A 121,896-nucleotide genomic window follows, 5' to 3' on the forward strand; every position below is an offset into this window, starting at 1 on the left:
TGAGCAGACTTTGTCCACGCTGGTGCTTTGTTGGTACCGCAGCGGTGACTGCAAACCCAGTCACAGGCAGCGCACGGGCAGGTCTGCCTGCCTACCCTCAGCCTGTTACTGCCCTGGTGCTCGTGCTGTATAATTGACCAGTCCTTAATAAGTAGCACTGCTGATCACTTGAGTTTTTAATTTTGCAGCCTGCCTGTCCTCTCCTCCCCAAAACCCACATAAATCATGCTTCGGCTTCGTGAGGGACGTGCTGGACGGGTGGTGACCGTGGCTGTTGGCTATGCAGAGCATGACAACCGTGGGGTTGGAGCACCTCGCGTCAAGGCAGGAGGGCTTATCCTCATGTAGGTTGTCTGGTGGGACCTGTTGAACACAACAGAGTAAGGCCAGGGCTCTCCCAGCTCTAGTCATGTTTTCTATCCCTGTCTGCGTTCATCCTGTGCCCAAACATAGAATCATAGAATCACCAGGTTGGAAAAGACCCATCAGATCATCGAGTCCAACCATTCCCATCAATCACTAAACCATGTCCCTCAGTGCCTCATCCACCCATCCCTTAAACACCTCCAGGGAAGATGATGCAACCCCCTCCCTGGGTAGCCTGTTCCAGTGCCCAGTGACCCTTTCTGTGAAAATTTTTTTCCTAATGTCCAGCCTGAACCTCCCCTGGCAGAGCTTGAGGCCATTCCCTCTCATCCTGTCCCCTGTCACTTGGGAGAAGAGCCCAGCTCCCTCCTCTCCACAACCTCCTTTCAGGTAGTTGTAGAGAGCAATGAGGTCTCCCCTCAGCCTCCTCTTCTCCAGGCTAAACACCCCCAGCTCTCTCAGCCATTCCTCATAAGGCCTGTTCTCCAGCCCCCTCACCAGCTTCCTTGCTCCACAGAATCCCAGGAATGAACATACTGTGTGCATGCAGAGCACAGCTGGGGGTATAAACACCACCAATCGAAGGCTGCTCCCTTCTGTAGCTCCTGTGCACCAAATACAACCAGGCTTGAAGGGGATCACAGCCAGCTCTTGACTATAACACCCCACACACTCTGCTGGCATTGCAGCCAGGGAGCATTTGCTTGAAAAGCCCCCTTTGTGGTCTCTGCTTCTTGCTGGCAGTGAGAGCAGCATAACCCAGGCTTGTTGACCACAGCTGGGCAGCTCTGCCTACGCGCTGTGGGCTTCTTGCTGTCCTGCCCAGGGCTCACCCTTCCCACTGACCTCGCGTGGCCCCATGTATTTAGAGGTGTTGCAAGCGCTGCTCCCTTGGCTGGACCCCGTAAGCCTGCGGCTGGGGCAGCCCGTGGCGAGGTGAGGCGGCTGCACTCTTCCTCCACCGCCACATTCTCTGTTTGGCTTGCGTGGCTGGTATTTCTTGCTTTCCTGTTTCCTCCTTTCACTGTTGGATTTGCAGGGTGCCCGGAGGCTTTGGCTTGGTAATTTGCCAAGGAATTAAACCCACGATTACTGTTCCTGTCTCTTTGCAGTGCCGTGGGTGCAGGCCGACCTGCATCCTGCTTTGGGGCATGAATCGCAGTTCCTGCTAGGATTAGATGGTTCCTGGCACGAAGTACATGCCAAGGCTCTGGTCCTGCCTGAGGACTGTTCTCTTTCTTTGGCATCGTTCTTAAACTCAGCAGGGTCCTCTGTGTTTCCAGCTTGCCCTTGTGCAGCATTTGAAGCAGGCAAGTTAAACCCTGCTTGCTGCTTTGGTCTTTGATAGAAATGAGGAATCTGAACGGTGCTGTGGTTTCTTCCCACTCCAGGGAATTCCAGAGTAAAAAAAGGAGTATCTGGGAAGACTCGGCAGAGGCTTGAAGACATCTTTGTGTACCCCCTTGCTGAGTGTTTCGAACCTTGTGTTTGGGTGGGCAGCATGGCCTTGGCTCTGCTACCTCCATGCAGTTTTGTCCCCTTCTCTATCCTGGTGCAAGGTTTCTTTTCCATCCCCAAGCTGAAGTCTGATTTCTTGCTGACAGGTGAAATTCTCAGCAGACTGGGTGTGATCGGTAGGCGTAACGGGGCAGAAGGTTCAATGAAAGGTCTTGCTAGTCCCAACAGCACTTGGACCAAATAGCTGTCGTCCTCTTGCATGACTTTTCATCCTACCCTAGGGCTGTTTTCACTGCCCTAGCAGCCTTTTTTCCAGGTGGGGAAAATCTTTAGGCTGTAGAAGGTATGTCTGAAAGCAGAGTTAGGTTTGCAGCACGTGGGTTTTCATCATGTTGCTTGTCATAGGAAGGCAACGTGTTGCACAGTACGTGTATCCTGACTAATAGCATCAGCCCATGTGCTCAGCAGAGATAGACGAGGGCACTGCTCTTGCCTTTTGGCACCATAAACTGCTGCTGGAGCCCAGAACACCCCTCCAGCTACCTGCACCCATCTGCTGTGCACCATTCGCTCCAGGGTCTGCCGCTGCCCACTCCATTGCCTTTTCTTGTGCCTTCAGCTTTTCCTCCTGATATGTTCCTCCTTCCTCTCAGTGTCTCTGGTGATCTGTCATTTTCAGAGCACATCTCTCAGAGCATAGTTAAGGCATCTTTTAGTGCTCTTTGGCTCCAGGGGATGGTTTTGTAGGTTTTAGCAGAGATGTGGGCGCTTCTGGCTGGAGAAGCAACATAGAATCATAGAATCACCAGGTTGGAAAAGACCCATTGGATCATCGAGTCCAACCATTCCTATCAAATACTAAACCATGGATCACCATATATCTTGTGGGACTGGGATGAGAAATCGGGGGCATAAAGCGCTTCTCTCCAACAACCTTAGAGCTCCTGTGGGTGGTTGTAGCCCTGCAGCCTTCCCCTAGCAGCCACCCCAGCAACTGCTGTGCTCTCTCCCTTCCAGACTCCCTGTACATCTCCGAGTACTTCTCTCAAAGTGCACAGAAGCTGTCCTTCTACAGCTGGTATGGCAATGCCAAGCTCTTCCACTTCCATGTGCCAGAAGACACTGTGCAGCTTCGCTGGCTCCTGCAAGCATCCCGGGGGAAAGGACCTGAGTGCACCAGCATGGAGATCACAGTGTATGTATGTCCCTGGGCCACTGCTTGCCCATGTGGGCTTCCTGTCCTCCTCTTGTCCTTGTTGCTTATGGTTGTTTTTAGAAGGCTGGGCTTTTGTTCCAGCAGCCGTAGTTTCTTGAAGTACAAGCACTAAATCCGTTTAACTCTGTACGAGCATTTCATGTTCATGTTACTGTGGGATTTCGGGCTGTCTGTCGAATGTGGTGGTACAGGTATAGACACCTTAAGTGTAGGTGTAGATGCCTTAAGAGCATTGAAGATAGCTTCACAATGTGGCTGGTGCTCATAAGCAAAGGTGTTCCTGGACCTTTCTGTGCCTGGCAGGATCCTGCACATGATACGAAAGGATGTGGCAGGACTACAAAGGGCTTGAGGGGACCCAAACCAGTTGGAGGCAAAATCCCCAGTGCAGAGGAACCAAAAAGACTGGGTGTGCTTTGTTGAGGGATGCAGCTGTGTGTAGAGCAGAGATAGGAGGGGAATGCTGAGTCCTGCAGACACAAGAGTATGAGAAGACTGCAAACTCAATGCCAGTGAAAGAAATGCTGCTTCAAGCAGTATTTGAGTTGTTGGAGGATATGAGGTCAAAAATTTGCAAGACTTTGAGCTGTATCTTGGGAGGGTCCCAGGTTTCCTGGGCAAGCTGTGCCCTTAGAGACATGTGGCTCTGGTACCCATTCCACACAGGTCTTGGCAGTGACTGAAGTCTGATGCTTGACTTGTGCTTCCCTGATCTATCCTGGGCACAGTCCAGTGCGCTTGGTTGCTCCAGAGCAGTCTGGCACAGATGATATTCCTAATTCCTGCTTCCCAGAAATATTTCCAGTAGTTTAGGGATGTGAGGGACAAGGCAGCAGCTGAACAATACCCTAAAGAAGTGAGGACCAGCCCAGCTAAGCTCAAACAAGTTAATAACACATCAGCTGTCACGTTTGCTTGCCAGACCTGTTGCGTCTGTTGTTCTGTTGCAGTGCAGTCCAAGAGCAAGCAAATTAAATGCCAAATCGGCTGCCCAAAGAAATGTCTTGGGTATTACTTAGCTGCCTGCTCCTCTGGTACTTTGAACATTGGGCTGCTTATCTGGAAAGTGGAAGTGCTGCTGTACTGAAGTCAGTCCGCAGACCTCCCTTGGTAAGCATCTTTTTAGTCTGTCTGCCTGCCCTCCTTGAAAGAAGCAAGAGGGAAGATTCAGATCTTGACTAGAGAACAAAAGCCTTCGTTGATGTTTTACTGCTTGGGGAATTTGCTGATGGTTATGAAAATGGAATAGTCTTGCAGCTGGGGCTTAACCTTAGTAAGTGTGGAAATTTGCTTTCAGGCTTGATAGAACCGTGTAAATCCTTATCTTAATAAGGAGCCAAGTTAAATCAGTCTGTAAATAAATCCCAGATAAGCTAATAGCAGCCGGTCCTCACCAGATGAGAATGGTGGCTCTTGTGGTCCACTTGAAACTGTGGGGGTTTTCCAGCTTGCTCCCTGTCTGATCCCAGGCCAACCTGGATGAGTCCACAATGAGTTCGTACTCCAATTTATCTTGTCAATGTCCTCATATTCCTCAGTTTAGTTGCATTCTGGTTTCTTTTTTCAGGCACTTCCGCTACGGAGCCCCTCCTGTAATTAATCCACTGGGCACTCGTTTTCCTGCAAACGCGACCATCCGTCCTTCCTACAACATCAGCATCACCCTGAGCAGTGCTGTGCAGAACACCACCTTTGTGAACGTCTCCACCCCTGCTGCCGGAGACTGGTTCATCGCTGCCCATCTCCCAGAGGCAGCTGGCAGGATTGAAGTGAAGGTGAGGGTCCTGGTGAGGGTCCTGGCCATCCGACCCTGCCCAGTGTGTCTTGCTGATTCGTCTGCTCTCTCCTCCCGCAGGGTTTCTCCACTCCATGTCCCTATATGTTCCAGGCAGATATGTTTGTGCTCAGACTCACGGATATGCCTGTTCTGGAGCCTGATGTTCCCATGACACAAACCATTGTCTCGCCTGCTAAGCCACTGCATGTCAAGTGAGTGAGAGAGACTGCTGGAAGGACTGGGGGCACAGGGGAGTGGGATTTCCCACAGGTGCTCTTTAGGAGAAGCTGCTGCTGTTCCCATGGGGGATGGACTGTGCTCTGGAGCTTGGGGGACTCTGAGCCTGTTTCCTGAGCTCCCTGCAGCAGTGGTAGGGTTTGCACAGGGAGCATGCAAGCACCCTTTTCTGACTCTTCCCAGGTGATCTTAGGGGAATTTTGGTTCTTTGAGATGTTTCTCTTTGAAAGGGTTTCCACACCACCATCCAGGGCAGTCTAGTTCTTGCCTGTGGTGGGTCATGGCTGGTGTGTGTTGAGAGTGTGAGCTCTGCAAGCTGCTGGTCCCTTCTCCTGCAGGGTCTTCGTTCCCAAGCACACCTCCAGGATGCGGTTTGAGCTGCAAAGCTGTGTGACAAGAGAGCAGAAAGCGTGTGCTGTGCGGGTAGTGCTGGGCTCCATCACACTGCCCCAGTCCTTCCAGAAGATCATCACGTGCACAGGGAATGTAAACTGCAGCCTGGCCTTGGATTCGCCCCCCTGGGAGAAGTGGTTACAGATTATGGTGGAGAGTCTGGGTGCTGCCGATACTAGTGTGTCAGTGGAGATGCTGGCTTCTTTCACAGGTGGGCTTCTGCTTTCCCTAACCCTATGGGAAGGACCAGAAAGAACATTGTGTCTTCTGTGTTTCTCTTGGGCATTTGTGTGGCTGTGGTGGCTTGGGGGCTGTGACCTAGTTGTTGCTGTGGGGTCAAAAGCGAAGGCTCTGGCATTCCCCCAAGATGGATCCTCCCTGGAGCTGCCTGTTCTGGAAGTGCCTGAAAAGTTCAGGGTCTCTGAAGAAATGATGTTTTCCAAAGAGTGTTTGGGAAGCAGTGGCTGGCTTAAAATCTGGTGGGGAGAAGGGTTTGGGGTAGATGCACAAGCCTGTAATGATACGTTGACTATAGGTTAGCCATAAAGCAGACTACAGACAGGAAACCATCTCACAGAGGTTTACTTGGGGTAAGGTGATGGGTTGTAGTGAGGGAATGTCACCATTTGAGGAGACACTTTGTGACTCAGGAGGTCACTAGGTCTTTGTAGCTGTGATAGGGATCTTTACATCCTCTTGTTACGCAACCATGATCCCTGTTTGACTCTTGGGAGTCTTGGAAGCTCACCAACTAGGTACATTTTCTAATGTCTTCTTCTGGGTACACTGATGTGTTGTTATATGGTGTGTATTGTCCCTTCTTCTGTTCCCCCTTCCCTGCTGCTTCATGGTGCTTCCACCCACAGTACCACTGTCTGGCTTTCATCAGGGTTCTAGCATATGGATACTAGAGGAGTTCCCCCTCCAGGGATGGTGCCTTTCAGGGGCTGTAGCCAACAGTGGAATTCATGGATGAGCTGAAATACCCCCACTTTGTGCTATCACTTGAAGATCTGGAGCTGGACGAGGTGCTAGTCCTAACTGTGCTGATTCTTCTCCTTTTTTTTTGCTTTACAGCTTGCAAACCAGGCAGTACCAGTTCGTTCCTTAACTTAAGCAGCCTAAACCAGAGCCAAACTGGTCCCAGACCAGGTAGCATAGGAGCAATCGGGAGCCCCGGTCTGTCTACAGGAGAGGCTTCACGCAATGCATCCAGCCAGAGGAGCTTCTGCCTGCAGAACCAGCCCATCGTTCGGGAGGACCTGGATGTGGTGTCTGTACGCTACAGGCTCTTGAATGGTCCCAGTGTGCCCGTGCACTCCATCTCCCCAACCATCCTCCTCCTCAATTTGAACACAGGCATGGACAGCGGGGGTTCCCTCGTGGTCAGTCTCCTGCTTAACAAGGTGCGGAGGCTGAGTGGTGGGATCATGTTCCCTCTACAGAGCTTTGTCTCTGCTCCTGGGCTGGTTTGTTGACAAACTCCAGGGGTTATAGGTAGAAGTGGTATTATTTCCCTTTTTTGTTGTCACAAGACACTCTTAGCCTGTTCTAGCTGCTTCCAGCGTGTCCCACCTGTCAGCTCCAGTTCAAATGCCACAGCCTGCTGGCATGTGGTGGCAGTGACGCAGGAGAGACTAAATGGAAAGCAGCTGCAATGCCATCTTCTCCACGGGAGCATGGCACCTTGCCACTGAGAAAGGAGACTAAGCAGAGAGACCCAGAGATGTTCTTGCCTGAGTTGCTGGTTCCCAAACTCTTTCATGACACCCCAAAATCGTCCCCCTGAAATGCCGACTATGATACTTGGTGCCTTCCCAGGGACTCAGCCCTGATGTCCTTCTGCCTCTGACCTCTGGCAGCCTGTGCTCGCACTGAAGCCGTGAGCTTGTGTGAGTGTCCCAACTTTGGGGCAGTTCCCCCGTGCAGTCCCCCTGGAGGTTCTCCTGCCTTTCAGCCAGCGTGTAACACAGTGGCCGTGCATGGCGTGGTGAACCATAGAATGTCCTGAGTTGGAAGGGACCCACAGGTCTCATCAAATCCAACTCCAATCCCTGCAGAGGACAACCCCAACACTCACACCGTGCATCTGAGGGCTTGTCCCACTGCTTCTGGAATATTGTCAGGCTTGGTACTGTCACTGCTTCCCTGGGGAGCTGTTCTAGTGCTCCACCAACCTCCCCAACCTCTCCAAATGTCCCACCTAACCCTTTCCTGGCACATATTCCTGCCATTCCCTTGAGTCCTGTCCTTGGTCACCAGAGAGAAGAGGTCAGCACCTGTTCCTTCTCCTCTCCTCATGAGGAAGTTGCAGACTGCAATGAGGTCTCCCCTCAGTCTCTTCTTCTCCAGACTGAACAGACCAAGTGACTTCAGCCACATCTCACACAGCTTCCCCTCTAAACCCTTCACAAACTTTGTGGCCTCCTCTGGATGCTGTCCAGTAGCTTTAGATCCTTTTTATCCAGTGGTGCCCAAAACTTCCCCCAGTGCTGGAGGTGGGGCCGCCACAGTGTGGAGCAGAGCAGGACAATCCCCTCCCTTGCCCGGCTGGTGATGCTGTGCTGGATGCTTTTGCCCGGAAAGAGCTGGTGAATTGATGGGTGACCTTGGTCTGCAGCATTTATTGTCACCTGCTGCTCCCATGTGCCATGGGAGATGGGTTGCGCAGGGGGTGGCATCGGAGCACTCTGATGTGGGACACTCTTCTCTTTACACAGACGTCTGTGGGCCTGGCCAATGCCACCGTGGTAGCGTGTGTGAGTGCTGCTTCGCCGGTGCTGTCCCTCAATGCCACACACAACTGCAGCACAGGTATGAGAGACGCTGGCAGCCACTGCCAGCTCATCTACGCCATCTCAAGGCTTTGAGTTTAGACCTCCTGAGCTGTTACCTGGCTCAGGGCTTTGTGGGGTATCCCAGGGAAGCCGATTTTGGCATGAAGCCTCCTGAGGTCTTTGTGCTGGCATGTACCGAGGGTGCTGGAGTGCAGATGCTAGTCTGGCATCAGGAGTTAGCCTCCACCAAAAGGTCTGGTTACCAGCTGGGTCTCTTCCAGCCTCGTTGGCAGGAGGTTTGGAGGTGGTCAAGGCTTTGCTAGCGTGCAGTGAAGCTAAGCTCTGCAGTGGAGGACTAGCTGAGCAAACGGGCTGTTCTGGGTGCCTTGTGCTGTCCAGGCAGGTACCAAGAGCTGAGATGAAAGTAAAAACAAGAGCCTCGGGAGCAAGGGTCCTCTCCGTCCTCCCTGATGCCTACTGAGGTTAGGAGCGAGGAGCCACAGGAACATCTCAGCCTGGGGTTGCCATGGGCCCTTGTCCCCTAGTTCTGACCCATCAAAGCCCTGTCTTTTCTTTAAGCCTTTTTCCAGGGCTACCCTCTGAGCGTGAGCCCGTCCTCTATGGAAGCGATGCTGATTGTCCTGTACCCGCAGACGGATGACTGGTTTGTCTCCCTGCAGCTCATCTGCCCGAAGGGCCAGGGGTGAGTGGTGCGTCATCCCTCCTCGGGGCTGGTTCCCAGCACTCTGCCTCTGTGTTCCGTTGCCCTTGGCTAGCAGGAGCAAAACCAAACCCCTGTCTCACCTGGTATGAGTGAAGCTGTGACTGCAGAGGGAGAAGGAGGGTGGCGGTGCTGACTTGCTCTCCTGTAGACACCCAAGAAGCTTGTCTGGTGCTGAGCTGGCATGTTTTGCACTGATTGCGGGTGGCACAGTCTGCCTGGGTGAGCTTCCCCTTCCCCAGGTGGATTTGAGGTGGTAGATTGGTAAATGAAATGAAAATGTTGCTGTTACTGCTTCAAGGGATCTTTGAAGGGCAGGGAATTGTACCCATCGTCTTGCCGTTTGCCTCTCTGCACTTAAAGTGTGGAACAGTGCTGGCTGTGGGTACTGGGCTCTGCTGTGGGGGCCTGGGGAGACCTGAGCCCCATCTGTGCATCCGAGTAGACTGGGAGCTGACTCGGCTCCTCGCTCTTGGGAGGGATGGAGCAGATCCTGAAATAGCAGGGGGCTTGCATGCATGAGTGTGGCCTGACCCTCTGGAGGAGAGTGATCCCTGGGCACGAGGCTGCCCCGAGGGGCGAGGTACCAACGCAACCTCCTCTGCTGCAGTGAATGTAATGCCACAGAAGCCAAAGTGACTGTCTTCGCGTACCTCACCCCCTGCTTCAATGACTGTGGATCATACGGACAGTGCAGCCTCCTGAGGAGACACGGCTACCTCTACGCTGGCTGCAGCTGCAAGGCTGGTGAGTGCATTTTCCTGGGAAGCTTTGCCATCTTCCCTAGAGGGAGTCCACGTTTTTTTGGTGGTGGTGTTTGGGTAGGGGAAGCTGGGGTCTGCCACAGCTGGTAGAAACAGCCTGAGCTCACAGCACCTGCCCAGGGAGCCTTCTGCGTCTGCGGTGGCCTCTTTGGGAGCATCCTGACTTCCCTGAGAGGTGCTGCATTCTGGGAAGCACCGAGCACGCCAGGGGAGATGGGGAATCGGGCTGAGGACAGCTTTCTGCTCTGTGGTTGTCTAGTTTCCAGCTTGGGGACTCTCAGAGCTTGGAGAGTTGCTTCCGAGCATCTTCATAGATATCAGGGGGCCAGTGGGGCTGCCTGGAAATGCGTTGGAGCCGGTGTCTTCCAGGGCAGTTTGTTACAGAGGCTGCTGATAAGGGATGCAAGGAGGCCAGGCTGCGGTCCCTTGTCTGTGCTTTGCCATAGAGCTGTGTCTCCTGCCAAGAGCCAGACTCCGAGGTGCCCCTGGAGGAGGAACATTTGTGTCAGCTGCTAATTATCTTAATGGGATGAGAAGGCTGGGCGGGAGTCAGCAGTGAAGGGAAGATGATAGCTCTGCCGTGCTTGGGTGGGCCCGCGTACCTGTTCTCAGCAGAAGGACAAGGCAAGCTGTGGTTCACTGTTGCCTTGGGCCCACGCCAGGACGTCCCCGCTGCAGTGCTGATGCGCGGCAGGGAGCGAGATGGAGAACAGCATCCTAATTTCCCCGAGGGGTGCCAGGTTCTGGGAAGCACAGAGCACCCCAAGGGAACTGGGGAATCAGGCTGAGGACAGCTTTCTGCTGAATCTCTTGGAGCAAAATGCCCCATCTGCATATTCGTGACCTAGAAATAAACTGGAGAGAGCGGTCTCCCTGGGCTCTGCCTGGCAGGGAGCCAGCAGAAGGGGCAGAGCTGCTGGCTTGGTTTCTGGTGACACTGAAATGGGATGGATGCTACTTTTAGCTCTGCTTGTTGACCGTGGCGTGCCTGCACATACCCAGGCTGCCCTGTGACTGACCTCCTTTCCCCAAAAGAAGGGCATGGGTGCCCTAATTTTGAATTGAAATAATTAAATTTTTTTAAAAAATAAGAGAAAAAAGGCAGGTTTGTAGGAGACTCTCTCAGCTCAGTCTTTGGCTGAGAACTGACCCCTGTGTCAAGCCTAGAGCATGTGCTCTTCTCTAGGAAGTTCTCACTCTCACCTGCCCTGCATAGGCCTGGATGTCACCCTGGGCTGAGGCAGCGAGTTGGGTCACTCTGGAGAAGAGGAGTTGGAGGGGGATTGAATCACACCTTCTGCTGCCCACAGGGGTTACAGGGATCCTGAAGCCAGGAGCTAGGGGAGCACAGGGAAAGGGCAAGAGGCCACAGGCTGCAGCAAGGAAATTTCCAGCTAAATTGAAGAAGACAAATTTCCTCCCATCAGAGTTGTTCAGCTTTGCACATTATCCAGGTCGCCATCCTTGGAGGTCTTCAAAACTGAGCTGAGTAAGGGCCAGTGCAACCTGAGCTGGCTTTGCAGACTGCTCTGCTGTGACAGGAGGGCAGGACAGGAGCCTGATGGCTTGCTCAGGATTGTCGGTCATTCTTCACCCTATTTCCTGGGATCTATAGGGATCTTGCACCCAGCTTACACCATCATCTGAAGCATATGAGTCCCAAATGCTTAACATATCTCCTGCGAGTAACGTGTGTTGAGTTACTGTAGGGATGAGAAGTGCTAGCCTGGACAGACCCATACTATATGTACAGTCATAGAATCATGGAATGGTTTGGGTTGGAAGGGACCTTAAAGCCCATCCAGTTTCAACCCCCTGCCATGGGCAGGGACACCTCCTACTAAATCAGGTTGCTCAAAGTCTTGAACACCTCCAGGGATGGGGCAGCCACAACTACTCTGGTCAGCCTGCTCGGTGGGCACAACCTGGGTAGTGTCCTTAGAGCAGACATGGGGCTCTGCTGGGGTTCCCCAAGACTTTACACAGCAGAACATGTGATGAGTGGTGAGACCATCCTGAGAACAGGAGTGGAAGTGGCTGGTGGAGCAAGGGAGAGGAGACCAGGAGGCGTTCCTGGGGTGTGATTGCTCCTGCAAGATGCTATGTGAGGCAAAGGCAGGGCACGCGAGATCCACCAAGCCTCTCTGCTCTGCAGGTTGGGGCGGGTGGAGCTGCACAGATGACACCAAGGCTCAGTCTGTTGGCGCACAGAACCTGGCCACCCTCCTGCTCACCCTGAGCAACCTCATGTTCCTGCCAGCCATAGCAGTTGCTGTTTATCGCTACTACTTGGTGGAGGCCTCCGTCTATACCTACACCATGTTCTTCTCCACGGTAGGCATTGCCTTTTGTCTGCTCCCCTGTCAGCAACACTGCATCGGACTGAATTCCTTGGTGTAGCAATCCATCCTGGAGCTCCACAAAGAGCTTGTAGGATCATAGGACAAGCAGCTCCACAGACACATCCTGCTTGGCAGGAGGGTTATTTTCACTGGGCTCTTAAACCCACCCTGTTGGGAGCATGTATTTGGTGGTGGGACCCCAAGGAGCTGAAAGCGTGGAAGCTGTCCTAGGAACTCTCAACAGCTGCTGGGAGGATGCAGGTTGATGGCTGCTCTGATCTGCTTTCCGTAATGCCAGGGTGGTTTGGTGGAACTTCCTGGAGGCACTGCCAGGAGGGATTGTGGCTCCCACAAGCTGAGCCTTCTCCTGCCCCTTCTTCCCAGACAAACGTGCACGGCTGCTGGATCCATGCTAGCTTTTGCTTTTGTTCCCCGGTTCTAGTTCTACCACGCGTGTGACCAGCCAGGCATCGCGGTGATGTGCATCATGGACTATGACACACTACAGTACTGTGACTTTCTGGGGTCTGTGGTGTCCATCTGGGTGACGATCCTGTGCATGTCCCGGGTGAAGAAGATCCTGAAATACGTGAGTGTCTGGTAACCCCACACGGCAGAGCCAGATCTGAGCCAGCCAAGCCACAGGTGGCCATGCTGAGCCCTCTCATGGCTGGATTTTAATGACACAGCCCAGCCTGTTTGCCACTCAGTGCCACCCTGATTTGTAAACCAGTGGCTTGTGTTGTCCCAGGAGTTTGGATCATGAACTTGTATGCTTTTAGGGACTGGGCTTGGAGGGACTGAGATTTGTGGGAAAGGTTTGTGGGTCCTCTGGTTTCTCCTGAAGGTGTTGCTCCCGAGTCCTGTGTGCAGGGCTGGGTGGCCAGGAGGTGAGGTCCTCCCTGCCTCTGGAATGGCTGGTGGTGCTCTGGCAGCAGATGAGCTGCTGACTAGAGCAGTGGTGTCTCATTCCCAGGTTCTTTTTGTCTTGGGAACCCTGTTAATTGCCATGTCCCTGCAGCTGGACCGCAGAGGGGTGTGGAACATGATGGGCCCCTGCCTCTTTGCCCTCGTCATCATGATTGCAGCGTGGGTAAGTACGGGCAGCCAGGCAGGACCTGCTGCCCTTGGCTCCCCTCCAGAGAATGATGGTGACAAAGCAGACCCCAAACGCCAGCCCATCCACAGGCATGGCTTGATCTCCTTGAAATGCCCAGGTGGAGGGAGAGCAGGGCAAAGGATTTGCATTCCATCCCTCCAGTTGCTGAGAAGTCACCTGGCTACAGGGCTGAGCACATGGCAGCTGCCACAGCTCCAGTTGAACACATGCCTGTGGCTAGAGTGTTGTCACAGAAGAGTTGGCTGTTGCCCATGGCAGGAGCTGTAGTATCTGTGCTGGGCTTTGATGCCACAGCTGGAGAGGAGCTTTTGCACACAAGAGATGGGCCCAGGAAGCGGGGAGTTTCTCAGGGGCAGCAGGCACCCCCTCTTGCTGTGAGGTTGGCAGATGTTCCTGTGTCAGGCAGTGCTGCCTGTTACCCCCTGCTTAAGCTGCTGCTCTAACCCTCCTGTGCTCTCACACCTCCAGGTTCACCACGGAGTGAAACGCAGACACTGCTACCCTCCCTCGTGGAAGCGCTGGGTTTTCTACCTCCTCCCAGGGATCACTTTGGCTTTCATCGCCATCTCAGTATATGCATTCATGGAAACCAATGAGAACTATTACTACACTCACAGCATCTGGCATGTGCTGGTGGCTTCCAGCGTTGCTTTCTTGCTTCCTCCTCGGGACAAGCATAAGAAGCCCTGGGCCTGGTCACAGAAGCTCACTTGTCGCTATCAGATCTGCCAGAACGACCGTGAGGAGCTCTATGCTGTGACCTGAAACTGCTCATCTGCCAGTGACAGAGGTGGAGGTTGCTCTTTGTCTGGGCTGCCCCTCTCTTGCACGTCAGCAATCCTACTACGTGCTCGTTCACTGGCTGGGAGAGTGCAGTACGGACCAGGTTTAAAGACGAAAATGGTGAGCTTGTCCTGTGCAGAGAAGTTTGAGGCTACCTCTACTTTTTTGCTGGGATAGGGCAGGCTCTTCATGGTTCTAGGTCAAGGAATAGCCTGTGCCTCACCTCCCTGTGGCCCTGGGGGAAATTGCCAACCCTTCTTCCCCTCCTGCTGCATCCATGAGGCTTGGGCTTCGCCTGTACTGAGCTGGAGCCGTGGCTTTGGCTCTTCCCTGTGCCCACTGTCCAAGCTGTGGGGTGGGGATTTCCTCTGCCATCCTGCAGTTAGCATCTGAACCCAAGAGAAGAGCGGGTTGTTCTGATTGGGAGGGGAAATGCTGCTGCGTGACCTTGGTGCTGATGGGGAGGGAGGGAGCTGATCCCAGCATGTGGGGGGCCCTTGGCCACCATCTCCACGGAGGTTTGGAGCCTCTCTCCCTGTGAAACAGGCGGTGCTGCTCTTACCTAGTCCTGATTCTGGGGGGCAAGAATGAGGCCGGGTCTTGGGCCCTGGATTCAGGATCAGACTTAGCAGGAATGTGAAAAAAAAAACCATACGGGGACATGCAAGAGGCATCAGCAGCATCTTGCTTAGAGCTGTGAGACCTGCAGCAGCTCAGGGTTTAGTGTAAGTTTAACTTTAGCCTCTTAGCTCATCTGGAAGGAGCCAAGCTGCTGTGCTGTCCCCTTTTTCTCCCCATGGTCAGGTATTCATTGCCTTCCTCCCTTTTGTGGGTTTGGCATGTGCAAAGCTCAGCCTGGGGAGTGTAGGCAGTCCAGGATGTCATCTGAGTGGTGCATCCCTGGCTCCTCCAGCCTGCTGCCCTGGAGGCTGGATGTGCTGAGGAGTGGTGACTGATTGGAGAGCACCACCGTGTCCCAACCAGCCAGGAGCAGCTCCCTGGGCTCCCTGGATGGCTTTGGTCTCACCTCAGCCTTATTATTGGGCATGCAGGCATCAGAAAGCAAGGGCAGAAACCTGGTTTAGCAGGAAAGTTGCCTTTGCTCATCCTTATTTTATAGATAAGGGCTCAAATACATTGTTCCTTGCTGGTTTTTTCCAGCTGTGGTTGGTCTGGTGTGGGCTCTTGGGAGCCCATCCGCGGAGTCCCTTCTCAGGTGGCTTTGGGGAGGAAGGCGCGACTAATGAAGGATTTGTCTCCTAGTGCATAGGAAACAGGATTATCCCTTTGCTTTGAAGAGCACTCAGCCTTCTGCTCAGCTCTGCACTTTATCTCTCTCCCTCCCCTTCCTCTGCAAACTGACTTTTTAAGCAGGCGTGGGATGCTCGCCTGCACTCCCAGCCCTGTCTCCCACATCCCCTGCGTTTCTCTTTGCTGCTGCCATCCCAGACAGTGCGGCGGGAGGTGGGCACGTGGGACCCTCAGGGCTTCCTCCAACTTTTACCACTATTAGGCACTTTTCCCCCTGCCCCACTTTGGGTTTGCACAGTGGCGATGCAGCCCCGGCGCTGCGGCAGGGACCATTGCTCCTTCCTAGCCGTACCAGGCTGCTGGTTGCGCCCGGGTGCTGCAGTTCCCAGAGAAAGCAATAATTCCTCCTTGCGAATTTTCTGTCAGGAGCTTCCAGCCCTTTGGGGTGAGAAATCCTGCTAACGTGATTGTTTATTTTGTGTTTGATCGTTGAAAGTCTGCTTTTGCCCCCTGTCCTCTTACTGTTGGTCTTGGCACAAGGTTGTGTCAGGTGCCTGGGCGGGGAGGGGTTTAATTATTTTGGGTCAGAGCTGAGGGAATTCATGTCTGGGGAAAAAAAAAGGTGTTTGGGTTTCTTTTTTTTTCCTTTGCTCTTAATACCTGTGATTATTTTATATGGTAAATTTTAAAGCTTACAATTTTATAATTTAATAAAGGTAATGGTATTTGAGGGCAAATCTGTGGTGCAAGTACTGGGGGGTGAGGGCAGGAATAGCAATTGCAGTTCTGGAGGAATGGATTGAGTGAGTTTGCTGATGACACTCAGTTGGGTGGGAGCGTTGATCTGTTTGAGGGCAGGAAGGCTCTGCAGAGGGACCTGGACAGGCTGGATCCGTGGGTTGTGAGCAACGGGATGGGATTCAACAAGGGCAAGTGCCGGGTCCTGCACTTGGGCCACAACAACCCCGTGCAGCTCCAGGCTTGGGGAAGAGTGGCTGGAAAGCTGTCTGGCAGAAAAGGACCTGGGGTGCTGGTTGACCACGGCTGAAGAAGAGCCAGCAGTGGTCCAGGTGGCCAAGAAGGCCAATGGCATCTTGGCTTGGATCAGCCATGGGGTGGCCAGCAGGAGCAGGGCAGGGATCGTCCCCTGCACTCGGTACTGATGGCACCTCGAATCCTGGTTCAGTTCTGGGTCCCTCACTCCAAGAAAGACCTTGAGGGCCTGGAGGAGGGAACGGAGCTGGGGAAGGGGCTGGAGAACAGGGGTTGTGGGAGCAGCTGCGGGAACTGGGGCTGTTTAGCCTGAAGAAGAGGAGGTGCCCATCTACGAGAAGAGTTGGAGGGAGGATCCAGGAAACTACAGGCCTGTCAGTCTGACCTCAGTAGTGGGAAAAGTCATGGAACAGGTGATCTTGAGTGCTATCATGAAGCACATGCAAGAGAACCCAGTGATCAGGCCCAGTAAACACGGGTTCGTGAAAGGCAGGTCTTCACAAACTAAACCATCGCCTTCTATGACGAGGTGACCCGCTTACTGGACGAGGGAAGCTGCAGCTCCTGGAAAGGAGGTTGGAGTGAGATGGGTGCTGGGCTCTGTTCCCAAGTGACAAGATATGTGGTGAGAGTAAATGGCCTCAAGTTGCACCAGGGGCGGTTTAGATTGGATACTAGGAAAAATATCTTCACGGAAAGGGTTCTGAAGCCCTGGCAGAGGCTGCCCAGGACAGTGGTGGAGTCCCCATCTCTGGGGGATTTAACAGATGTGTGGATGTTGTACTTAGGAACAGGGTTTAGTGGTGCAGTTGGCAGCGTTAGGGGAAGTGTTGGAGTTGGTCTTAAAGGTCTTTTCCAGCCTATGCAGTTCTGTGATTCTGTGATGCACGGGGCTGTCGCCGGGAGGTCCATAAGTTTCTCTGCACTTGTAGCTACTTGTTGACGGGTGAAGATGGACTCTTTCTCCAGGACTCCTGCTTGCTCAGTGCCTGGGATGGCTGGTGCTGGGGAACTAATGGAGCAGGTAGGAAAGAAGGTGCAGAAGGCACCTGCATTACTTAAAAGGCCTTGCAGTGGGAGAGGCAGAAGATGCAAGCAGAAAAGGGCAGGTACTTCCATGCCAGTAAATCCCCGTCCCTGAAGGGGTTCGACAGAGGCGCTTGTGGACACGGTTTGCTGTCGGATGAGTGTGGTGGGACTCGATGATCTCACGGGTCCTTTCCAAAGACACAACGACGGTACCAAACGCGGGCGGGCGCGGCCCCTGCCGGCCGCCGTCGTCGCTCCTGCACCCTCCCTCTACGCCAGCCAATGAGAGGCGGCTCTGGACCGATGGCCCCGCCCACCTCTCCACGCCAGCCAATCAGAGGCGGCACCGGCCCCTGGGTCCCGCCCACCGCTAACCAGTGAGAGGCAGCTCCCTCGGCAGCCAATGAGAAGCAGTTCTGGACCTCTCGCCCCGCCCACCGCTCAGTGCCAGCCAATGAGGAGCGGCTCCTGCCCCTGCGCCCCTTCCCGCCTCAGCAGCCAATGAGAGGTAGCTCCGGCTCCTGCTCCCCCACTTCTGCAGCAGTCAATGAGAGGCGGCTCTACCCCTTGCGCCCCGCCCCTCCATCCCAGCCAATGAGAGGCGGCTCTGGCTCATTGGCCCGCCCGCCACTCTGCGCTAGCCAATAAAAGCCGGCTCCTGCACAGCCCGCCCCTCTACGACAGCCAATGAGCGGCGGCTCCAGCCCCACTTCCGGCCGGAAGCGGAAGCGGCGGAGGGCGATGCCGCTGCACCGGTTCCCGCCGCGGCTGTGGCCGGCGCTGCGGCTGCGGGAGGGCATCTGCTCGCGGCTGCCCGAGCACTACCTGGCGTCGCTGCGGGACGAGACGCCGCCCACCCCCGTGCACTGGCGGCCGCAGGCCGTGTACCCTCGCTGGAACCCGCGCACCGGCGAGCGGGAGCGCGTGCAGGACGTGCCGGTGACCGTGTACTTCCCTCCGGCCTCGCAGGAGGGGCTCTGGGGCGGCGAGGGGTGGATCCGCGGCTACCGATACGCGCGCAATGATAAGGTGAGTGTGCTGGCCCGTCCGTAAACCCCGCGGGGTCCCCGGGGGCAGCCCCGGCGCCGTTGGGGCAGGCAAGCGGGGTCCCCGGGGGAAGCCCCAGCCCCACTGGGGCGGGCAAGCGGAGCCCCCACACCCTGATGGCCCCCGGCCTCCTCCCAGCTCTCCACCAGGCTCCCCAAGATATGGAAGCCACAGCTCTTCGAGCGACAGTTCTACAGTGAGATCCTCGACGCCACCCTGACCATCACTGTCACCATGCGGACGCTGGACCTCATTGACGAGGCCTACGGCTTTGACTTCTACATTCTCAAGGTGAGGCCCCGGGGCTGGCAGGACTCACCGTGCTGCAGCCTCGAAAATCGGTGCAGACTCCGTCCCTGGAGGTGTTGAAAAGAGGGGCAGACAAGGTGCTCAGGGATGCGGTTTAGTAGTGGACAGGGGTGGTTGGACTCAACGATCTCGAGTGTTTTCTAACTAAAGGATTTCACGGTTCAGCACGCTGCCCTCACTCGGCACCTCACAGGCATCTGCTGCTGCTCATCCCTCAGTGCAGGCCTAAAGCTCTGGCCTTAAACATGCCTTTGATTGGGGAGCTCAGTCTTAAAGGTCAGAACCACGATCAAGTTAACTCCAGAATATAGAATCATGGAAAGGACGCACGAGAGTCATTAAGTTCAACTCCTGTCCCTGCACAGGACAACCCTAGCACTCATGCTGTGTGTCTGAGGGCCTTGTCCAAGTGCTTCTGGAATATTGTCAGGCGTGGTGCTATGACTGTTTACCTGGGAAGCTGTTCCAGTGCTCCACCACTCTCTGGTTGAAGAATCTTTTTCTGATGTTCAACCCAACCCTCCCCTGGCATGCCTTCCTGCCATTCCCTCAGGTCCTGTCATTGGTGGCCGCAGAGAGGAGCTCAGCACCTGCTCCTCCTCCCCTGGTGAGGAATCAGTAAACTACTATGAGGTCTCCCTTCAGTCTCCTTGAGGCTGAACAGACCAAGTGACTTCAGCCGCTCCTCACGCAGCTTTTCTTTTAAACGCTTCACCAACTTCGTGCCTTCCTCTGGACACTCTCCAGTATCAAAGATCCAAAGGATCTTGAGATCCTTCTTTAGCCTGTGGTGCCCAAAACCAAACCTGGTACTCAACGTGGGGTTTCACCAATGCCTGACCTACCTAAGGGATCTTTCCTAATGTGTCCTGAGAGCCTCTACACCACACGGGTGAGCTGGTAGTGTTCTCTGGTTGTCGATAGTCCTGCGTGTTTTCCAGCAGCTGTTCTCTCAGTGCATTTTAACATCAGGCTTTTTCTTTTTCTCCAGACTCCAAAAGCTGACATGTGCTCAAAGCTGGGTATGGATTTGAAGCGAACAATGCTGCTGCGACTTGCACGGCGGGATCCTAAACTTCATCCCAATGATCCAGCCAGACGAGAGGCGATCTATAATAAATACCAGGTGGGTGCTTGACCTGCTATTCCTGCCCTGGTGTCTGCAGTGATGTTTGCTGATTGTCTAGACTGATAATGCCCTAATCACCCTGTCACAGCACAAACCCCTGTTAATGCTCCTGTGATTAGGGTTAAGGATATGGGCAGAGAAGAGCTAAACATCGTTCATCAGGTTCTTCTTGTCCCTCTGTGGGCTGCTAATTTCTTTATAGCTCCTTTAGGAACACCAAAGCATGTTTTTGCTGTCATTGAGGTCTGCACTAAGCACTCGTAGGAGCTGGTGCTGCTAACAGCAGTGAGAATTCATGCTGCCGCTGCAGCGTGGAGCCCAGACTGTTGGTGTGCAGTTTGATTCTGTGCCTCTTGCTTCCATGGGATTGTGATGAGTTACAGCCCCAGAACTACTGATCAGAGAAAGCAGGGCTCTTGTTAATGGTAGAGGAGAGAAGGGAATTGGACTTTAGTTGACACAAATGAGGGAACAGTGTTTAAGATCTGTCTGTAATAACGTTCCTGCTGGAGAGGAGCATAGAGAGGATTTGCATCTTGGTCACCTGGATAGACTGCACTGCCTGCTCCTTCTGTTCTCACAGGAATTTGCGATCCCCGAAGAGGAGGCAGAATGGGTTGGCTTGAGTTTAGAAGAAGCAATAGAAAAACAGCGCCTCCTAGAAAAAAAGGTGAGTTCCTGAGGCAGTTCTTGGCACCAAGCTGCGTGCCCAGCTGGTCTGAGGAGCCTGAGCGATAGAAGCACCACTCCCGAACTGCTGAGCAGCCATGGGAACCTGCTTATATTTGGGTGCCCAAATTCTGGGGCTGGGTTTATTTATTTTCATATTTATTTATTTATATGGTTTATAATGGATTTTTTGGTATTAATTTATTCATAGCTTGTGATTAATTATTTAATATTTGACCAATAGCTGTTTAATATCAAGTTAATTTTTATTTAATCATTGGAGTGGTTTGGGTTGGAATGGACCTTAAAGTCCATCCAGTTCCACCCCGTGCCATGGGCAGGGACACCTCCCACTGGATCACGGGCTCAAATCCTCATGCAGCCTGGGCTTGAACACCTCCAGAGATGGGGCAGCTTCACTCCTTTAACTGCTCTGTCTTCTGCTCTGTTTCAGGACCCTGTCCCACTCTTTAAGGTGTACGCTGAAGAGCTTGTCAACCAACTGAAAGAGCAGGCAACGCAGAAGGAGTAGAAGGATAGAAACCTTTGGAGCAAAACCCCCCCAAGCTGTGGGGTTCGCAGAGTCTTCTGTCTGAGCTGCTCTTGGGTGGACGGGGCTACACAAAGGGTGTGCCCAGGAGCATGTTGCAGTTTTTGCAGTCTAGCAACAGCCTAAATTCAGTGAGGAACCATTCCTGTGGGCTGAGGAAAGAGTTTCTGTCCTGTGCCTTTGTAAGACCGACTTAATGTGGTTGTTCTGCCTGTACAAGTGGTTGGCTGCTGCTGAGGGCTTGGTAACAGTATAAAATGAAGTGGAATATCGGTAAACTTCTCTCTGATGTTCATTGCTCGTCAGTGCATTATAGGACACTGTGGTGGTGTAACCTAGATCAGCTGCCAGCCCCCTTGCAGCAGACACAGCTGTTCCCTGGAAGCAGAACTCCAACCCCCTGCCCCGTGATGAGCTGAGCTCCCTAGGGGCTGAGCTCCCTAGTCGTTGGCCCCATGGCTTCCTCTAGCCCCTTGGGTTACAGCACTCACTCTGTTTGGTGTTGCTGACTTTAAAATCTTTTATTTTGTAAAAATGTAGTTGAAGTGGGTGTTGAAGCCTTTGCTCTCATCTGGCAACAAGGGTCTGAAAGTGCTTCCTTCCAGTACTGAAAGGGGCTCTAGGAAAGCTGGGGAGGGGCTTTTTAGCACAGTGTGTAGCAATAGGACAAGAGGGAATGGTTTTAAACTGAAAGAGGAGAGATTGTTTACACTGAAGGTGATGAAATGCTGGCACACCCTGCCCAGAGAGATGGAAGATGCCCGGTCCCTGGGAATGTTCAGGGCTAGGATGGATGAGAAACTGAGCAACCTGATGGATGCCCTGCTCACTGCAGGGTTTGGGCTGGATGGGCTTTAAAGGTCCCTTCTCAACCAGACCAGTGTGTGGTTCTGTTCTACATGCTAGTGAACAGAGCTGTGTATGGCTGTTGTCAGTAAGCTTTGTGGTCCTGCAGTGGGTTTCTGGCTGGAGAACAAGCAGCCTCTCCTCTCTTTCCTTTCAGCTCTGAGGTGAGGGACAAGCACAGAGCTTGCAGGATGCCACACATGTGGACCCCAAATCTGGATTGTTGCCCCAGGAAGAGACTTCGCCTTCACCTCACCTTGGGATGAAACGTGCTCCCCTCTCCAGCACATAAAGGCAACTGTTTCTGAGCCACAGGTCCCACAAAGAGAGAAACTGGGCTTGGGGAACAGCATGAGGCTGGTCCCCTCTGCACTGGAATGGAGTAAGACCACAGGGGAGGGGAAATTCCTCATGCCTTAGTGTTTGCCTTAAGGATCTGGGCCAGGAGTGCTGTGGAGGTGGTTGCTGGGTAGGCTTGGAGTCTGTGCTGGGAAGCTGGGGATGAGGGAGGTGGTTGAGGTGAATGCAATCTCAATAGTGGCCTTTCATGAAGACCAGACTTCTCCAGTGCTTTTTGGGCCAGGGAATGAGTTGAAGACCTCCCTCAGGAGGGGTATTTGAGCTCCAGGCTGAGTGTGGCACAGCTGAGCTGCCTGGCGCTGGTCAGGGGCTGGGCTGTCTCTGTGCGGGAGCAGGAGGTTCAGCACTGCAGGGGACAGGTTGGGTGGCAAAAGCTGGGTTGTTTCCAGCCTGCCTGCATGTCCCAGCTCCAGCAAGTCCAGGTTCTCAAGAGCAAACTTACACAGAAGGTCACATTTGCCTAATTAATGATTGTGTAGCTAGGCCAGCACAATGACATTTGCTTATCTTCTCCCTCTTCTGCAACTGAGCTGAGTGTGAAGCTGCTGCCCGGCTCCTCTGGGACCCTGACACTCTGCCCTTGTTAGAGATAATTAGCTGGGACAAGATCCTTGTTTGACAGCTCTGCTCATCATTAGAGCTAGTGCAGCTCATGCATTTTAATGCGGCTCTGTGCAAAGCTCCAGCCTGTGGCTCTGTCCCACCCTCCTCTCCACGGCTTTATCGGAATGTGGGGCGCCTGCCTGCATGCTTCTCTCGGCCCCACCGGCGTCCTCAGTGGTGAGGGGGCTGCTTGGGATGGCTGAGGGGACAGCAATCAGCTTCTGCTCTGAACTAGGGGTTGGCTTTTAGGGATGTGAAGTTACCGCCCAATCGTGTGGCGGTGTGTTTGAGACCTTGCCTGGAGCCCTGCGTTCTGTTCTGGAATCCTCAGCACAGACAGGACGTGGAGTTGTTGGAACAAATCCAGAGGAGGCCATGGAGATGATCTGAGGGCTGGAGCACCTCCCATTAAGGGACAGGCTGAGGGAGTTGGGGTTGTTCAGCCTTGAGAAGGCTCTGGGAAGACCTTAGAGAAGCTTCCAATAGCGAAAGGGGCTCCAGAAAACCTGGAGAGGGGCTCTTGATCAGGGAGTGCAGGCATAGGATGTGGGGGAGTAGCTTTAAGCTGAAAAAGGGGAGATTGAGATGGGATCTTGGGAAGAAATGTTTAATTGTGAGGGTGGGGAGGCCCTGGCCAAAATTGCCTGGAGAAGTGGTGGCTGCCCCATTCGTGTAGGTGTTCAAGGCCAGGTTGAATGGGGCTTCAAGCAACCTCGTCTAGTGGGAGGTGTCCTTACCCATGGCAGGGGGGTGGAACTGGATGGGCTTTAAGGTTCCTTCTAACCCAAACAGTTCCATGATTCTGTGATCTCAGGGGCAGCCTGGGCTGTATGTCCTCAGCTATGCTGCTGGTATCACCTGTCCTTGAAGTAGACTCTGTTCTGCAGTACTGTTGATGGTCCATGCCCATTCTGTGGGTTCTGATGCTTTGGGAAGGTTTGGGGGCTGCTGCGGGGTTGCAGGAGCCTTTACCCAGATGTGGGAGAGCTCCTGTCCCACTGGAGACACCAATGGGGACACTGCAAGAGCGTGATGGGGGCTGCAGGAGCTCTTCCATGGGGAAGCCTACTGGGGAAGTGGTTAACCCTGACTTCTGAGTTGGAGCCTTCCATTCTCTCATCCCACCTTTGCCAAGGAACCCTTCCTTTGCTCCTTTCCCTACGCTTACGTTGGCTGCAGACGGCTTCACTCAGAGGCCACGCTCTCCTGACTGGTGGAAAGCTGGAAGCTCTGCTTGTGGGCCAGAGGTGCTGCAGCTTCAGGGGATGCAATGTCTGTGGTTGCACAGCTGTGAACACGCTGGGCTGATGTCATTGCCATCCTACGGCACTTCTCAAGAAGACATGAGGTTTAGAAACTCACCCGAGCAATTCCAGCAAACGCTTTTCAAATATCACCATGATGTTCCCTTTCTAATCAGCAGGACTCCATTTCTACCAAGAAGCTGGACTTGGGCTCTGTGGTGGCTAGTGGGTATGGGCTGTGCTCACCCTGACAGCTGTGGGATCTGCTTTGTGGTGTTTAGGGACGACGAGGAAATGGCAGCAAATGTGCCCACGGCCAGTGAGTATCGTTTGTAACAAGTGGTTTGTGTTTGTGGATTTTAAGGATCAAGATGGAGCCAGGCCCATCTCCAAGGGACACAGGAAAGGGCAGGAGGCCATGGGCAATGCTGGTTGGTGGCTGCAAGTGACACACAAAACGCTGCTTGGATAGAAGAAAAATCTTCCCCAGGACATGGTGCAGCCCTGTAGCGGGGTCTGGAGAGGTGGTGGCACCTCTATCATAGGGGCTTTCTCAAGAACAGGGCAAGGTCCTAGGCAACCAGCTCTAGCTTTGCAGCCAGCCTTGCTCAGAGCAGGAGTTTGGACTGGAGACCTCCAGAGGTCCTCCCAGCCTCACTTTTTCTGTGATGCAGTTCCTAGTAGCTACTCCACCTTGTGAAGCTGCATGTGGAATGGCCACAGGCTTCAGAAAAGGGGGATGAGCAATGAACTGAAGAAGACCAGCTACCAAGTGGTGGCTGCCGAGGAAGGGTAATGTCTGAGCAGGAGAAAGGAGTCTAACAGTTCTGCTCCCTCCCCTTCTTCAAGGTATAAACTTCTGCCTGAAGCTCCTTCTGCAGCCATGTCCTGTGCTCACCCAAGGAAGTATCTCATGCACCAAACCATCACCTCCACGAGGAGTGGCTGCAGGCAGGGATGGTGGGATGGAGCCATTAGCTGCACACGGGACTACCAGGAGCCCACCTGCCCACCTTGGTGGAGCAGTGGACAACAGCCTGGCTCTGCGTGAGCATCCCTGGGGTGGGCAGTAGAAGAACCTGGTGGCTTTCTGTGAGTGGCTTCTGGATTCCCTCATCCTATTGGTTCCCAACTCTTTGCTCATCCTGGCCAGCTGCCCCAGCCCTGCAGGAGATGAGGCAGGAGATGGCATGGCCATCATGTCACAGCAAACCTGATGATGTCCTGGGACTCTGCTGCAGGCAGGACACATGGCTCTGAGGGCAGCCAGGTGAGAACAGCCAGGTGAGGGGCCAGGTGCAGGCTCCTGACTGGAGAGAAAGATGGGCAGATCCTGAGCGGAGCTTAGCTTTTACGGTAAGGAGTCATAAGGAAAAAAATGCCTCATAAAAATCTACATATGCAAATGCATTCATTGCCCAACGCATCTGCTCCTGATAAGTTCCTGCTGCAATCTCTCCTATAGGCATGAGCTGAGCTGGACCAGGGGTGCTGGGCACACAGGGCACAGGCAGGTGTGTGGAGTTACCTCCATCCACAGCTTCTGCTGCACGTCACGGGCTCAGATTGGGCTCCTGGGGTGTGGGAGGGTGCGAGGGGCAGCTCTGCTGGCTGGGGACTGGCCATGGGCTCCTCTGCATGACTGGACTTTGCTGTCCCTGTGCATCTTCATCACCACGTAGCCATCACCATGGTAACGCTGCAAATGGTGCTCTCAGGCCAGGTAGAGCAGTCTGGCAAATGCAGAAAATGACATTTCTGAGACAGGAGCTGGGCTTTGCTTGCAGGACCTCTGGGTACCTGGGGCCAAAGCTGCTCAAAAACGTTGTTGCAGTGATGTGCAGGGTTCAGAGATGCACAACCTGAAGGAGGTGGAGGGAGCCTGTGGGGTGGGGAGCAGTCGGGAAAAGGGAGCGGCAGCACCGTGGGCTTCTCCAGCAGCACCTGGCATGGATGGGGCTGTGATGGACAGAGCCTGTTCCTGGAAGGGGTTGTACAAAGCCAGCCTTCCTCTCTGCCAGACAACCTTGACATCCAAAGCACCTCAGGGCTGGTACGAGGGGTGAGGCAATGTTTGGTGGAGCTGCATCCTCAGCCTAAATCAGAGCTGCCCAGCACCACACTGGCGTTTTGAACCCTTTGAGGACCCCGAGGAACCCTCTAGAGCCCTCTGGGACCACTTTAGGGCCTTCTAGGACCCTTCTAGGACCACCAGGAGCACTCTAGAGCCCTCTGGGACCACCTTGGGGCCTTCTAGGACCCTGAGGAACAGTCTAGAGCCTCCTGGGATCCCTTTAGGGCCTTCTTGGACCCTTCTGGGACTCTGCAGAACCCTCTAGACCCCTTTGCGGACCCTTTTAGGGCTTTTTAGGACCCTTCTAGGACTCCGAGGAACACTCTAGAGACTCCTGGGACCCCTTTAGGGCCTTCTTGGTCCCATCTAGAATCCCATGGAAACCTCTAGAGCCCCCTGGGACTGCCTTAGGTCCTTCTAGGACCCTTCTAGAGCCCCCTGGGACCCTCTAGATCCCCCTGGTACACCCTTAGGGCCTTCTAGGACCCCCAGGAACCCTCTAGAACCCCCAGGACCGCTTTAGGGGTCACTGGCTTATTTATCCCTGTAAGAAGCAGGAATTCCTTTGTGTGAGGACACCTCGCTGGCGCTGGCTTATGTTCAGGCTGGATTTTTCCCTGTGTGCCTTTATAAAGGCAGAACTCTACCAGCTGCTCCTGCCCTGATCAACCAGGTATCATCAGCAAACCACATCACCTCCCTTTTCGCGCAAACTAGAGGAGCCCCAGGCTGCACAGAGAGCCCCAGAGGGGCTGCCCCTGCCCTTGACACCCCTGCAGAACACACTGCGCACTTGGTGTTTAACCAGGTATTTATTCACATGGGGACTTGGAATCATAGAATGGTTTGGGTTGGAAGGGACCTTAAAGCCCGTCCCGTTCCACCTCCTGCCATGGGTAGGGACACCTCCCGCAGGATCAGTTGCTCAGAGCCCCATCCACAACCCGGCCTCAAACACCTCCAGGGATGGACCTCTGAGGCTGGTTGAGGACCTGAACTTGGTTATATCTTTCCTTTTGAAAGCCGTACACTGATTCAAGGGGGTTGAAGTGATGGAAAGTCTTTACTGCTAACATTAATCTGCCTTCCTCCAACCCTGGGAATTGAGCCTTGTCCCACTGTGGCTCCCACTGTACCAGGTACTTTCTCCTGTTTCTCACATTTTAAGCTCTTGGATCTATTTGACATCAAGCCTCAAGTCTTGCTGCAAGGCTTGCTCTTTAGGCATTGTTCCCTTTTCTTTTTACAAGTTCTCTTCCACTGGATTCAAAGCGTGGGACTGGAGCTGGGTGCCAGCACCAAAGATGGGGGGGGAATCTCTGTGGATGCAGGCACCGAGCTAGCAGGATTCTGCCTGGCCAGATGGTCCTGGGATGCACAGAGCTGGGACCTGCCGAAGCGTGGAGGTGGGAAACCACCCGTATACAGACCCGCTTGTCCTGCTCAGCTTCCCTTTCCACAGTGTGAACACTGTGCCGCTCTCTTATGTTACTCATTTTTTCTTGTTTTCTGCATGACATGCTGGAGAAAGAGGCAAATTGGAGCCTTTGCAGGGCTCTGGGGAAGGTACTTTTGCTGAGGAGGCTTGTGGAGCTGCTCTTTGCAGCAGGGTGGCTCACTTGCAGAGAGGTCAGAAAGTCCTGGGTAGCTGGAGGGGGAAGAGAGTGGTGTATGTTGAGATCCTGGCATGGGAGCCGGGGTGGTGGGTAGGTGTGGTTGAAGTTGTGATGGTGTGAGGCTAAAAACGTGCCTGCTCGGGAGCCTGTGAGCCGGGGAGTTACCATGGGAACCACTGGAGGATGCTCAGGAGGCTCTGCCAGACTGGCTGCATGGCCTTGGTGCCTGTGCCTGGGTCCCCAGCCGCAAGCATGGGCAGGAGGGTCCTGAGCACACAGGTCCCTGGAGAGGTACCAGCTTGTCTTCAGCAGAAAGGAAGCGATCTGCAAAGCACTTTGCAGGGAAGCCGCTTCTCAAATAGGAAAAGCGTAAGCGAGAGAGCAACCCCAGAGCGTGGTGAGACTCACAACCAGATAGCAGCACCCAAGCTGTGCTGATTTCAATGGCCCCAGGGTCCTGAGCTGGTCACCCCCATACCTTGCAGTGCTTCCCAACCCCCTGTGCCTTGTAAAGCCCGGAGCAGGCCATCTCCTGGCCCCAACGGCAGAAAGCAGCTTTAAAGGCAGGGCTGTAATGCCATTCCCCGGGGTGGCTGCGTGGTACAGACTCACCTGCTCTGCTCGCCCCTTCACTGCCCTGCAGCGAGCTGGGTGCTGAGGTGCTTGGCTGAATCGGGGCGGGCCGCATCCTGCATGCAGCTGGGCGGTGTGTTTGTTTAAGCTGAGCCTTCCCAGCTGTTGACACGAGCCCAGCGCTCAGTGCCTCCCTTTGCCAATCCCCAGCACCCAGACGGGCCATTTGCTTGGCTGGCCGGGCACCCGGATGAGCTGCAGCAGCACAGGGCATCAGTCAGCCCTTTTCCCCAGGCCCACACGTTCATAGAATCGCCAGGTTGGAAGAGACCCACGGCATCATCGAGTGCAACCATTCCTATCAGTCACTAAACCATGTCCCTCAGCGCCTCGTCCACCCGTCCCTTAAACCCCTCCAGGGAAGATGACTCAACCCCCTCCCTGGGCAGCCTCTGCCAGTGCCCAATGACCCTTTCTGTGAAATTTCCTTATGTCTAGTCTAAACATCCCCTGGTGGAGTTTGAGGCCATTCCCTCTTGTCCTGTCCCCTGTCACTTGGGAGAAGAGGCCAGCTCCCTCCTCTCCACAACCTCCTTTCAGGTAGTTGTAGAGAGCAATGAGGCCTCCCCTCAGCCTCCTCTTCTCCAGGCTAAACACCCCCAGCTCTCTCAGCCGTTCCTCATAAGGTCTGTTCTCCAGGCCATTCATCAGCTTCGTTGCTCTTCTCTGGACTCACTCCAGAGCCTCAACATCCTTCTTGTGGTGATTTTCCCTGTTAGGAAAATCATTATCACATCTGCCAGCCTCCGAAGTGTCCTTCCTAGGAGCAGATAGGTTGGGCAACCCCTGGTTCCTTCAGAAGCCCTGGAGGTGTCTCCCAGCCCTATGGCTCCTTGTTGCTCCCTGCTCACCTGGTTTTACGCTGTTGTCTGTGATCAACCCTGTCCTCTGTACTCCCCAGCAAGCAGGGTGGGAATCCCCCATCTTCCCACCGAAGCAGGGAGCTCAGGCATCATCTCCCACTGCTCCTCTTGCAGCTGTCCTGAGGGACCCCTCCCTCTGGATGGCTGTGAGAAGGGACTGGGAAGACGACCCTTGCTTCATTTCCCTCAAGACCACCTTGCTCCTTTCTCACCCTGCTGCCCGTGAGCTCCACATTTTTGAAGGATTTCTCTAGCCCTTAGATTTTTCCCAAGTCCTTTTTTTGCCCATTTTCCATCCACAAGCATGAGTTGCCTGTGCTCACAGCTCTGGCAACAAGACCCGTGCGCATCGCTCTGTCCCTCGTCATTAAACACCCACCAGGAGTAATGAGAAGCCCCAGCAGAACTGGCAAGGAGCAGTGTGGCAGGAAGGTGCCCCAGCGTCCCAGACTGGAGGAAGGAGCTGGAGCCAAAGGTGCGAGCTGACCTCTCCTGGTTCACATCACCATTGGGTCCCACAGAGCTGGGGAAGGGGCTGGCCGAGCCCGGAGGCGATGGTGTTCTCCCAAGCGACAGGGGACAGGACAAGAGGAAATGGCCTCAAGCTCCACCAGGGGAGGTTCAGGCTGGACATTAGGAAAAAAATTTTCACAGAAAGGGTCATTGGGCACTGGCAGAGGCTGCCCAGGGAGGGGGTTGAGTCACCTTCCCTGGAGGGGTTTAAGGGACGGGTGGACGAGGTGCTGAGGGACATGGTTTAGTGACTGATAGGAATGGTTGGACTTGATGATCAGATGGGTCTCTTCCAACCTGGTGATTCTATGATTCTATGCTCAGGCAATGTTGGTGGCCAGGCGGAAACTCCACATGTTGTGAACACGAATCACTAAAGGCAGCGGAGGTGAAGGAGGGTGGAGGTGATGGAGGACTGTTCAGCCCCATCCTAGCTCTCTGGAGGAACCAGTGTGAGGTCTCCATGAAAGGAAGAAGCAATGGCTGTGGCAGAGCCCGCTGTGGCCAGACCCTCGCACCCTCAGGGCGTCATCCATCCCCACCCAGAGCTGCTCCTTGGAGGAGAAGATTGTTGAGGGCTGTGTGATGGTGTGGGAAAGCCCTGACATCGATGCATTGTGCAGCAGGAGCGATGGGGGAAAAGGCTGGCCAAGGGGAGGCACCGCTTTCTGTAACAGCCTTCAAAGAGTTTCCCTTAAGTGCTGCTGCTCTTTAGGGCTTCCTCCTCCAACAAAAAAAAAAAAAAGGGAAGGGAAAAGAGGCAATGAGCAATCTCTCGGTGTGGGATGAAAGCGGCCTGTCTTGACTATTTACCCAGTAATTATAAGTAAATCGGTGGTGCCTAACGGGACCGGTTGCCATAGTGACGATGGGATGGAAGGACCAGCATTTGGTCCTGACCGCAGCCAATCAGGCTGGGAAGCCCAAGCTGCAATATAAAGTAAAGATTCCCATCTTCCAGCCACGCACTTGCCAAGAAAGGGAAATAGGTTCAAGAGTCTGGGGGAAAAAAAGTGCTCCGGCCAGCGGTGAACAGGGCGGCTGCTCGCGTCATGGCGGACTGCGAACGCCCGGGCAGGTGAGAAATCCCAACTCTCCCCATCTCCCCGCTTATTGTTCTCCCGCGCCGCGGTCCCTTCCATCGCCCCACCCCACCCACGCCACCACCCCGACCCCGGCACCCACAATGAAACCCCCCTCTCGGGCGAGAGACAAAGAGAGGCGGGTGGAGAAAGGCTCCACCATTCTCCCCAAATTGCCATCGTAGGCCTTTCAAATCAAATTTCGCAAAGCAGCTTCATCAAAGGCCCCCAGCTGAGAGGAGCGAGCCCCATATTCCTGCCCCCGCAGTGGGTCTAGGGTGGTGTGGTGAGCCCGTGTAAAGTCGGTGCCGCTCCAAAAGTGTCTTTGCAAAAAAAGATAAATAGATGGGGGAACAAAAAAAAAAAAAAAAGAAAAGGAGGGGAGATGGAGATGAAAAAAAACCCCTACAAGCCAGAAAGAGCGGCGCCTAAATTGCTCGTCGTCTTCCCCATCTCATTACGCGTGACTTCTGAAGACGGGTATTTCCAAAGGCGGCTATGAAAGATTTGTGAATGGAGCCCCCCCGGACGGGATCAAAGCCCAAGGGCTGGGATGGCGGGGTGTGCCGAAGGAGGGGGCGAGCGGCGGCGGCACCGCAGGATGGTGGGGGGAGCCTTCCTCCCCTGCTGTCGCTGCCCTCCATGTTTCCCGTTGTCGCTACTGCCGCTGCCTGACCCATCTTGCAATGGAGACCAGGGACGGTGGCCAGAGCCCAACGGCTGAATCAAGAAGAGCAAACTCCATCGGCTCACGGTTCGGCAACTCTCCCCAAATTTGTGATGAATGAAGGAGCTTATTCTGCCTAGGACCTCTCCAGACCCCTCAAATTGCAGATGACCAGTGGCTTCCCCATCGCTCAAGCCCGCGCCTTGGGTCTCTTCCCTCCCTACGCCGCAGCATCGTGAGCTCGGTGGCCACCAGCAGAAGGGCCGAGGACAAAGGCAGGAGGACAGAAGTTGTGCCACTTTCCTCTCCCGCTGCCTCCCTTCAAACACGGGCTGCTTGCTTCTGCTCCGCGGCAAATTCGGCTCCAGGCAGCATTCCCACCACCAGCACCATCGGCAGACGGGTGCCCCATCAGCGGCACGGAAAGCAAACTCACAGATGGTAAAATAAGAGAGTCGTGTAGAGTTCAAAGAGACCTTCTATGTCAATTGTTATATTATTAGGTAAACTCTAAGAAGAAAATCTTTTAATCCACTGTGGCTAATCCAGTCCACTTTTGTTGGCCTGGACATATTCAGCAGCAACAAAAGGCGCTGGCCGATGGACACCGGCATACATAATGTATTTATAACTGCGGGAGCCGGCTCGGCGGCAGAAAGAGCCACTGCTTGGGCCAGCAGCGGGGGCTGGGGTGGAGGATTTGTCCGACTTTTATCAGTTTTATTTTCATTTCAAAGAAGCTGGCTGATATTTGTACTGCGCCGCTTACCAGAGGGAGCACAAAGAGGACAGGGATGTTCCTGGCAGCAGCCAGCCCCGAATCCTCACTGGGATCCTGCCAAGACGCCAGCGGGACCCTCGCTCCTCACCTCCTACCAGGGCGGTGGAGGCAGGGAGGGCTGCCAGGGCAGGTTTGCCCCGTGCCTGGTTTGGGATGATGATTTCCATGGGCAGCAGGGCAAATCTGGGGGGGCTGCCCCCAAAACAGCCGTCCTGGGTCCCCTGGGATTTACCTTGGGAAGGTGTCATTGCCTTGGGATGGGGGAGTCACCTTCCCACAAGGACATGGGATACAAATGATGCAAAGGAAGAGTTGCCAGCACCACAAGTCGGAGAGCGGCGAGTGGGTAGAACTTGTCCTCCCACTCCGAGAGAAACAGAGATCAGAGCCGAGGAACCTGAAAAGCAAATAGAAAAACAACGGCACCAAAGGGCAGGTGAGATGTGAGCAGGGACCACGTGGACACAGACCGGACGACGTGGGGCCTTCAGGCAGGAGGAGGTGGGAGCTAGTGGGACTGAGCTGAGATGGGTCAAGGTGGCCAGTGGCGAGCTGCCAGCTACGGATACTGGAGGTGAGCAGGGGACACCGGCCACCCAGCTCCTTGAGGCCACAGGAATGGCCATTCCTGAGCAATGGGTTCCCCTGGGGCAGGAGGGGACAGAGGAGGCAGATGGCCAGGTTAGGTCAACAGGCTGAGCTGGTGGTGGAAAATGGCTGGGAAATGCCTGGCGTCCTGGGTGCTGGTGGCCACGGTGTGAGAATGAGGACTAAGCCAGCAGAGACCTCTGCAGAGAGGATGCAGGGTCTCTGGTTGGAGAGCTAAGGAGCTCCTGGGCCTCCCAGGACACCATTGAGTCAAAAATGTCTATGTTCCCACTATGGGTTTCTCCGTGTTGTCCAAAGCCACTGGCTCAGATCTTCAGTAGGACCACAGAAAGGAGACACAGCAACAGAGGGACCAAAAGGACTGGTTTTAAATATCCCAGAGGGCTTGCTCAGGGGTCAGTCCTCATGGCAAGGGACAGCAGAGGAGAGGAGCCCTCTCCTGAAGAATGGGGGCACAGGGCATTCAACCATTCTAGTAGTATTAAAGGGGGTAAGTGACCCAGGGAGGAAACGGCCTCCAAGGGATCTGGATGTTACCACAAGGTCCAGGTCATCCTTTTCCACTTTGACCACACTCTCAGGTACTTTGAGTCCTCCAGAACCACAGTTTTCCTCAAGTGGCATTGGCCAATGCTCAAAAGTTTCTGCGAACACATGCACACACGGAGTGATTAAATGTAAAGTCACCAGCCCTGGATGGTCCATCCTGAGACCCACCCAGGGACTTGAGGGATGGAGCTCACAGATGTGGATTCCACCCATGAAACTAGCTGCTCTTCCAAAGGCTGAAGCATAACGGGGACTCACTGAGCCTCACTGCCCAACCTAGCCTCTTGCTGTAACCATTACCACAAAACTCCTGGATGCTCTGCATGATCCACCCAGAGGTTCACCCAGTGCAGGAGGTGGAGGCCAGACTGACAGACAAGGAGCACAAACCAGCTGGGAGACACAGGATCAAAATTCAGGCTAAATCTTCCATTTTCATCATCAGACGTAACTTCAATGGCTGTGGGTACAGAGGTGCCAGGCTCTGGGCAGCTGGTGAATGTGAGGCTGAGCTAAACAGGCTGATTAAATATGTTCACTATTGGAGATCTTAAAACACCTCTCCCCTGGGAAAAGGGAGCCATGAACCTCCTCTGTGGGCACCTCTGCTTCACATCCCACTGCAGAAGAAGGCTCAGGTGGGCTGGGCTGCCCACAAGATGGTCATCTCCAGACGCAGCCTATGGGTGCTCCTCCAACCTCATGGCCCTGGGAGGGTCAGAGAAGTGTGAGAAGACTCATCAATGCCCTCATCTGTGAGATGTTCTCCCTGACATACCCTTGGCATGCTGTGGAAGCTCCTGCTGCAGGAACATGGTCCAAGGTCAGGCACGATTTGGTATTGTACATCCACCACCACAAAATCTCTTGTGCTTTGGCCAGTTGTAAATATAAAGGATGAGGATGAACTCTAATATGAGGCCTGATTTGCTTATGTTTGCCAGCCATGGGTTCTCCTGAGGCCGCTCACCCCACCAGTCAACATTTGTCCATCGAAGGACTTCTGACAGAGATGCTCTAATAAGAGAAGGCCCAGCAGGACTATCAGAGTGAGGAGTATATCTTCTGGGAGATGACCAGGAGACCCTGGTGCCCCAAGGGCAGAAACACCAAAGCTGCAGAGATCAGGCTGCTATCTGCTCCCACCATGCAGGAGAAAAGCTGCGTAGGCTGAAGGACGTGGCTGGCACGAGCATGAGTGGCGTAAAATCAGAAGATTGTAGGTTCATGGTTGGACTCTGTGATTCTGTGGGTCTTTTCCAACCTGGTGATTCTATGATTCTATGAAATGGCTGCAGATGGGCAAGCTGGACAGCAGAAGGTGATGGCAGCAGCCTCTGTGTCCTGACGGAGGCAGACATCTAAGCAGCACCACTCTATGGAAGATGATCCAAGGCTTGGTGCCTGCAGGAGATGGGGCACAGCAAAGCTTGAGACACCTGCCCAGCCTGATGCTTATGTGTCTGCTGAGCGGTTCTTTCTCTCTCCTCCCCAGGGAAGGAGAGGTCTGTGGGGTGCTCATGATTGCTGGCTCATGCCTCCCCTGGCTCCCAGCCATCCTGTCCAGAGAAGACTTGGCTCTGCTGCCATTCACCTGCCCTCCCTGGCACAGGAAAGGGAGAGGATTTTAGGAGAAAGAGGGCCTGGGGCTTCACACCCAGGGAGGAGAGCTACAAAGTGGTAAGAATGAGCAGAAAAGGGCCACTGACAGTCCCAGAAATAACACCAGAAGGGAACAGGGAATCTCATGGCTGACATCCAGCACCAAGACAGCTTTGCCCTAGTTGTGGAGCATGTCTAGAACCCCTCTGAAGACAAAGACTCTCCCACTTCTTGGAGTTTCTTCCCACAGTGAATGATTATGTGGGTAATTTTTCCGGTTGTGTGTCAAGACAACTCCAACACTCTCCACATCTTGATACAGGAAAGCCTTGAGATGAGTCAACACCAAGATGATCTCCCAGGTTGGGCTTATGCTGGGGCATCTAAAGCAGCAGAAGAGTGAGGAAACTCTTCTGTAACAGCATGAATAAATGGTACTTCTTGAGCACCCCTAGCTCATCAGCCATGGCTCAGCAAGGCCTCGGTTCAGTACCAAGGAGCATCAGAGCTTGCACCAGCCTGTTTAACCACACAGCCTCCTCCCACAGCTCCACTGACATCACCACATTTGGGTGTCCCCAGCCAGTCTGTGGATCTCCAGCCACGGCAGAGATGGTGCAGCAGAAGGGAACCATCACACTTCTGTGAATTTCTGCTCTTCTCTGCAGAAGGAAGCAGTGGAACCCCAGAGTCACCGCTGGGTCTAGCATCTTGCCTCACCTGTTCAGGACCTCAGCCGGTGTCCGTCAGTGTGGAGCCTCTCCTAGTGCCTTTCCTAGGAGCTCGCTAGCACCACAAAAGAGGAATCTTGCAGAGAAACCATTTCCCATAGGTGGTGCAGCTCACAGGCAGGTCACCAGGGGTTAAGGGACTCCAAGAATTGCCTGTACCAAGCCCTGGCTACCCTGGTGAGGTGCTGGTGCTAGAAGGTTGGCAGGGCAGTTGCTCTAGAAGGGGCCACCTCACAGGGGAGATGGTAAAGTAGGGCAACCCTCACCGGGGGCTGAAGGTTTTGGAGGTGCTGCTGGGAAGCAGAAGGTTGGGAAAGGGGTGGTGGAGGCTCGGGCCTCAGCAGGGTTAGGGAGAGATGCTGGGAGGGTTTGCAGCTGCGTTACTGGAGAGGAGGCTCCCAAAAGTGCTCTGCCAGGACTAGGGGTCCCACAGCTTGTCCCCCTTGCCTGGAGCAGACACTGGGCTGTGGAAGAGCCCCATGAGGGCTCCCAGTTGCAAGCTGCAATTTCCCGCAAGTGTGGCCATCCTGTCTGCCCATCATCAGACACCAGGGGCTCATTACCAGCAATTAGCTTCAAACAGCTTCCCAGCCCTGCTGCTGGCCTGCCTGAGCACACAGAGCTGATGCTTCTGCAGACACAGCTTCTCCAAGGCACAGCATCTCTCAGAGGAGCACCTGGGGCACCCAATGCCCTGTCTGAGAAGCAGTGAGGAAAACCACTCTGCGGGAGAAATATGGGATGAAATTGCCATGGGATGAGGGAATTCAGCAGCGCCCGATGTAATCACAAGGATTCTTTGTCCTGGCCCAGGTCTAGCTGGGTTTTGGACCTGCGTAAACCACTCACAACCTCTGCTGCTGCTGTCACTTCATGAGCTGTTAGCTCTTCTGGAGAAGGACAATGGTGAGTTGAGACCTGAATGATACCTGTCAGGTGCACAGGTAAAACGATTTCCAGAGCTTGTCCTGGGTGCCTGAGTCTTTGTTTCCAAGATGTCCTCACAAACCTCACCATACGCAGCAGAGCTGACCATGAACCCATGGGCCACTAGGTGGACTCGCAATAAACTGAAATTGCGTGGTAAAGAGCTTGTTGACCGTTTTCCAGATCTCTGGAAGAGCCTTGTCAAAGCAGATGCACTGTCAGCAAGCCTCATCCCAGGCAAGAACTGAAAAAAACAGCAGTGTGCATCCACCTGGCCACACCTGGTCACCAGGTGTTGGCCAAAACATGGCCAACAGACCTCACTTATCACAAAACTTTCTGCCAGCTCCCTGGGAGAGCTGCCCCTCCAGGACAGGTGAGCCAGGAGCATGGGGACAAACACTTGCTCTCCAAGCTGGACTGCTGGTAGGGATCGTATCAAATCAGCCAGGCTGGAAGTCTGTGGGGCTGTAGGACAGACACCAAGGTATCGCTGGGCTTTCGCCTGCCAGGCTAGTTACCATATCTGAGCTAGAAGATCTTGCTCAGTGCTTCAAAACAGATCTGCAAGAGTCGAGCAGCCAATAGTTCCAGCAGTGCTCTTGGCATCAGCCTTCCCTTATCTTCCAGTAGCCCAGCTGACTGGGATCACCGATAAAGAAGATCACTTGATAAAGAAGATCTGCATCTCCCACAAGGATCAAACAGGTTGAATTAGCATGGGATGCTCTGGGATAATCCTACTGGCAGCCACCAGCTCTCTCAGCATAGCTGTCAACGACGCAAACCACCAGCTGGACCCCACGTTTCCCCCCTGTGGATGGTGCCCACTGCATGCCCGCCTCATCCCATCCCACTGCAGGGATGCTGGAGCAGCAGCCGCAGAGTGAGTGATGCCCTGAGGCAGATGGGTGAGCCCCGGGGCTGCAGTGGGGCTCGGGGACAGGGATGTGCCCCCAATGCTACTGCTCCATCCCACCCTGGGTCTGTAAGGTGAGACCATTTCCGTAGCGATAACCACTCCAGAGCCCTTGTGCTCAGGGACAGTGTGGTCCCAGCATAGCTCAGCAGAGCCTGGTCCAGACATCTCCATTTCATGGAGGGCCAAGATATGTCTTTCAGGGCCATTGGAGCAGGATCTACTTCTGCGAGCAGGGACTGGAGCATGTCCCTGCCTGGTCTGAGTGCCCCCCCACCATCTCCTGGGCAGGGTAGTCCCAGAAGGGACAAGCTGACATCTCTTCTCTCTGCAGAGGAGCGCTCCTGGGATATGCACGGATGGTGTCGCACCCCTGGCTTCCCAAGAGAAGCAGCGATCCTGGTGGTCTGGAACATGGAGAGGCAGGCGTGCAAGGCTCAGGTCTGGGGCGGACCTCACAGGTGGGTGCAGGAAAATGCATGGATGACAACACCTGGGGATGCTCACCTTCACTGGCTAGTGATGAGGAGTATTGGGCACTGGCGATGCTGGCTGAGTGTGTGTGTGATGGCTTTTGGCTAACAGAGTTGATCAAAACTGGGGGAGCAGTGGAGTCTTGGATCTGCAAGGGTTCTGCCAGAGATGGGCAGCTCCTCCCCAGAAGTGGAGTGGGGGACAGGTGGAAGGCTGGGGGGACACCAAGGTCCTGGTGTCGGTTCACGCACTCCTCCGCAGCTCAGAACGTCAGCACCAGCTCCTTGCTCAGGCAGAGCTGGGGTGCGTGCTGCATCCTCACCCTTTGACAGAGACAGGCTCAGCAGCCACCAGCCACCCATCCCCACCCCGAGTGAGGTCCCAGAAGAAACTAGGGCCCTGTCCAGGTGATTTCAAAGTTTAAGGACTTGAATTCCAACCTTAAATCTCACTTGTAGCCTCAGCCCATAGCTTTTGCCTTAGGTTTTACGCAACCCCTAGAGCATCATTGGATGGTTCATCAATCACAGATGATTTTCTAGAAGCAGATTGCTCATACCCCAAGGGGCCATCACTGTGCAAAAGGAAGAGCTGTCTGTTTATTGGGTGATCAGCTCATCTGTAGCAGCCTCACAAGGCACAGCATGAGCATTTTGTAGTCTTTTTTTGGGAAACACCAAGTTTAGGGGCTCTGTAACCTGGCAGGGGAAGGTGAAGCAGACCTGGGGGCAGGAGGCCAGTGCTAGGACAGGCACGAGGGGAAACACCGAGTGGGGATGGTGCCAGGGCTGAAGGCAGAACGAGACCCTGGGGAGAACAGGCCAGGGTGTTCGGACGCTGCAAAGGCTCTGGGTAACATGCAGGGCCTTCTCTCTGCCATACAGGCTTCTCTACTACCATGAGCAAATGCTGGCAGCCACAAAACCCACTCCCTGAGCTGGCCCAGGCCCTCCTGCCCTTACCTTCCTGGCAGTTTTTCTTATTTTTGATGTGAGCAGCAAAACCTTTGTCCCATCCACCCACTCCAGACCTGTACCTAGGAGGGGAGATTCCTATAGACCCTTGGTATACCTTGTGGGATTTGCAAGCAAGCACCCACATGGGAATGGGAATGAACTGGGAAACAGATTATTTTGCTGGAGGGGAAGAACCCAGGTGCCCAGAGCTGCCGAGCTCTGCACCCTTCCCACCTGCCTGGAAGAGCAGGCTCAGGGCTTTCGAAAAGGGCAGCAACTGAGCAAAAAGACATAAGCTTGGTGTCCAAATGTTTCTTTCCCCTTGCTTCGTCCAGCACTAGAAGCAAATATAACGCAAGCTGATAAACTTGAGGGGGGGAATCCAGAGCAGGAGTTACGTCGAGCTGTCCATAGGACATGCACCTTGAGCCATGGTGTAAGGACTTAGAAAGTGGCTCCTGCTGTTCTGCAGATGCTTTGGGGGGGCTGGCATTGCTAGGGTGGGAGATATCTTTAGACCAGTGCTTCCTGCAAGAGGGGATGCTGTGAGGGTTCAAACCAGAGTCGCACACTTCAGTTCTCATCCCCAGTCCCTGGCACCGCTGCCTGTGGTCATCCTCACTGCCCATGCCAGGAGATGCTCCATCCCTCCCTGCCATCGGGACAGGAGTTGTCTTCCAGCTCCCAGGCCAGCCATACCCATGATCGCTTCCCTGCTTCGTTCTCCTGCTAGAGGTGCCCCGTGGCTCTGCTTGCTCAATGCGTCTGTGCTGGCGTGACTGGGCTGTGGGTGCCTCATCCCTGCCGAGCTCTTCAGAGTGCCCTCAGTTTCCAGTGCCACCGTGCTAATACTTTCATCTTGACTGCTAACACATTTTCTTTCTCCTGCTCTGCAAGTGTTATCTTTCCAGCGGTTCAAGAGAGAGCTATCAGCCTCCTCTTCACCCTTTCTCTTGGCTACCCCTTCTGCCATTGCTGCTCACGTAGCCAAAGCCTGAATCCTACCTCAGAAATGAGGGTGCTCCAGGCACGAGGAGGGAGGCAGTACGCATCCTTCTGAGGGTGAGCTGCCCTTTGCCTCCACCAGTGATCTGTGTAGGACCTCACACTTCAGGGTATTGCTATCTGTCTTCCAGTTTGAAAAGGGTTTTTAAATAAAACCAAATTCAGCAACACTTATGACCTTGCAAGGTCCTTTGAAATCACAGCCAGAGGTTGAACAGCACCATCTAGTGCGCTTCATCCCGAAACTGCCTACACTGGAGGAACACCTGCTCTCACCCACACTGTTAGAAGGGTACGCTGGATGCTAACAGCCCAGCAACCATCAAACATCAGCCCTGGGTCAGGCTCGTCTTGCTGAAGGGAAGCCAGTAAGTCACTACAAAGAGTAGAATTAATTTGAAACGAGTATTTTCACTGCTGAAGCTGAACTGAGGACTCTCAGCCTCTCCAGGAGTGATGCTGGAATGCTTGCGGCTCCCAAGCCAACCTGGCAGGGAAGTGATGGAGTTACCAGAAAACGTCCCTTTGCAGCTCTCAGAGACGGGAGTGAAGGGCTTGCAGGGAGGCTCTGTGAATCACAGGGACCAAGCGTTGTGTGTACAGTGTCGGGTTGCTTGGACACAGCCCCAGAGCTTTTAGACCAGAGACTGAGAGCAGCTTCTATACCAGTAGCATCTGCTGGCTCTTCCATGCAGAACTAAGCGTGTGCTCTGGGAGCTGGGAAGCATGCAGCATCCCAGACTGGCACCGAGTCTGCACCAAAACACCCCTGGCACCTTGTTCATGGCAGTTTTGGGGAGATATAAGGCAGGGTCACACTTCCAGGTGATGGAGAAGGGAGAGATGATCCACTGCAATTCTTTACTCTTTGTTGAAAGACTTTGCAGGATGATTCCTCCTCTGTGCAGTCAGGGATGATAGGTTTGGGGTTTTTCCTGTTTGATGTCCCCAGGTAAATCTGGAAGAAGCTGATATTGGCCCCTTGGGACTGGGCTCCTCAGCATGGGCAAACCGAGGTGTGAAAGGCAAGGAGAGAGCTCCAGAGGGAGCCCATGGCTCTCCCAGCCCTGCTCAGCCCTGCTAAAGGCCCTTTAGCAGGGCTGAGCAGGGCTGGGAGAGCCATTTTCTAAAACGGAGACACCAGGAGGCATAAGCCTGTGGGGAATTCAACCCTTCCAGCCCACGAAGGAGCAGCTGCCTTCACTGGATGGGGCAGTGCTGGCTCCGCTTTCTCGGGGTGTGAGGATGGAGTGTGCACAGTGATCCTGTGCTGCAGGGACACGCTGGCTGGCCAGAGCCTTCTGCACCTCCCCAGCCTGGCAGGAGGCTGGTGCACCCAAACTCGTCACCCCCACCCCCTCAGCACCCCCCTTGTCACAGACAAATCTAGCTCTGGTTTCTCATGCAAACTCCATGCAAGCCATGAAATCTTGCTGGGCCTTTCTCTGGGAGATGAAAAGCTCTCTAATACCTGATCATCTCTCACCCATGAAGTTGCTTAAGCACTTAATCGAGGCATCCCTGGGGCTCCTTTGAACTAGCAAAGGAGGCTGTGGTTCTCAGGCATCCCCCTGCAAAGCAGAGGTCAGGTTTAGCTCCTCTCATATTTCTCAGCATCCTTTCTGAAATATGGATGCTGGATTTGCTTCTGCTGTAGCAGCCCAGCCCAGCCAGGACATCCTCCCTGGGGAGTCAGCTGCTCTGGTGCTGCCCCACTTGCCTCCCAAGCTCCGCTCTGGATCCTTCCTTGGCAGAGCGCTGGTTTCCAGCAGAAGCGCCGTGTGCTCAGCAACGGGATCTTTTCGCAGCTGCTCACTTTCAACCACGTTTTCTTTCCCCGCGACTCAGCTTATGAAGTTTTCTACGGCTGTCTTGACCTCGTCCGTGTCTCCTGCCCCTCTCATTTCCCTGGCCTCGGCGTTTTTCTCAGCAGGGCCTTTTAATCTATTTCGAGACCATTGATGGAAATGCTGAATAGCGTTGGGCTTCCCATCCAGCTCCCGGACACCCACTGTGCGCGCTCCCATTCTGCAGGGATTCCCCATTGATGGCTGTCGGTTTGCCAGCTCCCAGTCCCTTTAAGGTGTCTCTCTTGATGTTGTATTGTGCTAATTTTTAATCAGAATACTATATGGATTAAGTCACATGCCTGAACGGAGTCCAGGTCTATTATTCCTATGCCATAACCTTTATCAGCCAAACTTGTAATCTCTTCAAAGGATGACATCAGAGTTTGACAAGAGCTATTTTCCAGAAACCAGGCTGATTGCATTAATTATATTCCCATCCTTTAATTCCTTACCAGCTGAATCCCACATCAGCTTTCCTATTATTATGCCTCAGATCAGTGTTGCACTGCTACATATAAATCAGCTCCGAGCATCATTCACATGAAAGAGCACAAGGAGCTGCATCGTCTGCCCGGGCTCGGCACTGGGGCAGGAAGGGAAGCAGCATTGCCCAGTGTCGACTTCTGTGCATTTTGGAATGCTGGAAAAAAAAAAAGATGTACATTTCAGAAAGCGCTCCCTAAATGCATAGGAACAGGCACATGCAGTAGAATAATTGCATCAAACGCCCCAAACTATCCCTCTTGGAAATCTTTCTGAGTAGTTTCTGATTTTTAGAGGCTTTGTGGCTTGTTTGTTCAGGTTTTTGGAGAGTAGCAGGCTGTGCCTGGCGCAGTCCCAGGGCTCTGAGCGTATCACCGCTTTCCAGGAAAGAAGCAGGCTTCGCACTTCCCCATCCGTCACGCTACTCTCATTTGGTTTCTGCATCTGGCAATCGCCTCCTTCTTTCTGCAATGCAGGCTCAGTGCTGGCATGCCCTGCCTGGCCAGAAGCTCCATCTCGGGGTAAGCGAGGTTCCCCACCACCTTCTTGGGAGTCTCCACGTTGTTTGACCCATTTCAGCCCATCCACGGCCACCTCTTGGAGAGCCCCCTTATTTCTCCCTGTCACAGAACTACCCAGCTCAGGGAAGCAGGGCACGTGCTGCAGTTTCTGAACCAGCTCTGGTTCTTGGTGGAGGCAAGAGCCGCTGGCAGAGCAGCCACCGTGCTCCTCCATCCCATCCCACCGGTACCATTCCTCCTGAGCAGAGCTTGGCTAAAGATGTTGCTGTTTGATCCGGGACGGAGCAGCAGAGGCTGGCAGTGCCTCTGAGGGTTGTTGCCTTTTCCCTGCAGAACTAAGCCAGCTCCTCCACCAGGCCTTGGAATTCTCCAAAGCGTGACCCTCTCCTAGGCCATCCCCTGCCCAGGATGCTTGGAGGAGCCCTGCTGGGTTGCTCTTGGAGCGAACCCTGGAGCTGCTCAGCTCTGGAGCGAGGCATCAGCCCAGCTGGGGCTCTGCTGGGGACCCCAGCTCCATGTTGGACCCTCAGCTGTGCCCCCCAGCTCTGTGCCCCAACCTTTGGCCATAATCCTGGGTGACCAGCTCTGTTCCTGGACCATGGGTCACGCTCCTGGCACTACCAGCTCTGTGTTGGACCCTCAGCTGCTTGCCTGGGGCCCCCAGCTCCACACCCAGACCCTCAGCCATGCCCAGGAGACCGCCAGCTCCATGTTGGACCCTTGGCTGTGCTCCTGAGGCATCCGCCTCTGTACCAGTGCACCTCCAGCTTCCAGCTCCATGCCCAGACCTTCATCCATGTGCCTGGGGCTCCCAGCTCTGTGTTGGACTTTCAACCATGCCCCTGGAGCCCCTACCTCAATGCCCAGACCCTTGGCCGTGCTCCTGGGGCTCCCAGTTCCATGCCTGGACCCTTGGCCAAGCACCTGGGACTCCTAGCCCCATGTTGGACCCTAGGTTGTGCTCCTTGGGCCCCCGGCTCCATGTTGGACGTTTGGCCAAGTGTCTGGGGCTCCTTGGCTGTGATGCTGGGGCCCCCAACTCTGTGTTGGACCCTGGCTGGTGCTCTTGGAGCTCCCTGCTTTGTGTTGGAGACTTGGGCATGATCCTGGGACCCCCAGCTCTGTGCTCAGGCCCTTGGTCATCCTCCTGGGACCTCCAGCTCCATGTTGGACACTTGGCCAAGTGCTTGGGGCTCCGCAGCTGATATGCTGGAACCTCTCACAGTCCTGTGCCTGGACCACTGGTAATGCTCCCAGGGCTCCCAGCTCCACGTTGGACCCTCAGGCATGATCCTGGGACTCCCAGCTCCATGCTCAGACCCTGGGCCATGGGTGCTGGGGTCCTGGGGGTCTCAGGGTGCGGAGGTCCTGGGGATGACACAATCCCAGGGTTCCCAGGGTCCCAAAGTCCTGGAGGTCCTGGGGTGCCAGGGTTTTCGAGGTACTGGGGATCCCGAGGTCCCGGTGTTCCTGAGATGCAGGGGTGCAGGATCCTGAGATCCTGGGGAGCTGGTGTTCCCAGTGTTCCCAAGGTGCCAGAGTGCGGGACCTTGAGGTCCTGGTGTTCCCGAGGTGCAGGGTGCTGGTGTTCCCAGGATTCCCGAGGTCCTGGTGTTCCCGAGATGTGGGGGTGTGGGATTCCTAGGTCCTGGGGTGCTGGTGTTCCTGATGTCCCTGAGGTCCTGCTGTCCCCAGTGTCCCCTAGGTCCCGGGGTGTCGGTGTCCCTGGTGTCCCTGAGGTCTCAGTGTGCCAGTGTCCCTGGTATTCCGGGTGTCCATGAGGTCCCGGGGTGCTGGTGTCCCCGGAGTCCTTGAGGTCCCGGTGTCCCCATGATCTCGGGGTGCCAGTGTCCCCGGTATTCCCGGTGTCCATGAGGTCCCGGGGTGCCAGTGACCCCGGTGTCCCCAAGGTCCCCGTGTCCGTGGTGTTCCTGAAGTCCCAGGGTGCTGGTGTTCCCAGTGTCCCGAGGTCCGGGTGTCCCCAAGATCCCAGTGTCCCCGAGGTCCCGGTGTCCCCGAGGTCCCAGTGTCTCCGAGATCTCGGGGTGCCAGTGTCCCCGGTATTCCCGGTGTCCATGAGGTCCCGGGGTGCCGGTGACCCCGGTGTCCCCGAGGTCCCGGTGTTCCTGAAGTCCCGGGGTGCTGGTGTTCCCAGTGTCCCCGAGGTCCCAGTGTCCCCGAGATCTCGGGGTGCCGGTGTCCCCGGTGTTCCCGAGATCCCGGTGTCCCCGAGGTCTTGGGGTGCCTGTGTCTCTGGTGTTCCCGGTGTTCCCAGTGTCCCGAGGTCCGGGTGTCCCTAAGGTCCCGGGGTACGGGTGTTGCTGCTATTCCCGCTGCCCCCCAGGTCCCGGTGTTCCCGGTGTTCCCGGCGCTCGGGGCTGGCACCGCCTCTCTCCCGTCCCCGCCCCGCCCCGTCCCGCCGGGTGTCGCTCCTCCCGCAGTACCGGCCGGGGGCGCGGGGGGCGCGGCTGAGCCGCGGTGCGGGGCGCGGGGCGGCGCGGGCGGAGCGGGGCTCTCGCTGCTGCTGCTGCCGCTGCTGCCGCCGCCGCCGCCGCCGCTGCGCCCTCCGCGCCGGCCCCGCGGCCATGGGCGCGCTTTGTGCCGCCGCCCCGCGCCGCCGCTGAGCCGCGAGGCCACGGTGAGTGCCGGCTCCGCCGCCGCCAGGCCGCGGGGAGGCCGCCGCGAGGAGGAGAACGGGGAAAGGGAGGGAGGAGTGGGGGGGGGCGGCGGGGCTGCCCGCGCACCCGCGGGGCCCCTCGGCACGGAGCCTCGCCCGGCTCGGAGAGCGCCGCCCGGGCTGGATGGGGGGCAGCCCCGGGGGCCGGGGGGTGGGGGGGGGCTCCCACGGGTTAAGGGGCTCCCGAAGGGGCCGGGGGAGGCTGCCCCGGGGGATGGGGGGCCGGGGAGGGATGCCTGCGCTTGAGGGTGCAGCTGCGGGGGGGGGGACGTGGGGCTGAACGAGGGGGCTGCTTTGGGTTCGAGGGGGGCTGTCCCGGGGGCTGGGGGGCTGCCTTGGGTTTGGGGGGGCCTGCCTTGGGGGTTGTGGGGCTGCCTTGGGGTTGTGGGGGGACTGCCCTGGGGGTTGGGGGGCTGCCTTGGGGTTGGGGGGGGACTGCCCTGGGGGTTGGGGGGCTGTCCCAAGGGTTGGGGGGGGGCTATCCCGGGGGCTGGGGGGCTGCCTTGGGGTCGGGGGGGAGCTGCCCTGGGGGTTGATGTTGCTGCCCCGGGGGTCGGGGGGGGGCTGTCCCAGGGACGGGGGGGCGGCCTTGGGGACTGGGGCCCTGTCCCAAGGTTTAGGGGGCTGCCTTGGGGTCGGAGGTTGCTGCCCCGGGGGTTGGGGGGCTGCCTTGGGGGTTGTAGGTGCTATCCTGGGTCTTGAGGAGCTGCCTTGGGGGTTGGGGGTGCTGTCCCGCGGTTTGGGAAGCTCCCTTGGGGTCGGAGGTTGCTGACCCGGGGGTCTGGGGTGCCAGGGCTGGTGCCCAAGGGTTGAGATTGCTGCCCTGGGGGTTGTGGGGCTGAACGAGGGGGCTGCCCCGGGGGTTGTGGGGCCGAGTAGAGATGCCCTGGGGCTGGGGTTGCTGCCTTGGGGTTGGAGGGGGCAGCCTGGGAGGGTTAAGGGGTTCCAAGGTGCCCAGCAAAGCTGCCCTGGGGGCTGAAGTTGCTGCCTCTGGGGCTGGGGGCCTACGCCGGGGTTGGGGGGCTGCTTCCCTAGGGTAGGGAGCCAGGGCAGGGATACCTGGAGGTTGGGGGCCGGAGAGGGATGCCCAGGGGTTGAAGTTGCTGCCCTGGGGGTTGAGGGACTGGTCCAGGACCTTCCCCTTGGGTTGGGGGGCCTGCCTGGGGTCTCCCTCGGGGTTGTTGGGGCTGCCCCAGGGGTTGGGGGCTCCCCCAGGCGCCAGCAGAGCTGCCTGGAGGGCTCCTAGGGGATTGAGCAGCTGCCCTAGGAGATTGAGGCTGCTGCCCTAGGGGATTGGGGGCTTGCCCTGGAGGATTGGGGGTCACTGCCCTGTGGTGTCCCAGCACCTGGCCAGAGGTAACTGGGGTCTTTCGCTGGGGAGATGGGTGTGAGTCCCGTGCTCACATCCATAACCAGGCTGAAAACAACTTAAAAGGGTGGCATAGCATGAAAACCCAGCACGTTCAGTAGTGCCAGGGCAGCAGCAGATGCTTCAAGTGGCTCAGACCAGGTGTTGAGGGCCGCATGGGCTCCTGCAAAGCTTGGTAGCGGTCAGGCCCGTGGTTTTTTTGCGATGTGCAGGTGGGCTGTAAGGACAGGCAGGGTGTACGTGGCAGTTCTTGGTTAGGCCAGGAAGAGGGAATGGGGGGAAAATGGCAAAGCGTCCCAAAGACGTGTTCTTAGGGTGGGGTGAGCTTTGAGAGGGAGGCCAAGCTGAAATCTGTCCTTACTAGTGTGTTTTCACATGCAATGGAGTTCATCCAGTGCAAGGAGTGGTTTGTCAGGCGGCTGGTGCTCTGCAGTACTCGGGGCTTCAAGGCTGAGGCTGTTCTGTAAAACAAGACTTTTGCTATTGTCTTTAAATGATGAAGTTCCCTTGCCAAGCAGCACAAGTAGCAACCCAGAGATTGCCTTCCCCACCCTCCCATCCTCCATGTTGACTCGTTGCTCTTTAAAAACGTTGTACTTGGTCAGATTTCCTTCTCGAGGGGCTTTTCTCATCTTCCTTTGATGGCCTGAAATTTTCCCAGCCTCGTAGCGTGTGATGTTGTTAACGTAAAGGAACCTTTTCTCAATGGCCCATCTACAAAATCCCGGTGCCAGGACTGAGCTCCTGCAGTAACAAGCCCGTCTGAAGCAAGAATGCAGTCCAGATGCCCAAAATATGGGGGTCAGCGATGCATCTGGATTCCCCTAGAGCTAGACGAGGCGACGCAGTGTAGTTCTAAGAGGCAGAGATTTGCGAGGAATGTGGTGCTGGTATGTCACTTGTGCGTATGAAAGCCACCTGTGTTTGATTAAGGTGCAGTCTCGCTTTCGGGACTAACTGGATATTCTTTCAGAGTATTTTTCACGAGCCTTAAATTCTTGTTTGGGGATGAGAATTTCCTAGTTGTGTAGCCAGATAAAAGCATCCTGCCTTAATATGACTGGGTGCATGTGCTGTCCGGGCTGGCTGTGCAGAGGTGTTAATGGCATATGTCCTGTGATACTGTGTGGTACACGAGCCTAGATCTCTTGGATGCAGGTACTGCTAGATCCCAGGATCCTGTAGAACCACCAGTGATGGGAAATTGGCTGTTGTTTTAGCGTAGCACTGGCTGTGTCAGTGATGCCAAATGCTGAATGCAAAGTTTTGGTATATTCTGTGATTGTCATTTGTAGAGGGTGCCTGGTTTGAACCCAATTCTGTGCTTTCTGAAGTTACTGAGAGCTGAAAAGAGGCGTTGGTACAGTAATGATGCAGAGAAGAGAGTTTATTTACAGTGATACTTATTTTTTTTTTTCTCATTTGTTTCAGCCAAAAAAACTTGTTCACCTTGGAGCTACAAATATTGGTGATTTGAGGTTTGAGCTCACTTCCCACTGCTCCTGTGTGAGCAAGGACCAGGAAAATGAATATCCAGGGAAAAGGCTTCCCCTTGGACCTTGGAGGAAGCTTCACTGAAGATGCTCCCAGGCCACCAGTTCCTGGTGAGGAGGGGGAACTTGTGTCCACGGATCCAAGGCCAGTTAGCCACAGTTTCTACTCCGGTAAAAGCGATGTGGTTAGAAATGAGACATCCACGGCAACACCGAGGCGCTCCGATTTGGACTTGGGGTACGAGCCAGAGGGGAGTGCTTCGCCAACTCCACCCTACCTGAAGTGGGCCGAGTCGCTGCACTCTTTGCTGGATGATCAAGATGGTATCAACCTCTTCAGGACTTTCCTGAAACAGGAGGACTGCGCGGATCTGCTGGACTTCTGGTTTGCCTGCAGTGGCTTCAGGAAGCTGGAGCCTTGTGCATCTAATGAGGAAAAAAGACTCAAGCTGGCAAAAGCTATTTACAAAAAATACATCCTCGACAACAACAGTATTGTTTCCCGGCAGATCAAACCGGCCACAAAAAGCTTCATCAAAGACTGCGTCATGAAACTGCAGATTGACCCTGACATGTTTGACCAGGCCCAAACAGAGATTCAGTGCATGATAGAAGACAATACCTACCCTTTGTTCCTTAAGTCGGATATTTATTTGGAATACACGAGGACAGGTGGGGAAAGTCCAAAAATTTATAGCGATCCGAGCTCGGGGTCTGGGACAGGTAAAGGGCTACCTGGTTATCTGCCGACTCTGAACGAGGATGAGGAGTGGAAATGTGACCAAGAGGCTGAGCCCGAGGCCAACAGGGACTCGGCACCTTCCAGCAGGTTGACGCAGAAGCTGCTTCTGGAGACGGCCACCCAGCGTGCCACCTCGACTCGACGCTACAGCGAGGGGAGGGAATTCAGGTAGGTGAGCGCTGGAGTGTACTGGGGAGCTGCCATGAAGGTGATGAGGAGCCTTGGAGGACCTTGGGTGGTGGGGGCATCCGTATCGGTATGGGATGATGATGTGCAGGTGATTTGGTAGAATGCAAAGCTTTATTTGAAAGTGGTTGTGGGTTATTTTAAGGATGTCTTTGGCTGTTTCTGTCTGATTGCCCTGAGTCATCCCTGCAGCACGTTCCTTACCTGAGGAAACTGCTGCTGGACACGGTGAGGGGGCAGGTGGGCAGTGCAGAGCCGCGGGCGGCCCTCGTGCATACGCAGGGAGTCATGCAACCTGCAGCCTCAGGTTGGCCAGATCCCACGCTGGCGGAAGGTCAGTGTTCAGTTATGGGAATGCAGGCAACTACACCTCGTGGTAGAACTCCTCTGTGTGAATCCACCAGGAAATTGTTGTGCTGAGCCACAGCTAGAGGCTGCGGGAAGCTGGCAGGAGGTACCCTCACCTCTGTCATGTTTATATGGGTCAAACAGGGATCATGGTGCTCCCTGAAAATGGTACTGCTTTGCACACAAGATTCCTGGCACGGAATCATAGTGATGTTAAAATCAGAATCACTGAATCCGGTTAAAACCATTCCCTCTTGCAGCATTTCCCTTCATCAAAGCCATTGCTGGGGTTTGTAACTGGAGGAGTTGCACAGTTTTGCAGCCTGTTTTTTTTCTGGGTCCCCCACCCACTTCCAGCAACATGGATTTTGAAACTTGCTGAGAGCTCAGTTAAAATTCCAGACAATTAACTTAGCAGGGAGCTCTCTGGGATCAATAAGCGTGTGTGTGTCTAACCCTTGCTGAATCAACAGAACCCGGCCAGAACACATTCCTACTTCTATTTTTTTTCCTCTTTTTCAAATAAAATCTCCTTGTTTTAAGACCTGCTTAGGCTAAAATCTGACGCTTTGTGAAGATTACAAAATGAAGGAGCTGAACTGTCCTCTTCAAAGCCACCTGCCTTATGAAAAGCATTTCTGTGTTTAATCTCCCTCGGCCATCCCTTTGGGCTGGCAGCTGGAAACGCATCCTGCCCTCTGCGAGGTCTCAGCGCCTTTCAGCTGGTGAAACGTCTTGGGTTTGAGTCTTGTTTTCTCCTAGGTTTTGAGGAGGGGGATGCAGCATGAGAAAGTCTTTGGGGGGAAAAAGAAAAAGGGGAATTGATGTGGACTCCCGCTGTTTTAATCAGGAGTCGGAAAAACAAAATCCCAGGATCCCGGGACTTTCCCGTGGAGTTAATAAAAACCTTGAATGTATCTTGAAGTGCGTTTTGACCGAGCAATCGGGTACTCGCCATAAGCGAAGGATTAGAAAAGTCTACGATTTAAGTAGACTTATTTAAGTGATAATGGCTTTAGGATTGAAAATAAGTTATTTGAGGTTCTGCTGTGTTGGGTTTTCTTACTAGAGCAGGTAGCACAAACCTGCAAGCAGGACTGTGCTTCTCGGCTCTGGCTTCAGGAAGAAATGCACTTGATCCGTGAACTGAATATATCTGTGCCAGGTTTTAAAATGGTTTAAGAAACATGCAGTGAGATGGAAGCGTTTTGGAATAGACTTCCTTGGTCTTGGGCATTTTCAGACCAGATTGGAACAACATGGAATAACTCCTTACCTGGGGGATGGAGGTCAGGCAAAATGTGTTGCTGTTAATTTGCAATGTCCAACAGCCTGTCATTGTGGCTGCTGACGCTCCTTTGACCTGTCAGGTAGGGAGGCACGGAAACCTTTACCGTTCTCACTAGCACAGGAATTGTTTCTCAGCCTGTGGTAACTGAAGAGAAGTGGTTTATCTTATTTCTCAAACATTGGGATGTCAGCTCTGGTAGCGTCCAGAGCATTGCGATGGAAGATGCTGCCGAATTGCATCATCTCTGCAGTTTTTTATTCTAAAAAAATCTGCTGAGATACTAATTTACGAGGTGATTGTTCCTCTGAGCAAGACCTGTGGTTGAATTAATGTAACTTCCTGGATGTTGTATAGCAAGAGGTGTCTTCAATAAGCTGGTTTTTAAGCTGGAGCATCTTTATCTTGTAGACTTTTTTGTTCATTTGCTGTCTCACCTGAATAAGAGTGCTGGAAGCTGGTGGGTCTGTATGTGGCATTTGAAGAGCTGGGTCCCAGTTTATTCTGAAAATTTCCACAAACCCTTTTTATTTTTCTGCATATATGTGGAAGAATTTCTTGTTTCTCTTCTTGAGGGAATGTTGAAATAAGCTGTTTTGCATTATATCTGAGAGCCTCTTTAATCTTCCCAAGATTGAACTTCTATTCCTTGGCTTCCATGGAAACCCTAAATAAAGAGGAATCGGAGCAAATGCAATAGAAGTATTTCTCTGTTAGCAAATGAGCATCTTGAATCGGTTTCAAATTGGTTTTGCAGCAGAAAGGTCATAAATCTCAATGTGGTGGCTCTGCTCTCGGGAGAGCAAACATAAAAAATTCCTCAAACGGGAGAAGACAACCCGTCATTAGCGTTGGGTATTTTGAAGGTGTGCAAATGTGCGTGTGTATGTGAGAATATCCCGAAGCCAAAAGCATCGCCATTACCCACTGTGTTTTTGTATGCATAGGAAAAGGCCAATAGTCATTATAGTTAGGCTCCTGCAAATTAATTGGACATTGGTTATGGATCAGTGAACTTCAAAGAGGGTAACCCCCGAAGATCTCGGGCATTAACTCGCAGCTTCCGAAAGTGACACTAACGTGGTTGTGAGGGCGGCTAAATCGTTCATTAACCTTCTTCTGACACGCTGGGATGGCGTTCCTCGGATCCGGAGAGCAGAAATTAAACCTGTGCCTGAGGACCGCCCCACAGCCTCATTTTTGAGCGCATCTTAAAAAGCTGGAAATGTAGTGTTAGGTGGTGAAAGATCGCAATTGTGTATTTTGTCAGGATAGGTTTCTTCTGCTTTCTCTTTAGCTTTGGATCTGGTCTTTTGGGGAGACCTTACAGCAGGCTGGTGAGGGGGCTCTTGATCAGAGAGTGCAGGGATAGGACTGGGGGGAATGGTTTTAAGCTGAAAGAGGGGTGATTAAGGTGAGATTTTATTAGAATTGTTTTGTTGCGAGGGTGGTGAGGCAGTGGTCCAGGTTGCCCAGGGAAGTGGTGGCTGCCCCATCCCTGGAGGTGTTCAAGGCCAGGCTGGATGGGGCTTTGAGCCCCTGATCCAGTGGGAGGTGTCCCTTCCCATGGCAGGGGGTGGAACTGGGTGGGCTGTAAGGTTTTGAAGTCCCTTCCAACCCAAACTATTCCACGATTCCGTGATCAGAAAGAGTGTTTCTCCCACTCCCCAAGTACTGGGGAGCAGCAGTTACAGCTGTTGCCTTTGCTTTCTTCCTGTGATGGAAAGCAAGAAGAGCATACAGTGTTATGTGTGAACAGCTCTGCTTTCGTCACTTCTGAACAACCACCAGGCTGGGAGACGTAGGTTGGTTCTGCCAGTTGCTCTGGGTTGTGACCCATGTTGTGAAGTGCACAACATGTTGAAAAGGAAACCTGGAGGATGGTGATGAAGGGTAGTGGTAGGTGAGATCTGGGAATATTGTGGTGGGGCTGATAGGCATGGATGGGGAAGTTTCCCAGTGGAGGCTTTGGTGTACATGTGGTTTGTTTTTCTTAAAGGGAGCTGGCTATGTGATCTAAGCCTTAATTTCCAGAGTGCTGAGCTGACTAGGCTCGTGATGTTTCACAAGGGTTTGTGGTTCGGATGAAAAGGGTGGGTGACCCAGTTCTTTTTTGGGGCTGGTAGAAGTCATCAGGAGGGTCCTTGTACCTGTGTACTGGCAGCCTCCCTGGACACATGAGCGCTACCCTTCTCCAAAATGTACAACCAGCCCTCCTTCGTAGCAGATTGTGCAGGGACAGCAAGTGGAGAAACAACTGAAGGAGCTTTTGAGGGACGTGACCACCTCTGCTCTGAGATGGTGCGATGATGAACTGTGACGCCAAGAAGAGCAGTGTAGGCTGGTTCAGGGAAGACACGGGATCTTTCCATTGCTTAGGGCAGTGTAAACTTTCCAGCTGTCAGAAGCTGTGCCTGTATCACAAAGAAGCAAAAATTTATACCTAATTTTGAGGTTTTGGTGCTTTATTCATTATTAAATGTTAAATTGCAACCTTCCAACTCAAGATTGTGCAGTGAGGGAATTGGTGCGAACTGTATGGAATGGGTGGAAAACTGGACATGCAAAACAGAATGATTTTGATTTTCTGATACAGAAATCTGTGTTTAGAAAGCTTAAAGTATACCGATGCTTCCTCTGCCTAGAGCAGCAGCATGTGCATCTTGGAGCTGGGCTGCTGGAGCTTCATGAGAGGGTGGTTGCTGGAAAAAAGCAGCTATTCGTATGTGAAGGCAGAAAGAAAAGTTTTGGATGCTGAGCTTGACTTAGCTGGAATTAAAATTGCTGGGCCCATAGCACCCCTTGTAATCAATGCAACCCTGTTTGGAGTCTGTGGCTGTTTCTAAATGTAAAGAAAATGAGTTATAGAAGAGTAGTTTTGGTTCTGCTTTGTTTTGAAGAGAAGGCAGTGGGTCTGACTGGGAGGTGGGCGTGGGTGCTAATGGAGCTAAGTGGTAATTGAGTGACTCCGCACCCTAAGATACACAAGGCAAAGACTGATGGTGGCTTTGCACAGAAGTTATGCCAGCTTTTCTAAATATATTGTTAACCTGATGAAACTTCTGCATGGAAATGCTTATATTAACAGTGTGAAGTATTTATACTGGTGGGTGCCAAGCTTTAAAATGGATTTTATTTGAAGAATACCTTTTGTGCGCTTAGCTTTGCCTCTACACAAATCAAGATGAAGAAGTGGTGTGTTTGTTGTTTGGTTCTGGATCACTGCTTTGGCTTCTTTTTAAAGACAGGTAGTTAAGCTTTTAGCACTCTCTTTTGATAAATGAATAGCGTTTTCTCCCCTCCTCCAGCAAAAAGCTACGTTATTTTGTCGTGCTTCAGACTTACTTGGGTTACAGAAACTTTTCTCTTAAAAGAAGGAAAGGGAAGTTGAAAAGCAGACCTGGAGGATGTTCTTCTCTCAGTGCTGGGGAAGCGCAGATTGGACATTGGGAAGAAAAGGCTTCATGAGGAGTGTGATGCAGCCCGGGAACGGGTCACCAGAGCGGAGGGCATCTCCATCCTTGGAGGGCTTCACAGCTGGGTTAGAGCCACAGCCTGTCTGGTCTGGTGTTGGCGATGGACCTCTTTATGTGCAATGATGGCAGAAATCATAATATACTGGATTCTGAGAACCAGGCTGGAAGTCAGGCTGATTTGGCTGCCCAGTTTCAGAAAGGATTGGGTGCTAAGTGGCTGACTGGGAGCTGGACTGACCCCAGGAACACACAGAGTGGGTACACCTTAGTTTTGATCTGCCATTCAGCTTGGCTGTATGTTTTAAGAGTTTCTTTGTTGTTGCTGTAACGGACTAATCCCTCGAATCATTAGTTACCGTTGGACACTTTAAAAATGACTGCCTCTTGGATGTTTTCCTTGAACAGTCCGTTAGATCCTGGATTTATTAACTATTGAGACAGACTGTGAAATCCTGTTACACCAGGCTTTCTTGGTGGAAAAGGGACTGAGGAGGGTGCGGGGATGTTAAAGGAATGCACGATGGTCTTGTGTTAGGGTTGAGCTGTTGACTTCCCCACCTTCCCAAACCATGCAAAAAGTCCTGCCTGCCCACTGGACTGGGTCATCAGAGCATGCTGTGGTTGTGGGGTCATGGTTGTGGGTCATCCTGAGCTTTGAGGCTTCAAAAGGGGCTCCAAGCAGTTCCAGCATTGTGGCTGCATGTTGCAAGGCCAGTCAGGTAGTCACTATCTGTGGAAAAAAGTGTTGGGGTTGTTCAGCCTGGGGAAGAGAAAGCTCCAGGGAGACCTTAGAGCAGCTTCCAGTGCTGAAAGGCACTACAGAAAAACTGGGGAGGGGCTCTTGATCAGAGAGCACAGGGATCGAACTGGAGGAAAATGGCTTTAAGCTGAAAGAGATTGAAATGAGGTTTTAGGAAGAAATGTTTTGCTGTCAGGGTGGTGAAACCCTGGCCCAGGTTGCCCAGAGCAGAGGTGGCTGCCCCATCCCTGGAGGTGTTCAAGGCCAGGTTGGATGGGGCTTTGAGCCCCCTGATCCAGTGGGAGATGTTCCTGCCCCTGGCAGGGAGGTTGGAACTGGATGATCTTTAGAGTCCCTTCCAACCCAAACCATTCCATGTTTCTATGATTTTATCAGCATAGAAATCAGGATTCAGAAGTACCTGCATAGTGCAGAAAATCATTGTGTTTAAAAAAAGCTCGGAACAGAGGTGTTGATCCTAAATCAGTTCCTGGAAATATCATTGGATTATTAGGCTCATCCTTAAATCCATTAAGCAAATTACAGTTAATCAGTCAAATAAAGAAGAAAGATCTTTTGCAAGGCCCTGTCTTTCGAGTCACATGCAGAAGCTGTAGTAATATTTTAATTTTCCGTCTGTCAGTGAATGTATTCAATCACTTCACTCCCTTATGTGGAGGATTTGAAATTAGAAACTGAGGTTAATTATCTGCATTAAATGAAATATGTGAAGACCACAAAAGCAAAAACCTTCCCGATTTGGTATGGTCTGTTAAGCCGGGCAGGCTGTTTCAGAAGGAGAGGGGTTATTTTTTCCCGGTTTTGTTCCGATTGAAGGGTTTTAGTCACAGTAATTGAAATGATTAAAAAGTCAAATTGCTGGTGAACATAATTCTGAGTATCTTTCTGAAAAGATTTGACACTCGGTTGAGAGCAGCGGTTTGCTCTGCCTGGCAGTGCGGTGGAGCCGGTGATGTGCCATCCTGGCGTGGTGAGGTGGTCCTTGATGCCTTAGCGTCCTCCTCTTCCATGGCAATGGGCTGTCACTGGGTTAGCGGAGGTGATTTGGAAGTGGAACAATACCAGAGGAGAGCTGCGCTTCTGAGCGTATCGGATATAAAATGAGTCTGACACCATCCATCCTAATGCCACTAATTAGCTAATTACTGCCTACTTCACTTGGAAGTGAAGCTTTGGCCTCTACGAAGATGACCCTCTTGGAAATGCACCATCCCCAGCGGACAGCCAGCTTTGGGGCGATTCGTTTAAGAGGCTCAGTTGTTTTCGTAGAATCATAGAATCACCAGGTTGGAAAAGACCCTCTGGATCATTGAGTCCAACCATTCCTATCAAACACTAAACCATGTCCCTCAGCGCCTCATCTACCTGTCCCTTAAACCTCTCCAGGGAAGGTGTCTCAACCCCCTCCCTGGGCAGCCTGTTCCAGTGCCCAATGACCCTTTCTGTAAAAAATTTTTTCCTAATATCCAGCCTGAACCTCCCCTGGTGGAGCTTGAGGCCATTCCCTCTCATCCTGTCCCCTGTCACTTGGGAGAAGAGCCCAGCTCCCTCCTCTCCACAACCTCCTTTCAGGTAGTTGGAGAGAGCAATGAGGTCTCCCCTCAGCCTCCTCTTCTCCAGGCTAAACACCCCCAGCTCTCTCAGCCGTTCCTCGTAAGGCCTGTTCTCCAGCCCCCTCACCAGCCCCCTTTCCTACTGTTCCATACACAACATGGCTCATGTTTGAGCTTCTCTGGGGCCTGCAGTGCCCATCTCTGCTTGGCGAGGGCAAAGATGCTCCTTCGCTGGTGCAGCCCTGAACTTCTGCTCGTTGTCTGGGGACCTCAGGAAAGGGCTGTTCTGGAGACACATATCTTCTTGCTCCCCTCTGCCATGTGCCACAGCAAGTAGCTTTGCCCACGGTTACACTCAGAAATTCAATTGTAGCAGGTCACGCTTGTGTGTAAAGGCAAAACCATCGTTACTCGCAGCCCTGGTCCAGGTTCTTCACTGTTGTAAAGCAGTGATGGATTTAAGTAGAACCGTTGCAGTTTTAAGTCAGATTATCCAAATTCTATAAAACCCATGTGGAAAATGGATTTTTGCCTTTGAAGACTACAGAGTACACTTCTGTAGCAAGTCCTGGAATTTTGTGGTCCTCTGGCCCCCAAGATACAATCTGTCCTGGAAGTACCAGCTTTTTGAAGGCTGATCTAAGTAGCTGATAGATGAATGGCTTTTGTCTCTCCTGATGAAAAACAGAAAGGGAGGGAGAACTATAGCTGGAGGAAATGAAACTCTTTGAAGTACCCAGTGAGACCTGGTCCCTGGACCCACCTCCAGAGCAAGTGACCAGAAGCTACTGGGATTTATTCTTCCTCTGACCCCCACATATTCCCTGTCTTGTTGTCTTCCAGGGAGTCTCAGTCCTCTCCCTCTCTCCATTTTAATTTTCCTTTTTTTACTCGCAGTTTAGGGGTTTTATCGTTTATCTCTGGGATGTGTTCAAAGGAATTCTGGTGCTGGAAGGAGAGCAGTGGGAATGGGGAGGTGGGATTGCCTGTTTTTCAGCAGTCCACGTTTATAGAGTGAGTTAGCTCTGCTGGAAAACTGTCTTTAGCCTTTGATTTGCCATTTTGAGTCATAAATTTTGGTCTTTTTCTTGGCTGGCAATCAGCTTTTCAGGCTGGGTGAGATCTATCTGGAAGAGGGACTTCCTTTTTGTGCTGTTCCTGCCAGCCTGGTCCAGGTGGCTACTTTGGGAGCCCCGGCCAGTGCATGAATTCAGGTGGGATCCATCTTTTGGTAGCCCAGGACCTCTCCACACTTTCACAAGCAAGTGTAAATCAGAGCCAAGTTGCAGGGGGAGCTCCTGGGAACTGCAGGTCGGAAGAGGGGTGCGGGGACTTTGTATCCAGCTGTAACTACTGGGTTTGATTAACTTTATCCTGGCTCTGCCCCGCAGAAGTAAGAGCTGTAAAACCATTTGGCACCAGACATGCAAATGAGAGCTGGGCTGAAGCGGCTGTTACCCTTGAGGATCCCAAAAGAGGGATCAACAAATAGAAATTATTCTATTAGCAGGGGCAAAGTTCACAGGTTAACCATCGTGTCAAATCAATGAAATACAGCCTTGATCTCCTGCACAAGGGCTTTATTGTGTATAAATAAGAGTGCCCGAGCAAAGACAGCAAGTTCTTGCACTGTAACATTTGCAGCGTGCTGAAGAAAGGGAAGCTCTGTACAGATTGCAGCACAAAATGCCTCCTTCGGACATTGGCTTCATTCCTGCTTCAAAAGATTTTAAAACGTGACCTTGGAAACTTCTTGTTCTCCTCATGGCCCTACCCAGATTGGATTTCCACAGGGCGTGTATTCTTTTTTTTTTTTTTTAATAAAAAGTTGGGGTCTTTAGCTCAGAAGCCTTGTCTTTGTACTTTTAATTTAGTCCATGTGACTGTCATAACATTTATTTCTTAGGAAATGAAAAATGTTCCTTCTTGAGCAAAGCCACAGAAAGCAGCTGTTGGGTGTGTTGGCAACCTCAGGTGCGTGCAGCATGTGTCTTCTTCTGGTACTGGACAAAGACCATCATCCTGAGTCCTTTATGGCTCAATCCATGGCTCTGCCAGGTAAAGAAACAGCAGAAGCCACTGCCTTTTTCATGGAAGTATTTATATTTGAATGTGTCTTTGAATATGTGCGCATTCAGGGAAACTTGAAAAGCTACTTTCAAAAAGTTCCCTTGACACTCTTTTCTTCAAGATGGTGAGGTTGAAAGGGGATGGAAATGGGCGGTGAAGGATGTGTGGATGTGTCATCTGGGGTAGGCAGTGAAACAGCATTGTGTTTTTCCCCTCCAGATACCTGCAGTGAAGTTTGTGACCCAGGGGTGATTTGAGTGTTGCCTCTGGGGAAATCAGCCCGACTGGTGGAGGTGTTTGGCAGGACCGAGCATCCTGCTGTCCCCCCAGTGGTAGGTTTGGGTCTTCCCCAGAAGAAGCATTCCTGCTAAATGATTCATAAACCTTCCTTCTCCTGAAGAGAGGAAGCTTTCCAGATGGGCATGGGGAGAACTTTCCTTTGGTAATCCTGGAGATAACAGGTCCTGCAGCTTCACCCGGTGGTTCTTGCACAATGGCTTGCGGTCAGGCTAAAATGTCTATTTTAGAAAGGCATCCAAGTGATGGGAGGTCAGGCAGCATTTTTGTTATCTCTTCCCCTGCTTAGTTACTCTCATTGTTCTCACTGTGTTCCTTATTGCTCCCTTCAGTTTTTTTCCAGCCTCAGTTTCTGCTGCCAGGTTTTGGTGTGTCTGTGCTCACTTTAGTGCCTCCAAATACCTTTGTTTGAAAAAAAAAGAACAAACCCCACTGAATGGGTGTGAATGTTCTCCGGCAGTGGTAGCAGCTTTGTTATGGAAGGCCCTTCGGTTTTATTAGACTTTTCAACCCTCCGGTCGACTGTTAAACAAGCCGTAGCTTGTCATGGTTGACAAACCTTCACTCTGGTCTCAGACCTAACCTACCAGTTTAAAAGGCAGTATTCTTTTGTGTGCAGGTTTCTGGGTGGGGACCATGGGCTTCTTGCAGCCCCTTTTTCCCTTCTCCAACCTCAAATAAATTAAGTTTAGTGTTAAGTGTTCTGTCACTTCCAAAGGCCAAAAGGAAATGTCAGCCTATGCTTTAGGATTTCTGCTCCCTGAAGTGCTCTGCTCCCTGCTGAGAGTGCAAGTAGGTGGGAATATGTATTTAAATTAAAAACAAAGCAGCTGCACAATCACTGTCAGCAACTGGAGATAAAATTTAGAAAGTTTTTTTTTCAAATGATTCATCCATAATTATTTAAAAACATGTTGAATTTATTCTTAAGCTTTGGAGGAGAATTCCTGCAAGGCTGGAGCTTGCCATCCCTGATGTTTATACACCTGAGTAAATGCCTGGCTCAGCAGTTTGCCGTGTTAAGCACTCCAGATCTAAATCCCGTCAGAGGTAAACCTTGCACACCTCTGTCTCTGCGAGCCTCTCCATCTCCAGACTTTGCATGGGTAAGGTGGAACCAGTCCTAGCAGTGGCTGGCACTGGGATAGGCTAGGTGCTGAGGCTCACGCCGGTTTAATAACTGTGCCAGGTGGATTTGCTCTCTGGTGGCAAGGGTTGTAGCAGCTGGATGACAAAAATACACCGATGTGTCTGGTGGAGAGGTGAGAGGTGGCTGGGGAGCAGCAACCACAGCCGAGCCATGGGCTGTGTCTGTTCTCCTCTTTATGCCCCTCCAGCAGCATCTGTGAATTATAGTGGTCCAGGGCAGAAGTGAAGTCCCTTTATGTGGTCTCTGTTGCATATGACAGACTTGCAACTACCTCCTGCATTGGTCTTAGGGTGCTTTACGGTATAGTCCTTTCCCTCGTGCCGCTGCATGTGCCGATGTTTAGTGCCCGCTTGGGCAAAGCTCAGTGTATTTATTTTCAGACGAAGGTAGCCTGTGGTGTGAGGGGCATTTTTCCCTTTTTTCTCTCGCAGTGATTACCAAGAAGTTGGAAATGCACTACACTGAACTGACTAAAAATGGTTGGGGGTTTATTGTTTTTCTGCTGACGTAGCACCCTGCCCAGCTCCCCGGCCCAGATAACATCGGTGCAGGGCAGGGCGCTTGCCCACGTGGCCAGGAGGGCAGCCCACGCTGCTGTGGGCGTCACTGCGGAGCAACCAATGCCTTCCAGTTTCATCAGGCTCAGCAAGAGGCACGGCACGGATGCCTCTGCAACTGGCACTGTCTTCACTTCGCTCGCTACAGTGGAGCAGGGAGAGGAGAGGAAGGATCTCAGAGAATGACATTGCGTCTCTGAGCCAGGCATTACCAGGGTGCCCACAGTCCCTGGGACGGTTCACCAGTCGAGCTCCATCACACTGCTTGGATGGGAGAGGAGTAAATCTGAGGAAGGCAGGAACCCCAGAGCATGTTCTGTCCCCTTGGCTGCTAAGTCCTGCTGCCTGCAGCGGCAACTTTAGCCGAGAGCTCGAGGAGGCTTTTCTGATCCTGTAGCAGTCTTGGCAGAAAGGTCAGCTGGCTCCATCTTCATCTGGTTTCCTTTCTTGATGCAGTGCTAGAGCTCCTCTCCTTGAAGTTGACTGTCCCTCGACTTGTGTTGGGCACTTGGTCTTGGAGAGGTGGCTTGTTGGAGCTGTAGTGAGCCAGTAGCCCACCAATTTTATGGTGAAGATGCTGGCCTTGCAGTCCTCCAGTGCTTGCCCACAGCTCTTTCACATGCTCAGAAGGGTAGATGTATCCTGGAGCTCCCTGAATTTGCCTCCCCGATGGTAGGATAGACTTTGTGAGGCAGCAGTTCCTTAGACTCAGCAAGGTCACCTGGGTTTTGGTCGTTGTCAGTGATGCCCTGAGTCAGCTTTGTATGAGTTGCTACCTTTCTCACCTTGTGTAGGTTCTTCTGTCTGGAGACATCAACCACATTGCCAGCAGTCAAGCTAGGAGCAACCCTTTTTCTTTGTTAATTGCTGCCTGTGGCTTGGCACCAGAGACGACAGAAACCCTCCCAGGTAGCCCATCTTGGGCTGTGGACTTGGGTGTAGTGTATTGCCTCGGGTGGTACAGAGCGTAATCCTCTCACTTCCCAGTTTTGGAAATCATCCTGGAAGTCTGAGCTGAAGAAAGAGGGTGGGACTGGAGCCAAACCTCTCGTTCCAGATGGGACAGTAGTGGCAGGAACACGTATTGTCCACAAAGGTGTTGCCAAGCCACAGAAAGCAATTAGCAGGGAAGAAAAATGTGCTTCCTTTAAAATCTACATTTTAAAAGTAGTTTTTTGTCTTTGAATGGGACACACACACATTGATAGGCAAAATCAGGATCGCAAGGGCAAGCTTCTGAAATTATCTAACTCGTGTAGGTAGCAACTTAATGAAATAGGCAGGTTTGTCAAACAGAATTGCAATCAGTCCTGAGAGATAACCGAGCATGGACTGGGTTTATAACATCGGGTTACTCTGCCTTTGGCACAGAGGACAAGTAGAGCACCCCTGGAGTACAGCAGAGGGGTCTCTTTCTATCTACGTTGTTGCCAATGTAGTTGTGATGGGCAAAGAGTTTGGAAAGAAATGTTTCCTCCTTTTTAGGGTCAGCAGTTAATGTTGCAAATCTAAACTCTGTATGAAACAGTCAATCCCTTTGGGCCCTAAAAGGGTTTCCACAAGCACTACCTTTCCTACATGGACGCTTCTGCACCAAGTCCCCATCCCCAGCCGATGTTGCAGCTGTGGTTTATTTGTGCTAGGCTGCTGGATTTCCCATTTTGCAATCCCAGCACTCAGTGCATCATTTCCCTCTGGGTTACTGTAAGCAGAGTGTGAATTTGGAACCAGAGAGCAGGATTTCAGGGGTGGGAAAGGAAATGGGCAGCATCGGAGTGGCAGTGTTATAGCAGGGAAGGAGGGGAGGACAGTGGGGAAATAACACCAGCGGTCTGTGACCTGCAGTGATCCAAGCTTGGGGAGGTGGAATGGTGTAGGTGATAGATGGTGTGGCCCTGTGTTGGCTGGGGACCTGCTGACCATATGGGCTGTTTGAGGTCAGGGTGCCCTCCAAGAACTCAAGAGTGCCTTATTAGTACTTCACTATCCCTCCTATTTCCGACTTCCCAAATGGACAAAACAGGTGTGTCATCTCTTGGAGAGGTGTGTTAGAGCTTGTCCCCAACTCTTCTAAGCCCGTTGTTGACTTTCCTTGGGTTAATCCTTCCTTCTTGCTCTTCCTGTGGTCCCTATGATGCAAGATCAGAAAAAGCTGTTCCAGTATCTCACCACAGCTGATTATGATTTTACTTTTCTCACTAGATTTCTTAAGACATTGATGTTCTCAGTAGGTGCCTCAGCCATGGCCACCTTACCTGGTGTGGACAGCAGTCACAACTCAAGCTGGAGGCTGGACTGCTCTGCTCCTCATGAGGTCCCTTCCAACTAATACCTCTGTGATTTTAGTTCTCTGGAATCCTAGAATCATGGAATGGTTTGGTTTGGAAGGGACCTTAAAGCCCATTCAGTTCTGAGCCTCATGCTACAGGCAGGGACACCTCCCACTGGATCAGGTTGCTCAAAGCCCCATCCAACCTGGCCTTGAACAGGGATGGGGCAGCTATGACTTCTCTGGGCAACATGTGCCAGTGTCCTCACCACCCTCACAGTGAAAAATTTCTTCCTAAGATCTAATTCTTAGTTAACTGCCAAGCGTGTCCTCATCTGTCACACGTGTGTTTGAAGCACTGCATCTGCTTTTAACTAGCAACAAGCCCTGCAGAAATTCATAAGCTCTTACAGCTGAAGTAGTGGCACCAACAGCTGGACTGGTGGCCAGGAGACAGGAAGGCATCACTGTGAATAGTCATGAAATACAATACAAGAGCCCTGCTCTGAGGTAGAAATTTAGTTCCAGCAACCCAAGCCACGTAAGCAAGGAAGAGCATTCCCCCCCCCCCCCACCACCAAAAAAAAAGCATCAGAAGTGGGGAATGAAACTGCCCCACTGTACCAGACATCTAGGCTAGATCATATCCTTGTCCATCTATCCTTCTCTGCACTTCTAGGGGTGTTTTAAAAACACCAGTTTAAAAGGTTAATGTTTGGAAAAAGAGAAAGGTATCTTTCCTCTCAGTCATTGAATGATTTTTAATTCATTGTTTAGTCCTGGTTCTCGTGCATTGACTGCGTGGGAGCTAGGGCATTGGGTTACAAATACAGCAGGTGGCTGTTCCTTTAAAAACTACAAGGCTTAAATCAAATTATGCAGTATTAAAATGGAGTATTTTTTTTTCAAATAACAGAAGGAATGGATTTTTTTGTTGTTGTTTGCTGGTATAGGATCCCCCATGGTTTTAAATATCTGATCAAACATCCGTTCTTCTGGTGGTGAATTCCTCTTCACAGCACAGTGACCGAAGGTCCTGCATCTCTCTTCCAAGGCCAGCGGAGGTGGGATTGGGCAGGGTGCTATTTATAGAAATCGGCAGTGATACATTCCAGGAACTCCTGCCCTGTTTTTCAGAACTGAGTTTGAAGGTTTTAAGCACAGATAGGAAAATATGTCATCTGTGTGGATTGCTCTAAATTACCTGCAATTTGTTGGGAGTTGCCATTTCTAAGTGCTTATTGCAACTCTAGATATTTGAGGAAGCTTTTGATTATCCTGAGCTTGTAAAATGTAATTGGCTATTTCTTAATTGTTGTCCTCTGTGAAGTATAATTACCTGTAATGTAGAGCTTTTTATTTGTCAATGCCGCAAACAGGAAATCAAGAGTGTCTGATTGAGATAAGTTTGGGGACTCTGCCATGACTTGTAATTGCATCAGGTGACTTGTTTGTACTGGGACTTGTCCCTCCTGTAAAGTCCCAGAGGCCTTCAAAGAACCTAAAAACTTTAGAATCATAGAATCATGGAATGGTTTGGGTCGAAAGGGACCTCAAAGCTCATCTCATTCCAACCCCTTGCCATGGTCAGGGACACCTCCCACTGGATCAGGGTGCTCAAGCCCCATCCATCCTGGCCTTGAACACATCCAGGGATGGGGCAGCCACCACTGCTCTGGGCAACCTGGGCCAGGGCCTGCCTACCCTCACAGGAAAACATTCCTTCCTAGGATGCTGGTACTGCATTTCCTGATCAAGAGCCCCTCCCCAGCTTTCCCAGAGCCCCTTTCAGCACTGGAAGCTGCTCTAAGGTCTCCCTGGAGCCTTTTCTTCTCCAAGCCGAAAAACCCAAACTCTCTCAGCCTGCCCTTGGGTGGGAGGTGCTCAGGCCCTCAGATCATGTCCGTGGCCACCCTGGAGGTGTTTAAGGCACGGGTGGACGAAGTGCTAAGGGGAATGGTTTAGTGTTTGATAGGAATGGTTGGACTCAGTGATCCAGTGGGTCTCTTCCAACCTGGTTATTCTATGATTCTATGGACTCGCTCCAACGGATCCACGTCTTTGTCTTGTTGTGCATAAGTCTGGCTTATTCTTTTCTAAAAGACTCTTCAGACAGCTACCTGCCTCTTAGCAATGTAGTGGCGTCTCTTCACTCTGAAGTTTCAGAAGGAATGGGCTGAATTGGAATTAATTGCTTAAATGCAGATGTGGTAGAGCTTGCTGATGTTCATGAAAACCATAGATAAATCAGATAATTAAATCTTAGCAGCCTGAAGCTGATAGATACAGAGAGTCCTAGTTCTCATGAGTGTGTGATGGTGCCTGGATCTAGAGCAGAGAATTGATCTCGAATGGCCACGCTGAACTTGGATCTACTGTGGACTAGAACAATCTCTTGTCCCAGTCATACATGTCTGCACAGGGAATTGGCCCTTGTCTCTCATTTACTGCTGCTACTCAGCTGCCCTTGACCCAACTGTGCTGGCATTCCTCTAGGACCAGGGGAATGTGGGTCCGGGATGCTGGGGTGACTTGGTTAGGGATGTGTTGTATGGCCAAGGTCTACCTGTAAACTTGTCTCCCTGGGTTCGTGTCATGCTTGCTCATGCTGAAACTGTCATTGTCTCCGTCTTACCAAGCTGCATCTGTCCTTGGTGGGGCATTAAACATTATTACTTCATTGAACTTAGACCTTATTGGGGATTTCTTTGTTGTAGTTCTGGGTGGGTTTTATGTTTTACAGCAGCAATAGACGTCTCAGGCTGGGTATGTTTGCCCCTCCTTCATCTCTAGCCGGGCTAGGCTGTGTGAGCCCAAGCACAGCTCTGGGGAGAGGCAGAGGAAGATGTAACGTAGATCAATGCAGCAAGTGTGAGGTTTTACGTTCTGTGTAAGTGGGTGGCGAGGTGTAAATGGAAAATGAAAAGCTCTCTCGTTGCCTGCTGCAGCCCTGGGAGATGCTGTGCCAAGTCAAGCTGGTTTACGAATTCTGCTCCCATACCTGAGGGTGTCCAGAACTTTTGTGTACAAGTGTTTTCCTTACATGTGGTCTATAAGTTTAAATGTCCTCCTTGCTGTGCCTTTAGAGTATGGACTTAAAGGCAAGAGCCACCTGGGAGTGTCCTCCAGGAGCGCCTGCCCGATGCTTGATGCTGCTGCCCAAAAGCAGCAACAGCACAAGCTTCCTTTGGAGGAACGTCCTAAAAACAAAACCTTAAAATAAAACCCCTCTTCTTGCTAAACTAGCTCTCTGCAAACATAGAATTATTTAGTTTTATTTTTGCTCTTTTGATGGAGAACTGGTGCCGAACAGTTCTCGGGGAGAGTGGTGAGTCAGCTCGCCCAACAGTGACTCTATTGATAGATGGAAGGAGTGGCGCTGAAGTCTGTCTAGTCATTGTTGGTGCTTGGCTGGAGCGCCGGGGGCTCTGAGGGCAGGCTCAAACACCTTTCGCCAGCCTTAGGAGATCAAACGCTATGAGTCAGGCTGCAGAAAATCATGATAGGGTCCAAATTAATTACTTTTTTTTTTTTTTAATAAGCCCTGTTTTGAAAGTGGGAAAGGAAGGACACGCATGCATCAGGGTGTGTGGGACCCGCCAGCTTGTGTCTCACTGCAAGTTGACTTTTCTTTTGCCTCTCAAGCTGTTCCAGTGGAAACTCTCCCCCTGCTCTGCTGCAGAGTGATGGAGCTACCAATTTTTTCCTGTCTTGATAGCCTTTCGTCTCTCACCTTTCTGTGTAAGGACAAGAAGCAGAACTGGAAAATAAACACTTAGCACTGGCACATCACTCTTACATAGCCTATCTTCTGGTTATTTTTCAATTAAAAATGCACGCAAGCTAGAAAACATTTCAAGAGGGGCTTTAATTCATTGTGATTTATGTGCAGTTTTGATCAAGGTGGGAGAGGCAGGGGATGAATAGATGGTGGGAAGTGTGGCTGTGCTGCAGTCCTACCAACAGTTTCCCCCCCGGGTTTTCCTTTTCCCAAGTTACAGCTTGCTGCCAAAATGGGAAAACCACATGGTTCCAAAATGGAAGCCCATGGCTTCCAACAGAGCCTTGTCTATAAACCGAACTTTAAAGGTCATGGGTGTGAAGGACCATATCCTATTCATGCAGCAGCTCTTCATGCCAGCACTGATATCCCATGCTGTGCCTTAGGTTGGTATCGTCTCCAGGGGAAGAGAGGGTTACAGTGGGTACTGGAAGGTCTCAGACTTTGCTTTGGTCTGTTAAATGCAAGTGCCAAACATTTTGCCACCCCAGGCCATGCTGCCCCGAGCTTTCTTCAGGTGCTCTGAACACGCAGTGTTCACCTCCCATCTCACCAGGCACCAGGCGCTGGCCAATTTTCAGCATAACGCACCATCTCAACTATTTTATTGCTTAATTTAGGCCATAAAGTCCCTTTGATGTGTTGTGTAATGCAACGTTCATTCTGAAAAAGTGGGTGGAGTAGCTTTATGGTATTATAAAAATAAATAAAATGCCTGGCAGGATTTTGAAACCACATGGTCATTCCTCCTCTCTCTGCAGATAAGTTGATTGTTGAGAGAGAAATCTTGCTTAATATCTAACTTTGGGTGATTTATTTCTCTAGAGTCCTTTCATCTCCAGCATGTATTGGGTTATCTGTGACTTCTAATCTGATTGTTTTAAGTGTGATCAAAGAAACCAAGAGAATGCGCTCTGTTTTCCCACTGTATGAACAGAATGCTGTTTGTACAGTGCATTACATCACCTGTTCCTGCTGCTCCCGACTCCTGCACCAAATGGCTGCGGTATAAATAGAAAACAGAATGGACTTGTAGGGGGTGATGAAATTCATTCCACTTGCCGAGTAAAACAGAGTTAACTCAACGAATGCTTTCTTTACTCCTGACGCTCTACCTCAGCACAGAACAACACCACCATCAGGAAATGTTTAAAATAACTTGCTCGTTCCAGGTATCGAGCCGGCTTTTGGCAGGGTCGAGGAGCCGCACCAAAAATCCATGGGAGGTGGCAGGCAGGGAGATTGCTGGCATTGAAATTGCTGGGATTCTTTCCAGGCTGTGCAGAGAAAGAGTTTGGCCTTGTGTTGGAGTTGTGGTGGTGTTCTAGTTGCGATGGTCCACAGGGTAGGTCTGCAGGGAGAGGTGGTCGCCCTCCTTACCTGGGCTTGGTGCTGCACAGAATCATAGAATCACTGGATTGGGAAAGACCCACCGGATCATTGAGTCCAACCATTCCTATCAAACACTAAACAATGTCCCTCAGCACTTCGTCCACCCGTCCCTTAAACACCTCCAGGGAAGGTGACTCCACCACCTCCCTGGGCAGCCTCTGCCAGTGCCCAGTGACCCTTTCTGTGAATAATTTTTTCCTAATGTTCAGCCTGAACCTCCCCTGGAGGAGCTTGAGGCCATTCCCTCTCGTCCTGTCCCCTGGCACTTGGGAGAAGAGCCCAGCTCCCTCCTCTCCACAACCTCCTTTCAGGTAGTTGTAGAGAGCAATGAGGTCTCCCCTCAGCCTCCTCTTCTCCAGGCTAAACAACCCCAACTCACTTAGCCGTTCATGATCCTTGCATGCATGGAGGACTTCACCATAGAATCATATTGCATACTAAACCATGTCTTGAAGTGCCACAAGTACACGTACTTTTAATTCCTCCAGGGATGAGGACTCCACCACTGCCCTGGCTGGCCTCTTCCAATGCTTCACCACTCTTTCAGTAATGAAATTTTTCCTGATACCCAATCTAAGCCTCCCCTAACACAACTTAAGGCTATTTCCTTTCATTCTATCACTTGTTACATGGGAGAAGAGATCAACACCCACCTCACTACAACCTCCTTTCAGGAAGCTGCGGAGAGCAGTGAGGTTGCCATCCCAAAGAATCCCCTCTTGTCGAAAGCAGCTTGCTTGTGGAAGGTCTGGAGGAGGTAGACCCTGTGTACACGCTAGGTTGTTGCTCCAGAATGCAAACTGTGGATTTCTGGGAGAGAGGCGCTGAGGAGCAGCTCTGATCCGTGACGGAGGCCTGGGAGCTGCCTTTCTCTGTTTGATCTTAAAAATCCCCAGTTCAAGAAAGGGTGTTTATTTTCTGACTTGTCTTAACACTTCACCACCACATAACCTCAACGCTTCATGGAGCTCAGCTGTCCTCTCTGCAGCTTTGCCACGTCTCCCCCACCAGCCTCTACCGACCTCTTTGGGAGCACTGAGCAGCATTTTTACTCTAATTATCTAATCGATTAACATATTTAACTTGGAACTTTTGTTCTCAGCCTGTATTTGACTTTCAGTTTCTTGCTTCTTTTGCAGACCAGGAGGGTAATCTGAGGGCGTGAAAGCTCACTTGCCAGCTTTTCCAAGCTGTAGCTGTTGGATTTAAAATAAAAATCCCAAACCTCTCTCCTTTACTGACCTTGTGTCGACACACCTACAGGCCCTCAGGAAAATCCCACCCTGGGTAAATAGCTCACTTTTTTATTCAGAGGAGAGCTGCCATGCACCGAAGGGTCAGGGAAAATCATTTGGGAGATAAGTGGTGGTTTTATCTTAAGTAATTAGTCCTTGTTGAGTTGTTTTTTAATTTTCTAATTGGTTTGGAGGTCGCTTTTATGCAGCATTTGATTGCTGTAGGATTACTGAGCTTGCAAAAACGGCTAAAACTTGACTCCCTACCCCGTCCTGCCCCCGTCACCCGCTGGCTGGGAGGCAGGAAGCCACCAGCATTTCTGACGTGCCATTCTGGAGGGATGAGCTTAGGACCACTATCTCCCCCATCAAGCCTCTGGGTAGGGATGATCTAGTACACATAAAGGTTTTGCCCATCTATCATGAAGCTGCTGGCGGGTTTTCTCTCTCTGTAGCCTCCAGGCTGAAGGAGCAGAAAGGAAGCAGGGGGAAGACTGAAGCATGGAGATTTCCCTTTGGATGTTGTTGCTGTGCAGATTAGGGTCAGGATCAGCATGGTTTCAGCAGTGCCAACTGCTCAGGTTTCTTCCTTGCTGCAGCTATCACCCCATGCGATGGGGAATTGTCTTTCTCAAAGCAAATTGAGCTGCTCTGCAATTTCTTAACAGTGAATTATAGGAAAATGATTTTGTCCTTCTCCCTTGGAAGCTGTGCAGCACCAACATGGGATTGACTGAATTATGAGGTGTTCAACACCAGGTTGGATGGGGCTTTGAGCAACCTGATCCAGTAGAAGGTGGCCCTGCCCATGGCCGGGGGGGTTGGAACTGGATAATCTTTAACAACATCCCTTCCAACCCAACCCATTCTATGATTCTGTGAATCGAAGCTTCCCTGTTGGGTGCTGAGCAGTGGGAACGGCTGTGTGGTTATCTGGCCTTGTTCTACCACTGCTGGCCAGAGTGGCGATGCTGAAACGGTGACGCCAAGGTCACTCTCCAGATGCTGACCGGCAGCAGAGTGTTGCTTACCTCAAGGTCATATTGCAAAGGTTGCTGTAGCCGAACCACTTCCTGTTTATGGTTTGTGTAGTGGTGGTGTTTGGAGGTCCCTGCTCTCTTAGCTGCGGGGGTGAAATATCATGGTTTGTGTTAGGATGATGGATTTTCCAACCCTCAAGGAACAACATCTTCTTTAGTGAAGTTTCATCTTCCATCTGGTGTGGCTGGATGTCAGGCAGGGGCTGTTCCCAGCAGCTGGGAAGCTCCTCTGTCTCTGAGCCCTTGTGGGGGAAAGGGCTGAATTCTGGGGTGTGGACTGATGAAACGATGAGTTGAGCTCACGCTGTGGCAGTTTTATTACTGCTATTGCAGATCCTAGAGACGACCGGTTGGACTCTGAGTTGATAGACCAGCACTAAAACAAGCTTCATCTGTTTGAACTCAGCCACTGGGATGTGAGAGTTGAATCTGTGTAGTGCTCCTTCCAGAGCAGAAATCTGTATTTCAGTGTGACACACTACTAGGATTTTTTTTTTCCCCACAACTGCCTTATGCAAAAGCATTTAACGAGTTGCTTCAAAAGCATCCAGAGGTGTGAATTACAGCTGATGTAATTAATTTGTGTCTGTGGGCCTGGCCCCCTGCGGTCGAGGTGGCATGTTGTTGGGCTGGCAGTTAAGAAGAACAAAAGTCTAATCTTGGAGAAGATTAAGAATTATTTGACAAAGGTTAAGCCAGAGAGCTGCTGCCTTATCATTTGTACGGGTGTCCTGTGGCAAATCTGTAATTTCAGCCATGAACAGTAGGCAGGCTGCTCCTCATGCTGCCTTTAAAGCAGCAGCATTTCTGCTCACCTACCTGGTTGTTTTGCAAAGCAAAAAAATGGTTAGGCATAAAAGATGACCGGGGCAGCTCTAGATCCAAAAGTCACTGCAGGGGTGCCCATTGCAAGGACATTCAGAGCCGGAGCCCGCTGGGTGACTTTTGAAGTCTCTCCTTCCCAAACCCACCTCCATGCTGTCCCCCTGTCTCTTCTGCTCATCTCTTCTCATCCTTCTCACCCTGGGGTGAGTTAGCAGCATAAACACTGTGCATCGCAAGGAGAGCGGAGGATAAAACGAGGAGAGAGGCAGACAGACCAACAGGCAGCTCCAAAAGAGGGAAGCCAGCCTTGCCTTTCCTGCGGGCTGCCATGGCGTGCTGAGCCCCAGCCTGGCTGCAGCAGGATTTAGTCCCAGCACACTTCCAGCCAGCATGTCGTGGCAAGTTTCCCCAAGCAGCAGTTTCCACTTTTCCTCTTCGGTGCCTATTGTTTTGTTATTTGGGGAGCTGGAATCCGTGATCGAGGTTGAAATGTGGTTAGCATTAGCTTGTGACAGAACATGGAGTTCTTTTCCCTTTCAGATTGGTCTGAGCCCGGAGTACATCTCCCCCTGGATAGCTTGAGGGATCCGCACCTCTCCTGTGATCCGCATGTTGTGTGTAGTGTGGGAAGACCATCACATTTAGTCTCAGCAGAGTTGCAGACTGCTAGCTTGGGCTGAGTTGGTCAGAGAATCGCTTGATCGCAAGTGAGGTTCCAAAAGAGGTGGAGGCAGGCTGAGTGCTGATGGTTTCGATTTAGCCATTTAATACACAGCATCAGGAATAGGTTATGTTGCAATTAATTTGATTTTAATCTAATGTGTTAATAACGTGAGGCTCTTCAGATGAAACTGTATTTCCAAGTTGCTCTAAGTATTTGCTAGCATAGTAAGTTGAAGACATATGTGAAGGAAAGGGCCATCTGATGAGCTGCTATTGTTCTCTTAATTCAACCCATCCCATTTGGGCCACTCTGCATGAATGGCTTTGTGTTTGCTAATAAAATGATGCTATGTTCCCTGCAACACATGTTCTGCATGTCCCAGCTCATCAGCAGCAGTAAAACCTTATTTAATAGGTTTATGTTACCTTCTCACCTGTGGCTTCTTTTAGAGACACCAGGACTTCCAGACTTGGCCTTGGCATGCTTGAGCACACAGGGGTGGCTTTGAGAGTTGCCATAATGCTGTTTCTGGCCCATCTTCCCCCTTTCCCTTGCTATCTTGTTGCTCCCTGTGTGGCTTATTAGCGAGCATGTGTACCTCTTCACCCAAAGGGTGCTGTGTTAGCACGTTGACCACTGGAATAGAAATATAAAAGTCCTCCTTAGACTGCATCCTCTGACTTCTCCCCAAAATGTTTGGACAAGCTCGAGTTGCTCCTCGGGCTGGCTCAGGGAGGGTCTGAGAGAGGCGGCAGGAGCTGGGGCTGCTCCACAGCCCTTTTATCTGCTGAGCTTTGGAGACCCTAAGAGGTTGCAGGAAGAGATCTGCTGTTGCCTAAGCCCAGGAGAGCTGAAATCAGCCTGATGGTTTCTTTGGGCAGTCTCTTAAGACAGAGGGATGAAAAGCAACCTTCTGCCTTAGCACAGCATCTCAGAGGGGGCTGCTCCAAGCAGTTGGCTGGCAGTGGTCCTCCAGGAGCCAAGTCCAAGCTGGGAGGAATCAGTATGCAGAGCAGTTTCTCCCTTTCCTCAGTGCATTGTTTTTTAAGGGCTGTAGGGTGGAGGGGATTAGACCAAGTTCTTAGAGGAGGAGAATAGCCAGCAGGGGATGGCTGGTCATTTTTGTTTCTTTTGTGGCACAAACAATCTCTGCCTTACTACTTGTAGGGGCTCATGAGCCTTTGTGATGTTTATTAGACTGAAAGATTTGAAGACCTCTGTTCTAGATAGCTCTCCAACTGAGAAGGGGAATTTAGCCACTTGTGATAGCAGGGCCAAAGAAATTACAATAAATATTTGGGAGATCTTAGTGTTTGGTATTTGTCAAGAATGGTTTAGTGTAATGAAATCTTCAGTGGAAAGGCTGGAAGTCCAGCTGAAATGACAAAGATGTGCCTGGGTCGGCGTTGGCACATCTTCCACACTTCAGGGATTAGAAGGAATTGTGTAAGAGCAGCGTAATGATCTGCAGAATTGGCTCATTTAAACTTCAGCTGCTTTTGTTTAGGAGAAGGACTTAAAATCTGAAAGTGGGTCAAAATCTTTTCTTACTCTAGAACTAAAAGTTCCACACGTTTCAGACTTTTGTTTGAAGTGGTCTCTTTCCTATTCCTTTCTTTGCTGCTCAAGTTTCAGCCAAGCAGGTGACCTTGGCCTGCTATTGCTCGTCACTTGGGAAGGTGGCATTGATCAGGACCAGATAAGATTTTGTAACATCTGATGATCACCAACACATCCTCTCCTGCTGATCGAATCATGGTCCTTGGTCCTTTTTAGGACTGATGGAAACATCTCTCTAAGATCAGCAGCTGAGCAGGCACCGTCCTGGGGGTGTATTCACTCTTCTGGATTCTTATCTATACAGTAAATGAGTGATGTTTTAACATCGCATAATAGCATAACATTCACTTCTTAGTGTGAATGTCAGCATCAGAATCACAGAATCACAGAATAACCAGGTTGGAAGAGACCCACCGGATCATCGAGTCCAACCATTCCCATCAATCACTAAACCATGTCCCTCAGCACCTTGTCCACCCACCCGTTAAACCCCTCCAGGGAAGGTGACTCAACCCCCTCCCTGGGCAGAGTTCTATCACTTCATGAACTTGCCCTAAGCTACCAGGAAGACAGAATTCTTCCTCAGCAATGGCCTCCTTCCCAAAAGGAAGCCCAGGTCTTCATGTGCAGTGAGTGTCCTGAGAGCTGTTATGACCTCATATCTCCTCAGCTTGCAGCTAGGAATAAAGTCCCCCAAAGGTTTTTCAGTTGCAACTGCATTTCCAAAGTAAGTGAAGATCTTTTTCCTGGTCCAGAGGCAGCTACTCACAGACGTGTATGGCCTACTGATCTCCTGGGCTTGGCCTCAGTCAAGGAAATGTGCAGGTATTTCTTTGTCCCAACCTGTTCCCTAACATTTCCCACAGAATAAACCCTAAGGGGGGAGATTTCCAAGGTTAGTGTCGGGAAATAGCTGCTTGGGAAAGCTCGTTTCCGTTCTACTGGAGAAAGAAGCCTGATTAATTATTCTGATGGCTCATCTGGACTGAGATAGATTTCTTAGAGCAGTTGCGAGGTGGAGGATTTGGAGGTCAGGAATTACGGCCCTTTGGCAGGCAATCCCACCAGGCAGTCTACTTGGTGCTCACAGGCAAGTAATGAAAGTGATCCTGCACGTGGAGGATCTCCACAAGTCACCAACGATCACCCTCTACTCCACTCTTATGAGACCCCACCTGGAGTACTGTGTCCGGTTCTGGAATCCCCAACGTAAGAAGGATATGGAAGTGTTGGAATGGGTCCAGAGGAGACCACAAAGATGATCAGAGGGCTGGAGCTTCTCTGCTATGAGGATGGGCTGAGAGAGTTGGGGTTCAGCCTGGAGAAGAGAAGCTCTGGGGACACCTTAAGGTGTGCAGTACTGAAAGGGGCTACAGGAAAGCTGAGAAGAGGCTTTTTACAAGGGCCTATAGTGGTAGGATGAGGGGGAGTGCCTTTAAATTGGAAGGGAGAAGATTTAGATTAGACATTAGGAAGAAATTCTTTGTGATGAGGGTGGGGAGGCCCTGGCCCAGGTTGCCCAGAGAAGTGGTGGCTGCCCCATCCCTGGAGGTGTTCAAGGCCAGGCTGGTTGGGGCTTGGAGCCCCTGATCCAGTGGGAGGTGTACCTGCCCATGGCAGAAGGGTGGAACTGGATGGGTTTTAAGGTCGCTTCCTACCCAAACTGTTCCATGGTTCTATGAATTCATAATACCATTTATTATTTCCTTAAAGCTGCACAACAGACGCATGTCTGCAGCATACACAGACATCTGTTGTGATCTTGAGCAGAGAAGTTACTGCCATTGAGCAGTTGCTGTGTTAGCAACGTGCACGCACAAAACAGACGAGTCTCTCTTTGCTCACTTACTTGCAGTGTGAAGCATCGTCCTGCAGATCTACACATAGTCCAGAAGGATCAGTCCTAGAATAGGAACTGCTGGCAAATATTGTTCTCTCTCCCCTGGATCTGTTGAGGTCCTGGCAGCAAAAGTTGGCAGCGGAGTCTCTCTGCTGTCACGTTGCGTCACGCAAGAGCCTCCCAACTGCAGATGCAAATGTGCAGGCTCAGAGCTCGGTGTCACAAGCTCCTGCATGTTTTGATTAATTCATCTGTGGGTTTCACACACAGGTTTGGGGATGGGTGGTTTCATCAACTTGATGATCAAAATGTGTGCCAAGGATGTTCTGACTCACATTACAGACTCATCGTAGTTTTGCAGGGGGGTTTAAAGCAATGTTAAAATATCTCTCATTTACCATACAGGCAGAGCTGGTGGCGGTGGCTGTAGTCACGATTGCCTAACATTTCCTATTATATAAAACTTTGTTGTAGTTGCTCATATCTTTATCAGACTATGTTCTTTGGTGTTCTTCCACACTGGGATTCTGCCTGAGGCTGAATTATTTTGGCAAATTTTAGCAAAAACAGAGGGGGAGGAAATAACATTGTTTTGCTCATGTCAGAGTCTTAGAATTTACTTTTCATTGATAACCTTCCAGCTTTCTGACTTTGAAGCGAGGGTGTATCGTTTGGCAAGGGGAATGCTGGAGGTGGGAGGGACGTAGTGGCAGCTTGAACATGCTTCATGCTGTCCATGTGAGAATCTGTCCAACTTGATTAAATTATCAGCTTATGAGACTTGCACAAGCTCTATAGTAGATGGTTTACAGTTTTGGCAGACAGAGTACCTGAGAAGTGGATTTGCTCTGATGATGCTCATGGCTAAGACTTCAGAGACTGGAAGCTGCAGTTCTTGTTGCTGATGATCATAGAATCATGGAATGGTTTGGGTTGGAAGGGACTCTAAAGCCCATCCAGTTCCAACTTCCCTGCCATGGGCAGGGACACCTCCAACTGGATCAGGGGCTCCAAGCCCCATCCAACCTGGCCTTGAACACCTCCAGGGATGGGGCAGCCACGACTTCTCTGGGCAACGGCCTCCCTACCCTCACAGAAAAACATTTCTTCTTAATATCTAAATTAAATCTCCTCTCTTTCAGCTCAAAATTATGATGATGGTGGACTCTCTGATGCTTATCATTAGGTGAGCTGGCTCTCTTCTCCCATCCTCCAGCAAAGGCACTCAGCAAAAAAAGGGCTTTTGGAGCAGTGACAGGGAGGAGGGTGAGATCCTCCTGCAGTGTGCAGGTGATCATGAAAGCTAGTAAGAGACACTGTGCAGGGCGTTAAAATTGGAAGGGGGTTTTCCAGTCTTCCCAGAGTTTTCAGGTGCTGTAGCTAAAGCTGCCTGTTCAGCCTTGGTTCAAGCCCATTATGCAGAAGGAAGATACTGCTGACTCTCTAATCTCAGCCAGTTTTAATAACCGGATAAAATTACTTTTTTGTGCAAATGAATGGCAGGTTAGAGGAGAGAAATCCTGTTTACCTCCAAGGAGGAGGGCTGTGAGATGACCCTAACTGGATCATTGAACCCATGTAGCTGAAAGGGAGAGAGGGGCTGGGGATGAGGCAGGCATGAGATGATGCAAGCCTGATTGATAGGTTCGACAAGGCTGAGTGACAGGTCCTGCAGCTGAGCCGCAACAACCCCGTGCAGCTCCAGGCTTGGGGAAGAGTGGCTGGAAAGCTGTCTGGCAAAAAAGGACCTGAGAGTGCTAGTTGACCACGGCTGAACGTGAGCCAGCAGTGGCCCAGGTGGGCAAGAAGGCCACCAGCATCCTGGCTTGGATCAGCCATAGGGTGGCCAGCAGGAGCAGGCTACGGATTGTCCCCCAGTGCTCGGCACTGGTGAGGCTGCATTGCAAATCCTGTGTTGAGATTTGGGCCCCTTGTGGCAAGCAAGATATTGAGGGGCTAGAGTGCACCCAGAGAAGGGGAGCAGAGCTGGGGAAGGGTCTGGAGAACAAGTATTATGAGGAACGGCTGAGGGAACTGGGGTTGTTTAGCCTGGAGAAGAGGAAGCTGAGGGGAGACTTCATTGCTCCCTGCAGCTCCCAGAAAGGAGATTGGAGTGAGGTGGATCCTGGGCTCTGCTCCCAAGTACCAAATGATAGGACGAGAAGAAATGTCCTCAAGTTGCACCAGGGGAGGTCTAGATTGTTTACTAGGAAAAATTTCTTCGTAGAAAGTGTTCCGAAGCCCTGGCAGAGGCTGCCCAGGGCAGTGGTGGAGTCCCCATCTCTGGGGGATTTAACAGATGTGTGGATGTTGTACTTAGGAACAGGGTTTAGTGGTGCAGTTGGCAGTGTTAGGGGAAGTGTTGGAGTTGGTCTTAAAGGTCTTTTCCAGCCTACGCAGTTCTGTGATTCTGTGATGCACGGGGCTGTCGCCGGGAGGTCCATAAGTTTCTCTGCACTTGTAGCTACTTGTTGACATGTGAAGATGGACTCTTTCTCCAGGACTCCTGCTTGCTCAGTGCCTGGGATGGCTGGTGCTGGGGAACTAACGGAGCAGGTAGGAAAGAAGGTGCACAAGTTACCTGCATTACTTAAAAGGCCTTGCAGTGGGAGAGGCAGAAGATGCAATCAGAAAAACAAAGGTGCTTCCGCGCTCGTTTTTACCCAAGACATCCTGTAAGACAGCTCTTCTCCCTGGGAGAGAGGATCATGCATAGTGTGGCACAGATGCATGCTGTTTGGGGCATGCAGATGGGCTCCCGTGTTTCATAGCTCTTGTGCTCCAGGCCCTATGCAGAAAACAGCCTTTTTCCTTCACCTGCAGGATTTTGTTTCTAATTAAGGCAGCTGGGATGGTAGCAGCATGTGGCAGCGGGTCAGACTGGCCACGGTGCTCTGCCGTGCTCCAGTTTCTGCTTGCTGTAGAAGAGGAAAACAGTGGTGGCAACACATCATGTCAACTGGTGGTGACTTGGGGCTCATCTGAAATGCAGAATTAAACCAGGCCTCACAACTGGGGCTCCAAAAATGTGACTTTTGCAATGGACCCATGCTAACTTTGGTGTCTGGGAAGGTTTCAGCTGGAGATGAAACTTCTGTTTGCGTTTGAGGCAATTGTAAGATCTCTTCTCCATGGAGGTTTTCTGCTGACATCTGTCCACAGCCTTGTCGTTATTCAGAGCACTTAGAGTCTCTCCACATCTTCCCATTTTCACTAATTATCGCAGTGTTTTGGGGGCCTCCCTCCCCTGCTGAATTCGGTTGAGTGTCAGCAAATGCCTTGCACTTGGAATTTCTGGAGGGGGTAAAAGAGATTGACGGGAGCAGGAAGAGTTTGATCACCTGGGCTTCTGTCATTAAGAAATCGAGGTAAACAAGACAAAGTGGCTAATTTATTTAGAACAAAAGGCACTTTGCTTGCATTGTCACTTATTTTTCCTAAATGGAACAGTCAACTGTTTTTAATTGTATGAAGATATGTAGGAATGGAACGAGAGTTCAAATAGCTCTTTTACAGCACTTTAAAAAGGCATGGTACTTCATATATATCCCGGCAATAATGCATACCAGATGAAAAGATACTGTGGAATTTGTGTAATAAAGGTAAAAGCCCATATATCTGCCTCTTCTAATGCAAGGCAAAACTAGCACCAAACCCCAGCACAATTCTTGGAGTCAATCTTCTCTTGCTGTAAAGTGCATGGAGAAAAAACAAGCACAGAACCTCCCTGAGCAGCAGTGAACACAGTAACAGGATAGAGCCTCCCAACGGCTGCCCTAATGCTCTCACACTGAAGTCGAAGGTATTTCATCTCCCCTCTGGGCTGGAATTGTCTGTAAGCAGTTCCTTATATTTTTTTTTCCTTCCTCTGCCTCCTTTAGCTGGTTTTCACTACATTTTAATATCCATTTAAATGAGTTGAGCTGGTTCTTGCACCTTGAACTATTTAGTGAATGCCTCTGGAGATATTGTCACCTTCAGGAGCAGAGCGTGCCCAGAGGGATTCTTCTACTTATGGCTAAGGTGTACGACGTACACGTGCTAACCGACCTGTGCTGGCTTCAGGTGCTGATCTCCTTCTTTCTTACTGCTGAATTCTGTGCTCTTGGTTGGCCAGTCAGCCACTGAATTTAGAACTGTTTATAAAAGTATAGCCACAAGAAACTGGAATCTGAACCCACTGATTTCCTTGATAATTTTTAAAGGTAGCTTCATGTGGCTTCAACACAGCTATCTTCTTCATTCCACACAACTTGAGGAAAAGTTACTTTTTTATAAGGAAGACTCACTGTAGCACCTTTGCAAGACTAACCTCACTCTGCACACCTATTTTGTGGGGACAGCAGTGAGTAATTTGCTGTTTGATTCTTAGAAGTGGAAAAAAGGATCTAGAAGAGCCAGAATCCTTTTTCACAGCATCTGTCTCCCTTATAAACAGTTTCTGTGTGGTTCATTCATTCTGGTTGTTGTTATTGTGGTTCTTATGGGGATTTGTCATTGCTGTCAAGCTCTGAAGGATATTGGCAGAAGGACACCCTCATCCTGTCCCAACCGCTGCGTTATATCAGCCAGGTCAGCCTGAGGTAAGAAGGCAATGTGAGATTACAGGCTCCCAGCAGAGACCAGGAGAATGAGTTATGACTTATAGATTTATTGTGATGCCAACGTCTCTTCAGAGCTGAGCAGAAAATCCTAGAGCAAGTTCAACAGCTTTTTTTCAGCTTGCCAGTATTTTGTTGTTGATACAGGCTGCTGTTTGTTAATGTGATCCAACAAGTATCCTTTAATGACCCCTTTTGGGGAGCTTGTGCGACTCCAGAGAACTGCTAGAGAAGCTCTGTGTTGGGCTGCTGTACTTCTGAGACCCACTTATCTGTCATGTTTGCAGTCAACTGATGCTTGTGAACTCCTGCTCGTTATGAAGTACTGATTGGAGGCAGAAGTTTTTGGGATGGGGGGTAGGGTTGTGGTGTTCTTCTTTTCTGTCCTAATCTAATGGTCTCTTGACTTTTAGCTCAAATCTGTTCCCTAGACAGAAGTAAAGTTAAATAAGGCTTTGCAGGAAATTTTAATGTGAAGGTATGAAACGTCTTTGTGAAGGTCTTTTGCTCTACTGAGTTGTTTTTTCATGTGCTGCCAATATCTGATCCTACTTCTTGACCTTTAATATACACGGAGAGAGAAGATTAGGATGTTTCTAATCAGCTGAATCTCCCCTCTGGGAGCACTATTAAATACTGACTCTCAGCTTTATCTCTGCCAGGTCTTGCCAGCCCTCTGTGTTTTTGGTTTTGTTACCAGCTGAGGTCGGAGTTCGGTCACCTCAAAGGTCCTTGTTCAATTGGAGAAGTTTCTTGTATCCTTTCTGTAGGAGTTAAGACACCAGCGAGTGACTGTGCTTGGAGGCAGACCTTTTTGTTTCATGTGCTTTGGTGTGGCAGACCTTATTCAGTGAAAGGAAGTCTTTATTCGTGCAGGATTATTGCTTGGGGTCCCTCAGTAATCCTATACACCTCATCATTAGTAGAGCTTCCTCAAAGGTCTTTGGGAACAAGCCTGGGTGGTTTTGAGGCACCGAGGTGTTCAAAATACTACATCAACTGTTTTTTTCTGCCACTGGGATTTGTAATTCCGTTAAAACACCGAGTCTGTTGGCAATAAATTGGTAATGAGTATTGAGTTTCATTCTGTTGTTTCGATGAGGATTTGAGTGAAGCAGTCATGGAGCTCAGCCTACATGACATGGCCCAGTGGTAGAAGCAAGCAGTTTAATGTCAAAGCTGTGACCAGTCTTTATCAAATGGAACCGCCTTGAGCTATGTATCTTCCCCTTCTTTTCAGCCATCAGCACCGCCACTGTTGCGATGTAAGTACTGGGATATTTATCACTGAAAGCAGTACAGACAGCGGATTGCAGTGCTGAGGTATATGCCCTCCTGAAAAGCTTCAGTGCTCTGAGGAAGGACTGAGCCAAGAACATGTAGGTGTCCCTGTCCCATCCCAAGTTCTTGAACGCTCCAGGTGCTCCGCAGGTACATAGGAAGGAGGGTATTCTCTGGAGGCAAAACTGGGTGCTTTGTTCCCATCCAAAAATGTACTCATCTTACAGGCCCTGGTCTGAAGCTACTGAGCTTGCGGAGAAATCTGTTTGTAGTTTCTTTCTTGTAAGCCTTTTTTTGTTGAGCAGAAATTTTGGCAAAGGCAAGTTGTGGCACTGGAGAATCCCTGGTTCTGCCTGGAACGAGCAGGCAAGAGGAAATACTTTCCATTTCAGAGAAGCACGGACAAGCAGTGTCGCTTCAGAGAAGAAAAGCGGCAGACGGAGTTACAGCGCTGATCCTGCTAGCCAAAAGCATGCTCTTGCCTTTATTCAATCATTCCTGGAACACAGTGTTCTTATTGTATTCCTCCTCACCCCGCTCAGTGCCTCTCCTCGGGCTCGGGACTCGGAGATACCCCGACCACAATGCTGCTGGGTTTGGAGAAGTTCAAAAAAGCATCAAGCACATCTTGGAAATGAACCCTCTCCCGACGTTAGGTAAACGTGTTTTCTGCAAACCTGGATCCCGTTAGAAGGGTTCCCGCTGTCTGGAAAACAAAGCACTCGTTTGCCTGGTTTAGTCATTAAGTAAATTTGTGGTTTGGTTGAGAGAAAAAATAATGAAGAAAAGCTGTTGAAATTCCAGGATTAATTTGGTAGTTTGCAGGCAGTGGTGTTTTTAAGCGGAGCTGCTGCCTTCTTTCGGTTATGAGCAGAGCCGGGTATAAACCTGGGCTTCCCTCTCTCCCTGCGCCTTGAAGGCAGGCATTTGGAAGTAATTTGTTTCACGAAGGCTCTCGCGGTGCAGGCGAGGGGGATGCTCTGGGCTGGAAGCCGTGGTGCGTGGGTGTCTGCGCGGCCAGCCCGCGGCTGGGAAGCCTGGAGATGCTTTCAGCTGCTTGTTACATCTGTGGAGGGAGCAGCATCCTGGGCTGCAGGCAGGGAGGGATGGGTGCTGGCTTCCCTTGTTGGGAAGGTCAAAAGAATGGGGGTAGAGGACTGGGGTCCCACTTGTTTGGGGGGGATTTTTTCCACGCAAACCCTTAGGCATCAGGAGCACAAAGGGAGCGTGCTGGAGCATGGCATCCCCTGTTTTGGGGATGGGAACCCCAGCTTTTGGGCACGCTGCAAGGCTCACATAGGCAGGTCCTGGGATTGGAAAAGTTTTGTATTTATTTCAATGCAAACCACGATCTAGAAGTGCATTCGTGCTTCTTTTCTGACATCCCACCTTGTGCCTATTGTCCTGTCTGTGTTCTGGAGGTATAGGAGGGTTAGGTCAAAGGAGGGGATTCTTCCTCTCTTGTGAGACCTCATCTGGAGTATTGTGTCCAGTTCTGGAATCCTCAGCGTAAGAAGGAGATGGAGCTGTTGGAACAGGTCCAGAGGAGGCTACAAGGATGATCTGAGGGGTCGAGCACCTCCCATATGAGGACAGGCTTAGAGAGTTGGGCTTGTTCAGCCTGGAGAAGAATAGGCTCTGAGGAGACCGTAGAACAACCTTGCAGTACCTGAAGGGGCTACAGGAAAGCTGGGGAGGGACTGTTCACAAAGGCTTGGAGTGATAGGACAAGGGGCAATGGGTATAAACTGGAGAGGGGCAGATTTAGACTAGACACGAGGAAGAATTTCTTCACTTTGAGAGTGGGGAGGCCCTGGAACAGGTTGCCCAGGGAAGTCGTGGCTGCCCCACCCCTGGAGGTGTTCAAGGCCAGGTTGGATGGGGCCTTGGGCAGCCTGACCTAATGGGAGGAGGGGTTGGAACTAGATGATCTTTGAGGTCCCTTCCAACGCAAACTATTCTGTGATTCTGTGATTCTCTGCTGGGTTTGCCCTGGTTTTGTAGCTTCTTAAGTCACTGCAAAGGCTTTTGGATGACTGATGGAGCCAGGCTGCTCCAAAGTATTAAGGCTCTTGTCCAGTCACAACCAATGCAGTCAAATATCTGTATATTTTATAGAAAATGTCCCAATTTAGTCTCAACCTTTCAAAAAAAACCAAAAACCACCAAAAAAAAATCTTATGGAATAAATTCAGACTGATGTGAAATGAATCTAAGCAGACACTTTATTTCAGGTAGGTGATCCAAGTGCCCTGTTAATTGATGTGTAGACATTGTGTTGCCCATATTTTCTTTTATTTTAATCCATTTTTGGTGCATTAAGCTCTTAAATAGATGAGGTTTTTGGTCTTATTCCAGGGAAGACGTGCTTTGTTTTTAGAAAGGACTCTGTTGTGTGTTGTTCATGGTGTAAATGTTGGGGTTTTCCTATGCGGGGACAGGAGTTGGACTTGATCATCCTTGTGGGTCTCTTCCAACTCAGGATATTCCACGATTCTATGAAAACTGGATTTTTACCATTTTTATTTTAAATCTGTAACTAGCAGACAAAATACAGAATTACTCTGGGGTGATGGATGAGCTCAGCCTCACCTCTGTTGGGAAGGAGGAGTGTGTTTGGAGATGCACAGGCAGATGAAATCTTTAGGGGCTTGTTCTGTGGTTTCCTTGGAACACAGTGGTTCCATCCTGTTGTCTGAAAGCCTTTCTTAGGAAGGTCAAGGTGGCGACAGTGCAATGTAACCGCAATATTTAGCCCATGTAGTCTTTATTTGCCTCCTAAGGCAAACAATTTATTTCCTGTATTTCAGCTTGCTTCCTAGATTCTGACAAAGTCTAAATCGCTTTTCTCACCTGTATCGTGTGATCCAAATAATTGGTTTCAATTAATGCCTGTACCTTAGTCCTGCCAGAGAAATAGTGTGACCTTGGTAAACGCAGAAGAGAACTTGGGAACTCAGACTGGTAGATCTTGAGTAACTGTACTTTAACGCTTTACAATAATTACTGAAGCTCCCCATAAAATAATCTCTGTGTACTCCTAAAATGGAATTGAATGCCTTAGAATAAAAGAGAAGAGGAGCCCTTATCTGTACTTTTGGTTGAGTTTTTATTTATTTCTCTTCTTCCTCCAGCGTAGGAGGATGAATAAGCACGGAAGAAGATACAGATTTGCAAAGGCAAGGAGCGCTAAAGAGCGTCGTTTTTTTCATCAGCTTTTAAAAGCCAGACTATAATCATAAATTCCCTGATAGCTGGAGCATGCAGAAGGCGTCTTTAAGCGTACAAGTGACAGGCTGCTGTTGCTTTTCAAACTTCAGATTTCATTTTTTCGTAAGACACAACTTTGATCTGGTTCCTTTGAATGCTCTGCAGAGCGCTGGGGCCACTGTGCTCGCCGGCTGCAGGGCTAGAAGTGAACTTTCTTGGCAAGAGCCATCTGGAGAGCTCAAAGAACAGATTAACTTGTCCACAATTGATGTGATCTTTGAAGAAGCTGCCCTTGCCTAGAACACATGTGACTAGCTTGACATTGGCAGTGATAAAGTTGAGATGCACAGCAGTGTCTGAGTACACGCAGTAATTGGGAAGAGTTTTAAGTGGAGCAACCCTGAGGATTTGCAATCAAATTATCAGCTAAATTCCCAATTCTAACCTCTTGAGCAGACTTTGTGTCTTTAGTGCAGGTTAAATCCAGTGAGCAGTAAAGATTTTCAGCTTTACGTATTCATAGATGTTTTGTTCTTGGCTCCAGAAGATACCGATGATGATGTGTTGGAGAACACTGGGAGTGCTTTAGGACGTTTCTAATAGTTTTATACCCAGGATGGTGTGACTTCTCTGATGGTTGTTAGGGCCGTGGATTGGAAACAGGGATTTTTCTGTTCAGGTGGTGAAATAATGTAGTCCTGTAAGTCAGACTTCTTGGTGGATGATGTTCCAGCCTCTTGTTTAAAGGTGACCCAGCTGCTCAGACATTAGTGTCAGAATGTGCTGTTTAAATATGCTGAGGGGATTTGCTTCGGCTCATACGGTGTAAGCTAACATGCACCTTTTAGCCTGATTGACTGGTTGTGATAATGAAATGTGGTATTGTGCATGAAGGATGTGACAGTCACACGCTTGTTGGTGGATGTGTATGGGAAGTAAGAGAGCTCAGATTGTGCCTGGCCAGCCAGAAACTCAGTGAACTGTCATTGTGAAAGCTTTTTATTATCTTGGGTGGAAGGGCGTAACTTTTTAAATGGAAAACTTAGTTTTTTCACACTGAATAAATGGGAGACATTACAGTAATGAGCTGGAAGGATGTCTGAGTATTAGACTGTGCCCTCCTCATCACAAAGAGAAAATACCAGAGACACCAAATAAGTGTAGGGCTTATTCCTGGTTCCCCCGTTCCCCCTGCAAATAAAGTTCTGGAAATGGTCATCTTTAGAAACACAGCACTAGAGAGTTTTAAACTAAGTTGTCAGAAGTTGGTGTGAAAAAGCAGGGTGAGAAGGCACAGGGTCAGTAGTGGGATCTCGCTGAGTTGCAACCCTGGCCTGTGGTCTATGGGCACCATCCCTCAGCTCAAAACCCACCTACCAAAAGAGAAGAGGAGGAATCATGTCCTGCCATGAGGCTCCTCGCTGCTGTGCGGGGGGGAGGGTATCACAGCTGCTTGACCTGCCATCAGCTGTGGTGAGAGAGCTTGAGTTTCCGCAGAGCCCATTTTGGGGTGTCCTTTCTTGGGATTTGCCAACATCCTCACATCTCTTGCAGCTCAGAGCTTTCCAAGGCAAGTTATGAAGTTTGGGTGATTATCAGCAGCCTCATGGCTCTAGCTGTTCTAGAAGGTGGGATTTCTCCATGTTAAAACCGAGCTGCCAAACCATGGTGACCAAAGGTTTGGAATATGTCATGGGAGGAAGTCTTCTAAAAATGCTGTTGAGGGGGAACGTAAGCACGGTGTGTTGGGGTTTTGTGGTCATCAGCTTCAGGAGTCTTTCTCTCTCAGGTTTAGTAATCTAGTGTCTCAAACTGCTGCTTCCTTGAGAGTGCAGTGGTTTGGAGGTGTCTCACCATGCCACCAGGGAGTTTAGAGATGCACTTATCTCAGGGTCAGGCAGGTGAGGGACCCTTTCAAGGGGAGACTGCTAGCCTGTCTCAGTTTTATCATGACTTCTGTTCTTTTGAATAAAAATTTTCTCCCAGAAAATGTCAGTGTCATAAAAATTCAGTACTAGAGCTGGAGAGGATGGTAGCAATGAAACCTGATGGACCTGATCAGCTTCCTTGTTAGACTGGGAGCTGCTCCAGCCACACTGGAACTGCTAGCAAACTTGGGAAGACCATGTCTCTCAGACCTGCCAGTGGAGCATTGTGCAACTTATTCCCTCCAGTGAAAATTTAAATTCTACAGAAATTAGGTGTCTACAGGTCTTTAATCTCCAAGGAAGTTTCCTCCTTGCCTTAGGTTTTTTTTTCCATGCTTGATGAAGAACATCTGTGAAGGAGGTACATAAGTATTGAGAACCAAAGAGGGTACCATGTGATTTGGCTGTGCAGGCAGGATCTGTGAGATCTTTCTCCTGCTGTGGATTCTGAAGGTGATGCAAAGCTTCCCCAGAGCATTCTCTTTTTGCAAAGAGTAACATGTTTGACAAAACTTGAGGACTTTGTGTCTTTAATTTAAAATTGAAGTAGCCATCAGTGGGGAGCTGCGTGAAGGAGCCTGGAGATCCCAAACTGGAAGGAGAACGATGCCTTTAGGGACTCACTATGCAGTGGGAGCTCCAGCTAGGGCAAGTGGACCCAACAGGACCTTACCTCTGTTCTCACTTAGGTTGCAGCTCCAAGATCTGACCGTGCTGATGTTCAGAGTGCTGAGTGCTTGTCTTAATTGAAGGAGTGGGAGGTTGAAGATGGGATGCAGCCAAGACAACATGCAGAATAAGGTAGAAGGAAGCCCTAAGGAGGTGCTCGCTGGTTTTTCTCTGCCAGTTTTGGCCCTTGTCAGCATTCCTAAAATTGACAGTGATCCGTGGAGGGCTCTATGCAATGAGAAGGCAGCTGGTCACGTTGACTTACTTGGGTCGCTGTGATCTCTATTATAATTGTTCCCTATGTGATTATTTTGAGGGTTGAGCAACTGAGAGCTGCAGAAGAGACGTGCAGCTTTATTTCTGCGATGTGTGAAATGTTCTGTGTTCGTTTCAAAACCGTCCATTGCTCTTTCTGTCTCAAAGGAGAAGAAATACGGAAGTCGGCAGGAATTTTTGTGAAGTTTAACTTTAAATGCTCACCTTTCCTTTTATCGCCCTTATCAGCACACAGAGCTCACTATACGAGGGTTTTAGCTGACATTTCAAATCGCTCTGAGTGTGCCTGTATCCCTTTTAAAGCAGCCTCCCCTCCCAGATCAGAAGTGACCAATTTTTTTTGTTAGACTCCACGTTCCTTTAATGTCTTCCTCCTAATAGATGTTGAAAGCGTTCTTCAGAGGCACGGCACAAAACATTCAAATAGTGATATGAGCCAGCTGAAGAGAGTTGTCAGGGAGAGGGAGCATTAGGAGAAGGATTGAATACAGATGGATTCCTCAAAAGTAATGTAACCTGTTATGATTGCTTTGAAATCCTACACCCTTTCCATCTACTTACGCTTACTGAAAGTTTACATTTGCATTGATGTATTCGAGGCAGTGCTAAAATGGAAGTAATCCCTGCTGTATACATGCTTAAGTGTGTAATTTTAGCTAAGCACAACAGTTGTGACCAGACTCTTGCCTACATCCTCAGTGGGAAGCCCAGAACCGCACAGGGCTGGGCTGCAGGAGAGCCTGTCCATCCTGACACCTTCAGAGGGACAAGGGACTACCCAGCACCTCTCTGCTCACTCTTGGTTCCTTCAGCCATCTCAGATTTATACCCCATGGTTTCTTATAGAATCATTAAGGTTGGAATTCTAGGAGATCATCCAGTTCAACTATCAACACAACACCAAGATGCCTGCTAAACTGTGTCCCAAAGTGCCATGGCTACATGTTTTTTGAACCCCTCCAGGGGTGAAGACTCCACCACTGCCCTGGGCAGCTTCACCACTTTCAGTAAAGAATTTTTTCCCATCTGTCTTTATATCAGCAAGCACAAAGGAGAAGTTGATTGATCTGTGCATTTTGTTCGATATATTATATTGCTTTCTTAATATACTGCTAGAATAATCCATGCCACTTCCAGAGAGTCCCAGCAGAAGTTCCACTAGAAGTTGGTGCTATATTTTAATTGGGTTATCCAAAAAACTGCCTTGTCTTTGCCCTCAGGGAAGGTCTGAGCTAGCCATCATTCCTGCCTCAATTTAAGAGGTTGTATCAGCCTCCATCACACAACTGTCATATTGGATTTGACAGGAGAGTTGCACTGCACAGCGCTCCTGTAATGTTCAGAACTGACCGTTATGCACGGAGAGGACTGGTGAAGGGGGGCTGGTAAGGGTTTCGCTTATTATACCTTATTTTTTAGGGTAAACTTGTTCAAATTATTTCCAGCCTTAAATATTTGCCCTAGAAAACTGTTGTGCAGTCTGATAGAATATAGACGTACGGTTGCTCTGGTGCACATTGCTAGTGACAGTCAGAGAGTTTATGTGCTAGAAGACATCCATGATAACTCGTCATCTCAAGTTGCCCCTAAGCATTCGTACCCAACCAGTTCTGTGCTGGACCTGAGCATGGAGAAACCCCACATGACGGTCTTGGCCTCAAGCAGCCATGAAAATCTTCAGCCAGCTCCATTTTGGCTGCTCTTTCCAGGACTCTGCAAATACACTGAGCTTCGTCCTCCAAGGAGAAACAGCTTGGTGTTGTGTTGGTTTGTGGCAAGTAAAATATTGCTTTTCTCTTCATGAGAATAGGAGAGTAGTTTCTTTCCAACTGACCTCATAGTGGACCTAAGTAATCAAATCCTGTGTTCAGTTTTGGGCCCCTCACTACAAGAAGGACATGAGAAGGGCAACAGAGCTGGTGAAGGGTTTAGAGTACAAGCCTTATGAGGACCTGGGGACCTGGCATTATTTAGCATGGAGAAAAGGAGACTTGAGGGGAGACCTTATTCTTTTCCACAACTACCTAAAAGGAGGCTGTAGCGAGGTGGGGGTTGGTCTCTTCTGCCTGGTAGCCAGTGACAGGACAAGGGGAAATGGCCTCAAGGTGGACCAGGGGAGACTTAGGTTGGATATTAGGAGGAATTTCTTAACTGAAAGGGTTGTCAAGCATTGGAAGAGGCTGCCCAGGGAGGTGGTTGAGTCCCCATCCCAGGAATTGTTTTAAAGACAAGTAGATGTTGTACTTAGGCACGTGATCTAGTGGCGAACTTAGCAGGGCTGGATTGATGGTTGGACTCGATGATCTTAGAGGTCTTTACCAACCGAAACCATCCTGTGATTCTGCAAAATGATGTGATTGTTCTAGTGACCAATGAATGTTCGTGGCCCACTGTATTCCAGGGAATATTGGTTGGTTCTGTGTCTAGGAGCAGACAAGCAGGGTGACTGGGGGCTCTGTGAGTGGTGTGCTACTTGAGGTCTATCACCCTGTCAAATTTGGGGTTTAAAATACTTCGGTAATGCGTCCATCCTCACACACCGAGTACCCGATTACACATAAATCATTCTGAAAACCTCACCGTTAAATGGGTTCCTGCTGGTTGCAGTTCATGTAGGGGCTGTCCTGCATTTATACTGCACAAATACAGAGAAACTGCCAGCTTTTCCCTTTGCTGGTGTCTTCCTCTCATCTGGTCCTTCTATCTGTGTGCTTCTCGTGGATTTCCTTGTGTTATCTCAGTGTAAACTCATCAGGGCAGGGACTGCTTTCTGTTGGCTGTAGGACTTTGACCACTGCAGTACAGCCACAAAACCTTTTCACATCCGAACTGGGAAGCGCAAATTGCGTGGTGTGACCTCCTTGGAGGTGTTTGCTCAAGGCTCATTACAAACCACATCAACTAGGTGCTGGTTACTGAGTTACTAAATAAAAGGTCATGCTGATGAGCTTCATCATCTGAATTAAAACAGGACTCTGTTTTTTCAGAACTGGTAGCAGCGCTTGGAAAACCCAGGAGTTCATTTAAGATGTCTTACAAACAGTTCTTCATGCCGAGGGGTATTGCGGGCTTAAATAATGTTGTGTTGGTGGGAATGTTTCAGCTTGTTCCTCCTTCTGGCAGACAGCGAAATGACTTGCAGGGACAAGAAGATGCCCATGTGGCTTGACTGTCCTGCGGTGTATCGAGCTGGAGGCACGGTCGCAGCAGTAGCTCTGCTTTGGCAGCGACGGTTGGTGTGAAGAAGCTCCTGCCTGCTTGTTTCACAGGCTGCTTCGCTGTTAATGCAGCTCTCTTCCTGAGCAAGGAACTCGCTTCCCAAGTAGCTGATGTAGTCACTCTCTCTTCTACCATTTTGTTAAAGAGAAGGAGGTTGGCCTGCTTGCACGTGTACTTGAATAACCCGTCTGCGGGACAAGGCATGTGGTTGTGTGCAAAGTAGCCTTCACAGATCCATAGCCAGATTGTTCATCGGAAAAGCCGGTGTGATTAGATAGTGCTTCCTGGTAGAATTTGCAAGCATTTGTTGTTCCCAAGTGTGACATTTGAGGTTGGCTTTGTAAGGAGCAGCCACTTTTTGCTTTGCCTCCTTCTCTTGGCAAACATGTTGGGGTAGAGAGGGATATAAAAGCAAGCATAGAATAGGTGAGCCGTGCTGCACATCCTTCATGGTGGAAGAGTAGAAAGAAGCTTGATCTGACTGATAAAAATGCTGTCTCCTTATCTAGAATGTGTGTTTAGATGTCCTGCCTCATTCATAGAACAGCAATGCTAAGCAGTTAGGTGATTGATACCATAAATCCTGATGGGAATTGGACTTCTTCCATGTAGGCTTGTTCCCTCTCTTCTTCAACTCTATTTGTATCGTTATCATTACTCCATTTTGCTTCCAGTTATGAATCAAATTGTTCTTGTTTCTGTCAATGCATCTTAATACGAATGCAGCTTAGTCTGTAGAGTGTCACCAGTGCTGGGGCTCCAAGCGGAGTCCTCCTGCCCAGCGATGCAGAGTGTGGTCAAGGTTGTGTCCTTCTAATCTGTCTCTCTCATTTTTCTTGCAGGCATGGGTCATGGAGAGAGCCTGTTAACCCTTACTATGTCAACACGGGCTATGCTTTGGCACCAGCGACCAGTGCCAATGACAGCGAGCAGCAGAGCATGTCCAGTGATGCCGATACGATGTCACTGACAGACAGCAGCGTGTAAGTAACTCCAGCCTGGTGGGATCAGAAGTGGGACAGTGGCGTGTTTGTCTCTTTAGCAGTGGTGCTGCTGTTGTGTTGGTCTGGGGATGGAATATCTGATAGACCAACGTCATGGTCTTTCTCACTTGTTGTTTGGTCACTGTGAAGGCTACTTGTCAGTCTTGGGAACATTTGCCACCTAAAATGCTTTGAGTCTAACTAAAATAGATGCTGCTCAGTTGGAGTTCCTGCAATGGTTCTTCCCAGGTGCAGGAAGCATTGGAAATGTTGGATAGGTTTGTAGTAAGCGATTGAGGTATAGTATCTTCTGAATGTCAGGCAGAGCTTTCTACTTACGTGTGTACTTCTCCTCTTGAGCTGTTTTGCTCCTAAACTGTGTGCAGTCTGCAACTGCTCTTCAGAAGGATTGGTGACTGACCAGTTCTAGTTTGTGTCTGGTGACTGCTGCCCTTGAACACAGCTTGTACCGTTAAGCCCTCACCAAATGTGTTTTGCTTTTTTCTTTTTCCTACTTTCATGATGGTGCCCTATGTCTCACCCACCACCTTCCATAAAGATGGTCCGCAAAGGGAGAAAAAAGGAGTTATGAGATTTTGTTGTGACTGCATCTCGGTGATGGAAAAAAAGGATTTGGGGGAAAATATTCAATATTTGGTCTGTGTTTTAGTAGTGCAAATGCAAAGTGTCTTTCTGTAGAGCAGAAAGCCTTTGATTCATCAGGCAAAAGATGACACGTTTACAGAATTAGGAGAAGGTTTTATTAACAGCAGTGCTGTAAACACAAAGTCCCCCAAGAGGCTCATTTAGAGTCACTGTGAATGTCAGGAGCTGTCAGACCTTGTTGGAGAAACTTTCCAGCCTGTGTCACGGATGCTGTTAATGCAACAGTTCCCCACCTGCTCTCTGCTAATGCAGCGAACTGGTGGAAGTGCAACATGTGGGGTGGCTCAGTGCAAGCCAGCAGCATCCTTGTCTGTGGCTCCACAGGGGCTTGGAGCCTCCTGGGAGTGGTTATTGAGTCCTCTCTGCCTGCTGCCACCACCTCAGACTGCATCCACGGCCTGTTGCAAACTGGAGAGGCAGCCCTTGGTCCAAGGAGCGTGGGAGGCGGAGGATCCCCCAGGACACAAAGCTGCAGAGGGCCACTAATTAACGGCTCCATTGATACAAATCCAGCTGCTTTGCCACATCCTTCTGTGACTCTTCATATTCATCAGTTTATGTGGAGGAGTACTCTGAGGCTGGCAGGGGTCGTGTAACTTCTTGTTATCAGGAGAAGCAGATGTAAGAACTCTTCAGAGTTAATTAGCTTTTAGCACTTCCTTTTCCGCTGGTGGGGCTGCACCGATGGTTACACCTGCAATAAGCTGTGATCAGTCATGCCAGAATCCTTCTCCCTCCTAATTTTTATTTCAGTAGCCATAATTTATTTCTTTCACTGCCAGAAAAATTTCTGTTTGACCATCCTATGCATTCTTTCTTCTTTGCTCCTTTTTCCTTTAGGTGTTTTATCCTTTCTATGCCCACCGTAGGCTGCTTCTAGGACTTTAATTACCACTGACACATGCATTGCCTTCTGCTAATAACTACCCCCATCTCAGTGCCTCGTTTTAAGTAAATCTAAAAAATCATACGGGTAAGCCTGTGATCTTTCTTTCTGAGCATCTCAAGTTGGATGCATGCAGATTGATCCTCACATTGGGATTTTGGACATACAGCCTTGACCTTTGGCTTACAAAGACTGTCTGCTTTCAGCTCTTGCTCTTCATTACATCCTTTCAAATTCCAGTTCCAGGTTTTGTTCAGTTTTTACATGGCGTTGCTGAACCTGTCTGCCTCCTGAGTTTCAAAGGAATTTCTGCAGAATTGCTCAAGGCAGCAAAAATGAAGAATAACCAGACGCAAGTTAAAGAAGGGGCTCCTGCTGCTTGACAAGACTTGCATGTCTCCGTGCTTTGAATTTAGGCCTCCTCTGAGGAAAATGGCAATGAAAGCCTCATTTGCTGATGAACGAAGTTCTTCCCTGCGTGTGCTGTTTACATACAGTAGTCAAGCTCAAGAATGCAGAAATTTGGCTTATGCTCCAAGGCAGCATATGAACTGAGTGTGATCCCGCGGTGGAAACCTCCCTGACCTTCCCTCAGAGGCAAATGTGTCTGGACAATCAGGATGCAAACGTCGGCTAATTGAGGAGTGCTAATAGTAAACCGTGAAGGCAGGGAGGTGCACAGAGAGCAGGGCTTGGTGCAAGGTGTGCTCTTCCAGTCTTGGCCAGCTCAAGTCAGTGGAGAAGGCCAACTCACCATGCAGTAGCTTGTACCCTGAGGTATTGCAGATGTCGCCAGCTCCCGTCCAAGCTCTGATATTGTAGTGATCATGGCAAAGCGGGGTTTGGATGTGGCTGCATGCACAGCTCAGCTATGCAAAGCTGCTAGCAAAGACCTGGGCGATGCCCTGGCCTCCTGAGCTGGGGCAAAGAGAGGCAGGCACAGGCTTTTTGGGAGCACCCAGCTCTGCAGCGTATTTTTAGAAGTTGTTTCTGTGGTACCAGCTTGCCTAAAAGACAAACTTTCAACAGGATGTCTTTCCAAACACTGGTAAATATTATTGTAATGGGTTGAACTTACATAACGATGGTGTTATCAGTCCCTGTTGTTGGAGGAGTTTGCTTTTTGAGTGGCTTAAAAAACATTGCTCTTAAATGCCTGCACTCCGCTGGTTATTTTTCAGTCTTCCTGTGTCATACAAATTCCTCTGCCCTTGTAGGCAAAACAGCTCTGGTCCTCTCTGCTGAAACCTGTTTTTCTAATCGGCAAGGCAGCTATGTTGTTTTAGCTGGTTTATGTGGAGGCAAGGTCTGGAGAGGACACGGTGAAAAGCTCTGGCGAGCCCTAGCCCAGCAAGTGTGCTGAGGCCTAGGTGGCACTGAGCTGCTCATTGCTGGTGTTCAATGGTGAGTCGGGGCTTTAGGACTTTGCCTCCCCTCTTTGAACTGCTCAGAGCCTGCCCCAGGCTTGCGGTGGCAAGTTCTGAACTGTTTTTGCTGTCTCGGATAACCCCCCTGCATATGGATAGCATAGGATCTTCCCAAGTGAGGAGACAGCCTCTGGGTGGGGTGGGGTGGGGTGTCCCAAGAGACTCAAGGGAAATTAAGGCAAATCTAAGTAGCAAGACTTAGAGGCAGAAGCTGAAATGCATTAAATCGCCATGTGATGTTCCAATTCAAATGCAGAAATGCCGTATCTTTCTCCTCTTTATTTCTGCAGGAGCTTACAATGGGTAGACAAGAGGTAATGTCTCCTCTCTACCCCAGCACTGTGTCCAACCAAACAATACTCCTTCCTCTGGATCTTATCACGTGTCCTGGCTTATCTTGGTTGGGAGATGAGCTTTGCTTTCCTCCAGGCATTAGGGAAGCTGGTGGGCTTGGGCTGAGAGATGCTCATTCTTCTCTCGTTCCATTCAAACCTGCCCCAGAGTAAGGATGGCTGTTCTTCAGAGCAAAGGAATTTAGGACAGTCTTACTCCTTAAAAAAAACTGACCGATTAAATATTATTCCTTGGATGGCTGGCCTTTGGCCAAAATGCCTGGCAATTTTCCATCATGCTTCTTTTTTTGTGAGAAAGGTCTCTCAGTGATGGGAGTGCTTTGATAAGAGTAATTGGTAGAAAATACCAGCTTTGCTGTGGATTTGTTTCCTGTCTTTCCTACAGCCAGTGATCCAGAATGACTTTGAGTTCTGCTGTATTTAAACAAGTTTAACAACTTTTTTTATCTTAAAAGATCCTCAACGATTATTTCCAACTTGTTAGGCTTAATGGTTGGGTTTGGAGGCCATCTGTGGAGGAGCAAAGCCTTTGTTAGAAGAGTCCAACTGCAGAGCCACAGCAAAAACTCCCTGCTCCCCAGAGGCGTTTGCAGGTTGGTTCTGAGAGGACAGGAAACTCCTACATTTCCCCAGTAGCAAACCAATTCCATTATCGTTAAGTAAATGACAGAAATACTCTTGCTTACCCCATTGCATGTCATAAAATGTCCTGAGTTGGAAGAGGCCCACAAGGAGAGCCCAGCTCCTCGAAGCACAGAACTTTCTGGTGCTGGAGAAAATCACGTGATGAAACAAGGAAAAACAGTTTGGGAAAGTTTTAGTTTAAAAGTAGATATGCTCTAAAAAATTTTTATATATATATGTATTATTTCTTTATCTACTGAAAATATCTCAAAGCAAGGTACCTGACAAAAGGAAAACAAAAGTACGGTATTGGTTTTCCTTGCTTTCCCCCCATCTATTGAATAAGGTTTTGTTGGGATAAAATTAAAGTGCTTATCTTTGAATTTGCTTCCTCTGGTTGAGTTGGCACAGTACATTGAACGAAGGAATGTTCCAAGTTCAGAGGTGGCATTGGGGAATCTAGTTAAAATGACATCAAAGGCAGCACAGCGGGGTTGAACATGTGTTTGAAGCCGGATAGATTAGAGGCCATTATCAGCCTTTCGCTACTGTGCTGGGAACAAAAGTCGCTCTTTCCGCTGGGACTGCTGCTGGGGAGAATTAACAGAAAAAAAAAAAAAGAGAGAAAGAAAGAAAAATTGCACCTTCTAATATAATGCCACTTTCCCCGTGAATGGCCATGCAGCTTTAGCGTGCGAGTTGTGTTCTGGCACCCAGGTTTTGTGCAGCGGTTAAGCTGAAATGTTGTCTATTGATGCCAACCAGTGATGGCTAAAATAATCCCTCAGGTTTACATTTTTCTTCTCTAAAAATTGATACTTGTTTCGCGTCCATCCGGTCTGGAAAATGCAACATTGTGATGCAATAAAACTCTTTAACCGTTGTGATTCTTAGGTTGTTTTTCAAGTGGAGGTTCATCATTAAGGAAAACAAAGTGACCTAATGAAAGCTATCGTATAGTGAGCTTGGGGAAGTTGCTCTGCTCCTGCAAGGTGTCACTGCCGGCGTGATGCTCCCAGACACACTTGTCCTCCTCCCGCGTTACCTGCAGCCACTAGCCAGAGCTGTAATTAGCCTGGCTAATTTTCTGTTCTCTCATTTGTCTTCCTACTGAAAAGCACTTGTCATTAATCACGGGTTTTATTTCATTTTAATGGTGTTTAATTTTGAATGCCTGGGTTACTGCATGAAATTGCATTTGTCTGATGTAATTTGGTGGCGATTCTGCCTGCGCCTACATTTCCAGGGAGCCAGCGGAGCAGCAGGCATGGAGAGCTGATGGTGACCATCCTTGCACAGGCTGGTACTTGTAACTCAGCAGGTTTGCAGGAAAACACGCCAGTAAATCGCGCTTCCCTTGCCAAATGGCATCTCGACTTCAAAAATCCTCTGGTTAAACTGTTTGGCTTGTGTTCTGGAGAAGCAGCTGCGCTCGGCACTTGGGGAGGGGGTAGGTGCTAAGTACATTTGGCCTCTGCAAACATCTTGTCTCTGTGAGATGTGCTGCGACTGGCTGGTTTGCGCTGCTTGGAGTGGGGCAGCGCCTGTGCGTGGAAGTTGTTTGGTACTTGCAACAAATCCAAAGCCCTCATTCATTTCCATGCTTTTCTGTGACATTGCACGGCCTTCCCAGGCTGGGATTTGGGTCTGTTTTCACTGTTTTTTCTTCAAAATAACCTGATGTCTCCAGGACCTCGTACCTGAGCTCCACCTCACTTCTTCTTCTCATCCTAGGGTGTAAGCAGAGTGGTCACAGTGGAGAGAACAAAACTGCAGTTCCTTCATTTCTTTGCGTGAAGTTCTAGTCAGCCAGCGATGACTGACAGTGCTCAGCAAAGCCCGGTGGCTGTGACCTCTCATTGCTGGGACCCATGTGCCCCAGGCCCCCGTCTTTGCAGACAAGTTCTGTGCAGCTCAGCTGAGCAGGTCTGCACCATCCCCAAGCTCACAGCAGAGCCACGAACCCACCTCCCAGGCTGTCAGTATCAAGGATCATTGGCACCACTGTCCCCTTCCTCTGCAGAGACCTCAAATCACCAGTTTTTCCAGCAGAGCCACAAACCTCAGCAGAGCTGCTTCACCTGCGTGCTCATGGCATCCCTCTCTAACCTTGACCATCTTCCTCTGGGGCAAGAGAAGGTTCTTCTGTGCAATAACTCAAGTATCAGCCCATAATTTCAGACTCAGCTAGAAGATTGTCTTAAGAGCAGCAGAGCCTTCCCCTCCACTTTGATAAGCCATTTGTTCCTTGTCTGAGTTCCCCTTGGTGTAAATGCTGACTGAGCTCCCACTCCTAGCCTGCCCTGTGGTTTACTGTGTACATTACAGGCTCTTTTCTAGAAAACAACCAACTACAAAAGGTACCGGGATGTGATCCAAGTCCTTCTCCCTGCCCTCGCTCTGCTCCCAGCGGGTGCCGTGTAAGTCCCCTGGCATCCGATACTCCAGCATTGCTTGTGTGGAGACGTGGGCGAGCATTGTTCTTCACATGGGCTCCTCTTCTGCTGTGCTCACCCTGGGCATGCAAAGCCTTTCTCACATGTAAAGGGGTTTTCTACCTGCCACTCAGCAGCAATAAGGCTTAACTGAGCGTCATGTGTCAGAGGAAGTCACTAAAGCAGAGCATGTTGTTGTTTTATCTCGGCAGAGATGGGATCCCACCGTACAGACTCCGCAAGCAGCATCGCAGAGAGATGCAAGAAAGTGCCAAAGCAAATGGACGTGTGCCACTACCTCACATTCCTGTAAGTAGCACTATCTCCTTCCCCGGAGGTAAATATGCAAAATATGTGAGATCTCTAGTGTGCAGTTGCTCTGCTTGCTCCAGTTAAACCCCCCTTAGTGCTGTATTCAGTTGGGGATGTTTTAAGACAGAAATCCACAATGCTAAGAAAGGATGACTTCTGCCAAACTCATCATCCAGGGCTGTCCAAAAAGTGTAATTTTTGTTAACTGTTCAGTCAGTAGCCGATTGTTTCTCTTGGACAAGAAGAGAAGCACTGGCTGGCATCTATCTGCAAGCAGGTTCTGTGCCCTCAGGTGAGCTGGAGGAGTAGGAGGCCATTGGATATGGAGGCTCGTGTAGCTCTCAGCCAAGGTTAGCTGGGGAAAAATGCAACTGTCCTGAGTGGTATTTCTGCACTGGGCAGCCAAAGGGAGCTGTAACCTGTTCTTGAGGGTTTGGCGAAGCCCGCCTAGGAGTACGAGGAAGAAGAGCAAAGAAGGTGCAGGCGTTAAGTGTTTCATTTGTCTGATACTGTCTCCCCGGTTGCTTCAGGTAAGCCAACAGCTTTCAGAAGGTGAGCGTACCTCCTAGGGCTCTGCAGCACCATCTGCGGCTCCTCTTATTATTATTTTCTTTCTGTGAGAAGTTACAGGTGACATTTAATATCTAGCAGTGAATAAAGGTGCTTCTTTCCTCTTTGGACAGCTGGACTCCAGTGCAGATCAAATAGGGAGAGAAAAAAGACCTTCCATCTGTGTTTTCCAGAAGTGCCTTCAAACTTGATGCAGCTGTTCTCATCTTGCCTGCACAAAGCAGCACAATACCAGCAGAAATACACCCTTGTTTTAATCTGATTTAAAAAAAAAAAAAAAGGACCCAACAAACCACCACTCTTTGTTTTGCCTTTTAAATTAGATTATTTTCCTTAGATTTAAGAGGGTCTCCTGCGCTTTGATCACTGGGTTGACAATAAAAGCCCTGGCTGCGGACGCTCGCTAGCCATCCTTGCTCAGTCACCTCTCTTTTCACACTGTTGCTTTCACAGTGTGGTCGCTGTTGAAAAGGCTGGCTGGGTGCCTTTTTATGTCACTTGATGCCGTTTTTACTGTAAGCATGGCTTTGTTAAGAGTTGAAGTTTGAAAGCTTGGCCTTTATTTTTTTGTTGTTGTTGTTGCTGTTCCTCAACAGTGGGAACTACCGAGTGAATATTCTCCAACTTCAAAGCTTGTCAGTGGCTTTACCTTTTGGATAAAAATAATAGTGGCTTTCTGTTGGTGGTGTGCAGTGGCAATGCCTCGATGAGCTGCAGGTTATAAACTCAGAGTCTGGAGCATTAAATATGTATAGTGAGCTCTGCTTTAACGAACTTCCATCTGCCAAACATTTCTTTTGTGGAACTGAATAAGTGTCATTCCAGCAGCAGTTCCTTGCAGGCTAATTAGTTTTACTTAGCATTAAATTTTATCGACCTTTTTGGAAACCAGTTAAAAAAGGGGGGGAAAAAACAAGTTTTAAATTGGCCACCTGCTGCTTATAAATTTTTATATTATCCTACTTATCTACACGGTCTTTTAGAATTACATATTCCTCCTAAACTACACACAGACGCTTCACAAGGATTTTTCTGTGAAACAGCCACTGTTCCCATTACATTCTGCGCTGTAATTGTGAGTCCTAGGGAAAAAGGCATCCTGACGCATATTTATATGGGAGCTGAGGACTGAGGAGTCAAGTTAGTTCTAGTCTTTCTCCAGGGAATAAAAGTTTAGTTCAGACACTCTGGCACCTCCTGGCAGCCAATTACTGACACGGAATTGGCACTGACTTCAGAGAGGCGCTGCTCTGCCCTTGCTTATCAATCAGCCAAGAAAGGAGAGGTAATTAGACAATATGTTTTGACAACACCGGTGTGAAATGTTATAAAGTTAGTCTTTTAAAAATCACTTCTAACTGCATGCTTATTGAATTAAACTTCCCCAATTAGCAAGGACCTATGCAAATGTTTTCTCAAGAGTTGCTTTCCAGGGCCGGTGGTTGGGCTATCTTGCAGCCCATAGCTCGAGTTGCCTCTGCCAGCCGCCTGGACCTGGTGGTTAGCGTGCTTTGAAACGTGTAGCAATAACTAAATTGCAACCTTCGAGTGAAGGTCTCTATGGACTTCATATCTACCCAGTGTAGCCAGAGTCCATGCTGATAGTGCGTGCAGAATGCGTGGCATGTTTTCCTAGTGATAGCAGAGGACCTCCTACTTCCGAAAAGTCATTTCAGAAGTCCTTTAGAGACCTTACTGTTCCCTTACAAATGAGTTTGGGGGCTATTACACTCTGAAAGAACTTCTATTGTTTTTAATAGCAGCGCTTTTACTTAGATCCGAAGCTATATAAACTGCAGTGATTATGTGTTTGTAGGAGACTGCCCGCTAGTTTCAACAGTCACGCTGCCTCCAGATAATGAAGGTGTGTGCTGGTTGTGTAGGATGCCCTGCTCTGCAGCAGGAGATGCTGGTGTGTGCAGGTTCCGTGTATTCCACACTTAAAAACTCACCAGGTCTAGCGCAGTTGAGTTCTGTGAACTGGCACTCTGCCCAGGAATGCAGTTGGTGGTGGTCACTAGCAAGCAACGAGACCTCCGGTTTGTGCCTCTGGCAGGAACCGATTACACGGTTGGTGAGTGGTGCTTTTCATGCGGTTTGCCGTCTCTTTTTTGGATTTGAACAGAGTCTTGGATCACCAAGGAAGGAAGGAGCAAGCAAGTTCCCAAAGGAAGGATGAAAGCCCAGAGCATGCGGGGCTGTGCCTGTGCAATTGCACTAGATTTACCCCATCTCTGGCATTCATCTGTTCCCAGGAGAGGATGGGAAATTCTCTTTCTCCCAAGAAATTAAAAAAAATCCAACCTCAAGCATTAAGACTTGGGATTCCTTTGTTTGTTTGTTTGTTTAACCACATAAAGAAGCCATTTTGTGATGTTCTTGCTGTAGCTTGATCATTGGGTAGGAGCTCTCCTATCCTGCCCCACAGTCAAAGAAGCTGCTGCTCTTTACATTATTCCCACATGAGAAGGGAAAAAAAGAAAGAAGGAGCAGCAAAGCAAGTCAGGGTGATGGCTGAGTTTTCCCAGAAGGATGTCCTCTGTGCAGAGGTGGCTTCCATAGGGCTCTTGGGTGGAACAGAAGGTCTTGGGTGACCACTCTGCAATGCTGTAAAAATGAGGAGGAGCCCTGGGCTTGTGCTGCCTAGATAACTCCAGCTAAATGAGCTTTCTGCTCCTGCGAGCTGGGAACCTGCTCAGAATTCCCATCAGCCATTTTATGCCTTTTTCCTCAAACGCCTTGCAGCAGCGGGACTCCTCGCTAATCCCTGAATGCTGCTAGAGCGGATGCTGAAATCCAGCTATCTGTGAGCTCTGCCACAAGTGTTTCTGGTATGGAAACACCATTTTTCCGTTAAAAACATGTCACAGCTTTATTAATCTGAAAAACATGGACATGCAAAAGTGTTTTTCTTTTGGGTTCTCTAGCCCATTTTATCTCCAAGACTGACTTTTGAGCTAACGTCAGCTACTCAAGCATCATGGAGGCATCAAACCTCCTATAGAAGAGGGAGATTTACCAACACAGGATTCTTTGGCTCTGTCAGAAGTGGTTCAGCCCAAGACTTGGATCCCTGGCACTGGTTAGAGACCTCTACCTAGTGGTGACATTGGAAAACTTACTGTTTCATCTCAGAGCAACTGAGGTTTATTCTTCCCAAGGGGAACACACAAGCCACAGTGAGATTCTTCCCTTGCAGCCTTTTCAGGTAGAGATCGTAGTAAAACCACGTATTTTTGGATGCTGATGTGTCTGATGTGCAACATGGTCCTCAAACCTCAGTTTCTCAGGGAAGGAGGAATCCATCAAAACTCCATCTGCCTCATGGAGCAAAATCCATGCAATTCCCACTCTATTGGCTCCAAGAAAAGGAGAAAACATGATAGCAGGTGCTAAATGGAACTACAGGAGAGCTTGTGTATCTCATGTTCTAGTAGACTCCATCTTCCCAAAGGTAGCAGAGCTTCAGCCACTTTGTATATCAAGGACAGAGGACAGTGTTCTGGTGATAGGTACTCCAAGAAATCCTTCCTCGCAGCTGTCACTAGGTAAGATTGCTCCATCCAGACCAGTTCAAGCAATTTCTTTCTTCCCAGCCCACCTGGCATTCAACCTCCCATCCATTCTTTTCTGCAGCCTCCTAAACGCTACATGGTTTGGTTCTGGACAGACTTGTCTGCACTAGTGGCATTAAATAAAAGTAGATAATTAAAAAAAACCATTTGATAAAACAACTATAGATAAAACAATTCTTTAAAATGAAGCATTTCCTTTCTGACTGTTCTGAACCATAGTGGCCAGAGATCTCATTCTGGTCCAGACTGGAGGGCTGCATCCTCCAAAACCAGCCAGCTCTCAGAGAGTGCTGCACCCTTCATTTGGTTTCAGAACTATAAAAAGTTTATTTATGACACCCTTGGCAGAGCTCTGTGTGCTCACAGGAAGCCAGGGCAGGTTCAAAATCCTGATGTGCTGAAGGATTCTCCTCTGGGCACAGGCCTGGCTGGTCTTGGATAGAGCATGTCTCCCTTCCAAAGTTGGGCCCATCATTTGCAACAAGTTTCCAACAGTTTGTTGTCTTAAGCCTTCTGAACCAGGTCAGTTCAGTCCCTGTTTGCTGTCCAGGGGGGCAGAGACCCCCTCTGCAGCTATTTCTGTTGTTGCAGCTCAGGGAATTTGCATTCATTATTCTGCCATACTGTTAGTTTAGGGGAAGTCTGTGTGGCTCATCCTTCGAGGTAGGGATGAAGTCAGACCCATGGTTGATGCTCAAAGCATCCTTCTGCTTGCCAGCTTTCTGTGAGTCACCATTACAGGCACCCACCAACACAACGTAAGGCACATAATCCGGTACCCGTGGGGTGAAGTGAGGTTTATTTCAGTTGCATTGAACTTTGACAGTCAAGAAGACCCTTACAAAGATGACTTCACCCTCAAACAGCTTGCTGAGGACCTCTGCACGCTGGTGTGCTGAGTGGAATGCGCCAAGGATGGGGCAGTGGCTTTTCTAGATGCAGTGGTTTATCAGCGAGAGGAAAACGAGTTCATCCTAAAGATTCTTGGGTTCAATTATTTTCATTTCTGTAGTTGAGCTTCAGTCACCTCCAAACTTGGAGAAACTGGGCAAACATGCTGAAATATTAGATGTAAAAGACTAGAATTGTCTTTACCTCAGGTTCCCTGAATAGAGCAGTGGTTCTGAATGTCTTGAGATCCTCAGGAGGGATGGAGCTGTGGTCCTAAAGCACTGCTGGGCTAGGGAGGGAACCACCTTATTGTAGCAGGACTTGAACATGCAGGTTAGCAAACTTCTACCTTTGTCGCTGCTGCTGGGTGCTCTGAACTGTGCTTTGGGATGCAGCATTGCATCAAAGGGTATGAAAATAAAGGGAAATGCCTTCCCAGTTCTGCTTTTCTGTGGAAGCTGCTGCAGTAACTGCAATGGGGAAACCCGGGACTGTGACTGCTGAGCGCCAGGCTGGCTTTCGTTAGGCTCATTAAGTTTCTAACGGAGCAGGGCTTGGTGCTGCTCTCGTATAAACAACCGCAGGGAGAGCTGGCATGTCTGAGGTGGCAGGAGAGGGAGAGAACACATCACCCAGCAGGTTGTGACTTGTCAGGCACAAGAGAGATTTCCCTCCTTGGGAATCGCTGGTGCTGCCTCATGAGGTCCTGGCCATGGGTTTGGAGTTTCTGAGGCAAGCAGGCTCCCTTAGCCAGAAGTGCTAAGGGGGGAATGGGGAAACATCACCTGCATCCTGAAAGCTCCTCAGGGAGTAGCAAGGACCTGCTCTTCCCCATCTTTTCCCATGATGGAGCATGACTGGGGCCCATTTCTAGACTACTCAAGGTCCAGGTGCTAGAATGAAACATGCTGGTTTGGCCCTTAGTGCCAATATTTCAAGACTAAACATCATTTATCATTGTGAAAACAACAAATACATTTTTCTGCCATGTTTCTTTGTAATCCAGGCCATTGATTTCAGAGCTAGAGGTCCTGGTGGCAGCAAACAGTTTGTCATCCCAGGATGGAAGCCACCTGGTAGGTCACATGTGTTTATGCCTTCTCTAGAAGCTGCATCCCTGGATGAAGTGGATGGTTCTTCGGGCTGTTCCTGGCTCGGATGAGTCAGCCCTGCCTGGATCAGCATCAGGTGGAGCTGTCAGCCCCTCTGCCTGTCACAAAGCGAGTGCTAGAGCAGACAGTCCTTTATCTTGTAAAGCCACATCATGTCTGCAGGCGTCCCTGGGGGTGTTGCAGCCCAGCACCATCCAGTGTGGCAAAGAAAGTGACAGCAGTGAGCACTGGAACTCAGATTTGCCAGCAGCGTTGGTTGGATCTTGTTCTTGGTGAACAAAACAAGCAGTGCTCTAACTGCATCCTCTGCGACTCAACTTCAGTGTCATAGAAGTTGTCTTCAGCTTCTCAGTGCCATCAGTAGGATACTTACTGCCTCTATTTTAGTTTCCTTGCCTTCCGCTCGGCAGCTGGCGGAGAGAGAAAACCAATAGGATTTGCATGCTTTTGTCAGGTTTTGAGGCAAAGCATTATTCTAGTCTTTTACAGTGATCTTTTGGCTGGTCTGAGGTAAATTCGGGTGATATCTAATCCTCCTTTAAAGATGTCAGGCTCAGTGTCTGCTTCTGATGTTGCATTTGTTCTTTTGCAGTGAATTATCTTGTGTCTTCACATTCAGTTTTATCTCTGGGCCTATAGAGTGGGTATTTCTCTCATGTTGGCATTGAAATATTTGAATGTAGGTTTTTATACTGTTGAATTTTCCATATTTTTTCCTCCAAATTAATTTTTTATCTCTGCTGTGTCATTTTATTTGTTCCACTATTTTAACGAAATAATGCAGAGGGGATAAAATGAAGGGGACAACACAGCAGCTGTTAGCTTCATACTTCACTACACAAACTTCTTAGCCCACAGCTCAGGAATCTAGGGACAAGGTAACAGCATCAAGTACCACGAATGCCCTTGAACTCCCATAAATATTCATTTGTTCACCCGGATCAGGCAGGAAAGTGGTGTCTCTGCACTTGTAAGGTTGCTGTATTGATAAAGCAAGCAGGAGATTGTTGCGCAGCTCTGAAGAGCCAAGATGCAATCCTGCAGGTCCTCTATTAAGAGAGGATGTTTTGTGAGAGCCAGGACCTTTTGTGGGTGGGCTGGGTCACAGCAGAAGATGGAGGGAAGTTTCTGGAGGTGACAGGATTTTCTCTCCTTTCTATGGTTATGGGCTAGATTGGCAAATTGACCATCATGTGCTGACCTACCTGGGGTAAGCTGAGTAAGCGTGTGTAAGAATCCTCCTCTCTATCAAAGCAAAAACATCTCTGCGTGACTTTTGAGGTTTGTCTGTACATCCTTTGAGACCTGGATATTCCTGTTGACCATGTGTACATTGGGAGGAAACCAAGCACATCATCCCAAAGCAGAGCTTGGTGCCAAGAGAGCTGGTGGAACTGTGGCTCCAGAAAACCTTTCCCTTGTGTGGTGTGCCAAGCTGGTGCCAGCCAGGGAGCTCGTGGTAGTGGCTCAGCTTTCAGCCTGCCGGTCCTAGGCTGCACCTCTGTATCTGCCAGCCTGCCCTCCCTCAGTTCCCCACCAGAACAACTGGCATTTCCAGTTATCAAAGCCTCCAAAATAAATGTTTGATTTTCATACGTCTCTCACTAACCCCTGGTGTGTTTTTTCCCCCAGCGTACATATCGAATGCCAAAGGATATCCACGTTGAACCAGAGAAGTTTGCTGCAGAACTGATCAATCGTTTGGAGGAAGTACAAAAGGAACGTGAAGCAGAGGAGAAACTAGAGGAGCGCCTTAAACGCGTTCGAGCGGTCAGTGACCTCCTTGCCTTTCCTACCAGCCTGGGAGTCTGTCTGCATACTCTGCACCACAGGAACTTTCAGCTGCTGTGGAAACAGCATGGGTGACTGCTTCCTTGCTCCAGCAGCCACGTTCATTGCTTGCACAGGAGCTCCTGGGGGTTCCCATTGCCTCAGGAGCTTCCACAGTGCTGTTCCTGTGTCCATGCAGGGCTCTCTGAGCTCCATCACTCCCTCCCTTCTCTAAGATAACAGCTATGGCACAGCAGTGCCTGCTTCTATCATGAGACAGGGGCTTTGCATCATGTTCTCTGGCCATCGCAGACTTTGTGAGCATTCCCTTCTGTGTGAGGATTGTAACAGGGCTTCACCTTCCCCTTTGAGGTTTTGTGTGATCCCTATTTCCCCCAAAACTGATCACCACATGGCAGGTGATGTTACACTTGGAGGTGTTTGTGTGGTGTTTGTGTGTTATATCAAGCCATTCTTATCAAAACAAAAAAGGGTTCTGCCCATCAGTGCCTAGCATATCCCTAGAAAATTTGGAACTGCTCAGGTGTAGCAAACATCCTCTCCTGGGCAGAGAAGTGCGCTGACTCGACATGGGTGGCTGGGGAAAGCCAGCCCATGGCACTGCAAGCTGTGAGCCCTCGTCCTGCTGGGGCCCTTCAGAGTTCGAGGACTTGGTAGATGAATCAAGGGAAGCGTGCAAGGCTTTTAGCTCCACCACAGGCTCCAAAAGGGAGAGAATGAGATATTTGTTGTCTGGTATTACCTGCGTGAGACACCCTCTTTAGCAGTATTCCCACTGTATCATCTCTTTTGAGATACTCCGTTTCATGGGTACATGTATATCTTGTGCTGGAGATACAGGAGAGCTTTCAGGGGACATCAGAGTGTTACTGAACATCACGTGTGGCTGTGTAAGTACAGCCTTGTGGGAAGAAATTGTCGGTGTCTGCAGATAATAGCTCCTGTAGCCCTGAAGTGAGGGTTCTGTGCTTTCAGAGGAGCTGAGCCTCTGGGGCTCCAGGGCAAACCCTTCAGTGTTAGAGTATTTTTAAACATTCATAGATATTTTTAAATGTTCATTTTTAAAGATCTGTAGGTTCTAGCATTTCCTTTAAATCACACCCATATTTTAAATGTGGAGAAGCAAGGAAGGCAGAGGGATCTTCCCACATCACTGTGTCCAACATTGACCTAGAAAAGGCCAGTAAGGTGCTGTTTTGTGATTTGACCCCTGTTCTGCTGGAAGTGATCCATTTTCCTCCTCAGTACCTGTTGCTTCCTAGACAAAGCCAGTAGAACTATAGCAGCATTTTTTGCTAACACAGTCCTAGAGCACTCTTCCTCCTCCTCCTCCTCTTCCTTGTCTGCCCTCTGCCTCCTTGAAGAAGCTGCCAGTAGCAATACCATAAAATCAGCAAATACCTGTGTGCCAGAGAATAAATTTAAGTCTATTTAAACACATTTTTGTGTGACTTAATCTATTTTTAAGCCCAGGACTCCCACTAATGCTATATATTAAACTTCTTTACTGTCTCCAGAATGTATTTCATTGACTGGCTGGCGCCTGGCATCAGCCATTCAGGAAAAACTCAGAGTAAGCAATTGTAGCTTTTTTAGGTCAGCATTTAAAGTGCGGGAGCTGCTGGTATCAGCAAGAGGAGAGCTTGAATCCTGATAGATCACTGGGGTTTTTTTCTCTATGACCTGAACACTGGGGTAACCTCTCACTGGGTCTGCATGGCTCACCGCACACTGGCACTGGCAAAACTGTGAGCACTGGTCACACTAGGCAGTTATCAGCTTAGCAGAGAAGCTGGAGATATTTTACAAAAGCTAGGAAAAAAGAGTATTTCTCCCCCATACAGAGCTGCCTGTGGGTTCCCTTTCAAAGCCACATCATGCAGTAATGTCGAGAAGAGGCATCTGATTTAGAGCCAAACATGTTTTACTGAAAAGACTGTAAGATTTCTGGTTTTTGAAAAGAATGAGCTCTGAATTCATTACTTATTCTGAGCATCACAGGGGAGGATTAGAGGATATGCCCATTCCCTTATTCCTTTTTGAGCCACCTAAGACTCTTGTCCGTGCATGGAAGCTGCCGTGTTGTACCATACAGATCAGCATTGTAACATACAGATCACTCTGTCTTTGTCTGAAGCGAGCGAATTAAAAATAAGCCAGGAGAAGCAAAGCCAGTGCTGAGATTCTCGCTATTTGAATATAAAACGTTGCCTAACTAGAGAGGAAGATGTTTTGCATGGTGATCAAAAACGCACTCATGGTTAGGTGAGCTCTTTTACCCTCCCAACCAGCAGCAGCCTGGTGGGTGGGACTGGGAAGAGGCAGAGCAGGAGGTTTGCAGCAAGGTGTCGCTTGACCGAGGCTCATCAGTGCAGATCTCAGCCTCCTAATTCAAAGGGAAGGGCACCCCCGACCTTGCTGGTGAGCGAAAATAGCTCAGCAGCCAGTCAGCAAAGTTGAAGCCTGCATCTCTCAAACTGCTGCTGCCTTTGGGAGCGGATGGAAGAGGCTTCTGACAATCTTATGTCAACAAAGCACCATCTAGTGGTTATGGCACCCAGGGCTTCCCCACCCGGCTGGAGACTGCGCACCCCGGATGCGGGAACACAGCTTCGAAGCCCATTCCATCCCTGTGTCTGGGAAAGCTTAAGCCTGTGCATGAGGCTGCTCCCCAGGCCTGCAGGTTTATTTGGTGTAAAACACAGTAGTTCTTGCCTCTTGCCTGTGCTTCCTTGGTTTTCTTGTTGTCTTGTCTTCCCTTTCTTCTGCCTGGGCCAGGTTTGGATGGGAGGGAAAGCTGCTGCTGCGCTGCCAGGCATGTGCTGCCTTCAGGGAGTTCAGGCAGGAGCACCTTGTAATGCCAAGCCTTGGCTCTGCCATATCCAAATCCTGTCTTACAGTCCCAGTTTGGGCTGCCCTGACCTCATGCCCTGTGTTGTTTTTTCCACTGCAGACTAAGCACAGTGAAAAGATTTAGAAGAATTGGTGTCTGCAGCCTTGACTCAAACCTTTGGCCTCTGCCCTGCTGAAGGAATGGGAGCAGTTTGGGACAGGCACCCCAATTCCTTTGTTAACTGCTGTTTTCTCACTGTTGGGGCTTTCCTACTCCTTGCGAGGATGAGAGCAGTGCTAGAGGGAAACAAGCTGCCCCAGGGCTTGCCTACACACCACTAACCCCAGCAACCTTGCTTCTGCTGGAGGACCTGCTTTGTGACCAGATCTGCTCAGTGACACAGACGAGCGGAGCCAAGGCAAAGTGAGAGTGCGCCAGTGCATCTCTCTCCTTCTCTTAGTCCACCCTGATCTCAGTCTCGGAGCAAAGCAAAGTACCAGGTCCCGGTTATTGGCAAAATGAAGTTCCCGGCAGCCAGAGGATTTCCCAAATCCACCCGTTTGGCCGGACCACCCTGGTTGTCATGCTAATGCCACCCTGCTTCAGCGTGACAGCACTGCTGGAGCTCTGGGCTCTGAGCAGAAGGCACACGCTACCGTTCATCAGGGATCTGCGCAGGGTCAGGTCTTGCCCTCCACATCGCATGATGTTTAAACCTAAGAGTTTTCTAAAAAGTAGGTACAAGCCTTAAAGTCTCCCAAGTGTTGAGCACCTCATTGGGTTATAAACTGCTAAGAAATGCTTGCCCCACTGGTAGGCATTTAGTCAGCACATGCTTCATCTTTTCTTGTCGCTGAGCTAGGTGCCCAGGGACGGTGGCTGGCGGGCTGCAGAGCTGTGACTGTAGATGAAAGATGCCTCTGAAGTTCTTCAAAGCGGTTTGTTAGAAAGCGGTGTGTCCCCTCCAGACATGGGCATTATATCCCACCCCCAGGCTCACAGCGCCCATGCCTTTGACACTTTCAAAGCCTGGTGTTGTCCCTTTGTCAGGTTTGAACCCCCAGGTGTGACACTGGGAGGAAGCCTGTTATTTGCTTTCTTGCTGTGTGGTTGGCAGCTGAGACTTTGAAGCTGGTTAGCAAGTGACGGATGATGACATCTGACAGGCAAAGCTGATGGGAGACAGTGTTGTCTAGCAGATGCCTTTATCTGGCAGGGCAGAGATACCCTGTGCTGCGACTGCTTTCTTTATTGTGCCAGAGGAGGAAAAGAGAGCAGGATTAAAGGACTCACTGGAATCCTGCTTATGTAATTAAAAAAAATAGGAATCCTGACTTCCAATAAAGAAACTTCATAAATATCTGAGTTTATGTTGGAGCGTAAAACAGTTTGTCAGCATCAAAACTGTGGCTGTCAGCATGGAGGAGTTTTATTCTTCCTGGCAAGGACTTCAGAGTTGCTAACAGCGTGTCCTAGACAGTTGTGAACTACAAGAACAAGCAGTTACTTCCAACCCGTTTCTTTATCTGCGTGAAGTGTTTCATTCCAGCCTTAGCAGGCCTGGGAGAAATCAGTGTTTGATTTTCAAAACCATTCATGCTGTTGCCGACCTTCAGCTGCTCCCTCCTGTTACAAACCCGCTGCTGGCTTTGCCTTGTGAAATAGTTGTTTGGCTGAGAAACCCCCCTGGTCTCGCCTGACTCACAAAGGTTTTTCCTGCATGTCCTGTAACTTTGGGCTTTATCTGATGGGCTTTGAAGCGCTGCCTTACAGAAGGCTCGTAGAAAGTGGCAGGTACGATGTGGTGAGTTGTGGTGAGTTGAGACCCCTTCTGCCGCCCTGCGATTGTTCTCTGATTGTCCTCTTGTCTTTCGCAGGAAGAAGAAGGTGAGGATGCAGATATCTCTTCTGGTCCCTCGGTCATTAGCCACAAGATGCCTTCCGCCCAAGCCTTTCATCACTTTGCTCCTCGTTACTCTGAGATGGGCTGCGCTGGGATGCAGATGAGAGATGCCCACGAAGAAAATCCAGAAAGCATCCTTGATGAACATGTACAGCGTGTAATGAAAACACCAGGCTGCCAGTCTCCAGGACCTGGTCGCCACTCTCCTAAGCCACGGTCCCCGGAAAGCGGCCACTTAGGAAAGCTGTCAGGGACACTAGGAACGATTCCTCCAGGGCATGGCAAGCACGCAACAAAATCAGGAATGAAACTCGATACAGCTAACTTATACCACCACAAACACATCTACCACCACATCCATCACCACAGCGTGATGAAACCAAAAGAGCAGATCGAGGCTGAGGCCACGCAGCGAGTGCAGAACAGCTTTGCTTGGAATGTAGATTCACATAACTATGCAACAAAGTCACGGAACTACACTGAAAACTTGGGCATGGCACCTGTCCCCATGGACTCTTTAGGCTACAGGTGAGTCAAGGCAGCAGCCAACAGCAATCCCAGAGCCATGGCTTCTCTAGGAAGCTCTTTCCTAAATGAGCTGTAGCATGCAAGTGAAACAGGGTGGCCAAGCCATATTTTCTTGTGACAGCCTTTTCTGGGTCGTGATTTGAGGGCCTCCTGCTGTTCTTGCCCTTCTAAAATGGATAAGCCCCCTGATAAGCCCTGTCAACCCTTTTTGCCTCTGTGGCTGGTGCTGAACCACACCCTCTAACCAGGACTGTTAGTGGCCTTCGTTATGAAGTAGTTGTTCTGCTCCTTAAAGCAGCAAAGGTGCTTGGAAATGGTAGATGTTGGTCTGCTTGTCCTTGCTTCAGGAGTTGCTGAGTGTAGGGCTGTGGGTAACAGAAACCAGTCTCCTTTGTTCTTAAAGAGGACAAAAAGTCCTCCTTATTGTAAGGCCTAACCCGGTCATCAGAAGGGATCCTTTCTCTTCCTAACAAAGCGATGCACACTGCACTGCTGCCATGACAGCCTGTGCTAAGGGGATATTCTTAGGGACAGGGGACCCTCTATCCAGGAGAGAGTCCTTCTCCGCTGTGAGCTTTGCTAGTCCTGTTACTGGATGACTGCAGAGGTGAGAGTGGAGCTCAGGGCTGCCCTGGGTAAGAGGTGGTGATGGAACAGCCACAGGGCAGAGCTGTGCTTGGCTCCCTGGGGCTGTGCATTTGGGGCCGTGCTTTGCAGCGTACCGGGGGTGGGATGTTTAGTGAAGGCAGGCGAGTGGGACTGGAGCAGGCAGGACTAGCTTTGCGGGGAGGCAGAGCACAGAGGAAGCTGCTCTCCAGGGAGAGAAAAGCTCTTAAATCTACCCTGTTCCTATAGGGAAAGGGTTGTTCCTTCAACAGATCATCAACATGGCCGTGCTGTGTCAACCCCGTAGCTCCATCTGTTCACAGGACTTCTCGCTAGTGCTAACTACAGCATATACTCAAGGAGATTATAAGACGGCATGTTCAGAGCTGTCCTTCCTTTGGCGAAAACTCCCAGTTCCTGACAGTCCCCAGGTTAGGAACTTTACAAGACAAGAGTTTGCATCCAGACAATCTTGTTCGGCAGCGAGCAGTCCCTTGCCATGGCTTGCCTGGCTCCTCGTTGAACCTCGCTGGGCTGTTGTCCCCTTACCCCCAGCAGCTCTGGCTGCAGAATGACTACGACCTGCAGCAAAAGGGAGTTTTTGTTTGCACTGAACCTGCTGGTGGAGCATTTCATTTGATACCCACTAGTCCTCGTAGGCGGGGAAGCATAGAAGTTGCCAGTTTGCCTTTGTAGATCTTCAGCAACCCTTCTTTCTCCCCAGAAACTGAGCAAAGCTGTCTGAAGGCCTGTGTTGTTAAGGTTATTTTCCCTATTTTTCACCACTCCTCTGGTGTTAATCTTGTTTTTCATATGTGTGTTAGTGAGCACGCAGAAGCAGAAGTAGGGAGGTCCTATGGAGCAAAGTGGGTGGGTGATTAGGAGAGTGGGGGTCCCATGAAATTAGAGCTGTGACCATGATGGGCCAGCACGGGTGAATTCTGCATGGCCTGGGAGCTGGGCACATGGGCGTGGATGTGGGCAAGGAGTGATGGGGTTTCTGTAGGTGTTTTTGCTGCAGCCAGTGTCAGTGGCTGGCATCCATCTGGCTGCGGTGTTTGAGGTGACAGTGCTTCCCAGGGCACAAAAGCCTATGGAAGGCAGCCTCCTTTGCCAGGATGTGGCACTATGTTGTGAAGCCCTGGTTCCGATTAGGGTGAGAAACACATGCTCAGCATGGGAAATGAGAAATTTGGGGTATCAATGAACCTGGGAGATGATGGGAAGGGCTCAGGTTTCGAGCAGTGGTCTGGTATGGAGATGCACCAATGGATTGCAGCATCGGGATGAACCTGAGCAAAGCTGGAGCAAAGAGCCAGTGGTTTAACATGACCCTTTGTGTAACAGGTGATCTTGCCACATTGCCATGGCTCATTTAGCCAGAGAAGCTCCCTTTCCCCACAGGTAGCTGGATGGAGAATCCTGCTGTGCCTAGATCTGGCCAGCCTTGCTCTTCACCTCATGGTTGGTTTGAGCTCTGATAGAGCCAGGGGCAGTGAAAGGTGACCAGGGCCATGTCTGCGCTGCAGGCAGCACCAGGTCCCAAAGGGCTGAATATTTCTGGAGCTGTCCGTGTCCCTCCTCTGCCATGGTCTGCAGTGGTTCGCCTTGGGCAAGGCACTAACATCTCAGGCTTTGTTCTTGCAGTGGGAAAGCAAGTCTGCTCTCAAAAAGAAACATCAAGAAGACCGATTCAGGGAAAAGTGATGGTGCCAACTATGAGATGCCAGGATCTCCTGAAGATGTGGAGAGAAACCAGAAGATCCTTCAGTGGATCATAGAAGGAGAGAAGGAGATCAGCAGGCATAAGAAAACAACCCATGGGTAAGGGCTGGCAAAGGGAAGGGTCTTCACTCTGTTGTATTGCATCCCCTGCACAAGGCTGTCCAGCAGCCTGCCTCGTTTCTGGAGACCTTGGGAAGACAAGAATCCACCAGGCACAAGGGTTTAGACCCTTTGGAGACTGAGGATTGCTCAGGGGCTGTAGGGGCTGCTTTTTCTGAAGCATGACTTGTGGCTATGGGGAGAAGGTTGCGGCCCCAGAGAAATCTCACAAATTGCTGCTGTGATTCCAAGGTAGATAACATAGCACACAGTAGGCAGCATTGTTCCTTTAAGCATTTGCTTTCTATAAACGCCTGGTGCTCCTGCAAGGTACTGATGGAAATGTAGTACCTGCTGCACCTGAACCTCTCAGCCTGTCTAATGAATGGGCTCATGGAGAGGCTCTCAGCAGCCTGGGAACACTGGCAGCACATGGCAAGGCAGCTTCTGGGGGAGTGGTGCTGTCTTCTCCTGGGTTTAGTTTTACATAATGTAGACTTAATGAGAGTCCTTAAACAGAGTGGGCTTTGTGTCAGGGTTGAATTGCTCCCCCTGATGTCTCCACATTTGCTGTCCTGAAATCTTCTCTAAAGGTGCATGGTGCTCCACTCTCCCTTGGAAGCTATAAGGAGCTTCCTAGTAGTGCCCGTGTCCCACTGTAGGAGCAGGAGGACCATCTAGGAATGACTCCATGCCCATGCAAAGCATCTCAGCAGTCAATGTAGAACCTTTGTGTTGTGTCTAGCTCTTCAGGTGCTAAGAAGCAGCTGTCCCATGATATGGCCCGACCCCTCTCCATTGAGCGACCTGTTGCGGTGCATCCGTGGGTCAGTGCTCAGCTCCGGAATGTTGTCCAGCCTTCTCACCCCTTCATCCAAGATCCTACCATGCCGCCCAATCCAGCCCCCAACCCTCTCACCCAGCTGGAAGAAGCTCGTAGGAGGTTGGAGGAGGAGGAAAAAAGGACTGGAAAACTCCCCTTTAAACAAAGGTACGACAAAAGGGTTTGGTTTTGCATGGGAGGGAAGCTGGGACTGCTCAGAAGGTGGGCAGGCGAGGCAGGTGTCCACTGCCCTCTGCTGTGATCTCCAGCTCCCAGCACCAACTGTGTGGAGGCACATCCAGAGGTCAGAGAAATCTGTCCCAGTCCCTCTGACGTGGTGATGCAAATGCCAAAACCCACCTTGCGGGCTTGTGCTGATGGTTTGTGGTTGGAGGGGCTGGAAATGCTTCTGGGAGGGAGCGCAAGGGGCTGCTGAGGAGCTGGGCAGGGGTAACGTATCTGGAAGGGGCATGGTACAAGTGAGCTCTACCCCGGTACTCGCTGACTCTCGGCTTGTTCACACCCACATGGTGATTTCAGAGGTTGGTGCGGTACCAGAATTCAGCAGGATGCAGCAGAATTAAGTGCGGAAGAATATGTGTTCGCTCTTTATCTACATCTCCTGCAGACGTGCAGCAGAGGCTGCTCGTGGCGCTGGAGGAGAGCACTGCCCTGTAGTCCTGCCGCAGGAGCACTGCCTCGCTGCACGGCCCTCTCCAAGTCACCGCATCTTTTTGTGACTCAGCTCAATGCCTGTGGCAGATCTCATTCTCCTGCTTCTGTGTTATCTTTCAGGGAAGATGATTTGCAAGGCACATGGAGCTCTCGGATCAGAGGTGTTTTGGAAGTGCTAGATAATTACTGTTAACAGCTAAAAGCACTTTATCCATTAAAAACCTTTCATAGCTTTATAGCTGTCTCCTGAAAACTCAAATATTCGCAGTCTGACGCTTAGAAACGGGAATGTAATTTTAAATAAGAAGCTCTTTTAATTGCCAAGTTCCAATTATTTTTGCCTGCAGTGACCATGTAGCAGAATTCTGTGTATTTACGTCAGAGCACTGATGGAAAACCGGGTAATTACAGGGCTCTCCCGAGTCAGGTTAAGCCGAGTTTATTTGATCTACCTTGCAGTTGGTGTAATTGGATAGTGTTTATTAGTAGAGTCATTTATAGTTATACTAAATTTATGCACCTTCTCCAAAAATGCCTACATAGTGGAATGTTTTGGGTTGGAAGGGACCTTAAAGCCCATCCAATCCCACCCCCTGCCATGGGCAGGAACACCTCCCAGTGGATCAGGGGCTCCAAGTCCCATCCAGCCTGGCCTTGAACACCTCCAGGGATGGGGCAGCCACCACTGGTCTGGGCAACCTGGGCCAGGGCCTCCCCACCCTCACAGGAAGGTGAGGGTGGGGAGGCCCCACCCTCAGATCTCATCTCAATCTCCATTCTTTCAGCTTAAAATCATTTCCAGTCATCCCATCCCTGCACTGCCTGGTCAAGAGCCCCTCCCCAGCTTTCCTGGAGCCCCTTTAAGCACTGGAAGGATGCAGATGCACACTTTGTAAACACCAGCCTGGGCTCTATGCATATGTAATTAATACTCTAATAATAATTATGTGTGTATTATAAGCATAGTTTTTGTAGGTACCCCATGGCATTACGGTGAACACCATGCAGACCAGTGGGAGAACAGGCTGAGCAGTCCCAGTGCTGGGCTTCTCTGCATATGCTGCCTTCCCACGAGGCCCCAATCTCCTCCTGGTGATGCAGGGGGATCCTCCTGACCTGCCCCATGCATGGAAAACCAGGGAGCAGTGTTTGCTAAGGGTAACATGTTCCTGTGTTCAGCAGCATGGAAGAACAGATGCAACTGTCCCCAGGGAGCAAGAGATTTGTGGATATTGAAATCTCTCTGCTAGCTTTTGGCAGGATTGGGTTCTTCAGCTGAAGCGTGCCTGAGCTAGCAGCTTTTTTGAGAGCTCCTCTTATGGTGAGCACAGGAGCCTGCCCCAAAAGAGACCCCACAGCTCTTCTGAGGGGGGCAAAGCTGGCCAGGGAGAAGCGGAGAGGGAGCTCACATGAAAACACCTTTTATTTCAGTCAGGCACTTCAGAGAGCTCTGGGAAATCGGAGCCAGTGTCCAGGTTTGTCGGCAGCCTTGTGGAAGCCGCGGGGCAGGCAAGGTGGAGGTGAGCCCAGAGTTGTCCTTGAGGCACAGGCTTGAGCTGGCTGCAGGAGGAGACTGCGCCGTGCCAATGTTGTACAACCAGGCTGACCTTGCCAGCGCTGTTACCTGGCTCCCCAGCCGCTCCCCTTGGGCTGCCCGCTGCTCTGGCACAGCAGCCCCGCTCCCACCGCAGCACTGCCCTGCTGGAAACAAAGGAGGTGTCTGAGGTGCCTGAGGTGCCTGTACTGGGAATCATAAATAGGAGATGGCTGCTGCTAGCAGACAGTGAAGGATCAAGTGTCTGGCACTGCATAACCTGCGTGTCCAGTGTGCCCAGTGCTTGTGGCCCAGTGACCATCAGGTTTCTTGCATGTACAGCCAGGTTTTGAGCCATTTTCTGTAGCTCAGTGTCACAGTTCACTTATATTTGCTGCTGGATGAAGTAATTACTGCTACCAGATCTTCCGAGGACAGGATTTTGCAAGCAGCAGGAACGTTAGCATATGCTCAGTTTGGAATTAATTGGGTTGGGTCAAGCCTGGAAGAAGAGCAGAGGTGGGATACCTCCCAGGGTAACCTCTGCTGGGTGCATTGCAGGCTCTCCAGCCCTGTGGCTGAGTTGGAGTGAGCTGGAGACCTCACCAGTGCATCGCAGCAAGGTCGGATTGGGGCTGTAACCCAGACTTACGTTTTCCTGTAGTGGCACCACTGGGTTACACGGCTAAGAAATCAGGACTGTGATGAGTCAGCTGAGTGCTGCAATTTCCTACTGGATTACATTTTGTGCTTGTGACAAAAGCAGCCAAGGGAAGTGGCCCAGAAGGGGCAGGATGGTGGGACCTGGCTGTGTTTCTGGGCCAGGTTGCCCCCCTGGAGCATTAATGAGGCAGGGCTCGGAGGTGAGCTGGTGGCCCCTGTGGGTGAGCTGTGGTCTCAGGAGACCTCTTGGTGATGACGAAAGTGGAGACAGTCATGTTGTCTCATTGTCCTGAGAGGAGCTCTTGGGAAATTACATTTTCAGTGATTCCTTACTAATCAGCTCTGCTTCAGCCTGCTAGAGATCTGTGGCTGTGGTTCGGCATATGTGTGTATCCTGCTTCCAGCCAGCCAGTCCCACTGCACAGCCTCATTCAGCCCCAGGACCCTGGAGGCACCACAGCCATCCACCCCTGCTTTGATTTCTAGCAAAAGCAGGGGATCCAAAGCCATGGGGACTGTTCTCGACTCCAGCGCTGTGAAGCAGTGCAAAGCTGCCACTTTCAGACATCATTTCAGGCACCATTTTCAGGCCTATCTCTGCTCTAGAGAGGTGAGCACTGGAGCCTACCATGTTCAGAATCAGCCTTTCAGGGATGAATATGTGGCAGGAGGAGTAAGGCAGCTCCCAGCCACCAGCACTGCCCCCGTCTTGCTTCTACTGCCGGGGGGGTCCTCTCTGTCTCCCCAGGTGAAGGAGAATGGTGTCCCCACGTCCCTAGGCCCACAACAGCTCTCTCTGAGTCGCAACTTGTTTCTAGCAGAATTAAGAGAAGCTTAGGGACCTTGAGGTTTTCCAAACCCCTTCAATTAACTTCTGGCTCGCAGGGTTCACAGAATTTGCCTGAATTTATGACCCATTTTTCTTTCCTTTAAATGCTTCATTTTTTTTTCCAGGGATGACTCAATTCCTTAATGTTTTTCTAGCTAAAGGGCATCCTGTGCTTTGATATGGGGATGGGAGAGGCCCCGAGAGCTCTGCTGGCACCAGGAGCAGACCCTTGCCTCTCAGGATGCTGCATCTTCTCCAAAGGTCTCCTGGGCAGAGCAGGAACCAGGAAAGTTGTTCAGTTGAACTTTAGACCTTTAGAAAGAGGTGAAAAGCTTGTCTCTGGTCTCAGTTTGCAGTGCTGAGGTTTACGTGGGCATGCCATTAAAAAGGTGCTCTGCCCGCAAGCAAATGTTTAAAGGTTAGGGTCAGAGTCATTTCCAAAACTCCAATTACCTCATACGCTTGGCAAATTCTGTTTTTTATAGCAACTTTCCAGTCATGTAAGTACAAAGTCATCTTTTTTATCCAGCATGCTTTTCAAATACTTTTTTAGAACTACCAAATTTGTTTTACGTGACTTTGAAAGGGAAGGCTGCCTTTGGCTTAGCCCACACCTGCCAAGCTACCAGTTTGTGTAGGCTGCCCCGATGTTTGCGTGGCATTTATGGCACCGCAGATGAAAGGCTCCACAGAAGGGCAAAATACCCTGATTTTTGTTATTGCTGCTTTTGTCTGCCTCTGCAAATGGGGTTAGGACTTGGCTGATGCTTTTGGTCCAGTGATGGCACCACATAGCAGAACCTGACATGTGGGCTGGACGCATTGACCAGACCAACATCCTGAGAGTCGGGGAACCACGGGAGATTTAAAGTCACTGAGGTTTTAGGGACGGCAGCTGCCTTGCCACCTTGTGTGGATGGAGAGCTCTATCCCCTCCAACCTCCATCTACCCTGGGAGATCTGCCCAGGGGAGCCACAGGAGCAGAAGCAGTCCTGTCTGTGCAGCCCTGAAGATGTAGGTCAGCAGAAAGCCGTGCTGAGCTATTTTGGCTGCAGTGGCAATAATCCTGAGTAGTCTGAGCAATCTTTGTGCTATCGACCCCAGGCTTCCAGCCTGGTGTGCTCAGTGCTCACCATCAGTGCTGATGGGGAGCTGGGTTGGCTGCCTGGAATGCTCTGCCTTGCTCAGAGCTTACCCATGACTCCCCGAGCCGGTGGTGCTGTAGGATGGCCGTGCCCTCTGAAAGCCTGGGAACGGGTTTCTTCAGCGTGAAGGGGCTGAGATAGAACCTGCATTCTTCTTGTAGCTGTGGTCTGGCCCCATCCAGCCTTTCCAAATGCTGTTCGCTCCTTCAGCAGCCTTGGTGTGCAGCTGCACGCCAGGAGATGTTGTTGTTTGAGCAAAGGGTGCTCAGGAATCACATCACTTTTATCTCCAGCCCATCTCCGTTGCCTCTAGTGGGATCTAGCTGACACCTCTTACCTGGGCGGCCCGTACGCAGACAGGCACCCAGCACCAGTGATGATGCTGAGCACCATGGGCTGATACTCAGCAGGTTGCTTGTATTTTTGCGTGGCAGGTTGAAGCCCCAGAAGAGACCAGGCAGCGGCACATCCCAGCCGTGCGAGAACATTGTGGTCGCTTACTACTTCTGCGGAGAGCCGATCCCTTACCGCACCCTCGTCAAAGGGCGCGTGGTGACGCTGGGACAGTTCAAGGAGCTGCTGACCAAGAAAGGGAACTACAGGTAAGGGCTGCTCCCCATGTGCAGTACAGTGCCAGCAGACTGTCAGCAGCCCCTGGCAGATGCCACTGCCAGGACACAGCAGTGTTGCTCCCACCAAGGTGAAGGAACATGATGGAGAAAGGTCAGGAGAGGCTCCTGGAGCCTTTCAGGAGGGCTCCTGCATGACACGCTGTGCTGGGGGTGTGGCAGCACAGCCAAGGCACCTTGGCTGTTGAAGAGGCAGGTTACAGGGAAGAGGGAGATTAGGTTTTGTAGCAGAAAGGTCCTGCATCCCGGTTTGCACCTTCAACAGAAACTGCTGAGCTGCCCAGCAGGACCCTGTGGTATCCTGGGCTGCTGAGGAGCACTGTCAGCTGGCACTCAGTGATGCTGTGGGGAAACTCGCTGACTTCCAGAGCTGTTTCAGCTCCTCCCAAAGATTCCTCCAGTGAGGACAGGGAGATTGGGTCCTGGTGGAGTCCCAGAGCAACCAGGCATGGGGTGTGTAGCTCTCCAAGTTCCCCCTTCCAAGTAGGAAGTGCCATGGGAAAGCCTCCTTAGAAATACTCCGTGAACACAGGTGCCTCAGTCACTGCTTTTGGGAGAGCTGTGAGGAGGCTTGGATTCAGGGCTGGATCTCCTGGATACGCTAGCATGGATCCTGACCACCCTTTCTTCGCCCAGTGGGTGAGGGCAGGAGTGTGGCCCCAGTTGCCTCCAGCTCTGGGAGAGCTTCTCCCCATACACCAGGAGCACAGGGCTGTACCGAGGTCTGGGGACCGTGGTGCCCCCATGACCACTCAGTACTTTTTTTAACCTCCCTGCCCCCATATTTCTGGTTTTTTCAGGTATTACTTCAAGAAAGTGAGTGACGAGTTCGACTGTGGTGTAGTCTTCGAGGAGGTGCGGGAGGATGACACCATCCTGCCCATCTTTGAAGAGAAGATCATCGGGAAGGTGGAAAAGATCGACTAGGCTCCAGGGCAGCTGAGGCGTGAGGACAGGATTGTGAAAGACTCTGGGACTGGAGGAGAAGGCCTGGGGCAGATGCTGGCACTGCTACTGCGGGCGCCCGGCGAGCCCAGGGCAGAGGAGGCAGCCTGCGCCGGCACAGACCTGGCGAGCTCGGGGCTGCCGGTGGATGCCGTTTCACCCCACGAACCTGCCAGTGGGAGCCTGAGCTCCCTCTCCATACCGAATATAAGTGTAATGTAGCATTGTACAGTGCATTAGAAAGTGTAATATGACCTTGTTTACTAAAGCTGCATATTTTTGATATATTGTAATAAAAGGAAACTATTTCCAATGTGACAGTGCTCTTATGTAAATGTGAAACACGCAGGTACTGCGGAACTCGCCCAAAGTGTACAGCCATCCCTCAGACTCCATCTGCTCCGCGCTGTCTCAGCACCCTGCCCTGTCCCCTGTGTGGATGGATTCGGAGCGGCACCAGGGCAGAGCTGCTCTCCCCATGCTGACGTGGAAGGGGAGGCCTCACTCCGGAGGGGCTGTGGTCACACCCCACCTTCCGAAGAGTGTTGAGCCATTTGGATCGAGTCCATCTCTCACCTCCCTGGCAGTCTCAGCTGCTGGACATGGTAGGATGTTTTTTTTCCTCCTGAGCTTTCTTGCAACCGAGTAAATCCCCAGTGGATAGAAGTGTTGTGCCAACTCTTGGCACTGGGCGCTTCCTGCAGCATGAGGACCAGCTCGGAGGCAGGACTGGGTGCT

General features: G+C 50.6%; 4 protein-coding genes across 7 annotated transcripts in view; all 4 read left to right on the plus strand.

Annotated features, from left to right (window-relative positions):
• SNRNP25 (small nuclear ribonucleoprotein U11/U12 subunit 25) overlaps positions 1 to 10,332 on the plus strand; it is a 164,279-nt gene extending 153,947 nt beyond the window's left edge. Inside the window, exon 6 of the mRNA XM_069870277.1 lies at positions 10,322 to 10,332. The gene's annotated coding sequence lies outside the window, so the exon portion shown is untranslated. The remainder of the gene's footprint in view (positions 1 to 10,321) is intronic.
• PGAP6 (post-GPI attachment to proteins 6) overlaps positions 1 to 15,881 on the plus strand; it is an 18,643-nt gene extending 2,762 nt beyond the window's left edge. The window contains exons 1-13 of one of the 4 annotated variants that reach the window (XM_069870118.1): positions 2,443 to 2,485; positions 2,842 to 3,019; positions 4,608 to 4,815; positions 4,896 to 5,029; positions 5,393 to 5,658; positions 6,525 to 6,853; positions 8,168 to 8,261; positions 8,804 to 8,927; positions 9,556 to 9,692; positions 11,865 to 12,043; positions 12,494 to 12,640; positions 13,028 to 13,144; positions 13,640 to 15,881. In XM_069870118.1, the coding sequence (XP_069726219.1) occupies positions 2,458 to 2,485; positions 2,842 to 3,019; positions 4,608 to 4,815; positions 4,896 to 5,029; positions 5,393 to 5,658; positions 6,525 to 6,853; positions 8,168 to 8,261; positions 8,804 to 8,927; positions 9,556 to 9,692; positions 11,865 to 12,043; positions 12,494 to 12,640; positions 13,028 to 13,144; positions 13,640 to 13,936 (2,238 nt within the window). In that variant the 5' untranslated portion in view covers positions 2,443 to 2,457 and the 3' untranslated portion in view covers positions 13,937 to 15,881. The other 3 variants (XM_069870117.1, XM_069870115.1, XM_069870116.1) reach the window with 3 other exon arrangements.
• A 2,057-nt stretch (positions 15,882 to 17,938) lies between these two features.
• On the plus strand, positions 17,939 to 21,213 carry MRPL28 (mitochondrial ribosomal protein L28). The gene is made up of 5 exons (XM_069869754.1): positions 17,939 to 18,256; positions 18,413 to 18,565; positions 19,575 to 19,709; positions 20,296 to 20,382; positions 20,836 to 21,213. The coding sequence occupies exons 1-5, from the start codon at positions 17,969 to 17,971 to the stop codon at positions 20,911 to 20,913; spliced, it is 741 nt and encodes a 246-aa protein (XP_069725855.1). The 5' UTR covers positions 17,939 to 17,968; the 3' UTR covers positions 20,914 to 21,213.
• A 27,103-nt stretch (positions 21,214 to 48,316) lies between these two features.
• On the plus strand, positions 48,317 to 121,475 carry AXIN1 (axin 1). The gene is made up of 9 exons (XM_069870111.1): positions 48,317 to 49,288; positions 91,438 to 91,578; positions 98,182 to 98,278; positions 106,062 to 106,199; positions 110,931 to 111,484; positions 113,738 to 113,914; positions 114,660 to 114,905; positions 120,019 to 120,186; positions 121,014 to 121,475. The coding sequence occupies exons 1-9, from the start codon at positions 48,411 to 48,413 to the stop codon at positions 121,138 to 121,140; spliced, it is 2,526 nt and encodes an 841-aa protein (XP_069726212.1). The 5' UTR covers positions 48,317 to 48,410; the 3' UTR covers positions 121,141 to 121,475.
• The last annotated feature ends 421 nt before the right edge of the window (positions 121,476 to 121,896 follow it).

Source organism: Phaenicophaeus curvirostris, chromosome 16, assembly GCF_032191515.1.
Source record: "Phaenicophaeus curvirostris isolate KB17595 chromosome 16, BPBGC_Pcur_1.0, whole genome shotgun sequence".
NCBI classification, from domain to species: domain Eukaryota; kingdom Metazoa; phylum Chordata; class Aves; order Cuculiformes; family Cuculidae; genus Phaenicophaeus; species Phaenicophaeus curvirostris.

Bases quoted from the DNA above. Each gene is read 5' to 3' on its own strand.
- MRPL28 (XM_069869754.1), top strand. From the start codon at position 17,969: ATGCCGCTGCACCGGTTCCCGCCGCGGCTGTGGCCGGCGCTGCGGCTG. The intron at 18,257-18,412 runs GTGAGTGTGCTG...GCCTCCTCCCAG, and splicing joins GATACGCGCGCAATGATAAG to CTCTCCACCAGGCTCCCCAA. The intron at 20,383-20,835 runs GTGAGTTCCTGA...GCTCTGTTTCAG, and splicing joins AGCGCCTCCTAGAAAAAAAG to GACCCTGTCCCACTCTTTAA.
- AXIN1 (XM_069870111.1), top strand. From the start codon at position 48,411: ATGAATATCCAGGGAAAAGGCTTCCCCTTGGACCTTGGAGGAAGCTTC. The intron at 106,200-110,930 runs GTCAGTGACCTC...TGTCTTTCGCAG, and splicing joins GCCTTAAACGCGTTCGAGCG to GAAGAAGAAGGTGAGGATGC. The intron at 114,906-120,018 runs GTACGACAAAAG...TTTGCGTGGCAG, and splicing joins AAACTCCCCTTTAAACAAAG to GTTGAAGCCCCAGAAGAGAC.